Below are 144179 nucleotides of genomic sequence, written 5' to 3'. Positions count from 1 at the left end.
TTTTTTTAGGGCCTTTTTCATTTGGGCTGTGTTTTACTTTCAATGCCAAAAATGCTCCAGATAGGAGTTTTTGCTTTTTTTGTTTGGTTTACTGTAATTTGTAGCAGGTTAGCAGTGCTGGTCTGAAGCGGGTTGTTTTAGTTGTGACAGGGTTCGTAAGTTTCAGACCCTCAGGCTGAGGGAGCTCTTTTCTGAGCTTAGCTCTTGAGCTTGGAGTGCCTTAAATTGCGAAGTATCATGGGACTTGATTTATGATGTGTTCAGCATGGAAGTGCTCTCTGTTGTGCATTTTCTCCCAATGAAATTCGGCCTCATTCTTCCCTGCATGCATTTAATGACGCTTTTCTGTTTCTTTGGCATAATTCTGCATGCAGGATTTTGATTGGATTCTTGTTTTATCTAGTGTAGTCTGGTCCTTGTCCCATTACGTCCTCTCTCCCTCTCATCCCCTCCATCTCTCTTCCTCTCTCATGCCTCCCCAGTGGGACTGTTATCATCACACTCCCCAGACAAGCTTAGATGGAGTCTGCACCTCCAGGACTGGCCTTTCTGTATGTGTGTATGTTTGAGTGCTCTGATTGTATCTATGTGTATATATGTGTAGGCGTGTGTGTGTGTTTTGTATGTGTATCTGAGCGTGAGTGATGTGTGAGTGTATGTGCAGGTAAGTACATACACACGTGTGCATGTGAGCACACTGCAGACATGCATGCATTTCAAAATCATATTGATTTATGGTTTCAGATACAGATACTGTGTGGTACAATAGCTGGAATAATGGGGGTTAGCACTTCCACACTGGTACGCTGTCAGTGTCCTAGCAGCAGCGCACTAACAAAAGCGTGTGTTTTTATCTGAGCAGAGCCTCCTCTTATGTGAAGAGCTCTTTTCAAAATCTTAATCAGTGCTTCCTTGAAGATGACCCTGTCTGGGCTTTCAGGCCTCTCTCGCTCTCTCTCTCTGTCTCCCTCCACCCTTTTCTCTCTTTTTTTGTTGAAAACTTGATGGACGGACAAGGCCACGGATGCCATTCATTTTCCACAGAGAGCGAGAGGCATTGTTTTAAAGAGAAAGAGTTCAGCTGCAGCACAGCTCAGAAGGCTGTCCTGTGGCACATTGCTATGCAACAGAATGGCGTTCAGTGCTCAGACTGAGGGGAGCTTTTTGATGTATGAAGTATTGATCATTTATTTGTGATTAGGCAATGTAGATTTTCAAGGGGGCATGGGTGTAAATTAGTTAAAGGAAAATTCCATGCAGATATGAGGATGTGCTTTTTTACAAACACAGAGTTTGTGTGTGGATGGCTTGCCAGAGCGGAGACTCATTGGGGGATGTTCAAATCCATGACAAAGTGATGCATACTCGGTAGTCCACTCTGTAGATGGGATGAATTGCTTGTTCTCATCATACTGTATTTTTGCATTTTTATTTTCTTGTGGTATAATAATACACACACACAAGGATAAAAATAATGAATGCAGCACACATACACATATACTGTATACACTGGTGTGTGCGCAAACAGACACAGACACACACTCCCACCTCTTTTCAGTTGAAATTTTTCTGACTCTTGTTAACTGGACTATGGGACCAAGGTCAGTTTGTGAAAGCAATTTCTGTGAGAGAAAAGAAGTGCACACACACACACCCTCCAGACTCATGCACATACATCCTCCAGACATTGACACACGAACACAGGCATTAACATAGCTCCTGATTCACTTCAGTGAAACATCCAGGTATATAACTGGATTGTATGTTGAAAAACGTATGCTCTGGATTAGAACAGTTGTTAAATGCTTATGTGCTGGTAATAATAATAATAATAATAATAATAATAATAATAATAATATAATAGAGGCAGTACCTGTGGCCTTTGTATGTGACTGGAGATTTGTGCTGTGAGTCCTGCAGGGATTTCATCTTTGATTAACTTGACATCATGCTACTTGCTCCTGTTTTTTCCAGGTGGTAGAATATGCTCTCCATTGGAGACTGGGAGACTGATTTATATATAATTAAAGCACACACTTACTTCAGCTGTCAAAAGAGCACAATTTATTAAACATCTCAGCCTGTCTGAGAACTCTTATTTACAACATGTGGTACCAGATAAATAGTATTTTCCAGTTGTGCATGTTACAGTCAATAAACAAGTTATTTGATTGTTCTTTTTGTATGGCTGTGTTCAGCTCTACTTACCTCACACCACACAGCCTGTTACTGGGTTTAATGCCTACATTGCAGCTGCATCCCAGTCCTCAGACTTGAGTGTAATGCAGTGACTTGTACCTTTTTTGGTGGAAGGTTCTAGTTTCTTTGTGGACACTCCACTCAGCTGAAACTGTGGAATTATGGAGCATTGTAACATCATTGCAGCCACCTCCTCCTTTAAGTATTGTGACATCATTACTGGTACTTCCTCTGTTGAACTTGGAAGCCTGAAAGCTTTGCTATTAAACCCAGATTTATCATTATTGTATTGAGTTGTATAGTACTGCTCCTTCAGCATGTTTTTCATTTCTTCTGGTAGATAACAGACAGCACTGAAGGCTGTGCATGTGTGCAGGTTTTTGTGTATGTGTGTGTGTGTGTGTGTCTGTGCGTGTGTGTTTGTGTGTTTGAGTGTATGTGTGTGTTTAGTTGCAAGTGCGTGTGTTCGTGTGTGAGTGTAATTAATTAGGATATAGTTTGTGAAGGTTCCATTGACTTCAGAGGAAGTGGAGAATCTGGTGACAAAGAAAGATGTAGCGTTAGCCACCATCTCTTTGTCATACTGCAAAGCTTCACAGATTCATTGGTTCAGTGAAGGGACTGTGCCAAACTGTTTTTTTTCTTCAGATTTTTTCTTTTCTTTTTTTCGATTGCTCCCAGATCTGTTTCCATGGCAATGGGTAAACGGGTCCTGTTCCATCACTATGTCAGAGATAATGTGAGATTTACACTGAGCAAGGGGCTCATGTGGGGAGGTTGGGGATAATGGGTGGGAGGAGCAGGTCACTGCAGCGCAAAGGGCATAATGACCAATGACCTACCCCTGCGACTGATACCAGCACATGCTCCTGACCTGCTCCTTAGCTGCTCCTTACCTGCTTCTTACCCGCTTCTTACCTGCTCCTGACCTGCTCCTTACCTGCTTCTTACCTGCTCCTGATCTGCTCCTTGCTTGCTACTGACCTTCTCCTTTCTTTCTCCTCACCTGCACCTTACTTGTTCCTTAGGTGCTCCTGACCTCCTCCTTACTTGTTCCTTACTTGCTCCTTATCTGCTCCTTGCTTGCTCCTGACCTGCTTTTTACCTCCTCCTGACCTGCTCCTTACTTGCTCCTAACCTGCTTTTTACCTCCTCCTTACCTGCTCCTTACTTGTTCCTTATCTGCTCCTGACCTGCTCCTTGCCTGCTTCTGAGGCGGTCAGTGTGTCAGTGTGTCAAAGCCAATGGGATCGCTCCTCTGGCCCTCTGCTGCGCCTGGTTGTTGTGTCCTCCTGCACTCAGGCTTTTTGAGGAGGAAGGCACTTTATGCCTGAAGGAGACTTGAGGCCCATGTGGCTGTTGTGAGAGTTAGCTGTTCAGGGGAGGTCCCGCCACTGATACAGGATTTCAGGCAGGGCTGGGAGGAGTCTAGTGCGGAGCTGGGATCAATTGGGGCAGGGCTGGATGGGTTAGGGTGGGGCTTGGGGGAGTCTCTTGTGCTACAAATGCTTCTGCCATTTTTGAGATCAGTTGTGGTCTGGAAAGTCTAGTAGGAATCATTGCTAATCATTAGAATGTAAGGGATAGAGGGAATCACCTTAACCATAATCACAGAAAGACGTGTGAATGCCAATTTCCAAAATTGAACTAGGCTACTTCAGGGTATTCCCAAACCACATGTAAAATGTCCAGTGCCCTTGAGGACAGAGAGAACAGTTTGGACTAACTCTTTAACTTTTACTGCAGATGAAAAATGGATAATATGGAACTATGTCCTGAAATATGCAGTCATTATAATGGATAATGGGTTAAAAAAGAGCTCCATAGTACAAACAAAGGCATATTGCACATTTTTATATGCTCCCTGTATATCTGCCCTCTGTAACACTGATAGAAGTCATTGGCAACAGACTGCATGTTAGTGGAGGATTTCAAAAAAGAGCAAAAGGAGAGGTGCGGGGTTCTCTTCCGTGTCTGGGATGACCTTTGTTCTGCGGATCACCCGGAACTGCCTGCCGCCGCGTCTGAAGCTAATGCAGCTTCCTCTGCAGAAGCAGCGTACGCATTGTTCTGATGGGTGGAGCACTGGTGCGCTGCTTCAGTTAAAGCCCTTATATGACTCTCATATGCCTGCACCGGCTGAATATGTCCCCTGCATCCTGTAATTTAACCTCTGTTATATGTTATTCTACTGCTACGTTTGCATATATCAGTACATCTTTAGCACACCCTGTTGTGTTGTACTGTATTGTGTTTAATTTTGTGTGTACCTGTAATGTCGAGCTTCTCTGGTATTTTTCATTATTGCATTTTATTATCGTTATCAGTATTTTTTCTGTAATAAACACAAAAGGGAAAATAGACTCTGGAGAGTACAGAACACACAGACAAGGTCAAGAACAAGCTTTGTCCTTTCAGACCATCTGCAAAGTAACTGCTAGCACTCAAATTGCCTAAGAACTTAAAAGTTAAAGTAGGCCAAGTTAAAATGTCATACATTTTCATAAATTAATTAATTAATTAATACATACATTGAGTTAAATGATTAAAATCAAAGTAATGAAAAATGTAAGACTTTTGAAAAAAGGTGAAAAATCCATAGCCTTAGAAATGGGATGGGATGGATGTTAACATAGGTGTAGGTGGATTCATTGAATCCAACAGCCTCTTGGCTGATTGATTCAAGAAGAGACGTTGTCCTTTGTTGAGACAGATTCTGTAAAACTAACTTACTGATCTCTTTTTCTCTATCTCTCTCTCTTTCCTTTCTTCTCTTCTGAACTCCCTTTCTCTCTCCTCTTCCTCCCCCTCCATGTCCTATCCTGGGTGCCAGGATGACAGTTCAGTGAGCAGTGGGGATCTTGATATGAGCGACCCCCCCACATGGATATCGGTTGACCACATCCCGGTGTCTGAGCTGAGCCCCCCCAGCCAAGGAGAGAGGATGCACAGCCCCCACAGTGCCCCCCAGGGGGGAGATGGTAGGATGCAGATCTTTATCCTGTCTAAATAATGAAAAATACACTCACTCACACGCACACACATGCACACACACAAAAAAAATGCACCAGTAGGCAAGTCACTCTGTTTCTGAATGTTTCATTCAAACTTTTAAAATAGTTAATTAAAAAATGTTTGCGACGGAAAGTATAAGTAGTCAACAGTTAATTCTGTGTATTTTTAAGAAATAATTTCTTCTTCTTTCACCATTGACAGGCAGTAAATGAATGTTGGAATACAGGGAAATTTAGCATTTTTGGGTGGGTAGTAGTTACTGTAAATCCCACCTTATAGCTTTTCAGCTTTTTGCTGTTAAAAAGGGTCTCACTTTAGCTATATTTCTTAAATGAAAGAAAGCAGTCTTGGTCAGTGTGCCCATGTGAGGTTTAAAATTTAGAACTGAATCCAAAATGACTCCCAGATTTCTAACTGCTGATTTTGTGTGTAGAGCCAGATTGCCCCACCTAGTGAAAAGTTGATCTCTTTTTGATTTGGGGTCACCTAAAAGTATCTTAGTCTTATCCTCATTCAATTTTATGAAATCCTTGGCCATCCACTCACTGATGACAGCCAAGCAGGTAGTTAATGCACTAAGAAGATTTAAGTGAACAGGGATAAATGGAAGTACAGGCCTGCATAACCGTTCACAACAGAGTTTCAGACCACAATTGACCAAAATCTAAAAAAATTCAAAATTCAAAGCTAAAAACAAATATAACTAAGTTTGAGTTCTTAAACTGTCAAATGAGTCCAGGATTCCCCACCTCCAGCCAATTTCTGCTGATGAGTGGTTGGTTTTGCACAGATATTTAAAATATTTTGCACTTTTGTGCTTTTGGTTTTGCGCGGGCACAAATTTTGCTGTTCTGGCTCCAAAGCCTCAGCAGCGTGTGTTCTCTCACAGCCAGCCATGCTCTGGCTTTGGGCTTTTAGCAGCAAACATGGCTAATGTCTGCTTCTTGTGTGCTAACATCATTAATGACGGTCATGTCCTAAATTTGTGCCTGTAAAGCTTCCTTGAGAGAGGATGGGAAGATATTAGTAGAGATTCTGTGGTCTGACCAGATACTCAGCTCCTTTGTTCCTTCATTCTCCTTTGCTTTTTAAGTACATGGATTTCTGGCTGGTAACAGGAGCTTCTGGTGGGATATTACAGTACAGAACATCCATTGCCCCAGAGCTGTTCTTGGTCATGATGCAAAATGGAAGATGCTTTAAAATGGTTCAAGTTTTAGCTTCAGTGGTAGGGTGAGAGAACTTTCAGTTTTCAGAATGCAGAGCATTCTGGTAAGTCTAAAGAATCTTTAACATTTGTCAGCTTTGCCTTCTTTCTCCTCTGGCGACAGAAATAGCAGGGACAGTCTCACGGTTATCATCTGACGTGCAGCGGTTCAGCTAAGAAAAAAACAGTTATCACCTAGCAAGCACAGGTTCAGTTTAGAGAGGCAGAGAGAAAGCTGGCAAAGATCATTTTTCTATTTTTTCCCTTTATTCTGATGTCATCCAGTTCAGACTGTTGGTTTGTAATCTTCTTTGTGACAACAGGCAAACTGCAGATATGCGCAGTAGACCTGTGATATCCATTCAGCTGAAGGGGAGGCAGAGAACTTAAAAAGAATTTGTGTATTCAACATATTTTTGAAAAGAAAATGCAGTTTTAGGATTAATTCAATAATTTGTTTATTTATGTATTTATTTAGAAGTGTAAACCTCAGTGAATTATACAGTGAAACAGGATCAGTTAATATTCTGCTGTTTGACTAATAATTTCTTATATATGTGTTTTGGACTGGGATTTTGATCTAATATTTATTTGCAATAATCATTACATGACATTAAAACATGACAATGCTTGTAGATCCTTGAGAATTTTCAAGGAGATGCTGCTAACTAAAACGAGCAATCACATAAAGAAGACTTGTTCTCGGTGAAAAGATGTTTCTTTGCTGTTTTGAAGAGGCAAAGTATTTAAAATAATTGTTTTATCCAGGTCTTCTGCTATGTCAAGTATTTAACTGCAGATTTCTCAGGTATTTTATGCTTGCCTGTACCCATCCTGTGCCACACTCTCTGCATTTAAAACGAATGCTAAATATATAAAGTAGAATCTCAGTATTACAGACTGACCAATCAGAAACTTATATTGGGTTTAAACCCAGTGGTATATAGGATCTAAATAAACGTCTGTGTTATCACAGTTTGGCAAGCATGAAGTGGAAATGAGTTACACTTTCCATTGAGCTGAAAAACATTACTATTAAAGTTAGACTGGTTGGTAAAAAGATGATGTACGTCCATACGTTCTGCACATAAACACACACGTATACACATATACACATACACACGTGTAATTCATAATGCTTTCAAAGCCTGCACATAATTCATGATGCACTTCGTTCGATTCGGGCTGTCTGGTGTGTGGTGCAATGCAGCGGCTGTGAGCAGCTCTCGTGTGGATTTAACCCCCAGGGGTTTCTCATGTCCCTGCCGTTCAGGGCTGAAGCTGAGCTGAAACAGCCAGCGCTGATCTGAGAAGGATTACATCTGTATGTTTTCTCAGGGAGTGAGAAACAGGATCACTGGAAAGGTCTCTCCGTCTACCTCTCTTTCTTTCCTCCCTCGCCATCCTGCTCCCTCTCTCTGGCTCTCTGTTTTTTCCTTCTCTACCTCACTCTCTCTCTCCTTCTCCCCAGCTCAGGAGGAGGCTAGTGCCTAGCCCTCTCTTTCTCATCATATCTCTCCTGTTCTCTCTATTTCTTTTTTCATAATTTGCTGTCTCTCTCATATGATCTCCCTCTCTCTCTCTCGCTCTCTGTTCTTATAACATTATGTTTACATTGCCTTTATTTCGTAGACGCTTTTATCTAAATGAACGTACAGTAAGTGCACATCGAAAATCATTGGAGCAATTACAGAAGACAGGTCTAATAAAGTACAATTCTCATTAAATATAAATTATTTATAGCCATGAACATCAAGTCTAGTTTACACAGCAAGAATAGACTAAGCCAGTAAAGTTATAGCAAACTGAAAAGTCAAACTAGAAGTGAGGCGTGATTACATTACATTACAGAGAAATGATAAAGAGCTTCAACACAAGATAATAGTTAAATTGCAACACAAAAAGTGTAACATGGAAGTGCTAGAAAGCCAAGATAGGATACAGGTGATATAAGAGAGTGATCTGAGATTGGGAGTAACCCTGAAGATGAGCAGGTGTTAGAGTGGTTCGTAGAGGAATGGGGAGATGGTTCCACCATTGGGGAGCTAGAGTGGAGAAGCTCTGTGGTCAGGACAAGCAAGAACCATTCACCTGAATGGCAGGAAGACACTGCAGTAGTCCAGCTGGTGTGTAGAGTTGAATTATGTCCTGTAGGTAGGCAAGGGCCTGATCCTGGCAGCGGCCGATAGCCATTGGAGCGACATGTAAGGCAGTATGTCGAGTGAGCTGAAAAGTGTATTTGAGGAGTGTTTTTGAGTAGGAATGTTTACAGGCGCTAGCAACTTCTTTATGATTGGTGTAGAAAAGATCGGAAGTGTGATTAGTACAGGAGAGATGGGGAGGTTTGATTGGTTTAGGTGATGAAAAGCCATGCCTTTTTCAAAGCACTGTATTACTTTCATTGTTGTGTGTGTATGTGTTTGTGCATGTGTTTGTGTGTGAATGCTGGCAGCTGTAGGATGGGGCGGTCTTTCTTTCCTCCTCCTCACCCTCCCCACGGTCCACTGTTGAGTCATCAGTCCCTCTATATGTCAGAATTCCCCATCTGGTGGAGGGCTTAGCAGATCCGGGGAGATGCAGATTAAAAGCGGTATTGGATGAATACGTACCGAGGCTGATCTGATACATCATTAATGCTCAGGGGAATTGGGTGAAAGGCTGGCAGTAACCCCCCCCCCCAACCCTGGGGGCTCTCACTGGCCACACCCATGATTCCCCTCAGCATCTCTGTTTACTATCAAATGCAGTGTGGCAGCGCTTTGTGGCTAGCATCCCATTTGGAGCTGAATGGCTGCCCAGTTGCAGCATTAGCTGTATCTGGCAAGCTGAAACGTGGAACTCAGCATAATATTATGTCACTGTAGTTTCTCTCAGGTTATTTGTCCTGTCGTGATGTATAGTGAGACAGGAAGACAGGATTGCTCTTTGGCTGACTTCTTGCTCTTGCTTGATTGCTCATGCCTGATACACACTTCCTGTTTGGTGGTGGAGAGTGATGGTGGAATGAGTTTGGAAAGTTTGGAAGAGGATTGAATTTTGTTGTGCTTTCTAGCGTGTAATTAATATTAATTAGAGTTTTTAAAACCCATATTGTAAGCAAGGTAAGTTGGATTTGCTCCTAAGGTGAAAATTTTTTCGGGTTAGTTGTTAGGGGACAGAGAGGGAATTTTCCATTCTTTCCATTTAGCACTCGGCGAACAAACTAGCAGGTTTGCTAATTCAGCCACCTTCTTGCTGACCGGAGGTTTTTTGTGTTTTTTTATCCTCTCTGGAGAAATCCTAACTGTTGTTAGATAGATTGCCTTCACGGCTAAGTTGCTAAAATGTATTGTAATATACTAATATATAAGCAATGAGATCATACTGATCCAGGAAACTACAGGTCTGTCAGTTTAACTTGCATCACATGTAAAATACTAGATTTGATCATTAGAGACAATAATTATTTCTTGAAAAGAACAACATGGGATACGCGATAGCCAACATGGTTTTTTCTAGGGAAGGTCATGCCTGACAAACCTTTTGGTATTCTTTGAAGAAGCTACCAAGTATTTTGATTGTCGTAAGACTTTTGATATTATATATTTAGATTTCCAAAAAGCATCTTGTCTGAGCATGGTACTGTGGGAAGTGGAGTCCCACAAGGATCAGTGGCCTGGGACCACTGCTCTTCATTATTTACATAAACAGCCTTGACATGAGCATTGAAAGTACATTAATTCAATTTGCAGATGATACAAAACTGGAGGTTTAGCTAATAGTTTGTAGTCTACTGAAGTAACGCAAGAATCCAGAAGTGGGTGGAAACCTGGCAAATGAAATTCAATATAGCAAAAAAGTTCTACATGTGGGAAATAAAAATATAAGGCAGGATTCATTTATGGGAGGAACAAATTTGGAATGTGCTCAATTTGAAAAAGACTTGGGTCTAATATTTGATCAAAGACTTTCAGGTCCTAGGCAATGTGCTGTAGCAGTAAAAAATGGCAACAGGATGCTGGGATATATAACCAAAAGTATTGCATATAAAGGACATTATACTTATGTAGTACATTTGTCAGACCATACATTTTGTGTGCAGTTCTGGGGACCATACTTGAAGAAAGGTATGGATGCTCTGGAAAAAGTTCAAAGAAGGGCAAATAAATTGTTTCCTGGTATGAAAGATAAAAGTTATGGGGAAAGACTTACTGCAAGAGAGCTACAAGAGATTGAACTACAAGAGATTCTTCAGGTGGAGTTCTGTCAGTAGAATGAGGGCAAAAATGGAAATTAGCAAAAGCAAAATTCTTCTCACAGGGTAGTCGCTATGTGGAATAGCTTGCCAAATCTTGTAATAGAGGCAGAAACTCTGGGGGTTTTCAAGACCAGGCTTGATATGGTGCTATATACTATCTAGTTTTTAGGTAAACGGTGAGCACTAGGTATCCTTTAGTGGTAGGGAAATGGTGAGCATTGTTTGACTGAATGGCTTGTTCTCGTCGTTATGTTATGTTATGCTATGTTATTGTCACACACTATGACACACCCCTGGGGTGGACAGAAGAGCTGGACACGGAGATATGGGAATTCCTGTTTTTATTTGAATGGGAGAAAGAGAGAGCTAACAAAATAAATTAACAAAAAGGTCTTGGCCTTTCACCCTCATGGGAATCGGGCAAAAACAATAAACTACAACAACAAAGGTAAAATAAACACAAACGACAATACAGCATTTTTTTGCTTTTCTGCCGATCTCATTGGTGTTTGCTCTCTCTCTGGGTTTTCCCAGGTCACTGACCCCTAAAGTGAAAGGAAGTACACTTTTAAACCCTGAACTGATTTGCTACGCAATCCAGGTGTGTGTGCCTATTTAACCAGTAGGCGTGGTCCTCCAATTGTCCTGATTCTCCCTTGCAAAGCGAGCCCTGCCGCAGTTATGTTATGTAAGACAAACTCACACACATGCATTTACACACACACACACACACACACACACAAACAGCAGCAATACCGCCCTATATATTAGCAGGGCTGTGCTTGGATATCACTGAGGTTATGCAGGGCTGGGCTTGGTTGGCACTAAGGCTAAGCAGGGTTGGGCTTAACTAGTACTGAAGATAAGCAGGGCTGGGCGTGGTTAGTACTGAAGCTAAATAGGTATGATATTTGAATGGGGGACCTTCTTGGAGACTGTTTCGGGTTGGCCAGTAGGTGAAAAACATAGGTCCCTGTATCGTGAGAGGTACATTTTTTTTATTCTTTCCTGCATCCTATCCCTCTCTTCCCCTTAGAGTTCCTCTTTTTAAAATTCCCTCTGTCCCTCTCTCCATCTATTCTACTCTACTACTTCTTCATTCTGTCTCTCTCTCTCTCTCTCTCTCTCTCTCTGTATGCTGCTGGGCATTTCCATCATGGTGCCGGGGGGATGGCTGTCATGGGTTGATGAAGAAAGGGGGCTGGAGATTGGACTGTGGGGGAAGTAGGGGAGGAGCTTGTTGCTGTAGGGATGCCAGGCATTTGGACAGCCCGTGCCACTGCTTAGTGGGATAATCCATTGTAATCCTTTAGAGTAGGGGGGGTTTGAGTGGGAAGTGGGAGTGAAGGAATTAGCATCTGTTAGCGCCCTGATTTAGCCCCGCTGGTAGGGAAAAATTTGAGCTTGAAAGGTGCCCACAAATTTCAGCCTGACCTTACATGAGCCTACATTTCATTCTGCGCTAGCTCGACCAGAGCTTGCTTGATTCAAAAGTCCAGCATTTTGAAATCCCAACCTGATTTGAACCTGTTAATAGGTGCGTCAGTAGGCTACAATAGACGCACCCTGGTTAGGAGTATCACTGATGTTCTGTTTGGAAAAGATGCAACTGATGTCTGGGTTGGATCAGTGGATGGTGCAAGGCAGCAGGCTTATGCAGTGTACCGTATGTTGTAACATTGATGTTCCTGTTTTACCGCTACCGTAGGCCTGCTTAAGCAGGGTATCACAAGATTATGCTTATAATAAGTCATTTTGGGCTTTGGGCCAAAGTTCTGGTTGATTTTTGGAAATGTAACAAATGACCTGTTTTTTTTTCACATTTATGGTTACTATTGCACTAGCTAACGACCCCCCTGTCCTCAGTCACTCCACTCTCCATTAGTTTGGGCTTGTTTTTATGACATACTTATTTTATGACATACTTATTTGTCACTTGAAAGTTGGCAACACTGGGTATCACAGGAGCCTATTTGCATTTGCAAAACCATGTACAAATCTGTCTCGACCTCGGATATTACTTTTGAGTAATATCCCTGATAATAACCCTTTTCTTGCCGGCTCTGAGACGTCCTCTGTCGCTCGAATAGCTTAGTTTGGACTAGCTTGCCAAATTGATCCAAATTGTCAGGTTTTGTTTTACTATGTTTTTGCTGGTTTTACAAACTGTATAAAAATAGAATCACTGTTGTATGAGAATGCCAGAACCACGAACCACAGACCACCTCTTGATCATCGTCCATCTTCTGCCTCTCTCTATGTTGTCTATGTTTTCTTCTCTTTCTTACTTGTGCCTTTCTTTTTCCATGTTTCACTTTCCTCCCTCTTTTTATCCATCCCCCTTACAATGGTTGTGTTGAGTTTTGAAACTATAGAGTGTGAGGGAGGTAGACTGAATGAGAAAGCAGGAGCAGGCGAAACATTGTGAACCCAGAAAGGGGGTGGAATGTTATCAGTTATTCCCCAATCTGGACTAATCTCAGTGCTTTGCTGCGGAGTCATGTTGATTTGGTCAGTGACTGACTATGTAGGGTTTGTGAAGCCACAGTCCCAGAATAGGGGAGTCTTATTATCGTATTGATAATATTTATTCTTCTTTGATGTTTTCCACATCTTCTTACTATTTTAATTATATTTATATTCTACTATTTTTTATTTTCTACAAATGTCTTTATAAATCATTTTAAAGATAAGTTTTGTACTTTGTTTGGCCCTGAACAGTCATGGCAACAAATCATATTTGAACTTGATTTGAAAATGAAATTCCAGGAGAGCCTGTGTGGAGTGCAGGATGCAGTGTCCACTCTGTGAGAGTAAATGGGGCGTGGCTCCTTTAAGAGCAGGGTGACAGGCAGGGCTGATCCCAGCTGACACATGTAGTCCTCTTGAGGGGGATTTGTGGTGAACTGGCAGGAATTAGGCCTGGCCTTACTGCCTTACTCGGTGCGCATGAATACCTCTTATACTCTGATAAATACATCCCTGCCTGCACTGGGTTCATCCCCCACTCCTTTCCTCCTCTCTATTCCTCTCGATCCCTTCCCTCTCTCTGCAAAAATCCTCCCATTCTCCTGCTTCCCTTTCTCCCTCTCCACCCCTCCCTGTCTCCTCTCTCTATATCACTGTCTCTTTCTCCCCCTCTCTTTCCTTCTTTATCCTTGTCTCTCTTGCCTATTGGCCTTCTCTCCCTGCCTCCTGCAGTGGAGGCTGACTTCAATACTGCCCCCACTGACAACATAGTGTATCACACACACACACACCTACATGCACACACACACACACTATGTATGAGAGACTGATCATTTTATATCTTTTATTTTTTGGAAGAACAGGGCTCTTGCCTCCCTGTATGTTTTTGGTCTCCCATTTAGAAATGAATGGCTGCCCCTCAGGTCAGCCTCATGACCAGGGGCTCTTGGTGTTTCAGGGTCTTGTGAGTGGGGGTCACTGTTTTTTCATTTGGATGAAGGATTGTATTGCCCTGTATTCACTTTGGTGTTCAAGGTTCTAATAAGATGAAGTGCAGCATGAACCTCCCTACCATAGAGGGCAGAAAGTCTAATGATTGATTTGGAAGATTCTCAACTGTACTTTATGGGTTACTGAATCTTTTCCTGTGTATTATAGATACTGTTCATTCTGCTCTTCTGTTCATTCAGTGTCAAGTTCACCGGGTTCACAGGGCTTATTAAGAGGTCTGTTATGCCGGATTGACTGGCTTTCTTGAAATCTACTGTAAAGTGCAGTTTTCTTTTCTGTGGACCACAAAGTGGGACTCAGGTCTCTCGCCCAAATCTCCACAGTCTTGCACTATTGGAGGCGGAGCTACACATACCAGATATCATAAGACAGCTGGAAGGCACATCAGGCAAGCCTGTACATACTGTAGGACTGTCTCACATCCCCTTTTACTGGTGGTGGGATGACCTTTGCCACTGGCTATGTGTTTGGAAAAGCCAAAACGCTGGATATCCAATGGAGTGAGCAGAAGGCCAGGAGGTCTGGTTATAAAGCCAGAGGCACAACCACATTCTGGACTGAAAGAAGACACTATATGAGCATGAAAATAACTGTGTATGGTGTGATAAATGAGGTGAAGTGGATATAGTATGAACTGAAATGCAGGTGGTGTGCAGTACATGGACAGGCAGTTATGAGAATGTATTGGGACATTATGGACAGAATTATATATGGAGACAAAGCCAGAGGGGTTGCTGGTTCCAGGGTCTGCACTTTATACACATCAGTTATCTCTGGGCATAAACAGTTGAGCTTCCTATTGATCCATGGCACCCTTCCCCACTCTTACTTTCAAAGGTTCCTTACAAAATCTACCTTTAAACCAAATATGTGTTTTTTACTTTAATCCTGTTCATTTATTGAAGTATGAAGGGTGTAGATATGACCCGTTGTTAAATATTAGTTGTAACTTGTTTTCTTTTTTTCCTTTTTTTTTGTTTAATGCCTATTAGGGCAGTTTTGTTCTTGTTTGTGTAACTTATTTTAATTTTAAATAGCGTTGTTGACTAACTGTCTAAAAAATCTGCACTTGTATTTGCTGTCTCTCCTGGGACAATACTTTCTCCCTCTGAGGAATTACTGCACTTAGATCCCTGATCTTTACACTTTTGTCTGCACTGTAAATCACTCTGGGCAGGAGCTTCTGATAAATGCCGGTAAAGTAGAATAAATGGCTGGGGTTAATTCCATATTCCATTTATCAGTCCCGGGAATTAATTGAAATGAAATTCAGCAATAGGAAAATGCTCATAGTGTTCTGTGGAGATTTTACAAGTAATGAATAGCATTTGAATTCATTTCCTGAGTTGACTGAGCTGACACAGATTTGACCCCCCAGTTACCCTGGTAGGTCTCTCCCGCTCTCAGTTCAATTCAGTGATTCTTTCTTTATTAGCAGTACAACTAGAGCAGTATTTCCAAAGCATTTACAGAGCATGTACAATATGCTTTAATGTATAACTACGGCAGAGCATAATTATGCCATGTCCCTCTCTCTTGCTCCTTCTGTTTTTCTCCCTTTCTCTCTCCCTCTCTCTTTCTCTCTCACTCTTTTCTTTCCCTCTCTCCATTTCTCACTCTGGCCTCTTCACCACTCTCCCTCTCTCTCCTTCGCTCTCTCTCTCTCTCCCCCTCTCTCTCTCTCTCTCTCTCTCCCCCTCTCTCCTTCTCTCCCTCTCCCTCTCTCTCTCCTTCTCTCCTCTCTCTCTCTCTCTCTCTCTCTCTCTCTCTCCCTCTCTCTCTCTCTCTCTCAGATGATTCCTCCTCAGAGAACAGCAGTGCTAATGGGGCTCCCTCTTTCACCCCTTCGTCTCTGGGTGCGACAGCTCCTCTGGACGGCAGGAGCGTGGGTCCGTACGGCGAGGTGAACGGGACTGAACTGGCAGGCCCGCTGGACTTCAGCACCACGTCCTCATCCCCCTCCTCCGAGGACCAGCAGCCAATCAACCTGAGCGAGCGGCTGGCCCCCGACGCACCGCTGGGCCCCTTCCAGCCCGACGCCTCCAGGAAGTACCCCATCAAACACCCCCACCCCTCTGACCTGCGCATCGACCGTGATGCCAGGGACTACGGCAGCAAGGTACGGAGGAAACACACGCACATTCTCACTCACAAACGCATGCACTCATTCTCACACACGCTGGCACACACACATTCTCACATGCAAACACACACACACACACAGTGTGTGTCGTAGTGTAGTCAGCCTGATTTATTGAAGAATCTGTCTTGCAGTTGACATCTTGACAACACTCTGCAAACAGACATTGAATTCAGCACAGTTTCCATTTATAAAGCAGTTTCCTTATCCTTATACATCCCAGTTTCTGGATGTCATCCACTGAAACATGACCCATAATGCAACTAACTGCTCAGGCTTGTCAGGTGACCTGCTCCCTCTCACAAGGTGCAGCTCACACTGGTGCCCCCTGGTGGCCGATTGACAAATGGATTTAAACCACAGTGCAGGTTGTTCTCTAAACCAAATGTACATGTCATTTATGGCAGTTAAGCACATGACAAAATACCCCCCCCGCAAAGAGAGAAAACATACAGCAGTTAAAAATGACAGTCAAAAATGAAAATCTCCTCTCCCCTGCTTCGCACCCATCCATCAATTAAAAACTATAATTTTATTTTGCCAGTTAAAGCTTTATGCCATTAAAATAATTGTTGTGGTCCAGAGCTCACCAGACAATGCATACAAAATGTTCTGTGATAAATTTCATGAAAGTGACTTGACAAGCCTAATGACTACAGTCTGGAAGGCAGAATCAGGCTGTTTTCTTCAGCATTAGTTTCTTTAAGCTTTCAGATTTTGGAAACCCCCACAGAAAAGGGAAGCAATATTCCTGCTTCTGAAAATAGAGAAATGTGAGAGAGGAAGAGAGAGAGAGAGAGAGAGATGTGTGTGTGTTTTTATTATTGCGATTTTTAATAGTCGTTGTTTTGCAGAAAACAGTTGTTCAGGTTTGATCTGTTTGTGCTCTTTGTGTCACGTTTGCTTTGGAAACATTGGCTGATGCCATGCCCATAAAGCACCTTCAGAACGAGCTGAAATGAAACAGTGGGAGGGAGAGAGAATGAGAGAGAGGGAGAGAACTCTGTGAATGTGGTGTAAATGAATAAAGTGCTCTCAGCCCTCTGGCCTTGGCCATTTCTTTCAACCTGCACACATCACTGCAGCCTTGGAGCTGCCCATGATTACAGAAAGAAATGAAAGAAAAGAAGAACTCTAAACTTTTGTTCCTGTGCCTGTGCCTGTGTGTGTGTGTGCGTATGTGTGCATGCATGCGTGTGTGTGTGTGTGTGTGTGTGTGTGTGTGTGTGTGTGTGCGCGTGTCTGTGTACATGTGTGTGTCCAGTCTCCCCAGTACAGTTCGGGGAGCTATGACTCCTTGAAGACGGAAGTAAGCATGTCTGTAGATGACCTCACTGGAGGGCGGGGCCAGGTGGTGGATGATGATGATGATGAGCACGATGACCATGATGACAGTGACAAGATCAACGACACAGAAGGCGTGGATCCTGAGAGGCTGAAAGCCTTCAATGTAGGAGTCTTCCTAACCTACAACTTAAACATGAGTCCTCCCAATATTGTTTTTAATATGGCTCTTCCTTATCCTGCATAAATATGAGAGTCCTTTCTATCGTACCACTTCAGTACAGGAGTCCTTTCTATGCTTTAACTTAATTTAAGGATATATAAAAATAATTGTCAACCCTATCCTACAACTGTACCATATAAGGGTACTCAATCCTAAAATTTCAATATACGACTCATCCCTGTCCTGCAACTTAACTATAAATGCCCTCCTAGTCATCCCAGTCCTACTACTTCAGTAAGACTCATCCCTATCTTTCAACTTCACTATAAATGTTTTCCCAATCCGCAGTCCTGCTACTTCAATAAGACTCATCCCTATCTTACAACTTCACTATAAATGTTTTCCCAATCCTGCTATTTGGAGCTGACATGGTATCGATCTCTGTGTAAAGACGTTAAGCTGAGAATAAAGGCGGGTTAAAATGACCCGGCTCTGACCCACCACACAACATAGGAAAAAAGTCAGACCTGACCCGGTATTTCTTCTGTGTGAAGCAAAGCCAGAGAAATGGCAGTACATTGCCATTGTAACAAAGTAACAAGCCACATAAACATTCCATAGGCTGTCAACTGTCCGTGTGAATTGCTTTGTGTCAACAGTTTCAGCAGTAACACGGTGGCCACTGGAGGGGATAAAGGAAATAATTGGACAGAAATGGAAGTCAGGGAGTTATTAAATATACGGGGTTGGGAAATTATTAAACAAATTGATGGTAGTACAGTCCGTGTTTCCAATGTTTATCAAACGATTTTGGAAAAACTGAAAGCTAGGGGAATAAGGTGAAAAAAACAGGAAATTACCTCAAAAATAAATTTGATGCAGAGGACATATATCGCCAATATGTATGCCATAGGAAAATTATGTAATCAATGCTGGTTCATCTGAGCAGTGTAAAGACCAAATACCGGGTAAAAGGCAATAAAAGAATGTCAGTGCAATTGCTCGTTGTTTCATTTTTCCCGGCTCTGACCTGGCATTCTTAACCAGTATATCAATGTAAAGACATCTCAGTCACCACTATCTTACCACTTCAGTACAGGAGTCCTTCCTGTAAAATAACTTCAATATAAGAGGCCTGTCTTAATTTAAGAAAAATCAAGAATAATTGCCAACCCTATCCACAACGTACGTCTTCCGTGTCCTCCAGTATAAGCATGAACATCATCCCTATCCTACACGTTCAGTATAATGGCAGTTTTATGCGTGCTGTGAGCAAGTGTGATTTTCCTCCCCCAAAGCTAATTTAAGCTGGACCTGAGAAGCAGTGATTTCCAGCTCTCCAGTGCTGGAGCCTGGTTGAGAGATGATGAACGTGAGCTCGGCGTAACACCACTCTCACGGGTTAACACCTGAAGCGCTTAAAACCGGCCATATTGTTGCAATTAGAGATCTGTCACGCTGCTCATTAGCCTTAAAACAGAAGGTGGAGGTAAGGATAAAAACAGGAAAGTGTCGGACCTAATTATCCATTATGCAGTGTGTTATCTGTATCTGTCTGTCAGTCCCTTCTCTTAACTTTTCTTCTGTTTTTCTTCATTTCCTCCTCTCTAATTCCACTTTCAGTTGAATATTTAGATGCATCATCAAAGTTTCAAAAATACACATGATATTCCTTCACACAAATATTAGTTTGTATATTTTGGAAATAGCAGTCTGTTTCACTTGGTCCCCTTATCACTCCCTCTCCCCCTTCCTTCTCTTCTCTTTACCTTCTGCCTCCCCTCTCCCGTCACCTTCCCCCCTTTCTTCCTCTCTCACTCCATCCCTCTTCCCCTTCCCTCTCTCTTCTTTCTCCCTGTCCATACTCAGATGTTTGTCAGGCTGTTTGTGGATGAGAATCTGGAGCGCATGGTTCCCATCTCCAAGCAGCCCAAGGAGAAGATCCAGGCCATCATCGAGTCCTGCAGCCGCCAGTTCCCAGAGTTCCAGGAGCGCGCGCGTAAGCGCATCCGTACCTACCTCAAGTCCTGCCGCCGCATGAAGAAGAGCGGCATGGAGGTGCGCCTGCCCCTCATCATCATCATCCTAATGTTAATTATTCAGTTACACTAGTGTACTACTTCAAGTGTGACAGTTCACAGTCCAGTGTCCAGTACTATTTTGCCGCTTTTTTTCAGTAACTAATCAGAGATCCGAGCTGAAAAATAATAAGCCAATCATCAACCATGATTTTTAAAAAAAGCTTTACGGCATATGACAAAACAGCAGACACTTCTGAAAAGCAACATTCAACCAACGCCTTTCTGGAGTTTTATTATTAGATGGCAACGGGTTCAGATATTTTTTCTGTGTATTTGGTACACACAGTGCATACTGGTGTACGGGTGCAAGCCCAACTGACCTAGGTCTTTGGGAGTGAAGAGCTTGCACTGGTTGAGAACTAAGTAGGGAAGAAGTACTGGCATAATAAGGAAACTAATACTTATGTTTAAAATAATGAATAAGTGCTATAAAATTAATCTTCATAATTATAGCCGTTTAGGCATAATGTTGCTGTACATGCTGCCTTGGAATTACCTAAAGTGTGTTTTGTTCTTTTGAACGCTCCTGAATGGCCCAGCACCAGCCATTACGAAGCCAGCTGGGCCTTCATTGCACAGAAAAACTGTCAAAAAATGCACAAAAACTGTTATATTATCAAGAAAAATATCTCAGAAAGTCAACTATCCCTTCAACTCCAGACCAAAACAAGGAGATATATACTTTCTGGTTCTAATTTGTTGTTAATTATACATTTTTATTTGGACATACAGGGGTTAGGGGTTAATTCCTCAAATTCATTTGAATTTCAGAATGTCTAAATATCAGTTTACTTCCATTTCCAAAGATTGAAATTTTATTAATCTACTGGTCTAGTTAAAATTCAGCTCAAAATGTCTAAATGCCAATTCAGTTTTAAATCTGTTGCTTAAAGATTATTGTAATTAGGATACATAATCACTCCCCAATGGAACAGTTCCTTACATTGTATTTTAAATATGGTTTTACTTTTTTCAATATGGTGTAGATGTGCATGTGACTACAATATTGGAGGCGCTTAATCTGCAACCATATGGTTACTGGTTGGGATCCAAAATGGGCCACAAATCCTGTGCCTTGGGGAAAGGAAGTTTAAACACAGCTGTTAGTATCTGTATTCGTAATAACCTGAATTATATATACAGTATATACTCTATAAAGCTGCCCTCTAGTGGCCAAGCCTAACAAGAATCAGGGGTTCCCATTTCCAGCTCTTGTCCTGGAGCGCCCTTGTGTATGCTGTTTTTTTCTCAAGTTCATTGCAATTCCTAAAGTATAAAGTATATTCCATATTAACTTAGGGACGTTTAAGCAATCTGATCAGTTCTCGGACTACTAATACTTACATTTTCTGTAATGTGCGGTGGCAAATGGTTCTTTCTGAAAGATGTTACATTTTGTCTTTCTTAATTTATAGACCTACAACTGAAATCAGTGAAGTCGTAAATGCTGAGGGTGTGGTCAATGACAGGTGATCATTCAAGTTAAACCACCTGTGGAAAAGGAAGTTCAAACAAAGACCCATTTGTGACAAGCCAAACCTGTGTTGTTTCATTAACCTTCATTTAGTTGCATGAAAACCAGCAAACACAGGGGTTCTCCAGGGCCTGGTTTGGGAACCCCTGCAATAGATAAAGTTGAATGGAGTGTGTCCCTAAAGAACAATAAGAAATGTGGGAGTAAGTAATAAATAAGCTGTGTAGTTTCACCCAGCACTCTTTAGTTTATGTTTTTTTAACTGAATTCTCAAAAGGGCAAACCTCATATTACATATAACTACCATCAGTTATATGTAATGCTCCTTGATTTCCTTGTAAAGCATCTTTGAGACTGTGAAAAGCGCTATACAAAATAAATGTATTATTATTATTATTATTATGTTGAGAAAGACGTCTAGATGTGTTCTTTCCGGAACATCGAGCACGGTGTCTCTCACACACACACACACACACACACACACGCACAGACACACACACACACACACACACGCACACACACACACACACCACAGACACACACACATACCGCACACACACCACGCACACACACACGCCACACACACCCAGCACAGCACACACGCACACACACCACGCACAGACACCCACACACACACGCACAGGACCAACAAAACCACCCCAGACCACCACACACACCGCCGACACACAGACACCACACGCGCACACACACCCACACACACACACACACACACACACACACTCATCTCCCCCTGTCTCCTGTGTCAGACGCGGCCCACGCCCCCACACCTCACCTCAGCCATGGCGGAGACCATCCTGGCCGCTGCCTGTGAGAGTGAGACACGCAACGCTGCCAAACGCATGCGCCTGGACCTCCAGCCCAACCACGTGAGTCATGACTCTACCTACCGCTCTACCCGCAGCGTTCCTCAGCTTTACCCACAGGCCCCTGCTCTGCCAGTGTGAGCACAGTCACCTGCTCAACAGCTTCACCCACAAGCCCCTGCTTGTAAATACTGAAGGGGATGTACCTGTCTCTTGCTGTCCCCCCCAGGATGAACAGAGTGCACTTGACCGGCCCCACCCTCGGGAGTCTGCCTCTCTGGCGCACTCTGCCTCTTCCCTCCCAGCCTCAGCCTTCCCCCAGGACCAGCTCTACACCAACGGGGGGCTCAACTACAATCTCCGTGGTTACAGTGGCCTTGGCAGCACTCCGCAGCACCCTGCTTCCTTGACAACTGGTGCTGCTCAGAGCAATGGTAATTGGATCTTTCTTTGTCTTTCGGTGAACGTGGTTGAATGTGTATTTATGTACGGTCTTACCATTCTGTATTTTTGTATTTTGTCAAGAAGTGCAACTCTGCCTCCACTTCTCAAGTATTATGGAGTGCAAACCTGCCCTGTATGGACAGACTCTCTCAATCTGTCTCTGTCTTTCCCTCTCTCTTGTCCCTCAGGTCCAACAGACCTCAGTATGAAGTCTCTAGCCTCGAACCCATCTTCGGGCAGCTCCAGCAGCCAGGGGCAGGGTGGGGGTGAAGGGGGGGCGTCGGCTCAGCTCAGCCCCCCTGAGATCACGGCGGTGAGGCAGCTCATCGCAGGATACCGCGAGTCGGCCGCCTTCCTGCTACGCTCTGCTGACGAACTAGAGAGCCTGATCCTAATGCAGAACTGAGGACACACATGCGTACAGTATATATACCACCCAATTACACACCACATACATGCGTATACACACACTCATTTACACACACTTGCATATATATACAGAGTCATTTACACAGACACTAATACACCCACATACACTTGTGTGTATAAATATGTATTTTAGGGGTGTCTCTAAACCAGAACATTCATTTTCAGATTTGCAGAAAAAAAGTGAGCGTCAATTGGGAAATGAGAAAGTCATTTGTTGCACACAGTAAAACACCTGTTTTAAGGCATTTGTCGACATATTAACAGATTAATTTATGAAATATCAGAGCAAGATAAACACACCACCCCCCCCCCCACCCTGCCCTGTGCCATAGGTCATTATGTATACACAGAGTGCCTTCAGAAACAATTCATCCTTTTTCTACTTTTTCATATTTTGACCTCCTGTTACACCTTACATTTGAATGCTTTTAAATACCCCCCTTCACCAACACAACAAATCGAGTGCATTTTATGCAAATAAGTAGTTTTTAAATTAAGGATTAATCATTTAAAAAACCATTCTTCCCCCAGGGTCAATACTTTGTGGTTATGCAGTTGCGAACAATTAGTTATGTGAGTCTCCTCGATATGTCAGTATGAACTTCACACATTACCATTTTATCATTTTTGCCCATTCCTCCATGCAGATTTATTCTCTACCAAGTTACACGGAGAGCAGTGGTGGACATCCATTCAAGTCATCAAACCACAGGTTTTCAGTGAGATTTAAATCTGGTCATTGGCTGGGCCATTCCAAGGTACTGATCAAGAAATAATCAAATGGAGTTGAAAACTTTCTGAAGGCATTGTATGTGTATTTTAAATATATAGTTATAGTTATATAATGTTTGAGACAAATACTTTTTTTTCTTGATTTGGCTCTGTACTCCAACATTTTAGATTTGTATTTAAACACTTCAAATGCAGTTAAAGTGGAGATTCTCGGTTTTTATTAAAGGGTATTTTATACACTTTGGTTTCATTATGTATAAATCACAGCACTTTTTATACTTAGCCCCCCATTTCAGGGCACCATAATGTTTGGGACATATTAATATTATGCAAAAAAAACTATATATAAAAAGTTTTGTCATTTCTAACCAAATATTGAAACCAAAATATTTAAAATATACCCTTTAATAAAAGTAGAGCATTTGCACTTAAAATAAAAAATATGGCTTTCTCCCAAAGACTATGGAGCTCACTATATACACTATATGGATATATATAAACTAAATTTGACCAATATATGCACATTTATTAAATAACAAACCAAAGAACATTTCTTTTTTCAGTTTCTACCTACAATAACACAAAAAGATGGCTTTTACTTAAAACTAATCTTAGACACGACTTTTCCCAAAATAGCCTCCTTTGGCTTTACTTACAATCATTTTGCGAAGTGGGAGGTGGAGAGGTGGGAGGGAGGTGGAGGGGTAATTAAATTGGGTGAAATCTTAACTACTTTAAGTTTTTTTGCAAACCCCAGGTAGGCTAATACCTTTAGCCTGTAGTGCAAGTAAAATAGGCATTAAGTTGCAAGAAGGCTTAGATGTGTCGGGCCAAGTAAACAATGTGGCCAGAAGGTTATTCCCAGTGAGAAATTGTGAAGAAGCATAAGAGATTTTCCAGGTGCAGTATTCAGTACACACTCAGAAGGGTCCAGCTGATGGGCCGTAAAAATGTCAACAGGAGAAGACAGTCGTACAGTGAAACGGCAACCCGCAGATCTGAGCCTAATGCCTTCTGTGCTGTATTACTTGCAGCTTTAGTGCCTATTTTACTTGCACTACAAACCTATGGTATTAGGCTACCTGTGGTAAAAAAAATAAAAATAAATAAACTTAAGGTAGATTAGATTTCAGCCAATTGAACTACCCCCCCCCCCCCACACACACACACACACACATCCCTCCCACCCCCCATTTGCAAAATGATTGGATAGACTCCAATAATTTGTACAATTGTAATGGTCTAAGATTATTTTTAATTAAAACTCATCTTATTGTGTTATTGTAGGTAGAAATAAAAGTTTATACTTTGGTTTGTTATTCAAGAAATATGCATATTTATTAACTGCATTCTACTCTACTTAAGATTTTTTTTAAACCACAGATGGGCGAATACTTTTGGCCTGAACTGTATATACACACATACATGCCCAAACAAATATATGCACACAGACAGATGTCCCTCCCATACATATGTAAGCACACACACAGACCTCACTTTCTTACACAAGTACACAAACACAGACTTCTCTCTGAGAAAAACAGAATACAGACAGATGTCACCCCCTCCCCCACCCCTATAAAAACTGAAATAATAAGATCACAGAGGCTCAGTGCTATAGGCAGCCTCCATATCTTACACAGCAAGTCTGAGATTAAACCCTTCCTACCAGTAAAACTGCAGAAATGCAACCAACCCAGGTTTTTAAATCATCTTCAGTATGTTTGTCAGTTATAGAGCCCATCAGACAAACTCTTTCACCCTGAAAAACTGTTCTAAACATGTGAAGGCTGAAAGGTTTCTCTAAACGTCTGTCCATGGCACTCTACTTATAAGCGCTCTTGTCTTACCCCTTTCCTACTGTAGAGCTGGAACCAGGCTGGCTGTGTATAGATGCTTTTATTACTGTAATGTAATGGAAACATAACCTTACTGTGCCAGGTCTGCTATTTTTGGTGCCAGCTCTGTCTGTCTCCTAAGGCACTTTTTCTCTCAGCACCCTGCCCTTCCTGTAGGGAGTGGCCCTCCTGAGCATATGCATTATGGGAAATGTAGTTTCTTCCACATGGAAATACCTCAGTCACATAGCACTTACCATGACCCCAGGTGGTGTCTAAAATGTGCTGTTTGCCAGTACACATGGGACTTATGTTTGCATAGTGTAATGTTGGTTTTTAAAATCTCCCACACAACACATAATAATGATAATGACAATAATGTCCACATTTCCCTTTTGTCCCATCCCTATCACCCTACACTTCTGTTCACCCATCCCTCCCACTGGACCTTTCCCCACCCTGCCCCTTTCCACACTGCTTTTAACTGCACAACATTCCAAACTGCTGTTAACTACACAACATCCCACATTGCTCTTAACTGTACAATGTTCCACACTGTTCTTAACTGTGACTGCACAACTTTCCAAACTGCTTTTAATTACACAACATTCCAAACTGCTGTTAACTGCACAACATTCCAAACTGCTCTTAACTACACAACATTCCAAACTGTTTCGTAACTACACAACATTCCAAATTGCTTATAACTGCACAACATTCCAAACTGTTCTTAACTACACGACACCCCACACTGCTGTTAACTACAGAACATTCAAAACTGCTTTTAACTACACAACATTCCAAACTGCTCTTAATCACGCAACATTCCAAACTGCTCTTAACTGCACAACATTTCAAACTGCTCTTAACTGCACAACATTTCAAACTGCTCTTAACTGCACAACATTTCAAACTGCTCTTAACTGCACAACATTCCAAACTGCTCTTAACTACACAACATTCCAAACTGCTCTTAACTGCACAACATTTCAAACTGCTCTTAACTACACAACATGCCACACTGGTCTTAACTGCACAATATTTCACACTGTCCATATCTTAATTACACAATATTCCACACTGCTCTTAACTATACAATATTTTACGCTCGTCATAGCTTAATTATACAATATCCCACACTGCTCTGAACTATACAGCATTCCCCACTGCTCTTAACTTAGTTTGTTTCCTCTCTTTCTGAACGGCCTTCCGATTTTTATTTTTACCATGAAGAAATGGCTGTACTCTGCAACAGGACTGCACAGTTGCAGCACAGGACTGACCCTTTCTCATCTGCGCAGTCATATCACAGGACAGGCCCCTATTCCTCTGCACAGTCGCCACACAGGAAAGCCCCCTGCTTATCTGCACGGCCACAGCACAGGACAGCCCCATGCTCATCTGCGCAGCCCAGCACAGGACAGCTCCCTACTCATCTGCGCAACACAGCACAGGACAGCTCCCTACTCATCTGCGCAACACAGCACAGGACAGCTCCCTGCTCCTCTGCGCAGTCACAGCACAGGACAGCCCCCTGCTCATCTGTGCAGCACAGCACAGGACAGCCCCCTGCTCATCTGTGCATTTTAATCTGCACCTGGATTACCATATTTTCTGCTCCGCACCACTGAAAGACTTTTGCTCTGGGACATTTCCACGTGTGTGTGTGTGTGTGTTGCACTGTACTAATGTTCTTTTTTGTGAGTGTGAGTGGTAAATTGTGTTTATGAGTGGTACATTTTTTTGTGTTTGTGAGAGTGAGATGGAAGTAGAGCAAACTACCTGCAAGGTTATGAATCACAAAGGAGACCCCCCCACCTGCAGGTGCAGAGCTTTCAATATCATCTGCACAAATCACCTATGCTGATCACCTGTGCAAATTACATGTGCTGATCACCTATGCTGATCATCAGCACAAATCGCCCATGCTGATCACCTGTGCAAATCTCCTGTGCTGATCACTGATGCAAATTGCTAGAGCAAATTTGTATCTTTGCCAGGAACTGGAAATACAAATAGGAAATCCTCAAAGACAGTCAGCGCAGCTGTGGCGCAGAGAGGGACCTGTACTGCACAGACAGCAGAGACAAATACTGAGACTTATGCAAGAGGACCCGGAGATTTAGGTCTCTCTTTCTCTCTGGCTTCTCTCCATTTCTGTCTCACTCTGTATCTCTACCTCTCCCTCTTTCCCTTTCTATTTCTCCACTCACTTGCCCTGGGGACAGTAGACACAGCAGTGCATTGTGGGAGGGTCACATCTGATTGGTGTGAAAGCCAAGGACTGACTGTGTGGCCGAAGTTAGCATAGGGGTTGACAAAATGCAACCCGCTGGCTGATCGTAGTCTAAGTGCGGAGCCAATGTTCACCAAGCAGATTGCTTTATTGTGTTTCTGAAGGCATATTCCTCTCCAGACCATGAACACATGTTAGTTCTGATTCTCCTCATCTATATGTTGTTTCAGGCTGCCTAAAATGAGAGATGGTTGTGGAAGGCGACCATCTCCCTCTCAAGTGCACAGATTCAGCGCTGCCACACAGACAAAAATGGACTATAATGCACTGCTGTACCACAGGCGTACTGAGCGATACTTTTGATGCACTGGAGCGATGGGTAGGATCTGCTTCATGATTGATGTCCTGCCTATTCACGGGGAAATCCATCCACCAATACAATGTGGATGGATTGTTGCCTCAATCTAATCATCAGTGTCTGCTGTTGGCCCGTCTGCATGATATGATCTACACATCGTATGCTCTGAACCAATCGAAATGAGGCAGTGTGCAGCGCAGTCTGTGGTTTTCAGATTGTGAAGCTCCTCCTCGTCAGCCCCTCCCACCTCTGAGGTTCCCGTTTCCATTAGTAATCAGCTAATTATTTTTAGAACACAGTGAACACTCCGTGTAGAGAAAAAGGCAAAAGACAATCGTGGGAAACGTGTATGCTTGTGAATCTTTTTTTATTTATTAAGCCCCTCTCTTGTGTGTGCAGCTGGGCGAGCAGGCCAGAGAACCTGCTGAGGGTTCCCGCCATATCCCAGCATTCCTGCTGGACTCTCCCTCCAAGAGATTGGTGGAATTTGCCACCCTGCCACCCCCTTACACGTTTTTAATCTGAGTTTTATTTTTAAATTGTTGTTATTATTAATATTGTACCGTTGTTTTATATGCGTATATATATATATTATATATTTGTAATGTGGGTAAAAGTAGTCTTTTTTCAGAGATGTTCTTTTTTTGTACAAACACTGAAGCTGAGGAGGTCACTCTGTGAGCCTGTACATTCTGAACGCAGGTGTTCCCGCGTACAGCACGTGGGCTGGCCAGCCTTGGCTTGTGGGGTGCAGCCTGTGGCCCCTGTTAGGGTGAGGGGAGGGGGGCAGGGACTTCACTTCATTATGGCTGGAGCTGCCAATCACTGTGCTGTCAATCACTGGCACCCAATGAGCCATCAATAGCACGCGATTGACAGCTCCGCCCTTCTTTCGGTCCACCAAGCCTCCTGTCACTGCTACAATCGTACCTTTCAACTGCCAATGGTCTTGAACCTGTTCTTGATTGGTAAAGTTGATAAAGTTTGAGGATCACACTTGGAACATGTGGTTCATTTTCTGGTTGGCTGCCTCAGCTGTGACAGCATCAACTTTAATGCACTAAAAAATGCACTAAAATATTTCAGTTGAAGCAGAGGCCGGGGATTCATTTCTGTTCCTGCTGCAGGAAGATCCATCTTTTTCTTTCATTGTGATCACCTTCCCTGTGAACAGCACAGATGTCAACAATAGAGGGTGATGTAACTCACGACTAAGTGAATCAAACAAATGATCCATAAACAGATTTGGGACCTTTAGTGTTTCTGAGGTGAGATTTTTGGCCTGAAGGTCACAAGCGTCCACCGTCTCCGTGGCCCTGGGGGGTGGGGCTTGTGGAGACAGAGGACTCATGAACAAGCACTCGCCCGTTCGTAGTTCATGCTAATGAACGCACACTTTAGACACGCCGTGACGTGTAGCCTGAAACCTGTTTCACACAGTGAGAGCGTGCAGTTGGACCGCAGTCCTGTCCATCACAGGCCAGTCAGCCCAAAAGAGGTCTGCTTGCTTTGTGTCCACTTGAAACTGTACTCTGCTGCTTAATTTACTCATTCTCACCGAACTAAATTGGATGTGTGTGAGACAGCTAAGTTAAAATGTGCAAAGTTTTTATTGGTTTTTCCTTCGGAAAATAAGACCACGTGTCCCTGTAGCATGTTTCGTTCAGATCAGTGTCCAAGCAAAAGAAAAAAAGTTTATGGGCTTTTAATTTTTTTATTGGGGTAGTTATCAGTCAGTTCATTATCATTTAAACCATAGCCTGTTTTATTATTTGTACTTTTTTCTGGCGCTGGATTTATTAAGTCTGTTTTATTTATTGTTTTATTTGAAGTTTTTTCTTCTGTACCAGGAGCTGCTGGCGTGACCTCTGGATTCTGTCATTTCTTTACACGGATGTGATGCTGTTTCTATTCTCCTCTTGATTTTGGACTCAGTGAAAGTGTAATGTTTACATGTACAGATTTTTTGCTATTTATTTTTTTGGTTCTGTTGTTTCTGTCGCTTTAGTTATCTCTCCCGACCCCAAACCCTAACCTTATTCTTGTTTTAGTTTAATTGCGTATCTTGTGCGACACGTTGAGGGAAAATGTGACCATGCCCGTGTATAAAATCAATCTCACTTGGAGAAGGGACTGAGAGAACATAGGGGCGGAGCCATGGTAACAGGGGAGGAGCTAACTGATGTCATTTAATTGGTAGTGTCTCTGACACGCTTCTCTAACCCCAGGCCAGGAGAACTGAACTACAGTGAATTATAAGCCATGTATCCCACATGGGAAGGAAAGGGAAAGGTTTTTAAAGGCAATTTTTTTAGAGGAAAACGCAAAAACCTCAGGAAAAACAAGGAACCTCTGAGTTCTTCATATTTTTTGGGTTTTTTTTTTGCTTGTATTTTTAAAAAAGCATGCATCTTATCAAAAAATGGTCCATCTTCCCTCTCCGATTGATACCGTGTATTTCATGAGATGATGATTCTGTTTTTATATATATATTTATTAATGTGTTATGACAGTGGGTTTTTTTTTGTTCCAGTATATGTGGCTGAATATTTAAATTCTTTAGAAAAGTGTTTATAAATATAATATATATGTGAAGCAAATAAAAAATGGAGAAAGAAAAACCATTTGTTTGATGCAAAAGCAGCAAAAAGGGCGCGCCCTAATTATGACACTTAAATGATTGGCCAATGATCTGAAAGTAGTTTCTTCTTTTCTGTTGTTTTGTTTGTTTGTTTGTTTGATTTTTTACGTCTGCTGGGGTAATATCTTTGACGTTTGTGAGGCTTTGGGTCTCCACAGCTGTACTTGAGTCCTGAGTATGCTATTAAAGGGTGAGTCGTGGCCTCTCACTGAACCACACCTCTCTGCTCTCCTTCGGTTTTTGGGGATAGACGTTTATATGAACATAGCATAAGAATACATTATGATAACATTGTATGTGTGATTCTTTGTGTGTGTGGGTGTGTGTGTGTGTGTGCACTTCCATCACAGCAACAAAACTGTATGGGTAAGCACAAGACTTCTTGAAACTTTGAAATAACCTTGTGAACAAAGAATCTGGTGGAGAGTAATTACTAAGTAAGTAATAAGTAATTCACTAAGATATTCTGTAGCAAGTCCATTTAAAGGCTTATAAGCTACAAGAATCTTGTAATGTCTAAATTGTCTAAATGTAACTGGCAACTCAATAGTGTAGGTCCTTTGGGCTTATTTCGCCTTTAGCTGTGACTACATTGGAGTCAAGCTTCCTCCTACAGTGCCATCAGGTGTGGGGGCATTTGAGTTCTACTATTAGGGCCACAATTCTTTCCGTAGCCATTTTCATTCCTCACCACAAGGTCAGTACCGCCTTCTTTGATTGCACGTGGTCGTTAATTGTCACATTTAATGACTGACTGCTATATTCCTGGTTTGGTGCTACATCAAGGATGGTTATTAGAACACACAGTACAGTAGCATATCTTTAGTGCTCTTTCTTTGTGGTTGTCAACCAATCCTGGGGGACCATGTGATGGTTTTCATTCTAACCACATGGCAATACCAGAATTTTAACAAGCTGTTAATTTTTCTTAATTAGGTGCTTTTCATGTTTAGAAGGATTATTTACCCTGATAAACCACATTATGTCAGAAATAGCTGTGCATACCCTGAAGAATAAAAAAAACCCTTGTTCACAATGTCACAATGTGCTTATTGTGCTACAAATGATTTAGCTGATCAAATTAAAGGCTGAGGTGCAACTACCACTGAAGATAATTAGCAAAAACCTGGATGTTTCAGCTTCCCTTGCCAAAATGTTGTGGTTTTCTGCTGAATGACTACACCCTAACTGCAGACTATGGTCCTGTTGCTGTTGACACTGGTGCATTGCACAGCAGCTACAGATGCCCGCATTACAGTCAGCAGTTCATTCAAAAAACTGGAGGTGGATAGTTTCCATACAGCAGGTCAGAAAGCACATAAACTATGTTAACATGCATGTTTGCCTGTGTCTTACATACAAACTGTTGTCAAGTTCAAAATAGCTGTAAAAAAGATGATTGATAAAAATTTTAACCATTTACGTATTATTTATTTTGCACAATGTATTTTTCACTTTGCATGGTCTCGGTTTAATGAGTCGATACGTTACTAATATGGATGTATTTTGAGTTTAGAAACCCCACAAGGCCTTGATTAGATAACAAGCGATGAAAAAAAAATTTGATTAGAGGCATACTAGAGCAGTTACTCTAAAATAAATATCAATTTTTCTCTTGCTTATACAACAGATCACTTGGGTGAGAAACCAACCCGTTGGAGCACAAGGTGAAAATAAATGTTCAGAAAAAGTTTTTCATATTGGCAGCAAAGGCACCTGCTTGGGTAATCAGGGCAGTTCACGTTTGCCTTGCATGCAGGACCAGAAATAACCAGGTTGACGTGAGACTGGGAGAACAAATGTCTGATTGACATTTGTACTGGCCTGCCAAGGGGACCGAGGCCAAACCTGGATGGAACTGGGCCAAAGATTCCAAATTCCCAAAGAAGGTTATCGTTTTAAGTTTCCATCCAAGCGAGGTAAACCTACCCTTGTGTGCTGACACTTTTGGCTGCTGCGTATATATATATAGCCATATACATATTGGTGACAAAGGAAAAACCTGAATAAATGAGTGGAGAAACATAATGAATTCAGATGCTTCCATACAGGTGTATTGCATGATACGAGTAAGCTCTCTGTTCTTTTGCATCATGTTAATGGTTGGATGTGCATCCTCTCATTCACGTCGCCTCAACACTGAAGAAAAAAAACAGAAAATGGCCAAACTCCCCTGCTGGGCATTTGCCCGTTTCCATTTTTAGCTTCATGGAGTGCAGGAGAGGGCAGCTGCTGCAGTCCTGCCCTGTTACACACTGACTGTTTTGACGAGCTCTCCCAGAAGCCTACTGGAGGCCGATGACTCACCCTCCACAGCCAATGTGATCAGTCAGGCACCCCCTGACAGTGAAGATTCACCACGGCCTTTCACCTTTCTCCGAAGCTGGGAAAAGTGAGGCTTTGCAGGGAAATTAATCAATCAGGGAGCTTTGATCTGCACACTGGTGAAACAGTTATGAAGCAATGACTCTGTGCTTTACAATGCCCCCCCTCCCCACACAGGATGGAAAGTTCCAGCTGGTGACTTTCCAGTAAAAGACATGCCTCAGCCATGCATTTACCTGTCATTCTGCTGGATGCTTTGCTTAGACTGGTTTATGGCTTTGGCCCAGTTTCTGCTATGCAAAGTGGAGTCACCTTGTGCGTGTTATTTTCAGACAGACCGACTGAAGGACGGGCATCCAGCAGAGCAGGCCTTTGGGCTGGTCAGAGGCCAGGCCCAGAGTTTTCTTATGTTAGGGTACAGAGGATCCATTATTTTACACCAAGGGTCCCCAAAAGTCTCAGTATCTAATAGTTTTGCCTTCACCTTAAATAATCAACCAGTTCAGACCCAGAAAACCAGATGAGTTATCTGTGTAATTAAATTAATTGATTAATAAATTAAGATCTGAGTAACAATGAAAACTTGTGGACGCTGTGATCTTCCAGGTCCACTGTCTTACACAAGCTCCCTATTTTAAGTAAGGATCACCTGACTTTGCAGCTGAAGTGTTTTCCCGGACTGTATCTGATACACAAGCTCTGCACATCAGTGGATTTTAGGTTCTTTGGATTTTACACATTTGAGTGTCAGCTTCGCTGTCTTAGTGTTGGTCAAGCAGAGTGGTGCCCCTGTGGTCCCTTACATATCTAAGAGTCATAAAGGCCATTGGTATCGATAACTGGGCAGGTGTTAATTCCAGCCTGGGTGTGCTGCAGCCCTTGGTGCCTTAGACTCTCACCTCTGTGCAGGGTAACCTTTTGCCCATGCATAATGTGCATGATGTAGTCAAGAAAAACAGGTGGCGTGGGGTTTTGTGACAGGAACGACAGAGGGTTTACCATTTTATTTAGACTCCCTGCTGACTTGGGACACCGTGACCAGGGTCCAAGTGTCAGAGTGAAGATAAGGTATCAGCGGATCCCAGCAAGTCTTGTGCCCAAATCACAGGCAGCGCTCCTGACTGCCGGCTGCAACTGTGTACCAGGGACCACCAGCAATGCCTCTCTGTGTACCAGGGACCCTCACCTATGCTGTTCTGTGTACCAGGGACCCTCACCAATGCCTTTCTGTGTACCAGGGACATTCAGCAATGCCTCTCTGTGTACCAGGGACCCTCAGCGATGCCTCTCTGTGTACCAGGGACCCTCAGCAATGCCTCTCTGTGTACCAGGGACCCTCAGCAATGCCTCTCTGTGTACCAGGGACCCTCACCAATGCCTCTCTGTGTACCAGGGACCCTCAGCAATGCTGTTCTGTGTACCAGAGACTCTCAGCAATGCCTCTCTGACCAGGACCTCAAGATGCCTCTGTGACAGGGACCACCAGCAATGCCTCTCTGTGTACCAGGGACCCTCACCAATGCTGTTCTGTGTACCAGGGACCCTCACCAATGCCTCTCTGTGTACCAGGGACCCTCAGCAATGCTGTTCTGTGTACCAGGGACCCTCAGCAATGCTGTTCTGTGTACCAGGGACCCTCAGCAATGCCTCTCTGTGTACCAGGGACCATCAGCAATGCCTCTCTGTGTACCAGGGACCATCAGCAATGCCTCTCTGTGTACCAGGGACCCTCACCAATGCTGTTCTGTGTACCAGAGACTCTCAGCAATGCCTCTCCGTGTACCAGGGACCATCAGCAATGCTGTTCTGTGTACCAGGGACCCTCAGCAATGCTGTTCTGTGTACCAGGGACCTTCAGCAATGCCTTTCTGGGGACCGGACTGTCCTTCAAAACAACGCACATGGGGCGAGTCTTATGGTACAGCCAGCAAGTGTAGCTGACTCCCCCCAGCCATGGCACCTTCTGAGCTGTGATGCCTTCTGTCTCTTATCCTCTCCGCTTTCTTCCTGTCTGATTAAAAAATACCCCAAAATGGTTCATAAAAACAATGTATGGATAAGATATACTCCACATTTAAGCTCCATAGATAAAGCTGCTAACTTAAAATATGCATAGCTATATATAGCAACAAAAACATATATTTAATATAAACCAATGCAGTACAACACAGTGCAATGTAAAAACTTGACATACCAAGACTATAGAGGTGCAGTTATAACCTTATAATTCTAAGCTCTCAAACTCTAAAACAAAATGATACAGAGACAGAATTTAATATGCTCAAACTGTTGAATTACTGTGATGTGACCCAGAGGTAAAGCCTGAATTTAGAAACAGCTGCCATGTTACCTAACCAGTACCACAGGCCTCATGTGGGTTTTCTGAGCGCATTAAAGGACAACACACTAAGCCTATTGTGTGTAATTCCGTCATTACTCAGTGGATTAGCGGGTAGGGGACACTGACTCTGACAAACACTTGAAGCAGGACAACAGCTTTGAACAGAGCAGTGTTGAAGCACAGCCGCTGGGCTCATAGAAGGACCATCTACATGAGCGCTCTCACATTTATCCTTCTAATACTTTCTTTTACTGTATCAATTTGCATAATTTAGTACCTTACATTTAACAGTTATATTAAAGTTGACAAAGTTACAATGCAGTCCATAAGTATTTGGACAGTGACACAATATTTGTTGTTTTGGCTCTGTACACCAGCACATTTGATTTGAAATGAAACAATGAACATGAGGTTAATTTGCAAGTATTTACATCCATATTGGGAGAATCATGTAGGAATTGCAGCTCTTTTTATACCCCAAGACCAGTTTTTGAGAACGTCTGGTCCAGACAACTCAGACAAGCGTTGACTAAAAAGTAAACATCTACGGAAGACAAAAGACAAATGACCTTAAAACCTTATGAAGACTGATATGATGACCAATACTACATTTTACTACTGAAAGGGAAACATTTTATTTTAATTGAGTGCTAGTGTCACAATCCTTCCAGTTTGTTGTATGAATTCAATTAAAAATATGGCTTGTAGTCAACAAAGCAGTTGACTACAAATAGAGGTTGGATACAGACCATTAGACCAATTCCCTGAATGCTGCCTGAAAGCCAGTGGCAAAGGAATTCTCCACGGTGCCAAATCAGATTACTGCTTTGTTTATGTTACTGTAAACGAGGTCATTAGGGATAGGCCAAGTGAAACACACCAATAAAAAGAGTACAACAAACACAACCAAAAGACTATGCTTGTAACATGGTGTCATTTAATTGGCTCGTGACTGTAGTGTGAATACCATACACTACAACTACTTGCGCCGGTTAAATACCATATTGGACAATTTCGTACAGAAAATATAAAATAACTAATTGCATTGTATTGTCGAGGCTCTGCTCAGTTGGAGGATCCCACCCACTTTGGTTTCCCGAGTTGAATTGAAGACCATTTTATTTATATCCATCTTTTATGCTCATTGCATCAAGCAACATCTACAGCACTGACATTGCGTGCAACTGAACACCATATCAGATATCTCTCCGCTGCAGTTCACTTCTCCAATTCAGCCTCGACAAGTTAGCATTGATCACTAAGATGTTCAGAAAACCTGACCTTTCCCTTACTCCCCGAGTTTTCATTTGCTTCCACGGTGTGTCTCGGTCTTGTCTTTTTATCATCACAAACAGGTCACTTAAGTTTGGAAATGTTGCTCAGTTATTCATTTGCATCAGTACTTTAGTGAATCAGCCACTAAATGAAAATGAAATGGTCAAGAAAATAAATACAAAAACTGGGTCTAAGAGTTTCTGCACCAATGCAAGAAAGGAGGGAATCAGAATGTGTGTGTGAGAGAGAGAGACAGACAGCAGAGTGAGACTTGAGGACCCCCAGGTTGAATTCCAGGCAAGGCATCAGTCTTCCCATTGAGCAAAATATTTCCCATGGCTGAAAGGGGGGTGGGAAAGGCATTTAAATGAGTTTCCGATCTGGAAAACTGAGCCACAGAATGAGCTGCCCCCAGCCAACAGTTTATCTTCCCCAAAAATAGACACCCTGATCCCAATTCAGCCGAGAGGATTGTGTCGGCCATGAACTGCGCCTCAGCCAAGACAGTTGACGGTAAACCTCAGCACAACAGCCTGACGACCAAAAGCTGGAGTCTAAAATGAGTGACCTCCCGTCAGGACACTGGGTTTACACCTCCAATGAGCAGCAGGGGCTCGCAGGTTTGCCTCGAAGGTTTCGGCACTGCAGCAGCCCTCTTGAGCAGAGCACTTAAACCGAGACACTTCAACAAATATCCATGAACAGGAACAGGCACTGTAGCAACGATGTGCCACCAAATACCTGCTGTCAAAGTAACTTATTCAGTTAGTACAGGACAGAGCACCAGACAAATGAGTAGGCTGCACGATGCTACTTTATTCATCGTCAAAAAGCAAGGGTGACGAAGTGGAAATGTGCACAAAAGGCTCACATCTACTACTGTGTTACAAACACATGGAAAAAGTGTTATCACATTAACTTTTTTTTCGGTTTTCTGTTTTGGTCATCAATGGTAATAGGAGTAGTTACACACAAACAGCAGCCTGTTTCTACTATAAATGTACAAAAATAAGAAATGGGGTGCACCCCCGTCTCCTAGCGTCGTCCTGCGGGGCTGGCAGGGTGGGGCGGGGCAGGGGCCGAAGTCACGGGGGGGTGGCGCTTCCCGTGTCGTTGGTCTCGCTCACCTGCCGCTTCACCATCTCTCGGGCAACACATGTCACCTGGCCATTGGACATGTTGACCACCCTAAAAACAGGGAGGAAGACGACGCATCAGTCATAGCAGCTCTCCAGGCATCAATCCACCCTCATTCAGACACCCAGTAGGAAAATGGGGCAAGATTGGGCCAATAAAGCAGGTGTTTCAAACCTTGCAGTGTCCGCTGGTTTTGGGGGCATTTCAGGAGTTAAATGCTAGAGTCTGCGACTGGCTAAACAGTCCACCAGCCAAGGCCAAAATTAGCTGCTGATAGCAAGAAACCCAGAAAAACCTGCACAAGTCTGCAGTTTGACCCCCTGGGGCCAACAGCTAAAGCAGAGGTGGGGAATTCCAACTGGAGGTACCTGGAGTGCCCGTTTCTGCTTTAATGACTCAGCAAGCCCGCTAACTTACATGACCTGACACGTTACATTTATAAATAAGCTCAAGGGCGACAGCTGAAGACCTTTCTCATGTCTCCTACATGAACGGCTTCACTGTGGCCTAATCTACATGTGATCTGGTGAATGGTGTATACAGTTAATGAGCCAAATGAGTAATGGTAACTGGAGGAAGCAAGTACCAGGAAATCATAAAGCCATTTGAGAACAGGTGAGTGTGACCTGCCAATGAGGTCATACTCATTGGCAGGTCAATCAGGATGGTATTTCACAGCACTCACTTCTGCTGGAGGTCAGTCCCAGGAGCCACACCTGGCTGGTTCTGTTTCGCAAAGAAGAAACTGGACCACCAGTGTCCCGAATCCTGCCTAGGCAGACCTGGGAACAGAACCGGAACCCACCTGGTCAGAACCAGCAGTGTACCTGGCTGCAAAAAACCCAGGCAACATCCCACATCCTAACAATTGCTCGGGGCCACAGACACACACAGGAAATACTGGCTTAATCATAGACTGACTCAACATGAAACAGGCATGAGCCAAAGACAGGCCCTATTCCCGTTAGCACATGGCCCTGTGCCAATCAGCCACACCCCCTCTAATACCAGGTAAAGATACTGGCAGGATAAGGTGTGGCTTAACCTCAGGCCATTGAAACAAAAACACCCTTATTATGGCACTTGAAAGACCCCATCAATTGTCCCAACATTCCAAACACATTAAAGAATTGGACCTACCGGGATGGTGTGGAATGACCTCCCCAGTGTACTCCGAACTGCTGCAGGAGCTGTTACTAGAGGTGGACCCTATGCGCCCTGAAAGACAGAGAGAAACCAGGCTGGACTGGGCCCCAAAATGTCGACAGCTTAAAACTTTAGTACTCAATGTCAGTGGCAAAAATTGCCCCAAATTGTGAGGACAAGAGGGACATGTGCGCGCGCGCGCACACACACACACACACACACACACACACACACACACACACACACACAGTCAGACTCAAAACCAATAACCAATGTTACACAACAGGGCAGATCACTCACTTCGGTAGTAATCATGGGTTGCCACAAGAGAGCCGCTGGATGGAATTGCTGCCATTACTCTGAGCTTCAGTCAACAGTATGCAGATGGAAAACCCTGGAGAGAAACAGAGAATATCTGCTCAGTTGTTCACACAGACACCAATAGAATGAAGAGAGTGGAAAACCAGACACAAGCAGACAGCTGCCTGCATCGGTGCCACTAGTTTCATTTAGCAAGGGCCTGCTCAGCTGCTGAGGGGGTCACAGTCTAGAGCAGGCCTGCTGGACCCAGCAGCCGGCCTCAGGCCACGTGCACATGTGCAGGGCTGACCTGTGAGCACAGACAGTCGCATTCCAATGCAGGCATGGAGAAGGGGCGTGGCCAAACAGAACAGCTGGACTCAGGGTCGAGTTTCACCTAACTAACCCTGCAATGTGCGCAGCCTCCACACACTGGAGACCAGAGGACACACACATGCAACATTGTATCCACTGACCTACAGGTCATCCACAACATCTCAAGGAAAAAAAAAACATTAAAATGCAATTTAATGTCCATTATATCTTCACGTACCACGTACAAATTACATTATACAGTATTCCTCACTGAATATATATAGGCTATATATATATATATAATTAATAATGGCACAAGGATACTTTGTGGGAGTCACTGGCATTTTTTTGGGAAAGGACTACACCACGACCATCAGAGCAACATGACCTCAGGTTAACCAAGATCCTTTAAAACATTTACAGTTTTGGAGAGGATTCTAGAGGCTTGAAGAAGCAGGACGCCATTCCAGATGGCCACTGGGGTTATAAAACCTGGACAGCACGAGCCGCTACATTAATACCCTTCTGCGCCACATAGGCAGATAAAACGAATTACATAGGACTCCCCTGCGACTACGGTGGAGCAGGACGGAATAAAATGTTAAAGACATTTCGAAAGGAAAAACATGTAGAAAACTGGACAGCAGATCTGGATGTGAACGCTCACGTGCTGGTGTTGCATGCAAGCGTGCGGGCAGTAGTTAGCTAGCATGGCTAGATTTAGTGAAATAACGTAAACACATACTCGTTACTAACGTTATTTTAATCGCCAAGGTCTTGCCTCAAATTTACGACCTTGTAACGTTAATGGCGGACGAAGAGACATGGTTCGATACATTTCTCTTGATGAATGACGACAATCATAACATTGTACAAAAGTAAGGAGACAAACAAAAAATAACAAATAACTTCGACAGGTGAGCTTCGCGTTAGCCTAAAACTGATTTGTCTGAAATTAGTCATAAACAGCCATCATTGAGGACGGTGTATCCATCTTATAACATTTTACCATTTTGGACAAACAGTTTTGATTGGGTGTAGAACTGAAATTGATGGTGCTAGTGAAATCCTCACGTAAGCTAACGTTAGTGCCTGCAATTCACTTTATTGACATGTCATCTGCTGCTTAAAACAAACGTCTGCGTTACGCCGGTGGCTTGGGTCAATGAGGATAAAACGGGAGGGTACATAAACGAACGTGATATTAGAAAAAAACTGTTAAGATGTTGTTGGTCATAAATTATGTTTAACTATATCAGCTGGTTCATAGTCCTCCCTTGTAGGTAGTACCGCCACAATTTCCACAAATCCACATTTCAGCTGGACATGACATCTTAGCCAAGAGAAATGTGTTGCCTGTAGAAATTGCCTTCCATTGGGTCATTTCATCCCCCTCCTCCATTTTAACAAACAAGACATCCATCTTTGTTTCAGCCACACTAACGGTAACGTTAGCTTCTGGTCATTCACTCTTAATTTTCGCCACAAAAACTCACCTTTTAGTGTGCTGGATGTTCAGAAGCACGAAGTGCGAGATCTCATAGGGCAAGGCTCAAGTGAGAGTATTAAACGCTAGGCGACGGGGCCCATTTGTAAAAGTATTTTTGGGTAAAACCCTCCACGTCCTTCTCTGGTCTCAGCCGAACGCTCTTTCTGCACTGTCTACAGAACTGAACAGGATTTATATGATGCGGTGACGTCAGATCATACGCAGGGCGAGACCAGGCCCTTTCCTCGATTCCTGTCTCCGAGCGACTGACTCACCGAGCAAAACAAGACATACTGGAACAATAATTCAAAACGAAGGTCAACTGTTTTAATTACGACCAAAAAAAAAAAAACATTTTCAAGCTTGGTCAGTAATCTCTATTAACCTGTTTTCCTTTTTACTGTTAAACAAAATGCAGCATATTACAATGAATTCATTTCCATATGCAAAAATAAAACTGTTGTTCGCATAAAAGTATAATGTAGGGTACTATTTATAGATAAATATGATGTATGTTCTATTTACGAATTTATCTTCCGCGAGAAGACTGCGTGAAACACGAGAAGACTGCGTGAAAAACATTAATATTACACAATTGTGTGTGTATAGTCTGTTGTGTGAGCTTGATGTACTGATGTTTGTAGACAAACCTATATTTCTCAGAGTAAAGATATGTAATGAAAGGATGAACAGGTGCGTTTGGCAATTTCACCAAATGCCTACACGTTTTTGTGTTTGTGGTACTTGAAGGAGAACTACCAGAAGTGGTGCAGCGCGTCTACATTTTCAAAGACAGCATTAAATAGCAATTTGAAACAAAATTGGAAACAGTATAATCAGTTCAGTACGTATTCTGTATATAGCGTAAAGCCTTTCGAAGTGCTCATAGTTTATTTTCAAATGAAACTATTCGATGAAACTCGACTATTTCCATTCCCAGGTGGACAATACAGTAATTATCTTCTATTTGTCATCCACTGAGTATGTAAAAATAAAAAAAATGTTAAAAAAAAATAAAAAAAACTCTCATTCCCTGACCGGGAATCGAACCCGGGCCGCGGCGGTGAGAGCGCCGAATCCTAACCACTAGACCACCAGGGAGGTACATGCTATGTGATCATGGATCTCACTGTATACCTGAGGTACAGCGTTAGAAATAAATTATTGAAAGATTTCAATTTATAATGCGTTTTATAACCAGTGAACCCTGACGAGGACGGGGAATTGGTTTGCAATTTTGTTAGTGAAGCTGGCTACACATAGCATGCAATTCAGTTCCCAATTGAAATATACGCTGGTGAATTACCAAGCTAGATCTAGCCAAGTTGAAACCAGAACAGTAACAACAGTTCCCATAGAGAGAAAGACATCTCGATGGCAGAACAGAATTCAATACAAAAGCTCCTCAACCTCAGGCATATAGCTGCCTTACACAGCTAGGTAGCTAAAAGTACTTACAGGTCCAACAGAAAACAGGCCAACTCTGCGTCGATTTTCATCCCTTGGCGAACTTCAACTGATGCCACCATGGAAAAGCAATTCCAAGGTTGACTAGTTATTTTTGCTTTACTGTATCTAGGCTTTTTTGCATCTACGCTCTGTAGCCACACCCACCCTTCCCTACACAGAAAAGAGTGCCATGCCCAGAAACGTCCCAAATACAGGTAAAAGGTTCAGGAATTTGGTGAAACTAGGTAAATACATAGATTGCTAGTGCATCATAGATATGCCTTAGCATGGTTATTTTATAATATTTTCAAGTATAAAATCCTGCAGTCTGCCTTTAAGAACCACCGGTCTTCATCTTTCACACCAAAAAGGACAAACTTCACAAACGTCCTTTATTTCTTAAGTCCAAAATAAAAAGTAAAATAACACAATTCCATGAATAAATGGCCTTATAGGTTTTGCAAGGTATTTTAATGTCTGTTCAGTATGAATTCCTAGGCTCTACAGGCTGGTAATGTGCGTAATGTAACATTTTAACATGCGGGTGCCATCGGTTGTTTATTGATGCCCCCTACTCCTAAACGACATAAGCAGCTATAAATGACAGTTTGTGTGGCACCGGGAAAGCAAATGACTGACAGCATATGCATACAAAACTAAGCACAAGGACCTCTCCTGTTCCTCATCATTTCAAATGGGGGGTTCTCTCTTCAAAAGAGGGGTAACGCATAAGTTACAGAACTATCCTCTAAAAAATGACAGCCCACATTTTACTTACATTCATATGGACACAAGAGCACATCGTCTAATTTTTAACCTACTGCTGCCCAGCCTGGGGCCAGTATCATGAAGCAGGATTACCGAGTTGGCTGGATAACTGCACTGAGTAAAACCCAGAACCTTCCCAAATCTAGAACTTGGATTGACATAAACAGTGCTGTTTACTATTTTTTGCAGGTTTAACTCAGTGCAGTTATCCAGCTAACTCAGTAATCCTACAGGCCCCAGGAATGAAAACCAAACTGCATATACAGAATGTGTCGTTTGAATGTCATCACGTTTTCAAAGGACCACCTCAACTGTAAGGCGATGACCATAACGGAATGCCACATTCAAATGAAGTGATGTTTCTCACTAGTTGACAATGTACTCTGTGTATAAATGTAACTAGAACATTTGTTTAACACAATAGTTTGCATTACACATACAAAATCTAGAAATATTTTTAACTTTCTTTTTTCTTTTTTGGCTTTGGGTATGGCCACCCTAGACTCTCCTGAACTCTTGCTGGCAGATGTAAATAAATAGATATTTATACAGTCAACATTACATAGATACAATGTGTGTAAAAGACTTTGCAAAGCTATGTACAATAGTTCATCATACAAAATTGATTTTTAACTTATTTTTAACAGTTTACAGTTCTGACATTCTGCAGTCAAGCTTAGGTTGAGATGAAATATGCACTGAGTTCAGGTAGGGTGGGGGAGGGGGGTATGGCCCTCAAGAATGTTGGGTTCAAGGGATTTGAGATCTAGGTCATGGTGCACTCATAATAGAGTATGCAGTCCAGAGGGGGCATGGCTTTTCAGAAAGGGGCATGGTCCTGTGAGGAGCTTGTTCCAATGGGAGAGGTGGCTTCAGCTCCATTCCCTTGGCCTCTGGTAGCCATCTTATGCTTCAGTACATAACACAAGGGAAAGCAGAGAGGAGAGGAAGAGAGGAGATAAATAGTTAATTATTGAACAATTATTTTCTCTTATTCTCAAGTCTTCCTTGAAATATTGGTGTCCAGCCTGGATGCTGTGTGTTTGTGTGTGTGTGTGTGTGTGTGTGTGTGTGTATGGTTAGGGTGAGCTAGGAGATGCTGGAACTTACCTTGAGGTTATCCACCTTGTCTTCAAAGGACCTGAACGATGGGGAGTTCCTACAAAAGAACAGTTATTTATAATACTGTTTCTGGTTTGCTAAGTTTGTTCTTATACAACAAAACCCATGCCTGCCAATGCAAAAAAAGGACTTAAATACAGAAATGTGGAAAGACATACTGTATATCCAATCATACAATAACTTCAACATCACAGCAGTTGAAAACAAGCCAGCATTAAAATTACAAAAATAACTACTGGTTAATGAGGAAGGTGAGACCTCCCAACCCCAGAATGGGTGGAGCCATGATAAAATGAACCAATCAAAAGACTTCACTCTCAAAAGCAAAACACCATGACGAGTTCAAATCTGAGAGTTACTGACACAAATGTATTGCTCCATCCATTTCTGGGGTGGATGAAGCCTTATTCTCTCCATCACTACTAAAAGCTGACATTATACTTTACCTCATAGTGGGCATACTTATTGAGTGCCGAATGGAGTAGTTGCTACATGGACAGCATTAGGGGAAACAGAGAGGTGAGCGTTAAGGAGAGCAGCACCACAAATGACAGTGCCTCAAGCCACACAATCACCGGAGAGATTAAAGATTAATTATTGCAAGTGTGTCACTACATGAAACCAGGGGGGGTAGTGATAACAACAAAGTAAAACTATGACATCAAGGGTCAAGGGATTATCAGTTTAGGTATAAAACACCTTCCCCCCAATTTACAATAGCCACATTTATTTGTTAATTTATTCCATGGCTGCAGCATCCTCCATTGTTCTGGGAGGCTGCATGCTAATGTGTGCTTTAAAACTTGCATGGCCAACAGCTACTTATTTCTTCTCTGCAGTCCCCCAGTAGGGCTGTGCACACTGCACTACTGGTGACTGACCAGAGGAGGTGCTATTGATCAACAGTGTGCCTCTGCCACACTATGGCTAATGATGTGCTGCCCACAGGGCCAGGGCCAGGGCCAGGCCCAGTCCTGAATGTTGGAAGCATCACTGAACTGAGCCCCTTCTGTGTCTGCCATCCAGGAGCTCAAACCAACACTTTGGCCTTGCACTCATATCAAAAAACAGAGGCGTGAGTGTCATACAGAAACAGAAGCATGTCTTACCCAAAGGAATTTGACAAAGGCAGAGCTCTGAACCAGCGTGCAGCAAAAGAAGAAAGAGAGATGAGGGTGAGTAGAAGCAGGCTTTAGTGCTGAAGGGGGGGATTTTAGGTACCACTGACACCACAACACAGGCACTACTGTACTCAGGCCTGTACAACACATAACCCACACCAGCAATACAAACCTGTCCAACTCTATTACCCAAACACACTCGAGCCCGACTGACATATCGGACTGATATTAGTATTTTGAACCAACGGTTCACTGTCATTTTTGCTCATCGCTTTCCCAGCGGCCCATGGGTGGATGCAGAGGGTCTTCACACAGATGACTGATAACTTGCTGCTTATTTATCACAAATTATAGTCGGCTGGCTACTGTTGGACCTCCGCTCGTTTTCTCTCATTTGTAGCCTACAGTAAATGTATTTTTAAACATAAACAAATACTAAGATGTACGTTTGTGAATTTGTTTTTAGCACAATAGGGAACATCTATGAGGATTGAGGACACCCTGGCAGGAGTTGCAGAGAAGCTGTGCTTCTTGTTTTATGTGTCAATAATTGACTGGCATTTTTGGACAGTAATTTATTGACATTCAACACACTGATGTTTACAAAGGTCACATTGTTCAATGTAAAATTAGTTGATACAATGTTAATAATGTCAATAAAATTATTTATTGTTAGTTATAAATAAACAAATAATTAGTTATTTGTTTAAGAAAGCAGCCTTCCAAGTACCTTTGCATCATCATAGCAGCGCAAAAAAATCACTATATCAGCTGCCATATTGGTAATCGGTGAAATTTTCCCCTTGAAAATCGGTATCATCTCAGTCAGGCTCCGATACACACTACCCCAACAGTAGTAACATGGGCTCAGTCTATGTAAATTTGGATGATAGACTGAGTCTATTTGTAAGCAGCCAATCAGAGTGAGGAGGTGGGGCCAGTACCTAATGTCTCCCAGCTTCCTGCTGATGGCTGTACCCACACTGGACAGGGCTGCAGAGGTCATCTGACCTGCCTGGGAGAAAGTCTCCTGAGTTCTCTTATACCTGCAGGGAGAGAGAGAGGGATAGAGGGGTACAGGGTAAGGGAGGTGGATGGAATGAAAAAGGGGGGCAAGAGGGAGGGAATGAAAATGTGAGAGGAGAAGAAAAGGGGATGGTGAAAGAGAGGGGAGTGGGAGAGAGGAAAGGGAGCATATGAAAAAGGAGTGATAAAAAATGAGGGGAGAAAGGGAATGGAAGAGAGAGGAGGGGGTAGAGAAAAAGAGAGGGGTAAAGAGAGAGGGAGCAGAAGAGAAATAGGAGACAAGAGGAGTGAACGCACCATTTACACCAGATACAAGTTTTAAATTCAATACAGCAATCCTAAATTGATAGCTATTTAAAATATACATACAAATTAATGACAATATAAGTACTACTGCTGACTTAAAATCTTTTTTGCATATGTTTTTCACTGATTGCCATTTATTCTTTGGCAATACACTACATTGTATGCCTAGAAAATAATGCAGTTGAACTAATGCAGAGAGGGGGGTACACAGCTGTCTGGGTGAAAACAGAGCTGCGTTTTGGACACCTCTAGCCATGCCAGTGCTGTGGGTGGGACTGAGCAGTGGTATGCTAACAGAAGTCTGTGTCCAAAAGGCAAAAACCTTTCTGCTGCTTTTGTGTAGATTCAAGTCATCTTTGGGACACATATATAAAAATCACATTATGTAACGCACAAAGAATTCCCATCACTGCACCCGAAGGAGTAGGTTCTCACCACACACATGCATGCACGCACACATACACACTGCATGTATATAATCATATCACTTTCAATATAATCAAAACTTTAGCAGGGCACAGCTGTCCTCTGATTTAGAGCCTCCTTTAACCTAATTGCTGAGTCAGTCTGCATACTGAGCTAAAGTTGTGCTAACTGGATTATCCAAGTACAGCTTTGCATTTTACAATGCAGCCTTAGCCTTTTGCAAGCACAGACTCCACAGAGCTGGGAAAATGTATTTGAGCGGGCTAACATTCGTCCACAGCAATGTAAAACACTGATATCAAGATATTGGAAGCATTAGGTTGCAGTTATTGTTGCTAAAGGTGGTGCAACCAATTATTTAGGAAAACTTTTTCACATGGGTGTTTGATAAATTTATTCACGAAATAAATGAAATAATTAAAAAAATATTTTGCATCCAAACTCAGGCTCCCTGTGTGTTATATTATGTTAATATAGTGACAGTGCACACACCCGCACAGCCACTACCCTCTCCCCAACACACACACCAGCTTAGTCACAAGCCCAAACACACCAGCCCAGTCACTACCACATATGCGTGCACACACACATACCTTTGTAGTACTATTTATCCATAATATGTTTCAAATGTGCACACAGACCATAGGAATAAAGTGAATACTTTGAAGTGGTTTTTAAAAAGTTGCTTTAACCCAGCACATAGCAGATATATGGAAGCATTTTTGCAGCTGATTAAGGAATACCTCAGAGGAACCATACAACAGCATACAACACGCTGAAACAAAGCAAACTGTACAGCACTGCAGACAAGGTCCTAGACACAGCAACAGCAGCAGATTGGTTGAAATACCAACCAATCATGTAACACAATCCTTGTAGGTTCTCAGCTGATCCTCCCTCCCCCTTTGGGAATTACTTGCATAATCCCCAGATTAGACTCACCCTGGGAGAGCCTAAACCAGTTCCACCCAACTTCCAACCTTCCACCCCCCCCAACGTTTGGCTGACCTCTACTGCATCACCTAGTATGCCATGCATTGCAACATTCGCCAAACCCAATTCCGCATTCCTATTGGCTCAAAACCATAACCAAGGGCCATCCAATTTAAGTGCTGGTGTGCCACAGCATCTGCAGGATTAACTCTAGGCCTGGAAAGCCACAGCGTATGCATGGTTTCAGAGGGATTCTTTCAATCAGCAGCCAATTAAGGCCTTGGAAACAAGATATGTGTTGACTCTTTAGCCAATCAGTGACTTAAATCACTGTGGATTTAAGTGCTGGCAAAACCCCAAACACCAGTAGACACGGCAGCCCTGCAGGATTGGAGTCTGGCAGCTCTACCCTAGCCTGGCCAATCGTGTGCATCCAAAAACAAACCCCGAAAGACCCCTACTAATTACCTGAGTGTAATGCCTGAGGGACGCACTGCATTGTCAAAAGACTATGTCATGAACGTTAGAGGCTGTAAGGTTGCTGTTTAGTACAATAATATGGCACCTTGAGACCTATGGCAATTTTTTTTCTTGTTTCCTTAGCAACTCAAATGTAATCCCTGGACTGCACAAATATGCAGCAAGTGGTTTCTTCGCAAAAGTATGATGCTCCAGCACCACAAAACATCCTGCACAACGCTCCATAAGACATCCTGCACAACGCTGCATACGACACCCAACCAAAAGCTCCATAAGGCATCCTTCACACGCTCCATAAGACATACTGCACAACGCTCCATAAGACATCCTGCACAACGCTGCATAGGACATCCTGTACATACTCCATAAGACATCCTGTACAACGCTCCATAAGACATCCTGCACACGCTCCATAAGACATCCTGTACAACGCTCCATAAGACATCCTGCACACGCTCCATAAGACATCCTGTACAACGCTCCATAAGACATACTGCACACGCTCCATAAGACATCCTGTACAACGCTCCATAAGACATCCTGTACAACGCTCCATAAGACATCCTGCACAACGCTGCATACGACACCCAACCAAAAGCTCCATAAGGCATCCTTCACACGCTCCATAAGACATACTGCACAACGCTCCATAAGACATCCTGCACAACGCTGCATAGGACATCCTGTACATACTCCATAAGACATCCTGTACAACGCTCCATAAGACATCCTGTACAACGCTCCATAAGACATCCTGCACAACGCTGCATACGACACCCAACCAAAAGCTCCATAAGACATCCTTCACACGCTGCATAAGACATACTGCACAACGCTCCATAAGACATCCTGTACATGCTCCATAAGACATCCTGTATACGCTCCATAAGACATCCTGTACAACGCTCCATAAGACATACTGCACAACGCTCCATAAGACATCCTGCACACGCTCCATAAGACATCCTGTACACGCTCCATAAGACATCCTGTACAACGCTCCATAAGACATACTGCACAACGCTCCATAAGACATCCTGCAGGATTTTGGCTCTCCAGGACCAATCCACACTGCTCTCTCGCTGTAGCAAACCCCAGATACCCCTCCAGCAGCCCCATAATACTGATAATTACCAGCAACCCCCCTACATTCACCATTCACTCTGTCTCTCTGTCACTCTCTCTCTCCGTCGCTCTCTCTCACACATACACACACACACACACACACATACAAATCTTAATCAACCATTAACAAAAAAATGTACGAGTATAAACAAGTTTAATAACTCACGCTTCAGACCGGCTTATGTCCTCCAAAGTTGCAGAGGCTGTAAGATAACTACAAACACACAACAAGACGTTAATTTCAGAACTGTGGAATGGGGGGGGGCATGGCTGTCATTCACAATGTGCAGTCATGAAGGGATTGGTCTTATAAGAGCAGAATTATATATATATTATAAGAGCACCTGGACAACAATTGTTTATCCATTTTTACAACAGCACAAAACCATCAAACCTGCTTGTCCTCCAGACTCAAATCTGTTATTTTTATGTTATTTAAATGTCTCATCTTGGGGTGAAGATGTGGGGCCTCTTTTGGCCAGCAGTGGGAACATTCTCTGGCTGCCAAGCTTCCTGCACACCCCTCACAACATGACATTCCACACCTTACCTTGCAGACAGTCACCTGGCATGGGGTCAGGGGGGCAGCCAAATACTCTCTGGCCCAGATATAACCCAAAGCATTTGCTTGATCTTTACAATTCTAACCCTGCACTTGCAGAATTGATTATTCCACCACAACTGTTTCAGAAAGTAGCTGAAACAGGAAGTCACACAGAATGCATCTCCCCAGTGAATAACTGCAGAGATTATGCATGTTAACCAGACTGGTGACTCCACAATTCTTACCATCTTAGTTTCCTTATTTAAGGAGGACCTAGTTGGTAACAGGAGTTTGTAATGCTATGTAACAGTTTATGAATATTCACAGAAGCATGGCCAAGGACAAGTAATACTGTACACTGCCATTGGCATTATCCATGGCTACACGTCTTCCTGAATATCCATAAGAAGAAGAAATTTATAACATGTAAGCTTCAAGAGTACAGAGATCTTTGAGAAGTATAAATGTTAAAATATAGACCTAGCCCTCTGATTATTCAATAGACCATTTGTTAACAGTCTCTGGAAAGGCAATACTGCTCAGTGCTACATCCCCTTCACATTCCAGATCTGTCACTGCCATCAAGAAGAAAGGGCTTGTTCACAGAATTGATACATATTTACAAACCTCACACACACATTATATTACACATATTATAGCAAACCAGGCAAACTGTGAGTCCAGGTCTGACTCACTAATAGCACACTGGCGTCCTGCCACTCTGTACCCACCAACAGAAAATAAATTATTTAGTAAGGTGTCTTGTATTATTACAGTGCATTTATTTGATCAAAAAGACAACTAAACTTAAATTATTGCGTGATACATGACAACAAAGAGCACTTGTATGGTATTTGCCTGATGCCAGGAGTAATTTGTTTTTTCTTCCCCAGAGATGTCTCCCTGCTCCATGGCAGATATGTGCTGAATGTATGCATGGACTGTGTGTTTACAATCACAGCTACAGGAATGAAAAAAACAACTGACATACAATTTCAAACCACCTCTAGTAACCTCTGAGCATGCACCTACTTCATCTGTTTCCAGCTTTCTAGTTGTCCCTGTTATTTGGCAGCTTACAGCACCTGATGAAAGGTGTATGTGTGTGCATCTATGAATGAGTTTGAAGATGCCCCTGTTGTTGGTACTGTGGGACAAGGGTAGCAATGAGAATTCACTGAGGAACCAAGCACCAATCACAAGCCCACAAAGCATTAGCGTATCTTCCAGGCGTCTGCAGCTGTTCCTCTAAATATCATTCATTTATGTTTCACATGAAGTATTCACCTGCTAGAGTGTGGAGGGTGAGCATGTGTGTGTGTTTCACAGGAGGTACTCACACATTGGAGGTCTGAACATCCTGCCAGCCCTTGCTGATGTTCTGTCGGAACTCACTCAGGGGGGTGAGGCCCAGCCTCCTCTTCAGCTCACCCGCATGACGCTCTTTCGCCGACAGCACCTGCCGCAAGGTGAGTATTTCCTCCTCCACCTGAGAACACAGAAGAGCGCCACTGTTAGAGATACCGCACAGCTTCATACCTGTACCTCAAAACCCCATACCCCACTCTTTAATGGAAACTCCATCCATCTTTGGCACCTTGCTGAGTTCCAGTTTCAGCTCCTCAGTCTCCTCCTCGGTCAGGCCAGCTCCGCCTACAGCCCCTTCCATTGGCACGTCTGCATCCAAAGGGTCTGCCCCAAGGCCTTTTTTGGGAGAGCTCAGGTTAATATCTAACCCAAAATCCCCACCAGGACACAGAAAGGGAGGGAGCAAGGGAGAAAGAGAGAAAAAAGAGAAAGGGGTAATACACTGTGTGTGTCAAACAAAGGAGGAAGTGAGGGAGTTTATAGTACAGGATAAGGATGTGGAAAGATAGCTGCTGTTACACACGGCTTCAACTCTTAATTATTTGGATAAGATCACTTCCTGTGTGTATCCTTTAACATTCAGACAGAAATTTCTTTGATGGAAATATTTTATGGAGAAGTATTTAGAAATCTAGATTAGTACTGTGCTACCGACTCAATAAAAGCCAATGACTTCTAACAAAATTGTTGTTTTTAGTAAGCAGAATGTCATATCTCCAGTTAAACTGGTATAATGATTTTGTCAACGTTAGTTAACTTGCTAAATTGTCTCATGAGGACAACTGAAAACAGTACGGCCTGCCCAGTCAAAGAGACAATATCTTCACTTCCAGAGCCAATACTGTATGATAAGGGAGATCAATTATAAAATGTGCATGGGTTAAATGTCACAAATACAGTGCCTGTCCTGGCAGGCAAGGAGAAGCTGCTGACATTGCTAGGTAGGTAGGGATGCTGCTAGGACAATTTGGTCAATTATCAAGCTAAACCAGGTAGCTAGCCAATGTCCTACTCACGCATTAAACGCGGGGATGTCAGCCAGGACCAGCCACCTACTAAGAGTTAAAAAAGGGTCAAATTGAAGAAAAAAAGCTAGCAAGCGGGAGTCAATTATAAATATTGGTACCATAAACTAAAATTTGATCGGTAGCAACCAGTTTATAAACATAAAACAATGTGGATTATTTTAATCCCACCACATGGCTACCACTACTGATGACAGCCATCAGCTAATTTAACTGGCTGACTGCACTACATTACAGCTATACCTCCAAATCATCTTCCTCATAACATTTAGAGACGCAAACATTCATTCGCTCCAGAATACAAAAATAAAAATACGCACCATAAACGTAGCGTCACTAGGATAGCGAACTACTGATGTAATTTAAGATTAGTTACCTATGTCGGGTTATTTAGCGAGTTAACCTTAACTGACTTGCCATAGTTAACCTCCTACTAGTAAAATAGATGCTGATAGCTAGTTTGTAGAAATAAAGTTAACTAGTCTAACGCAAAAAGTTAATTTACGCAAATAGTTAGGTAAGAGGTAATAAATAACGTTAGAGTAAACAATTTAACTAACGTAATGAGCCTGCTAGGTAAATTACGTAAATCTATTACCAGTGACACTGAACTCGTTTTTTAAAAAATAGCTAGCAAATTTAAAATTAGCCAAGTTGCCTACAAAGAAGCTACGAGCCGCGTGACCTCTAGCAAATCCATTAACATGACTTAATTATATAGCAAAGCAAACTACCTATCATACGGCATAGGTCAGCTATATTCCCTTTCCAGCCATCAATGAGCTATGAAATTTATCCCGACTAGATAACGGTATCTGGATAACTAGCTAGCTAACGTTATTCCTATGCGTTTTCTGAAAGTATATGCTCCCGGTCGTAGGAGTGCGACAGGCACTGGACGATAGCTGGCGAGCAACAAACTACCAAGTGGCATATTACAAGTTGACTAAACATGTTAGCAGCCTTAAAAAAAAAAAAACATCCCGTTAACAGCATATTGAATTAGAAGCTCGACGGGGGCAACGTTACACCTAGCCAACACTACAATCACGTCAGCTAAATCAAACGGTTACCTTGATTTGCAGACTCCATATCGTCAGATATAGTATCTTAACGTTAGATTCCTCCAACTCCAATTTAGCGAGCTAGTGCAAGGGCAATTAGTTCAGGATCAGCTTTCCCGCTAGCTGTATCAGAACCACCTCTCCCCGCCAGCGACTACCCAAACAAGAGCCACGGCTCGGTTTGATGAGTTCCAAATTAGCCTCTTGGTTCCGGCGCACAGCTACGACGTTATCGGGGTTCCTCAGAAATCTCCTAAACTGGAAAAAACAAAACAAAAAAAACCGTCAGTTTATCAGGTCATCGTGAAAATAAACAAATGAGTCAATCAGTCATACAATTAATGGATCTCCAGAACATACATTTTGTGACAAGTACACCCATACTTAAACTCAATTGAAGGGCATCTAAAATAAGGGTATTTCTCCCCCCAGTTTATTGTGAACAATAATGTGAACCAAAACAACCGCAATGCAACATCAAATCTTTGCTTTGATCTTTGATTTAGCTTTTACAAGACAGAGTAATTGGCACATATTGTTTTGCTTTCAACTAGGACTGAAATAAAAATGAAAAAATGTGAACGGACTGGCACAGATATGACGCGTCAAACGAAATACTGGTGTCCTGTGAGAATTGTGTCACATGACATTGTGCGTCCATTAACTCTTGACACTCCCAACCCTACTCGCCCCCCCCCCCCCATCATCATCATCATCAACACTTGTCCATTTAGCCCAATATTAGCCCAGAACTGCTCTTTTGACATGATTTTCACCTGGCACAATCATATGGGCACATTACCCTCTGGACATATCATGAACACTCATGAATCTGGTTTCAGATTGAGACTATTATTATTTAGAGAGTTGTGTTTGCAGCATTACATCATTGTTGTATATCCATTAATTTTTTTGATTATTGTGCATCATCTATGCCCACTTATTCAGGATGCGATGGGCGAGAGGCAGAAATGCACCCTGGAGAGGTCACCAATCCATCGCAGGGCACAGACACCATTCACTTACACACTAATACCTACAGGCAATTTCTGACTCTCCAATTAGCCTAACCTGCATGTATTTGGACTGTGGAAAGGAACCATAATATCCAGAGGAACACAGATGTGGAAACAGGCAAATGGCCAAATCAAAAAATATCTAAATTTAGGGACCATTGCAGAAAAAAACATCCCAAGTGCTCCCCACTCCTCCCCTCCCAATGCAGTGCTTCCTTATAATATGTATTCGATAATTATCTTTAGTTCTGAGCAATTTGCTCTTCACTGGATAAAGTGGATCTGTGACCATGTGAAAGCTGGTGACTGAGGGAGGTGGCATACAACTAAAGGATGGGATAAGAAACTACAGCCTCTTAGTTTGGAAATATTATTATACACACAGACAACCCATGACAATTGGAAAGAGACAAGCTTATTCTGCACAAAAAAGCTCACATACAAAACATGTTAATGTTCAGAAACATTTATTTTACAACAGCAAATCAGATAAGTTACCCACGTTCATTTTCCTTCGGACATACAGTCAACATGCTAAAACATAAAACTAGTTTTTATTTTTTATTTTACTGTGTCATAATTAAGTATATGTACAGTACAAGAGACCTCAACCATTAAATTCAGTTTTGTACATTGTTTAATGGCCACATCTAAATTACATACATTTAAAACTATAGTCCTTCATTAAAAACAAAAAATAAATAAAATTATATGCATCATATTAATGCAGCACTGTTATGATACTGTATATCTGTCATATGTTTTTAAGTTTCTAAAAGACAACTTCTTGACCTCAGTAATCCTGTACAATTCCAAACAAACAATGCATTCACTCAAAACAATTAGCATTTTCCAACATCTCAAAGAAGCCATAGTGAGAATATTTTGGGACAGGATTTTCCAATAAAAGACCGAACTAGCAACAGTTTGACTGGGGGTTTGGGGGAGGAGAGGGGCTGCAGGTGTGGAGCACTTGGACATCAGAATAAACGGTTAAAACTGGCACATCACTGGCATCAACGTCCACTGGAGCACAATGCGGGAGGGCGCTGTGAAATACGGCCATGTTCATGTCTACTGTACTTGCTTTTTCATTTCATTGCATATTATTTAGGAGATATTTCATTCAAAATCTGCACAAAAATGGTTGGGAAGAAAAGATTTTTAAAAGGTAGGCAGCAGATGGTTTGCTAAAAACAGCTCACGGTACTCGCTTAGGACTGTAGTGGGTGAACAGTTTTTTTCCTCATGTACTACCTGTTGTTATGCATCAAAAATAAAGTGGCACTGCCTGGCTGATCCCAGATCAGCTCTGTGAGAGTCAGAGAAGGGACATAGGAGGAGGAGACCCTATATTGACTCCTGCTGGAAGAGGCCTTTGAACTGATTTCAGTTTGAACAAGACTGTCTTCTCTCCTAGCACAGTGCTGGCAAGGGGGATAAATCTCAAAATATAGTACTTGGTACTATAGAGTACCAAGTACTATATAGTAGATCCATATTGTATTTACATAGAAACACAAATCTCTGAAATGAAATACAGCTATCTCAGAGAGAGGGTATGGATAGGCTCTCAAGTCCTCTTACTGGAATATGTAACAGTGCACACGCTAACAGATAAAATGCTTTGTCACTGGCTGCCCTGCACTCAGCTAAAAAGCAGAGTTACGACAGGCTGCAATGAACCCCTCAAAGAAGGAGCTGCAGAGGTTCTCTTTACCAGTAAGAAGTGGAAATGGAATTTGTGTTTTGGTAAAATAAAAACCCAGTCAATGCTGATGTTAAACTTGGACTGCAAAAGACGTATTTCACGCTGCAGAAAGGTACTAGACAGCCAAAGCCATGGGGACCAAAAGGCTTCCGCCCCCGTGTCCTACAGTCACACACACACACACAAACACACGCATGCACATACAAACACACACACACACACACACAAATGCATACATGCACATACAAACACATGCACGCGCACACACGCACACACACATTAAAAAAGATAAAAAATGTTCACCAGCCATGGTATTCCAGCAGGACAGAACCAAAGCTGTCGTGTGGCATGCATTTAAATGGACTCCCAGAACCTGCCACCTGGTACCGTGATGAAACAGCACCGCAACACCAAACACAATCAGAACACTCCAATTCGCAAAAACCATCACACAAGACGCAATGCAAAACCACAATACTAAAATCACCCTGATTTTTATGATTTTCACAAAAACTGGCCTATTTCGGGGTATATTCAGGGCTGTGAATATACCTGGAAACATTTCAAAATAATACTTAATAAAGGAAGATTGGGCAGCAGAGTGGCATAGCAAATTAAGATCTGGAACCTTGAGGCTATAGGTTTCAATCCCGTGTGTGACAGTGGTTACAGTTGATTTCATTTCACATCATACATCCGCTAATTTCCTGTATAAAATATGGCCCCAGGGACATTGACAAAGCTGTAGTTAATTGGCAAACCCGAGACAAAATTGGCCTGTCCAAATGGGACATTTTTCAGGGTGCACAGATCTCTCTCAGCCACTAGGGGACAGTGACAGGACAGTGCCACACAAGTAGGCTCTACAACAGCACACAGCAATTAATCCCATCATTGAACACAATAATTGCAACATTTACATATAGGTTTCTGCACTGAATTTAACTGCGAGTGCTTCAAATGAGAGGAAGAGTGTGGCATGCTTGGAGTTCTAGTGTTATTGAGAAGACCAGAAGAGAGGGGAAGTGTGATGCCAAGCCATAGATCTAGATCAAAACTTGAGATCTAAACACAATAGTCAAATAAGTAAATAAATACATTTTTAATAAAATCACTACTAGCAATGAATGCTTTAAAAAAACAACATTTATTTACTTGTGAAGCATTTAAAGTTCTGCTCTTCTGGTTGTTACTCACAGTTATGGGAGATTCTATGCCAGAAAACACATATATAATATCCACACAAGGCTATTGCACTGTAATGAGAATGTGTGGTAGCAGGTGGATGACACCTGTCCTTAATGTTGAGTCTGTCTACTAAAAAGCCACACAAACACGCATGTAAACATCAAGCCAGCTCACATTTCCTCTCGCTGTTTTTACTTCCTATGCCTGCTTCACTTGATCTTTCCCAGGTAAATGTCAGCCTGCAGTGAGATTACTTTGCAGCAGCCTCCGAAGGGTCTGCTAAAACATGAGACTCAGGATGAGTGACAGCCCTCCAAACCGTTAAACAACAGCACTCCCTACTGGCCGTACTGTGGTAGTGCATGTTTAGCACTCGCTAAAGAACTCAGTGTGGACACTGCTTGATGGCGTGACAAGGCAGTTTGTCCTCACTGCTGCTGTCCTGTCACACACAAAAAAAACCCATCAGAAAAAAATTCACGTAATGCACAAACCGGAGAGACCCACGTGACCCGGATCTGGCTCAAACCGACCATGCAGCACACACCGTCAGCCTCATTTGAAGTTGGGAGGTGCAGAGCACCAGCACAAACGGCTAAGAGCAACGTGGGATTGGCAGCCCATCCCAGAAGACAAAGTGGTGAACACGTGAACACCAAGTCTGAGAAGACCATGCGAAACGGCACAGGGCACAAGGACAGGAAAGGACCGGTTGGCACAGTGATATTTTATGAGGGGCAGTAGTCGAGGCACACATGCACAAACACGCACAGGCATGTACACAAAAACACACGTGCACCCTTCAGTGTCCCCGAGGGGCAGGGTTCTGGGGGAGGGACACACAAGCAAAAGAAAAGGCTAATAAAGTGGCGGGGGCAGGGAATGGCAGGATTTTGGGGGAGGAGCATACAGGTAAAATAAAAGGCTAACCATGGTGGGCAGGAGTGCCAGAGAACGATGCCAGCACAAAGTCCTCTTACTGAACACGATTAAAAGCAGAAGTCTACCGAGACCCAAAGAAAGCACACTCACATGGGATACTCATATGTACAGACATCTCAATACTACAACGGCACATTAAAGTGACATATAGAAACAAAATGAGCTACCCAAGATGTGTTTGAATCGCACATTCTGCAGGACGATATGCGGTGTGGTTGGGGTGTGTGAGTGGGGGAAGGAGGGGGGAGGGCTCTGGTAGGTCACGTTTTACAGATTCTCTCTTTCTCTTTTCCTGAACAAACGCTCACATCAGCTGCATTAATTGCAGAAGGGTGCTTTTCGAAAATTGGGATTGGTTTCTTTGTTGTCACATGGCATTCTACTCCTCCAATCGCTGGCCCCGGGGTTTCCCTCCTCGTACAGGAGGGGCCTAGTTGAAGCTTGGGTCAGTCCAGTAGCTGGCGTGGTGGCCGTCCTTCAGCTGGGTCGTCTCTGTGGCCGAGGAAGGCTGCACAAGGACGGGTTCTCCACTTTCTGTAACACACGCGCACACACACACACACACACACACACAGGTGTCAGAGCTCAATCCCCTAATTAAGCTCATGCGCACAATAGTACGTACTTGCTGACAGCCCTAATTTTACAAATCAATTTTCCTCAAACATATTTTACAAATCGGGGGTTTCAGGGGTCAAACAGGCGCAACGGAGCGGGTGGAGCTTTGGGAGGGAGGGAGGCGGGGCCGGAGCGGCGCGGGCGGGGCCTGACCTCTCTCGTCAGACTGAAGCTGTGCCTCCAGGTCCTCGGGGGACACGTAGAACTGCGGCTCCTCGCTCTCCGGCGGCCGCGGCTTGCACTTCCCACAGCAGCAGTTACAGCAGCAGCACAGGCAGCAGCAGAAATAACAGCCTGTGGCCAGGCCACAGAACACAAACAGGGCCTGAGGAGAAGGAGGAGGGAGGAGAGGGAGAGAGAGGAGAGGGAGAGGGGGAGAGAGAGAGAGAGCTTAAACACTGTACCAGTACACAGATCACTTCATATTTCCTTCCATGAGCTTGGCTCACCTTGGCCCACCAGCTGGACAGGACGAAGTAGGTGTTGACGTTCTCCTCTCCGAACTGCTCGGCCACATACAGGCCCAGAGAGCCGTACTTGTCATAGATGTTGCGCTTGGTGGGGTCGTTGAGGATAGCGTGGGCGTTGTTGATCTCCTTGAACTTCTCCACTGCGTCGGGGTTATTCGGGTTCTTGTCCGGGTGAAACTTCAGTGCAAGCTTCCTGTTGGGGGGGGGGGGGGTGGTAAGGGGGGGTCCACAGGCATTACACCAGTTTATCCATCGCTGATGGCCCATGCCTTAATCACTGGTATTTATTATATTTTAATGGCTTTTTATGCATCAGGGGTGAGCCAATGGAATATCTCCACTGGCTTATGAGTTTTGTTCTCATAAAGGAACTTCCGCCCACTGCCAACAAGAGGGTCACAACCTTGCTTCATCATGAGCCAGGAAACACCCTAGAGCAGCAGTACGGAATAGGGAGGCGGGGTGCTGCAGTGTGGGATGTGAGGGTTAGAAATTGGCGCTAGGGGGCAGTAGAGAGGCATACAACAAAAGTAGAAAGCAGTGAAGAATTTGAGTGGTAATAACATCTAGGGGGAGCATTAGGGGTTGATGCAGTTACAGGTGGGGCTGATCTTACGGACCTGTAGGATCTCTTGATGTCCTCAGGCGTGGCCACCTTCTCAACGCCAAGCACATGGTAGAGCGTCTCTCCCGACGTGGACAGGGAGCGCTGTCTCTGCTGTTCAGCCATGACGACTTACGTCCTCAATGATCTGAAAACACCAGCACACAATAATGATGTCACAAACAGCACGTCCAACCAGGTGAGAGGTGCAGAGAGAGAGAGAGAGAGAGAGGAAAGCAATAAAGGACTACAGCATAAACAAGTCTGCTTTCCCATGGTATATTCACTTGAAAAAACAATATAAAAAATAATAATTAAACTAAAATATAAATTGAAGCCACCGCCACCCTCAGAGGAGGGGGGGGGAGTGTAGTGTAATCTGAGAGCAGGTGTTGCGGTTCATTAGCAAGTTAGCGCCATGTTCCACACTGTGGAGTAAGTGATGACCGAGCTGGCTATTTCTGTGCCAAAGCCGTGTGCCGCCCCTGCCAGACAAACCCAGGAGCATAAAATCTGTGGCAGGCAGGCTAAGGAGATCGGTCCCTGCTGCCTGTCGGCATGCACCTACCCCACAGAACACCCGCAAACACAAGCACGTCACAGAAGACGGAGCTCATCCGTAATCTGCTCAATTCTGAGCATTTTGTTGTGCAGTGAAAAATAGGAGCAGAGGGTCAAAACACGCCGAAGATGACCCTTTACTAACCAATCAAATCTATCTCCACCTGTACCCTTTACAAAGCAATCACACCCAGCTCCACCTGCACCCTCTTCTAAGCAATCAAATCTAACTCCACCTACTAACCAATCAAATCCAACTCCTCCTGCACCTCTTGACTGGCTAGAAAACTCTTGCACTCTTTCTAGCTAATCAAATAAAAAATCAAAAAATCTGATCAACTTCTTCAGCCTTTGGAAAGGCTCTGGCTCTAGGCCGCAGCACAGGGTAAAACAGTGTTAATCTGACACAGCGCATACACATGCTTAGAATATTCACTCTTCAGCCCCCTCCTGGGGCACAGACGCAGCTCTGATGCGATGCTGGCCTTGGAGGAGTGGAAACTGTAAATGGGAAATTAAATTAGCAGGTTGTCTCGCTGAGGAGGTGTGAAGCCAGCTGGAGCTGCTCGGCTGTGGTCACACGGTCACAGCCTGCAGAATGACACCAACACCAACACTGATACTCTACAGCACACCTCTCACAGTCTTCACCCAGACAGCTCTCACAGCCTCCATCCAGACACCACTCTCAGTCTCCACACTCTGCATCTCTAATGCAGCTGGAAAGGAGAAGCGAGCAGTAGACAGCGTTACGTTACAGGCTAATGGATGAGCCGGACCGAACCGCCATCTCTAATCGGAACCCCACCGAAACAAGATCATGAGCTGCCTGAAGAAGTAACTAACCACTGTTGAAATTAGCAAAGCATGTCCCCAGAGATCCCACAGTACTGAAAGGTTATAAGCACAGTAAGATTATGAGCTTCTCCATCAGGCTCATAAGGTCTTAAGCAGCCTGGTCCAGCCTGTAGTACCACAAGTACTATCATGAGCCTGACACCGCGCTTCTGACCGACAGTAACAAACTGTTAAAGCTCATTTAACGGGAGAAAGAAGGCTCTGGAATCACTCGGTTTGACCGTACCGCAGGGAGAATAACCTTTACAGGACCATGTGGGGTAACCCCCCCCTCCTCGAAGTGTAACATACAAACACAACAGCACGACTCCAGAGCAGACTGGCCTGCCTATATTCAGCTCATCTAAAGCGAGGTATTGGCATGACATACAGGCTATGGGCTTCGCCCGTTTGGAACAGCTGTGCCAGGCTCAAGCTCTGCCCTGCTGCAGTGAGTGATGCTGTTCTGCAGGTTATGGGCGGTGAAAGCTTGAGGCTCAGTGGAAGACCCCAGTTCCCTTGGTGGGAAACTGAGAAGTAGGCTAAATGCAGTAAAACTAGTGTTAAGGCCAGTACATGGGTTTGGGTCCAGGACTGTTATTATACCGATTCGTGAACGTCTGGGTTTCCCTGCTAATGGCTGGCCCAAGGCTGGCCTTACACTCCACCCCTCAACATCCTGCCAACCAATTCAGTGCAATCAACTCAAGTAAATTCAATTCAGTTCGCTTCCTGTCTCTCTGTTTCTCCCAACTCTAAGTCTCTCACGCTCTTTTCTTATCATGAAAGGGACAGATGGCGAAAATGTCTCTAGTAATCCTCAGATGGAGAAGAGTGAGGCTGTTGTGCTGGCGGATGGAGAGAATAATACCCCTGGAAAGCAGGCCGATTCCTGGAGAGAGGAGGAGAGGGTTCAGTATTCAGCCACTGCGATGCAGTGTGTGTGTGTGTGTGTGTGTGTGCCTGTGTCAGTCTGGACCAGGACATCTGAATCCTGCGCAGATGGTCAGTAAGGGCGGAGCGGGTTGAGATCCAAGGCACGTGTCTGACCACACCAGCGTTTCCATGGTCACACCCAACCCTGCGGCCTCCTTTACCCAGCCTGCCTCACTCACTCCACCACTTAAAATACCCACAAGCAACACAGGAAGGTCTGCACACATACACAGCAAACACAGGCACCTCCAACACTGACACTGAGATAGATATAATAAGCCAGCCTGGTTCCAGCTATACAGAGGGAAAGAAGTATAATAAGCCAGCCTGGTTCCAGCTATACAGAGGGAAAAAAGTATAATAAGCCAGCCTGGTTCCAGCTATATAGAGGGAAAGAGGTATAATAAACCAGCCTGGTTCCAGCTATACAGAGGGAAAGAGGTATAATGAGCCAGCCTGGTTCCAGCTCTACAGGAAATTGCATACAACAGTGTCCTCCAGTAGCCTAAACATTATGAAACGTTGCAATGCAACACTGTGCACAGCACAACAGCACTCAATCTCACAGCTTTACGCGTATTTTACTCAGGCAAGACACTGGCAGCACACAGATATGATCAAAGGCAGGCAGCAACATACACTAGAGCACACCAACCACCTAATTAATACAACTAAACAGCCAAACTAAGGAGAGGGGCAGAGCAAGCAGGAAAGCCTGGATGGCCCTCATCTGGCCTCCACAGCAATGGCACATTTGCACTCATAACACTTCTTAGGGAAGCACCGCTGATGCAGGAGCAGCTTTGACTTTGAAGGTTAGGATAAGGAGGGCGGGGGGACCTGATCCTAGATCAGCACTCCTACCGTGAGACCTGGTCCCAGATTTTCAGCGGGCTTAATGAAATTCACTGGTGCCTTCTAGTCTTCATCTTTTACACACCACCCCTCCTGTCACGCTTGCTAGTATTGATCCTGTTAAGCCTGCACTTTCCAAACTGGGTTAGGTGAGAGGGGCAGAGGTGGAATGTGAAATGTTCACCAACAAAATCGCACGCCAAATCTTTTACACGCCCTGCACTTGGCACTTTTCGCGTACGTAAACAACATGCAATTGTTTCCACAGAACGTACGGAAAGACCGTGTTCATTCTGTCTTGAGCTGGTAGTGGTGAAAGACCTTTCCTGGCTGTGTCTTTTTTTTTAACCCTTCAAAAGGTGTGTATTTCAGCTTGACCAAATGAAGGGTGAGGCTAACTCTGCAGCTAGCTAGGCTAGACTAGCACACTGCCATCCTGGGTCAGTACGCTGGCTGGGGAAACTAGCCTCAGGTGTGCTGTAGCCGAATACCAGCTGGAGTGCGTGGGCGGACACGCCGCTCATGTGAGCACCGTTACCCAAACCTCACGCCCCGCAAACGGAAGCAGATGTCCCGGGACAAGCCGAACAGACCTAACCCCCTGCAACAGACCAGACCCCCCTGCACTACCTAAAACAAAAGGCCATGGGGGCTCCCCTCCCTAGTCCATATGCTCCACTGAGAACAAAAACTCCCCCAGGGCTACAGGCGGGCCCACACTGCAGTGCAATCGCCACTGGCCAGTGGTCACTTATGCCCTGCCCCCATTCTGCTCAAGGATCTATTCCCCTCTGTCCATCAACATCACAATGGAGACACCACAGCCAATCAGAGGCCATGAATGACAATCAGGGGAAGCAGGGTGTGAGGGGGAGAGCCAACAGCTGCACTGTCTCCTTTGGACCGATTTTACCTCTTTTACTACAAATCCGTGGAGCTGAGGTGTGGGTTTGGGAGGAAGGGCGACAAGCTGTTCCCTGGTGGGGGGCAGAAGGCTGACCCAGCCTTAAATATTTTTTTTAAAAGCCTTAAATCACTCTTCAATACACCAGCAATCCTGCTTAGTGGTGACTGTGAAAGTGCTTTAGCTATACTCAGGGGTCTACAGTGCTCCCATTTTAGGACCATTTGCTCCTGAAAATTGATGTGTGATGGAAATATAATTTAGGAGCACATCTACTAACTGGGATGCATTAGTGTGCTCCTAAAATTATCAAATTAGCAGTTCATGTGCTCCTCATGCAAACAGTGAAAACCAACAGCAGCAGGTTGCACTTGGAGGTTATGTGACAAAAAAAATAACACTGCACAGAGGAAGGTGACATCAGAACGGACTCATTCTCTATTGGCTGTTCCATTCCCATCACGATAAGTGACAAAGGCCGTGAAAAACTCCACTGCGACCCAAGCCACAGACACTCATTAAGTTAAGATCATGTGAGAGAACGTTTCTTTTGAAACAAAACTCCATTTACAGTAATGAAACTATTTCAATTCAAAAAGCCTTCAACCAAACTAAACCACTTCGTTTTCCAGTTTCCAAGAGTAATGAAATCTTGTTTTAAGATTATTATAATTAGGCTATGAGAATAAAGTACGCTCACAGTTGTTAAGGTCCGCAGGCATTCTTACCTACAGTAGTTTATGTAGCTCACACTTTGAGCGTTTCCCTTCCACCTGAATTAGTCCAGGTACAGCACATCACTTAAGAGCAGAAGTGCCTTTTAAATGATCCGCTAACATGAATATTGGTTACCCAATACCGCTATCTCCTCTCCATCCAGTGTCAGCCACGCCATATAAGGCTCTGGCTGATACCAGACTGCTGTGAAGCGCGAGAGAAGCTCTGATGGCCAGCAGTGGAACAGTTACCCAATGAGCCCGCCTCGATACAGTCAGCACATCCCCACAATGGTGTCATTAAACCCACCCGGGAAAATTCAATCCGTCTCAGGGATCCCCCGAGAGCGGCGAGCGTACGCACGCATGCTGCATTCACCGGCAACCTCCGTGCGCAAACCTTTCTGCGGTGCGCGGAACCTCAGCATGAAACCATGGGGAAAAAGTGCTACAGTGACAAGAGGCTCAGCGAGAACTTGGACAGCTGGACAGATACGCCTGGGCCTTCTGATACACCGGAGTTTCCCAAATATGGGGACTGAAGAAGCACATTAAAAAAGGAAAAGCTCTCTGTGACATCACAGAATGAGGAACTCGCCCATCGCTACACTCAGACTTCACACATTCACGCTGCAAGAAGCTGTTCTCGCACGTAGCTGCTGGTGTCATCCCACTTCCTGTGCAACCTTCTGACCAGTGTACGACCTAAGAACAGGCGGACAGCCAGCCAGGCAGCCAGCCAGACAGACAGATACAGACAAGCACACAGACCCAGAGGCACAGACACAGACCAGACAGGCAGACGCAGGGAAGTCGCTGAAGACGGGTACTCCGAATCCAGTGAGACTGATCCCGGATCAGTGGCTGATCTCTAGGAAAGCACTGCCCTTGAATGAAGGTGGCCTATTACCATAGTGACACTGTTCGATCATGGCTGCACTGCACTTAATTTTTTTTTTTTTATTCCTAATTGTGCACCATAACGGAGTGTATGAAGGATGAGGCAGGTAGGTACAGAGTGGGAGAAGGGAGAGGCAGGTAGGTACAGAGTGGATGAAGGATGAGGCAGGTAGGTACAGAGTGGGAGAAGGGAGAGGCAGGTAGGTACGGAGTGGATGAAGGATGAGGCAGGTAGGTACGGAGTGGATGAAGGGAGAGGCAGGTAGGTACAGAGTGGGAGAAGGGAGAGGCAGGTAGGTAAGGAGTGGATGAAGGATGAGGCAGGGAGGTACAGAGTGGGAGAAGGGAGAGGCAGGTAGGTACAGAGTGGGTGAAGGGAGAGGCAGGTAGGTACAGAATGGATGAAGGGAGAGGCAGGTAGGTACGGAGTGGGAGAAGGGAGAGGCAGGTAGGTATGGAGTGGATGAAGGGAGAGGCAGGTAGGTACAGAATGGATGAAGGGAAAGGCAGGTAGGTATGGAGTGGATGAAGGGAGAGGCAGGTAGGTACGGAGGGGGAGAAGGGAGAGGCAGGTAGGTAAGGAGTGGGAGAAGGGAGAGGCAGGTAGGTACAGAGTGGGAGAAGGGAGAGGCAGGTAGGTATGGAGTGGATGAAGGGAGAGGCAGGTAGGTACAGAGTGGATGAAGGGAGAGGCAGGTAGGTCGAGGGAGAAGGAGAGGCAGGTAGGATGGATGAAGGGAGAGGCAGTAGGTACGGAGTGGATGAAGGGAGAGGCAGGTAGGTACGAAGTGGATGAAGGGAGAGGCAGGTAGGTACGGAGTGGGAGAAGAGAGAGGCAGGTAGGTACGGAGTGGATGAAGGGAGAGGCAGGTAGGTACGGAGTGGATGAAGGGAAGGAAAAAGGAATGTCAGGACTTGCCCTCTGAGCTTAGGATTCAGTCCTCCCAAATTCCACATCCAGATACCCTCCCTTTCACAGGCCAAAACTTAAATGACCTCAGAGGGACATTGTCAATGTGAGGAGCAAACGAGGAGCAAAATTTCAGAGGAGGGCTTTAAACAAGGCACTGGATAGCCATACTTCAGCGCTTGTTATACACCTGGCATGGCAGCAGCAGGCCACAAATACAAACAGTGATGTTAGCGATCAGGCCAGGGCTTTAGGCTAAATGCTACCATGGAACTCAAATTAATTAGCTAATGGAGGCACCAATCAATTCTGCCTTTCAATGAAAATACAGCATCTGCCAGAATTTGAGAGGAAGCCATCACAATGTCTCTGCAAACTGAGATTCCACCAGAAAAAAAGGAATATGAGGGCCAGTAATCTCTTACAGCAAAATCCAAACAGCTTCTCAGACACACGCACGCAGGCAGGCACGCACGCTCACACACTTTCAGTTTCCAAAAGTGTTTAATAGCTCTGGCAGAGAAGCCTGAAACATGAAGGTCAATCTACTCCAATCTATAACCACAAGCAGCCTTCTGCACCACAGGAAAATGAGAGAACTGCTGGTGATATTACCACAAAAAAAAGAGCAGCTCCATCACACAAGGGCCGTCTAAACAGAGCCGAGCAGCTGGCAGCAGAACCGATATAGAAACAAGCAGAGGCAACAGACCCAAAGCTCCACCTCTCACATTCATTTCTGCCCAATAGCAGGCCGGGAATTGATATGCATATTAAAGGAATACTATGCAGGATTTAGAAAATATTTTTGCCAAGGTATATCTATGATGCACTGGTATTCTCAGCCTTTACACACTATAGCCGAATTTGTGCATCCTTTATCTGTATTTGTTATTCTAAAATGTGTCAGGACGTTTTGGGGCATTGTGCCCTTTTCTGTGTAGGGAGGAGTGGGTGTGGCCACAGAGCCTGGGGTTTTGGATAATAATATATAATAATATAAGTTCTGAACATTTCAGAGTTGTTCCCTACAGAAGGAGTCTCCAAGGGGTGGGCCTTCTGCCAGCTCAGCCACACACAACCAGAGGGAGAGAGATAATGTACAAATCTGCCCGCATGGCTGCACTGATTAAGCCAGAGTTATAGCTTAGACCATTTGATTGCTGACAAGAATAAAACTGGCATGGGTTAGTAGTGTTTTCTTGTCCACTTGAGTTATCTATATGCTTGTCTTGAACCATCCAGATCCAGCACAAACAATCTGTGAAAGTGAACACGTGAAGAAGACAAACTTGGTAGCAGTGGCAATTTTGCTTGCTCACTTGCCTAGCTAGTCAAGAGCCACCTGTAGATAACTGGTAACAGCACACAATACCGTTTTTTCTGATAGCAATGGGCTCTCTTACAAGACGTAATCCAGCAATCCAATTATTTGGGAACAAATGAAGGCACATTTTTTAATTGGGGTGCTTGCTACTTAGAAAGACTTCAGGGTAGCTGTCAACGGTAACAAGGACACAACAGATTATCTGTTGCTGTGATTTCTGTAAAGTGTTTTTAAAAATCATCACAGGGCATACACTTATATAACCCAGGGATGGGAATTACGATCGTAGAATTTCATTGTACTGGTTTTAGTTTCCACCAATTACCCTGGCTAAATTAACTGATTGGCTATATACAACAATACTGGTTCACTCGTTGATTAGACAATAGTAAAACGTTTCAGAGGGACACATGAATAGACTTTGGCTATCATTCATGCGCTTATCAAGAAATGTGGCTAAAATGTAGGCCGCGTAAATGTTAGGGCTAATTAGACTAATTAATGAAATCCAGAAAAATATACTGACCTCCTTGTCAATTACAGAATGATCTTGTCTATTACAGACACGATAATTGTCTATTACAGATAACAATTTTGTGTATTTATTTATCTTGGTAATAATTATTATGATTTATTTATTATAAATGATGAAAGTTGCACGTGACTGGAGGATCAAGTCCAGTGCTTCAAATGTTTTAATTGTATATATCTACCAGTACGATCACTTTCGCCATAGTCATCTATGCGGGTATTCCCAATGAAGAAATGCATCATGTCGAAATCACCTTTGACACCGATATGCGACATAAACTTTTCATTGTGAACTTCCGTGTCTTGATTTTCGGTTTTTGGAAGCTGTGACTGTAGTCTAAATTAAACCTAATGTATGGTTCGGAAGCCCGATCCCCTTTCTGTCGCGGTAGATGCCTGTGACGTGTTCTCAGCTAGCTAGGAAACAAATGTCTACGTATTTAACAGCTACATGCAGAGCAAAGTCAGAGGAAATATCATAGATATAGCTATCTTCGAGTATTGTCTAAAATGAATGGCCTTGTCGCCCCCAAAGGAAGATCCAATACGTGGCTACTACTTATCTAAACTAACCTGTCAACCTTTCATTTTGTTATTGATAGCTATCGACAACATAAGGCAAGCGCAGAAGACTGACAGCAAACCAGACGGCTAGACTAGCTAGATAGCCAAAAGCCCCCCATAATACAACGCCTTGAAGACAAGTTTCATTGAAAATCATGGGGGACATATCAAAGCGGAATTGTAATCCCACCCAAAACCCAAGATATGCAGTTTTACCTCAGATTATAGTGCACTGTTTTACAGTCTAGATTTATACCGGGTAGCTAGCTAATCTCTGTAACCAGCTATTGCATGAAGCAAGACACAGTAGACTACATTAACAGCATCCATATTGGTAAAGTCGCTTTAGCTAGCTACTACTAGGCACGGCTAGCTCAGCTAGCTAGCTGAACGCAACGAAGAGCATTTAGGGGGTTTCTGTGTTGTAGCACGCATACATTAGTCCATCTTACCGTTTTGTCGGGCTTGGTGGACGAGGTCTCGGTAGGTTTACAATTCTGGTTTGTCAACGGCATCAAATTATGATCGCATCCCAATAACTGACGTACAAACGTTTCCAAACGGGATTACACAGAAATCTGCAGCAGGTTTTTTCTCCGCTCCCGGTCACTGACTCGCGCATTAACATGCGCGCACACAGAGGTGGGAAAGTGGGAGGGCCGAGGAACCTAACAGCGACGAGAACACGCACCAGATCTGGTCATGAACTGTTCGTTTAATAGTTATACTGTAATCTCAATTCGTTACGCTTTTATTATTTAGAAGGGCTATTGAGTGCATGCTCCCATTTGAGCAGGGCATCTTATTGAGTGGATTTCCCCCTATGGAAATGTACAGAATACTGATCGATACCTAGTTTTAGTCATGGTTTACATACCAGTTGCAATACTGCACAAACAGAGGCATTTAAACTATGTCTTTACATATGAATACCTCTCTGACTTTAAATAGATTTCTTGTTTTAGCAAAAAGTATTTATATTTGTATTAATAGTAATATTCAATATTAAATGACTAGTAGCCATATAGGTTATTGCTACTTTTAGAATAACTCCTGTACGAGTATAATTCAGATGTGTTTTGGCCAAATAAAATAAGGTGTCTAACAAATAAGACTGCGTAAACTGGCGGAGAGTGAAGTGTGTGCTAACTGTAACCAGTTACCAATGTTAGAGAACCAACGATAAATAACCGTGACCTCATAGCTCGAGACCATCTTCTGACCAATTGCGGTTAAGTTCTACTGAAATCTCGTTCAGCTCAGGAAGATGCTCTCTTATCGCGTGTTTCTCGTCGTGGCCCTGCACTATCAGCAGCTGCCGAGAGAAAGCAGCAATATTTCAGGTATATTTATAAATTACTCTATGATTACAGACTACCTCTTGTGCTGACATACAAGTAAAATTACGGATCCACAATATAGAGCGGCTTAAGCGCATTCTTTGTGCAAGATCGAGGATACAAATATATTAAATACCGGTGTCGTTTGCGGTGTGCGCTGAGGCTCCAATGTTTTGCTTGCCGTTCGAGGCCTCTATGAATTGAGTAAACGGTTCGAGGTTGATGCGTTTTAACTGGCTAGCATGCTAATAATAAACAGCGAATTTTACCAAGAGACACATACTTCCGCTTTCTGTTGCTGCTTTTAATAACGACTAACTGGTGTTATCTTTTTTTCTTGAGATTTGTTAACCTTGTTTGGTAGCCAGGTAGCTACCTAAATTTGTTGTTGCTGCTGTTAAAACCAGTGCTACGTTAGTGGGCGTAACGACGTAGTCCAACAACGTCGCCATCACAATGTCGTCGAATGCGTCGAACAACACTATTTGGGTAGCCAATTTTGGTTGACAATGCGTATCATGAGTTATAGTTAAATTATAATGGGCTATCATAAGGGAGTTGTTATACCCTATAAATGCATAGCTTATATGAATTTAGATTGTAGAATTATTTGTTCCTGACAAATTTCAACATTTCAGCGTAAACTAACAAGTGAACTGCATCAGTATCACTATGTGGCTATAAACTATTTTATTAAAAATACGATGTACACATACATTACATAAAAAATATACAGGTAAAATTAACGGGTATTAAAAATGAGGACGCTGAGGACAAGCAATTCATCGTGTGCATTCTCAATAAAAACGCGTTTAACAGTGGGTTGGTTTCCTCGCTTCATTTTAGCAGACCGTTCATGATGAGTTATGCAGAAAAGCCCGAAGATATTACCAAAGACGAGTGGATGGACAAGCTGAACAACGTACACATACAGAGAGCGGACATGAACCGACTCATCATGAATTACCTTGTCACAGGTAACTGAAACGTGCCATGTTTTTCGTTCGCAGTGAACTTTCATATGCTTTGGTTGCTTGAATGAGTGTTTATTTTAGCTTAAGTTAATTTATAATGTTTTTTTTCAGTCGAAGATGCTTGATTTCAGGGTTTTCATATTTTCTAGCCATACAGCAGAAGATGTTGAAAAGCAATTCAGTGTTAAGTACCAAAGCCATGGGAAAAATAGCAGTGCAACACTTTTGGGAAATTAACCAGAAATCTTGTGATTGCTATCTAGTTTTTACGCCACAATGGTACACCATCACCCTACACCAGGAGTTCATGAGGGCTGTTGAGGTGGGTTCTGAGATAACACATTGGGAAAGGGGGAAAAAGTTTAGGTTTATACTGCTGGAGTTTAGTACTAAATGGTTACAGTGCAAAGGACCATTGAAGTAAATTGCACATTTGAATATTTGTTAGGCTACGCTTTAATATGGGGTGCATCGCAGAAAATATTTAATGATTCATGGAAGGGGTCATGAGCCCAGAATGCTTTGGAACCCCCACTACAATGCTAGTGCAGTACTGTCCTAAGGCTTGTTCTTGTGTCATTGGGTCTGTTTCTACAGAGGGATTTAAGGAAGCAGCGGAGAAGTTCCGCATGGAGTCCGGCATTGAGCCCAGCGTGGACCTGGACTCGCTGGATGAGCGGATAAAGATTCGGGAGATGATCCTGAAAGGCCAGATCCAGGAGGCCATTGCCCTCATAAACAGCCTCCACCCAGAGCTGCTGGACACCAATCGCTACCTGTACTTTCACCTGCAGGTATGAGGGCCTCACCTGGGCAGCAGCCAGCAACAGTAAACCCATATCACTGCAGAGCAATACTGATATCGGCATCGTGCAGCACCTATGTGTAAGCTATGAAATGGTGGTGTGTTGGTAATATATCATCCATTAGCATTAGAAAGCCAGTTGAAAAAAGCTTTACATTATTGGTTGTGTTACTGTTGTGTGAATAAGCACATGCAGCGTATAGTTACACATCTTATCTTCCCCCTTTGTCTCTTGTTATCTTCCTGCTCTTTCTGCTCTGCTCTCTGTCCTCAATCCACACTCTCCCTCTCCTTGCCATCCTCACCGTCTCTCCCCGCACTTCCTCATCCTCTTTTCCTTCTCCTCATTCCCCCGTGCTCTCCCTAAACCTGCTCCTACGCAACGAGCAGCAGCAGCACCTGATTGAGCTGATCCGGCTGCGGGAGACAGAGGCTGCGCTGGAGTTTGCGCAGACGCAGCTGGCGGAGCAGGGGGAGGAGAGCCGCGAGTGCCTGACTGAGATGGAGCGCACGCTGGCTCTGCTGGCCTTCGACAACCCCGAGGACTCCCCCTTCGGAGACCTGCTCAACATGATGCAGAGGCAGAAGGTGGCTGCTTGTTTTATGGCATGAAAACCAACTGACACACACACACACACATACACTAACTACATGATCAAAAGTATGTGGACATCTGACATCCAACATCTCATCCAAAATTATGGGAATTAATATGGAGTTGGTCCACCCTTTGCTGCTGTGACACGCTTCACCCTTTTGGGAAGGCGTTGTACACTAGATGTTGGAGCATTTCTGCAGGTATTTGGTTCCATTCAGCTAGAAGAGCATTGGTGAAGTCGGGCTCTGATTGGGCGATCAGGCCTGGCTCGCATTTTGCTTTTCAGTTCATTTTAAAGGTGTTGGATAGGGTTGAGGTCAGGGCTCTGCCACACTGATCGACTAAACAATTTTTTTATGGACCTCACTGTGTGCCAGGGGCACTGTCGTGCCGAAGGAAAGAGCCTTCCCCAAACGGTTGCCACAAAGTTGGAAGCACAGAATGATCTGGAATGTCACTGGAACTAAGGGGCCTATCCCAAAACATGAAAAACAGCCCCAGACCAAGGGGTGTCCAGATACTTTTGGTCACATCGTGAACACACACACACACATATATATATATATATACATATACACACACATATATATATATATACATATATTTGCAGAGTAAATTTTATTTTTGGTGTTGATGTTTTAAAAACTTTTATTGGTTGCTGTGCTCCTCCCCTCTCCCCACAGGTGTGGAGCGAGGTGAACCAGGCTGTTCTGGACTATGAGAACAGAGAGTCCACCCCTAAACTGGCCAAGCTGCTGAAACTTTTACTCTGGGCACAGAATGAATTGGACCAGAAGAAAGTCAAATACCCAAAAATGACCGACCTCAGTAAGGGTACGATTGAGGACTCCAAGTAAACCCCTGGCTCTCTTGTGCACTGTGGAGACACCAAGGACATCTCAACGCTGACTTTCTATTTATAATCAGTCATTGACTGGACTATATATAAATATATAAATTCTTTTCTTTTTTGTCCTTTTTTCAGATGAGAGAACTTGCCTAATCTGTTGTGCAAAATTGTATACTGTATAATTTTAAAGTGATGACCTAGATGTAAAATGAAAAAATAACAAAAATAACTTATACTTTGAGAGGAGTGGTTCCAAAAAACATAATTTCTTTACCAGGTTGGTCAATAGTATTCATCTTTTTTCTCTCTTGGATGTAGTGTTGCCTTTTTAAAAACATAGTTACACTGGTTGATTTAAAAGCCACTACATTTTTACATGGAGTGTACGGGTAGGTGAGTCTGCATGTACATATAATATGGTATGTTTGAAGCCTAAATTAGGCTCTTTGGTAAGGGATATCGGGGTAGATTCATGTAACCAATTTAAGGCTGGCTGGCTTTTTGAACCCTTTTTTTGGGGGGGTGGGGGCGGACGGAATGTTCAAAATTGCAGGTCTGACTTCTCATTTGAATTCAGTGACTTGTACTCTCACCACCTAAAAATGTTCATTATCATATTGCAGTTCTTGAGAGGGCTGTGAATAATTCAGAAGAAAAAAAAATGTTTTGAAACGAAAACTGGGCCATTCTGACATAGCTTCAGGAATCTACCTCGTTATGTCTTTTATGGTTCTAATATTCAGCCTTGTGTAGCTGGTCAGGTTGCCATTTTGTGATTGGCTGTTGGCTTTTGACCTGGCTGCTAGGTTAAGACAGGCAAAGGGACATGAGTGCTTTAAAGGTTGGGACAGAGGAGAGATAACATGATCCGTTTGTTCAAACTGGAATGCTTTCCATTACTAATTTTGGACTCTTGTATTTTTTGTTACAAAGTTAGGTGACTGTTTATACTGTGTACATGTGCAAAAATCGTTGATGCATCACAATATTATTAGGATTTATTTTATATTTTTTTAATCTAGTCCAAGTTTTTCATTTCATGCTAGAATTTGTTTATCAGACAATAATGTGATCAGAGAGCCTATAATCTGCATCCCTGTTCGTAATAAACATTTTTTTTCCAGTCAGATTTACAGATATGAAATAAATGATTCTTTTGAAAAAATAAATGTTCCATGTGTGAATGTTGGTTTAATTTAAACCCTGGTTCACCAAAAAAACAACAATCAAATTCATTTTGTTTTCTTTTTTTCAAATAGAAACCTATGTTGGAGTAATCCAGCTGACTGGACAGAACGGAACAAAAAGAGATGTGATAGCTAATGAGCGCTTCCTGCTCAGTATCACAGATTTCACAGCCAAACACAATAGTCCATCACAGTTCATTCTGGTTTAAATTCCAGGGCCTAAGGTCATCCAGATTTTGTAATCCCTTATTTGCAATCCGGGAGCAGACTGATCTTGCTGATTGTGAGTCAGTTTTTGAGGAATGTATCTGATATGACCATTTTGATCCAGATATCACAAGATCAGGATTACAGAATCCAGATAGGCCTCTCTCTTTAAATATACTGACAAATATTGTTATATTTTGTTAAGCCAAAAAGACATGAGTCACTGATGCAATTATCATGGGCACAATATGTAGACTGACTTATTTTGGCACCCATACAGACTGATCCCACCCTAGGCAAAAGCCCTTGTCACCTATGACAAGAACCGGCTCTGAGCTGGTTCCCTGTCACAGTGTTTTTCAACTCACAGTGGTCTTTGGTGGTCATCTGCTTTAAATTCTTCCACTGTAGTTTTTTGACTTGCTACATCCTACTCAGCTAACCAGTTTCTGTGGCATTAGCATTGTTGGCAATGGGATTCAAACCAAGGACCTTCTTGCTGTGCAGCGACAGTGCTATCCACTGCCCCACTGTGCTGCACAAACCTGAGAAAAATGTGGAAGAGGGGAATCAGAATCAGTGGAGGTGAGGTGAAGAGGTATTTCCAGAGTAGAAGGGTCGTCAGGTTATGCCAGACGGTAGGGAGGGACTCTGCTATCCTTGCTGAGGTGGGTAGGTAGTTCCACCATTAGGGGGCCATTAGGGAGAGGAGTCGAGGCCAGGAGGAGCCATAACCAGGTTGCTGCAGGGAGGGGGTGCAGCTCCTTTCGTAGCCTTCTACGCAACACCAGAATTTGATGTGAGCCAATGGAGGGAACACAGGAGGGGGGGTGATGATAAATTTTGGAGAGGTTTAAATTCAAGTGGGCTGCAGCATTCTGGATAAGCTCAAGAGGCTGGTGAGAGTGCTGTGGAAGGAGCAAGTTGCAGTAGTCTAGTTAGGAGATGACGAGCTTGAACCAGGAGCTGGGTAGCATCCCTGGTGAGGAAGGGTCTGATTCAGCAGATGATGTGCAAGGATCTGCTGGATTGCATTATGGCCGTGATGTAGACCATATAAGACACTGAGTGGACTGTTTCAAGTCACACTGTGATTCCTGGTGGTCTGGGGAGGATTCACTGTGGTGTTGTTGATGGAGATGGCTAAGGATACAGTTTCCTTCTCCAGCCTTTTCATTGTGTTCTTTTTCCATTCAATCAAGAACACACAACGCCGATCAAGCGCAGGTTTTTTATTTGGGGAAACTGGCAAATAATATTTTGGTAATAGACGGCACCCATGTCCACATCCAGGCCCCCACTGAGAGCGAACAGGAGTTTGTGACCAGGAAGGGGTAGCACAGCATGAATGTGCAAATTGTGGGAGATGCAAACCTCATCACCAGCAGCTGCATGCTGCAATGCCCAGAGCCTGACAATGATATAAAAATCCTGAAGTAGGATAATATCTTCGAAATAATTCAAAGAAACCCCCACAGATAAACACTTGTCGTTGACATATTGAGGCATTTGTGAATTGCTAGGGCTCTGCAGTTTTATTTTATACCTTTACTACTTTATAGTGTGATTATAATATTTAAAAGTTGTATTGTCCATTAGAAACAGAAATTTGTATTTGGCTCAACAGAGATGCTGCAGCACCGAGACATGAAAACACTACACATGCCTATCATACATACATATACATATACCGACCAGATCTCCAGGAACAGTTTGTTACCACTGGGTTGCATAGAGCCATTCACCTTTCTAAAGCCACCCTTTCAGTAGGATCAAGATTATCTTGATTTTTGGCACCAGAACTATCATAATCCCTACCTTGAAGTTTTAAAAAACATAACAAACATTCAAACATTAAAGGAAGAATTTTATTTTTCAGTGATTTAATTTTTTTTTTAATCTTTGAAAAAAACCTGATTTCAAGTTTTAATCTAATAATCCCATTACTGATATCATAAGAGAATTAAAAATAAATAAACAAACAAATTATAAATAAATAATAAATAAATAAATAAATACTGGCCCCAGTATATAATGCAAAACTGATTAACAATGACATCATCGCAAAATAAAGATGTGATCAGTAGTCTAAATTTCTTCGTACTGGAAAATTCTGGTAATTCTCATATTATGGTGTAACAGAACTCCGATTTCGATGTCCTCTTTTACGTCACTGAATACACCATTCCACAAAGAATGGCGTGTATTCAGTGACGTAACTACCTCAAAATACAGTATTGTGCATTTATGATTCAAACGAAGGAGAACGAAAAATCACAAGCTGGAGACAAAAATCGTCGAACACGAAGCAAGCCATAAACATGGTTCAATTCAAGAACCTAAAGGAGGAGATAACCCGCACTCAGGTAATTCCATACAGTTTTTAACAGGTATTAGGCTATATTATACAACTGTGTTTCTCTCAAATAAGTGAGACATGGGAATGTCATGTTTGTCAACTTGTCAAGTTGCGACCTTTTCACAGCTAGGGAAGTCATGTCTCATAACAGTTGTTAGAAATAACATCCGCTGTGTGTGTGTGTGTGCGTGTATGTGCGTGCGTTGCTCGTTGGTCGTTCCGGCAGACGACTGAGTCAGAGTTGCGCATGAAATCCCTCGCTGAGCGCGAGATGGGCCGCCTGAAGCAAGACATCGCGCAGCTGGAGTTGGAAACGGAAAGACTGGGGAAGCAGAGGGATCAACAGAAGGTTAATTCTCACCCGCATTCACCGCACAAATAGTGCATATGTTTTTGTTAAAATTGGTAACAAAATGCCACTCTGTTCTGGGAGAATGGAAGTTTCTTTGCATGGATAAGGTCGGCTGTCGTTTGGCTTCACTGTCGTTAGGCTAACGGTACTCATTTGATGAACGGTAGGACCAGGGCTGGAATCTTATCTCGAACTGAAAATAAAAATTTTATTTCTATTTTATATTCGTATTAATTCTTACAACACAAAACCAACAGGCACAAGTGGGTTGATGCTTCTCTCAAAGCATTTATATAAAATAACATTATTCACCTGTAAGATTTTTAATCATGGGTTTGTTTGGGAATTTGTGCAGTGGTTATAAATTACAGATGCAAATATGGCAGTTTCAGTCACAATGATGTACTGTACAGTGCACGGGTGGAGAAATTGGTTTGTGGAGGGTCATATCTGTCTGGATTTTATACCTATTTGTGCTCTGACAATATAGTTTCCTTCATAATATAAGCTCATGAATGGCAGCTGTAGGCTGTTCTTTTGTCCTATATTATTTATGTTATTATTTAATGTTTTTACTATGGCCTAATCCGGCCTTAGTCTATGGGGTTAATTACTTGGTTGAGATAGGATAACTGGTGGAAACAAAAACCAGAAACTAGAATGGCAGTGTGTGCTGCCGTTGTACCCTTGAGCAAGGTACTTAACTTGAATTGCTTCAGTAATGAGCTGTATAAATGGATACTGCGTAAAAAAATGCAAAACATTGTGTAAGTCGCTCTAGATAAGAGCATCTTCTAAATGTCTGTAATGTAATGTAGAATGTAATGGAGCAAAAATGGCCCTCCAGGAAGGGGGTGCTGGTACAGGGCCTGAATCCCACACGTTTCCTCACAGAGGGCCATCCTGAGAGGGGCCCAAAAGGTAAAGGAGCTGGAGCGGGAGCAGGCGCAGGGCCAGGAGGTGCTAGACTCCCTGCGGCAGGACGCCGTCCGAGGAGAGGAAGACCACGCCGTCCTGATGAAGTGCATGCAGGAGGATGAATGCAGGACCGTCAATGTTAGACTCTTGACCTGATGGAGTCTGGGACACAACCATTGTTTTTGGGGTTCTGGTTTTGGTCACAGTGGCCGCTCCAGATCCCGGCCAATAAATTAGGAGAAATATTATCTCCTTTGACACCAGTGAAATTCTAGCAGGTGGCTGACAGATTTAAAATGAACATCGGACTTCACCAATGTTCTTTTGTATGTTCCTGTGTTTTAGTCAGTAAAATGTTTATTTAAAAAACTTCAGTGACATGCTCATGGGGTCGGTTCTGAGATGGAGCAGGGATAGTCCTGAACACCTGTCTCCCCCCTGACTGCTGCTGCAGGACCTCCTCCTGAGAATGGAAAAGCAGAACATTGAGGCCAGGCAGAGACATGAGGCCATGGATGAGGACTGGGAGAGAACAGCTACTGCAGAGGTAACGAGCGGACGATTCCCTTGTGATCTCTAGACAGCCATTCATATCTGCATTTACATTTATGCTTTTAACAGATGCTCATATCCAGAACTTTGCCATTTGACAATTTTACATACAATCAATTTTTGTAGCTTGATATTTACTGAAGCAAATGCCTTACTCAGTGGTACAGTGGTAGCACTCCACCTGAGCATTGCATGGACAACTTTCGAGTTACCCAGCCCAGTTCCCTAACCACTGTACCACGCTTCTGCACATTCCCTTGAGTGTACCTGCCTTGTGATTGGTCATTAGACATTTGCTGTGTTTTTCTGGAGAACAGCTGGAGTGGGAGAGGACGGAGGAGGCTATTTGCCAGTTGTGCAAAGAGAGGGAGGAACTGACCAGGCACTGGCAGACCAGTGTCAGTCACATGACCAAGAGGCATCAGGACATGGACCTGTGTATCATGGTAACCAGCAAGGGGTTTTAGGCCTGTTAGTGTGAATGGTATGCAAGGCACTTGCGCAGATCAGGCACACATAATAAAGACCTTGGCTTAGACTGCAGGATGAACCACCCCTCCCAACTTATTTTTGGTGAAGCTTTAGAGTTTATGTATCTGAAGTCTTTACCCATAACTTTTAAACATTGTGCCTGGAACTGGTATATTTATGTGGCTATCCACAGGGGGGCTAACTCCCTTTGTTTTTCAGTCCCTGTCTTTGGTGAAGGAGGAGGTAAAGGAGAGGGGAGAGGCGGTAAAGATGGTGAGGGAGACTCTGGAGAGCTTGTGGCGGAGGAACGCGGAGGCTGGCCGGTGGGTGGAGACTGTGAGCCGGCAGGCGGCTGAGATGAAGTGGGGGTCTGGAGAGCAGGAGAGCCGAAGCACTGTGCTGTATGGCGAGGTCAGCTGGCAGCCGGTCCATCCCCTGCATTTCCACATTACCACCTGGGACAGTACAGCCACTGTCTCTCTGCTCCCACGTGTATAAAACCCACCGGCTCATACTGCATCTATGCTAAACTAACACACTAATAACAGGGTGTGGGGTTATGTTTTGGAGGAGGGTTCAAATGTCACCATAATCCTTTGGTTGGGTAGTTGCATGCATACGTTTTGATGGCAGTAGAAGAATATCTTGATGGTAATCTGGGTTCTGATGTGTGGAAATAGCAGTGGATTTTCCACGTGTAAACGTAACCATAGAAACATCTAAGTCCAAGGACCCAGTGAGTTTTTAGGTTACACATGTGAATTTTTTTTCTGCATGGTGTTTTTTGGAAAATGTGTATACAACGTTAGATGTTGGAAATATTTATCTGTCTATGGAATAATTATGGTTAAGCAGAAACATCAGATCTCCTATGAATGAGCCTGTAATTGCTGCTGGTTTGTTCAGTGTAAGGTCCTCAAGTGTGCCGTTGACCGGACCAACACAGAGGTGAAGATGGCGCAATCCCTCCTGGCTGAGCTGACAACAAATGTGCACGCCAACAAGAACAGGTAGACACTCCTACTTAGTTTCTGACAAAACTTCTGAAGTACGACTAGACCATAAGTACCTTGTTGTGGCAAAAAATAATTAACGTTTTGAATGTTCCTGTCTATCTCTTGGTGACATTCCACGTACAGACGTGGAATAGTTGCGTTTGGAAAATATTCACAGCTGGGCATATCGTAACATGGATCAACTAAGTTCTGAAAACCTTTGACTGTATAGGTGCCGTATATTCAAAACAAAACAGAACATTTTGTTCGAAAGGACCCCATGGCTGAGCTGGATGCATGAGACCCGTATGGGCCCAGGGCTGTTAGGCCCACCCACAGCACTGCGCCTGGGTATCAATGCCATTCAGATGAGCTTTATTGACTCGCTTAAGGGTCATTTAAACAAGACAACAATGGGTATAGCTTAACAAACAATAATCCCTCTGTCAATCAGACTGTTCCAATCATTAGCCCAATCATTGTTCCGCACCATTGTTCCACCACTGTTAATGCTCCTCTTATGAGAAACAGATGACATTATACACCACAAAATGTTCAGTGTAAAATCATCTCCGATTGAGTACTAACTTGAGAAGTACTGTTGTGGTCACTGTTGGTCTCACAAACACTCTGTTAGATTAACTTAACACTGAGAATATGGTAGTGTGAGGGTCTGGAGACACACAGTGGTGATTGCGTGCAGGCTGGAAAAGGCCAGGCTCCACAGTGCTTCCCTAGAGGAGGAGCTAAAAACTGAGATGGAGGTGGTGGTCAGAGCAAAGGAGGAGGCAGAGCAGGCAGAGCAGGAGGTGAAGAAGGAAGAGAAAGCCAGCAAGGTAAGTCTGCTGAAATCATGGCACCAGTAAATATCCTGCACATTTTTTACCCATGTTCAGAACAAAATGCTTCATATGATTGTAGTTAGTGACATGTTTTGGTAATAATTTTAAGCAATCTGATGTTTTTCAAATTTTACAAGAATCTAAGGTCTGTTGTTTTTAGAATTTGTAGGTCTGGAACACACATGGTATTGCTTTAAGAATGTTAATGATCAGTTACTGTGCCTGGATTCTCCGTGTGCCCTCCACAGAAAACAAACCATGAGGCATGAAGAGTGTCAATTATTGATGTCATAGATGGTTTGATGTCATTCATTTGGCAGGATGCTGATGCCAGGTTTTATGGGCACCAGGAGGTGCTCGCTCGGAAGGCAGAGCAGCTGCAGGCCCTGAAACGGGAGGAGAAAGGGCAGCAGGCGGAGGTTTCGGCTGGGCGTAGCGCTCTCTCCACAATGAGCCGCCAGCAGCAAGAGATAGAAAGGATCCTCATCAGGAAAAAGGAGGCTGTGTACAAGCAGGCAAGACACTCGACATGCTCACAACTGTTTTCACTGGTACGTTCAAATCTGTGCTTCTAGTAAGACAGCTTTCTGGGGGGTGAGGGGTTCTGTGAGCAGTAGGGCAGTGTCCTGGGGGGTCAAGGGTTGTGTGTTCAGTAGGACAGTGTGTGTGTGTGTGTGTGAGAGAGAGATGTGAGTGGACGTGTGTGTGTGCGCGTGTATGTGTGTGTGTGTATGTGTGTGTGTGTGTGCATGTGTGCTTGTGTGTGCATGCGTGTGTATGATTGTGTGTGTGTGTGTGTGTAGGGCTTACTGCTTACTCTGTGAGCTTTACTCTGCCACAGGACTCCCATATGGAGCTGCTGGAGAGGAGGATGCAGGAGCTGAGTGCAGGAGAGGGCAGGAAGCTGGTGGAGCTCTTGAAGGAGGAGGCAGCACAGGTCTCCATGTACATGGAGGAGAGGAAGAGGACCCTCTGCTTTCAGCATGGGGAGCTGCAGAAACTGGAGGTACCAGAGACAAGGGGTTTCTGCAAACACTCCCAAACTTCTTATCTAAAGGGCCCCTAATATGACCTTCCATTGGTTGAGGATCCCACCTCATTAATGAGTCGGTCTTCATGAAATGCACATCACAGGCTGCAACGCAGCAATACATTAGTGCACAGAATGTTGAGGACACATTCTGGCTGAATCCAGGTTGACTTCAGATTGAGGGCTCTGTTTTTGTTTCACCATGGATGCATTTTAGGCATGTTTCCTGCACTGCAGGGGGAACTTCGCCTCGCGAAGCGAGACGCAGAGAAGCTGGCATCGGAGAGAAAGAGCCTGAGCTGTAAAGTGGAGGATCTGGAGCTGATCACTGCAGCCACTGAGAGGGAGCTCAGTGAGATCACAGGGGAGAAACTGGTGAGTGACGCCCACAAAGTGGAAAAGAGTTTAAAATGGCTGCCCTGAACCTGAACGGCTAGCTGTGTGTCTTGTGTCTGCTGCTCCAGGGACTTCATGCTGCCCCTATCAGATAAATCCACTGCTGTTTAAGCTCATTTAAATAAGGCTAAAGGCCAAAGTAAAGGCCATCATCTGTGATGTGCATTTCATTTCTTGCATATGATGAGTATTATTTTGTTCTGTTCAGTTGAAATTTCTCAGAGATCTGACGGAGTTAAAATTTTACCGGCTCCTGAAGAGATAAAGTGGTCTTTTGTCATCTCATGGCAGGAGTTTATGGTGAAGGAGAACCTGCTGAAGCTGGAAGTGAAGCAGGCCAATGACAGGCTTCAGAGCGAGAAGGACAGGATTGTCTCCCTGGAAAAGCAGCGGTTGCGTCTAGAGGCGGAGTTTAAGGGGAAGGAGGCAGAGCTCCACCTTCAGAAGGAGGCGGTCCAGAGGCAAATTAAACAAGTAACCCAGGGGTGTCAGAAGACCAGGTAAACTGGCATAGCCACCAGCAGCCCTCCTGTCACTCACCTCAACCAATCAGACCATTTCATTCACCCACCTTAGCCAATTAGGGCTCTGAGAAAGATACAGTCAAGGTGCTCTTGTGATATGACATTACATACTTTGCCAGTTGTAAAATGCAGGTCTCTCTAAACCAGTGTGTTACTTCGTGTTTACAGTGGGGTACTGCAAGAAGTGATGTATGACTGCGATTCAAACAGTTCTCTTGGGTGTGAAGTGCACTCTGTTGGTCCTATTTGCAGGGCCGAGTGGAACAGGCAGCGATGTAAAGCTCAGAAGCTGCAGAAAAAGCATGAGGCCATCGCTGTGTTCACCGTATGCCTGGAGGGAGAGGAAGTCTCTCTACAGCAGTATCAAGATGAGGTGAGTACATTCTCCTGCTGCAGAAAATTCTGGAATGTTACCGTGTGCCTCTGTGAAACTGTGAGACATTTTTAGGTCCTGAAAGATTACTCTGTGTCTGTCTCTCAATCACTGTTAGATGTCTGTCATTCTCCTGGCTCTGTAGGTAAAGAGGCAGAGAGAGGAACTGAAGCAGAAGAAAGAGGAACTGAACAGGAAGCAGGCCACGAAGCAGAGGGAGGTCATGGACCTGAAGAACAAGCTGTCCGCAGTCAGAGGTTACAACGAATTGCCCTGCACCCCCCCCAAAACCAGAGCGTTTCACAAACCTGTCGACCAGCGTTACTCATGCCAAGAGTGCAATTGCCCTGCCCCCATTAGTCAGTGTTACTACTAGAAAGCGGTACTGGCTGTGTAGAATGGAATAAGGGGTGTGAATGGGATACAGGGCATGTAGAACAGGGTATGGGGTGTGTAGAACAGGGTACAATTGTTTAGGGGTGGGGTTGACCTTTGGGGCCTGTTCTGCAGGGAAGTGTGAAGAGAGGAAGACTCTGGAGCAGACACTTTGTGTGATGCAGGACAAACATACCCAAAAGGCCAGCCATGTGAAGGAGCTCAAAAAGCATATTAAGGTACAATGAGACATGTTCCCTGGGTTCAGTTTCAGTAATTTACTTCATTATTTGCTAATTTATATATTGCTCTTGATAGTGAAATACATTCATGTTGCTTCTAACTGGGTATACATATGGAATGGTCATTGTGAGTTTAAGTGATAGTATTTCCTTTAAAGACCACAGTAATAACACACATTTATCCAATGCTGCATTTTAAGCACCTGCTGGCACCATGTAGTAGCCAATCTGGTGCTTGCCTATATGTGGCTTGCTGTGACCTATCAAGTGTTTGTCCTTATGTGGCTGCCAGTAACCAGTCAGATGTTTCCCTGGTCTAACTGGCAGGGCATGAACATGTCTCTGCTCCATGAGGAGAGGGAGGTTCTGCAGAAACGTTCTCTGCTCCAGGATCTGCGCTCTGAGATGCACGCCCAGGAAGAGGAGCTGAGCCAGACCCTCAAATTGGTGAGCCCCACCCCCTCAAACTGAAACCTGAAGACAAAAGTCAAGAGGACAAGACTGTCCAAAAATGACTTATTGGCCAATTAGAGTCAGAGCCGTTATTGTACTTCGGGCAATATAAGTAGCAGCTTCAGACTACTGTGGCTTGTTCTCAGCAGTGGCTTTAATGTAGATGTGGATGTAAATCTCTCAGTGGATTATCTTAAGTCCTGACTCGAGTTTGGTGCCTCACCACACTTCTCTCCTTGTGTTTGCAGTGCTCTGAACTGGCCTCCAACATCCGTTCAGAGATGGTAAACAGTGACAAAACCGAGGAGGAGGACATGGACTGGCATGAGCTACAGGAGTTCTCAGAGACAGCAGTGATGTTGCTCCTAGAGGTCATGGACAATTACCCTGACCTCAGATCAGTCCTGAAGGCACTGTTTATGGAGGTAACTCTATCATACTGACCCCAGGTCAGTTCAGGAGGTAGCTCTATCATACTGAGCCCAAATCAATTCAGGAGGTAGCTCTATCATACTGACCCCAGATCAGTTCAGGAGGTATCTCTTTCACATTGACCCCAGATCTGATCTGGAGGTAACTCTCTCACCCTGACCTCAGATCTGACACTTCTGCTAATCAGGCAAACAGGAAGCTGGTGCAGTCACCTCAGGTTCCTTCTAAAAAGCAGGCTTTTTGCTCCCAAACAAAAGTGTTAAATACGAAAGAGTTTCTTTAATCATTAATGACAGTATGTGGTAACTGTAATCCAGGAAGAAGACTATGAGAATCAGCGCACAGAGACATGGAGCGAGTTTAAGTGTGTTTGCCTTTTCCCCACAGAGGGGTCTAACCCTGGACAGGCCCAGTCCGGGGTGGGATAGCCGGCAGAGCGGAGAGTCGGCGTCTACACGCAGCTGGGACTCTTCAGACAGGTAAGCAGGACAGGTGTATCACTGGACCTCACAGACTACTGAACTGGGGCCCAAGAGTCCCCAAGGGCTCTGTGAGGGACCCAGACAAAATTCAACTAAAAATAACATTTTCCCTTTTCAGCAAATAATATCAGGTGAAATACTAGCAATGTACTAGTGTGCAAAATAGCCGCTGCACAGCAGCCTGTTTTATATATTGGGTAAAGACCCTATGTCCACGTGTGCAATTAAAGTTTCCATCTTGCATTCGGGTACCTAATATGTTATAAAATATTTAAACTAAGACATATAGTTTGGGGGCATTTTGTATGGGGTCTCTGGTCATATCAGCCCTCAAACTTGTCATTGAGAACCTTGGATATGCTTGGTTTTTGATGTGGGCAATTCAAGGTTGTGAAGGTCCTTGGTTTTTCATTGGTTTTTCAAAGCCCTACTTTTAATCTGTAACTGTGCATGTCCCACACGGACCTGTGTTGTATAATGTGGTATAATACAATGACATACTTTAACTTGTTTGAAGATATTTGAAAAACACTTGTTGAGATCCTTGAGAATTTTCTACTTTGCATGTTACATCTAAAAAGTACAATGATATGTAAAATTTTTGTTCTGAATATTGGTATGGGTTATTCTTTTGAAATGGTTAGTAGATTTACAGGAATTTTACCTGCGTTCAAAAGGGCTAAAATATTTTAAATAAAGCATTTGGCCTCAGTTTTCTCCCATACAATAGAAATTCCATTCTTTTTATGAACTTAAATTACGTCAGAATTCTGGTTTGCAAGAAGGCTCCCCAATTAAGTGATTGAAGTTTTACTGAAGTCGATTCGTTACAAAGTCTTTCATTTAGAACTAAAATTATTTAAGCTTATGAATGTTGAATTTTGTATTCCAGTCCTGGAGGGCAGCCACGTCTACAAGTTGTTGGGTTTCCTTTCAATCATTAACAAATGTAGACCTTGGACAAAGTTATGTGGACTCTTCAGCCAATCAGCTGTTTAAATTAAGTACTGAAGTGCTAACAAAGTCAAAAGCCAGCAGATACTGCGCCCCTCTGGAACTGGAGTTAATCTAGTCGACACTGTAGCCCTCAAACTGGAGTTTGAGATGATGGCCTTTACTTTGGCCTTTAGCCTTATTTAAATGAGCTTAAACGGCAGTGGATTTATCTGATAGGGGCAGCATGAAGTCCCTGGAGCAGCAGACACAAGACACACAGCTAGCCGTTCAGGCTCAGGGGAGCCCCTGCCAGCTGACCAATCACCAGCATGACTCTGGGTGGGGCAGCTCCAGCCAGAGTGATGAGAGCAGCAGGAGCAGCAGCAAAAGCAGGAAATTCTAGCCCCTCTCTAGACGTTGTGGATTGCCCAGGATGACACCTGCTTTCAGATTTTTCTTTGTGCCACAGGACCACAGCACAGTGGCACACTCACCCAGCTATTATAACGATTTTAAAGATAAAATAAGCTTGTGTAGTCACAAATGAATGATACATTACTGTGAGTAATAGCAACACTGATTGCACAGGTAACATACGTCAATGTCTGTACAGGAAAGCAGTACTTTTATTGTGACAAATAATATTGCGTTAATATCAGTGCCCGGTGTGAGAAACACTCTTGAGAACTGAAGTTCCCTCAATTCACAGAAGGTGGCAGTGCTGTTAAAAAACCACCCTGCTTCCTTCCTTCCAATCTGATGACAAACTGCAATACATGCTTGCTGACTGCTGGGGGTGCCAGATTGCTTTTTACAAAGAGCAACTCTTATATTCATGTTTTTTATTCACTGCAGCGAGTCATTTGTGAGTGTGCTATCATTAAATAAAATCCAGTGTTTAAAATCCATTTATGAAATATTGAAATGTGTGATGTGCTCTGTCTCAGCTTTCACTGCTGATGGATGTATACCTAATAATATTTGATATCATTTTACCATCAGAATATAAGAATGTGCCTGCTTATTCGTCCAAGTCCATGTTTTGGTACAATAAACCTAATGTCTGAGTGCCTGGGTATAGTGTTGAGAGCCTGTTCTGTCGCTGCCACAGTGGTGGGAAAGATCATTAGATTTTCTAATACCAGGTAATAAGGTAATTTTTTTATGAAGGCTAAAGTTGATTTGGGGAGATACTGGTCAAAAACATTTTGGATAAATTGTAGCTCTTTTTCATCCGAGTGCACATCTGATTATATAAAATACTGCCTTGGTGGTACATTATATGTAATTCTGTAAAATATAGATTTTTTAAAACGCTGTCATAAAGCCCACAGAAGGACAGAGACGCAGAATAAAGGAGAAAGAGAGCTTTAAAAGCCCAGGCATGAAGAATGAAGCGTACTTGGCATTTACATGTGAAAGCTAATGAATATTTAATGCAGCAGCCATAAACGTGCCACCTCTGCTCAGATCAGCTGGAAGCAGAAAGCAGAGAGGAGCTGGGAAAGTTTCACAACTGCCCCATTTGCATTGGGGTTTGTACACACCTATGAAATTCACAGAACAAATTAGACATTTACATAAAAAATTATCCATTAACTATTTTCCATGGTTTTATTTTCCCCTGAGACTATAAAGTTCTGGGTCATACTGAAGTATTAGTGCATGTGGGGATGTGCAACACATGCTAAATTCATTTGTATATTCATTCATTGTAGTGTGGAGCAGTGATATGAGCACTGGACTCAGGACCCAAGGGCAGCAGTGTAGAGTAGTGGTCTGTGCAGTGTACTCAGGACCTGAGGGCAGTAGTGTGGAGTAGTGGTCTGTGCAGTGTACTCAGGACCTGAGGGCAGTAGTGTGGAGTAGTGGTCTCTGCAGTGTACTCAGGACCTGAGGGCAGTAGTGTGGAGTAGTGGTCTCTGCAGTGTACTCAGGACCTGAGGGCAGTAGTGTGGATTAGTGGTCTGAGCAGTGTACTCTGGACCTGAGGGCAGTAGTGTGGAGTAGTGGTCTGTGCAGTGTACTCAGGACCTGAGGGCAGTAGTGTGGAGTAGTGGTCTCTGCAGTGTACTCAGGACCTGAGGGCAGTAGTGTGGAGTAGTGGTCTCTGCAGTGTACTCAGGACCTGAGGGCAGTAGTGTGGATTAGTGGTCTGAGCAGTGTACTCTGGACCCGAGGGCAGTAGTGTGGATTAGTGGTCTGAGCAGTGTACTCTGGACCCGAGGGCAGTAGTGTGGATTAGTGGTCTCTGCAGTGTACTCAGGACCCGAGGGCAGTAGTGTGGATTAGTGGTCTGAGCAGTGTACTCTGGACCCGAGGGCAGTAGTGTGGATTAGTGGTCTGAGCAGTGTACTCTGGACCTGAGGGCAGTAGTGTGGATTAGTGGTCTGAGCAGTGTACTCTGGACCCGAGGGCAGCAGTGTGGAGTAGTGGTCTGAGCAGTGTACTCTGGACCTGAGGGCAGTAGTGTACAGTAGCGTGTAGATTTTCAGAACATTAGATTTCACAGCCTGGCTAGTTACATCAATGTATGGCAATTTATTGTAGGCATGCTATGTTGATATCTGTACTTAAAACTGCCAGTGATGGGCCAAATCAGCGATTGAGTTCTGAGAAGTTGTGCAAAGCTTTGAAACAAAGTGCAGGGTCATTAACAGCAAGAGCATGTGTCGTCTCAAAGGGAAGTGTGTCACTGTGTCAAATTCTTGCCTCCAAGGCCTGTGTCACCAAGGCAATCCAAACCAAACAAATAAGCAGCTCTGGGGGGCCTCAAACCAGGGTCCCTGATCCAGCATGCTGGGTGGTTTCACCCAGTGAAATACTAATAGAGGGACAGCGGGATTAACCGGATCATGTATGAGCTAGTGAGAATTCTGCAAAAAGAATCAAATGCTGATACATATTTTACCATTTTTTCCATCAATCTGTTCTCTGTCTTTCTCTTCATCATCCTCTTCTTCTTCTACACCACCACTGACAATATATGGTGAAAACAAAGCCTGCGAAGGCAGGAAGGTACTGAATTTGGTTACAGTAAAAAGTTTTTTCTTTTTTTTCTTTTCTTCTATGTTAACCAATTCTATCTCCACAATACTGGTAGAATTGATATGAAACTTGTGGAGTGACATCCTTGAATACTTTTAAAAGAGAAAGCTCTTCCACAACACATGACATAAAAAAGTCTTTCTGCAAGTAGATCTCAAAGCTGGCTTGGAACAATCGCTTTCACAAGCAGCAGGCTGCAGGTGTGGTGCTGAGATTGCTTTAAAGGGGAGCCTTATGGGAGCTTGTGGATTTTGGTCGATGCATAAAATAGGGGCTCCTGGAGATAATGAAAACTAAGTGAGTGTGTGCAATATTTTCTGAATAATGTTCAATAACTTGACGCTTGCTTTCTACTTACTTCGAGAACCTGTGTAGAAATGTGGGTCATTCTTTAAACCACTTCATATTTACTGGGGGTGGTGATGAGCTCAGCCAATCAGAGACGTTCCCTGAGCAGCGAGACAGAGACAGATATACCAAGGTATAGAACAGGGCTTCCCAATTTATTTTTATTTTATTATTTCAACATCCCCTGAAACTCCCCTTTGTGGCTGAGGACCCCCACACATCAATAAAGCAGTTCACTGCAGGCAGCTGTATTCCACCCCCACTGCAGGTTGCAGTGCAGTGTTTGTTTAACTTTACTAGTATTTTAACTACAGGTACTACAGTCTAAACTGTGGAAGTCTGTAAACAGGATATTCTTTCAAAGGGGTACCCCCCATTTTATTGGGGTCACCCATGACCCCTGGGGCTCCCCTGGGGCCTGGTTTACGAGCCCTTGAGCTCCATTGGTACACCTGTATAGCTCACTTGCAGGAGGAGTCCTAGCTGCATGCAGAGGCTGACTCTCCCCTCTGCTAGGTGTCTCACTGCAAGTGAACCAGGGCTTCTGGCTTTCTGAAAGGCTACACAAACTCTAAACTCTGAGGATGTATTATGGGCTTACTATTCATTATATTGCATTACATTTCATTTGGCAGATGCTTTTATCCAGTGGTGTACAATACCAATGACTTGTATGTACACATGCGCAAGACAGTGTACTGATGTTTAAATCATGTGATAGCGTTTTATCCAATAAGGGGGAGACTGGAACTGACCGGAAGAGGAAGGCAACCGTTATTGCAGCCTGCAACAGGTTTTGCAGTGACAACAGCACTCTGCCTAATGGATGTCCAACCAAACACTATACCTAAGTTAAACATTTTTAAAAAATTTTATTAAAAAAAAATATTTTCTCAGATAATGAACCCAGTCTGATAAATTAAAGTTTGTGATTTAATTGTGGTATTTATTTATTTTATGCTTCCTTCTTGGTCACATTTCTCCTGCTAATGAGATTTTAATCTCAATGAATGTATGCATATTTTAAAAGGTTCCTAAAAAAGTAAGGGGTGGGGCCGGTTCATAGTCATGGAGCTACACAACACACCTGCCTACTGTTAAGCATACAAGTTGGATACAGGTTGTACACAACTCGTATACTTAGTAGTAGGCAAGTGTGCTGATTCAGACATGGTCCTGGCTGGTAAATCCATACAGTGTAGTTTGCCCGCTCTTCCTCAAGAGATCCTAATGGTGCTGGCTGCCCTGTTTCCGTGGAAACTGAGGTCCTGAGCACATGTCACACTGTGTCCACTGGGGGGCAGCACCAGTTCACTATGCTGAACTCAGGTCACTGGGAGAACAACACCTTGCCAAAAAGGGGTTTACAACAGTAAATTAAATTTATTAAAAGCACTGGTTAGACTTGTGTGCTTGTCGTTGCAATGGTGTATGTTTCCTGTATCTATGTGCTGACAGATAAAAATCTCTAATTCCATAATTCACACCCTCTCTCATTCTCTCTTGCTCTCTCTTTCTCTTTCTTTCATTCTCCACAATAGTGTGACTGCAGTCCTATTATCTGAATATCCAATGATGTTTCCTGTATGCGAGGGACCAGTGAAACCAGGAAACATTTACAAAAAATGAAGTGAAAAGACAGCACAATTCCCGTATTATAAATTTATTTCTGGGGAATTTATTGATGCATTTTATTTATTTTGGACTTTTTTATAATAACACCCAAAATTGTGATAGGTTGTTTTTCTGCATTGGTAATACTTTTGAAATTCAATAAAGAATAAAGTATATTTATAGTATCATTTATTTTATATATTTATAAATGTATAATGCCAGTAGTGTTTCATCAAGAGAGAACAGGTCCTTTTGGAATGTAATAGGCTCCACAGAATGTAGCACGCTTTATAGGATGTAACAATCTCTACTAAATGTAACACTCTAGACTGTAATGTACAGACTGCACATTCTAGACTCAGCTCTGTAGATCTGACACTGAGGGTAGGGGTGGTTAGCACAGCATCAGAACACAGCACAAACTACACTAATGGATAACGTATTCAGGACAGGAACTGGCTATGCTAATGAATAATGTAGAGCAGATTCAGGACACAGGACAATAGATAACATACTGGCATCTATGATATAGCTGTGGACAACAGCTAATATATGCCCACTGTAAGAAGGCATCAGACATGCAATGCCTCTCATCTGTACACTGTTCTGTAGAGTTTGTGGTAATGGTTTGCGCTGCATGCAGCAATTTTAAAGGGAATCTGGTCTCCGGGATGGTGCAGTTTGACAGCCTTGCTCTACTAGCTGTGAAGTTGAGAACAGAGGAGGAGCTGATTTCATACACAAAACACTGAGTCATCGCTTTGCTGCAGCTGTGTGATGAATCTGCAAGACAGTTCTTTCATAATTTGTTCCTTAAACATGTTAACACAGTGTGGGTCTGACTTGTTGTTATTTGCTTCGTCTTTGAATTCTTTGTTATCTACCAAATGGTTAGTTTCAGTGGCCTGGTTTGATGTAATATTTTTCGATATTGGACAGAAAGCCCAATGTAAATATGGGATCCAGTTTGAGAACCACTAATCTAACAGAATGACTTCTAAATAAAACATCTGAGATAGGGAGTATTACATTAGCCCTGCCACAGAACAGCTCCCTGCCTGCTCTGCACTCATCAGCTTTTAACTCATTTTAATTGCGAACACCAGCAGGTGCGCAACCGGCCTTAGTCACAGGTTCTTGAGACTATCAGTGGTTTAAAGTAGATTGGAATTATAATGTGTTAAACAGAAGTGATATTCCACACACACACACACACACACACACACACACAACAAATGCATGCATACACACATACATATTGTAGGCGAATGTGACATCAAAGAGGAGCTCCTGGTCCAGGTTGAGAAGGGAAGCTTTGATCTTTCTCTCTGATTAATATTACCATTTACAGCTTAGAGCCATGGGAAGCTCAGACATTTTACACATTAGCGTTCTGCATGGTCTGCTCATTTCCTCTATCCCCCCTACTTTCACTCTCCATCCTGCCCCTCCATCTCACCCTCCTACCCCCCTCTGCCCTCCCTCAGCCTCTGTCTCACCCTCCTGCTCCTCCCTGTTTTCCCTCATCCTCTCCTCACTCTCTGTCTCACCCTCCTGCTCCTCTGCCCTCCTCGCTCTCGTTTGCCGCTCTCTCCTCTCCTCTCTTCTCTTTCAATGCTGTAAATGGTTCACTATATTCACCACCAAAGTAGAATATAGCATGACTGTGTAGAAGAGCTTTCCGCATGGATGCACAAGCACACTTACTTACACACACGTACACACTCATGCACACGCCACACGCTCACACTCTCTCTCTCTCTCTCACTCATTCTCACACGCACACACACACACTCTCTCTCTCTCTCTCGCGCGCGCGCTCTCTCTCTCTCTCACTCATTCTCGCTCTCTCTCTCTTTCTCACATGCACACACACTCACACACATCTATGTTTAGATTTAGGTACCCCCCCAGCTGTGTGTGAATCTGAAATAGAGTAGAAATAATTGCTGAGGGTATTTGACTCTAACCCACTTTGCATGCTGTGCGTGTCTTAAAGGAGACAGCTGTTTTCTGGGGGCCCTGATGGTGAATAACAATGAAAGCCAGCCAACCCTGCAGTTCTCCAGGAGCAGGGTTGTGGACTGTCTCTAGAACGTCCTCTCTGCACTACAATACCCAGGAATCATGTGTTCCATGTCCTGTAAATGTTCCAGTGATGGGGCCCCTCGCTGACAGGTGTGAATGATTTGCTTTTGCAGGTGCTTGATTTATGAGACAAGGTACATACCTTTTTGGAGGATTCTGAAAAATCCAGGAATTCATACCATCAAACCACAAAAGTCACAGCTTCTCAGAGCACGAGGCACAGGGCTTTGAATGTCAAGAGCAGCATTTGTGAAAGCATTGTTACTGACCCATTTACAGAAATCTTACCCAAGGTAACAGAGAGTTCTTCAGAGATGAACATGGGGGATTCAAACCTCCATGTGAAGCGTCTTTAAACGTGCAAAGGATTTTTATTTTAAACCCAATGTTTGCACAGAATTAGTAAGAGTGTACCCTTTTATTAGCAGAACTTCAAGAGAATATTTAAATGTAAAAACATAACAACATACTATATTGCGATAGATTGGCGGCCTACCCAGGGTGTATTCCTTCCTCTCGCTCAATGCATGCTGGGATTCCCAGGGTTCCTTGTTCTATCTAGTGACCCCTGCTGGTCGCTTAGGCACTCATAAATTGCAGTCAAAACCGCATATGAAAGGTCTTACCCCGCTCTGCTCTATGCAAGCTTAGCTGTTGTCTGAAATGCGTAAAGAAGCAGCTGGTGACACCACATGTTTTGGAGGAGAACCATGGATGACATTGATGCACTCTCCCGAATTGACAATGGGGTTGCAGATGATGTAAGGGTAGGGTAGGTGTGGCAAACACGCCTGCCACAGGCCACCGAAGTGGCTTTCCTTGGGGCCCTCCAGCACAGAGACACAGGGAGAAGATGTTAAAACAGTCCACATTTATTCCACGAGGGTTTGGCAAGATGGTAACAGCCAAATGAGCAGATGTAAAAACCCTGTCATGACAGAGAGCTCCCCTGTGTGGGCGGGGATGGCAGATTTAACCTGTGCGCAGTGATTACCTCACTACGCACAGGTGCAGCCACTCCTGTTCCTGGGTCCAATTAGCCTGGCCAATGATCTAATTCTTAACCAATTATCCAATTGGCCAGGTCTAATTAGCTTGACCCAGGGCAGGTGTGGCTGCTTAAACCAGCCATCCCCACACCACATACCCCCAACGCCAAACTGAGGCCAGGGAGAATCCCTGGCCGAAGCCTATTCCCCCCCCAGCACTCCAACCAAGCAACAAAAAAAACCAAAAACACAAAAAAAAATCCAAGCGCCCTTAACACTAAGGGCCCCGGAACAGTCCAGTACAGTCGTGACCCTCCCCCGGATGATGAGGCAGCCCTCCCCCCTCCTCCCTCTCGGAGCGCGGGGAGTCCTGGGCTGCTCGGCTGGCTGGTGGGGGTGTCACCGGCTTGGGCTGTTCCAGGGGCTGTGGTGGGGTGGCTGGGCTGGTGGGCTGGCCTTCTTGTGGCGCTGGGGACCAGGAACCCTCGTGGCTGTGGTGGCCGCCAGTCGGCACTGCTGGAAGGCTGGTGCAGGCTTTCCCCCTCACGGGCTCCGGGCAACCCAACCAGGCCGAAACAACGAACTAAAACCACCAACAGACAAGAAAGGAAGCAATACGACGCGGCCACTGCTTGTGCGCCGCCCGTAGCTGACCCGCCTTCCCGGCCAAGTCCAGCTCACGGCGCGACCACCTCTCGTGCACCGCCCGTAGCTGACCTGCCTTCACGGCCAGGTCCAGCTCCCCAGCGTCCCAGCTGAGGATCGCTTCCTTCCCCTACGTGGTCATCTCCCGCTCCCCGTTTTTGGCCTGGAGGATCCACCCGAAGCCCTGTCGGGAACACCTCAGCTGTCCCTCCTCCAGTGTGCTTCCTGGCTGGCCCTCCTGTGCCTCTTTCTTGTGCCGGAGCGGCCCCACGTTGGGCGCCACTGTGGCAAACACGCCTGCCACAGGCCACCGAAGTGGCTTTCCTTGGGGCCCTCCAGCACAGAGACACAGGGAGAAGATGTTAAAACAGTCCACATTTATTCCACGAGGGTTTGGCAAGATGGTAACAGCCAAATGAGCAGATGTAAAAACCCTGTCATGACAGAGAGCTCCCCTGTGTGGGCGGGGATGGCAGATTTAACCTGTGCGCAGTGATTACCTCACTACGCACAGGTGCAGCCACTCCTGTCCCTGGGTCCAATTAGCCTGGCCAATGATCTAATTCTTAACCAATTATCCAATTGGCCAGGTCTAATTAGCTTGACCCAGGGCAGGTGTGGCTGCTTAAACCAGCCATCCCCACACCACAGTAGGATCTCCGTTTTATATATATATATATATATAAATCAGTACAATACTGACAATGTATGTGATATTCCAATTAGGATTTGAATATATTCTAATCTATATATAGAACCTATATCACACTAACCACACCATTTATATGCCACACTCTCACACTAAAATAAAGCTCTGATTCCTTTCTATTTTAAGGAAAATGCATAATGACATGAAGGCCCATCCTCCATTTTGAAACGAACATTAGAGAAGCTGAGTGTCTTAAGAAAATGGTTCCTGCTGTACCTTGTCCACTGTTTTACCCCATACTGAAACCGCCTTGAAAAACCCAACTATAACCTGTGTAGTAGGAAAAAATTTGAATTAATAAGAAGTACACTAAATAAGAAGTGTGTCGAAATACAGGAAATAAAAAGTGTGTCCACGGTGAAGATCATGCATGCACTTTTCTCATACGAATTGTACTCATATACCATACTAATAAGATCTCAACAATCAGCACGTAATGCTTAATATTGAATATCTATTCATTAATGTTTAATATGTAGCACTTAATATTTAATGCTGTGCGTGATGTATGTATGCATAGAAATTTAGTTTAGGCTATTTTTTGTGTTGAGTATTGGATTTGTAATACTAAGTCAAGTATTTCTATTTGCCATAAATAAACACCCTTTATTTTTGCATGACTCCCTGTATTAGCATTCTGTGTGTATTTTGTGAATGCTAGGGTTCTCTGAATCTGGTAGTGTTTGCATTCAATGTCTATTCTTTGAAGAGAGTTCTAGCATTCTGCTTGTATTTGGTGGTAAATGTAGTATTCTGTGCATTTTGGTTGTGTGAGTTAATAGTCTATGTGTACTGTGATTGTGAGTATTAGCATTCTTTATGCTTTTTTGCTGTGTTAAAAGCTCAGGCCTGGGTTCAGCCCCAAAAGGAAGCCCAGCTGTTGAGGCTTGTCAGCATCCTGGGTGTGATGGTTCCTCAGCATGGGAGAGCCCGCTCTGCCTATTGCCTTTAAGTAGTACAATATATGCGTGTACTTTTATACTTCCCTGCCTCTAACTGCACATCTCTACAATTAATAATAATAATAATAATAATAATAATAATAATAATAATAATAATACCCATCATCATACTATCATCCTTCTTGACATTTTCATAATACAGAATTTGCATAGCTGTGTGTATGTGAGTGAGTGAGTGAGTGTGTGTGTATGTGCGCATGTGTATGTGTGTGTTTATGTGTGAGGTAAAATATTGGTCAAAAGGAACATTTCAGAAATGTATCATAAATAACATCAATATCTTAAATACCACTCAGTATTTCCACACACGATTAATTATCCTGAGAAAAAAAATTTGTTGTATTAAATTTGTATTTTTTTATTTTATTAAGCTGTAGCACAGGTAATAAATACCTCTATATTTAACAAACAATGTACATTTTATGCAGAGTAGTTTCTTTGTGTGTAATGCAATATATTCAGTATTTTTAAAACAATATGGTCGTGCCGTCACTATATGTTCACATATGCACATATGTCAATACAAGCACATACGTAAATGCAGGGCTGGTCCTAGACACAGGCGACCAAGTTGGTGGGGGGGGGGCATCCATGATAATTGACACCCCTCCAGGTCCGCAATCGCTAACTCCCCCCCACCGGTCCGCAATCCCACCTAGGACAGTGGAAAGGCAAGAGCCGTGCCTGCAACAATGTAGACACACAAAAACAAAAGAAATCTCTCTCTCTCTCTCTCTCTCACACACACACACACACTTACATATGCTTGCAGAATGCCCCAGATCAAGTGTAAAATGAAGAGAATCAAATTCATTAGCATAGAGACAGGTTAAATGAAATCAAGCGAGCACAGATTAGTCAGTGGCACTGAAATGAGGGGGGAATTAATTGGTAACATAATTAGAATCTGCACATCTGCTTATTACTCCATGGTCACTGGGTCTCCATATGACTTTACCAAAGAGCTTCCTCCTGCTCTGCTCTGCTCCAACCAATTATGTCTCTCTGTCTCTCTGCTTCTCACTCATGCACTCTCCTCTTTCTCTCCCTCCCCTTCAGACACCTTCTTTTTCTCCCCCTCTCTCTCTGTCCAGGCCTCGACATTCAGTTCGTAAAATCACATGCCTGAATTATTTCACTTCCACAAAATACACAAACACACACACACACACACTCATAAACACATACACTGTCATAAGCACACTCTCCTCCTCTCTTTCTTGCTCTCTCTCTCATACACAGTTACATAAACTCTCTCACTAAACTCTGTTAGGATGACAATGGTCATGCTGTTACTGCAGGTGGGGGCTTGGTGTGAGATGGCAGACACAGCATCTACTTGAGACCAGTGTGTTCTAGATAAACATCACTCCCAAAATGTCTGAACCCTTTCCAGCAAACAAACATTGTCAGGACTTTGTCACAATGTTCCGGTGACATTTACATGCGGACATGCCTGTGGGCTAATATTAAAGTAATGACTTTTCACAACACTGCAAAAGCAATCTGAATTAACACATCTCCTCTTCTTAAGTGCTTTTTCAGAATAAAACATTTTACTCTTTTTCTCATAAAGGAAAAGCTGTAAACAAGTTCAATTAATTAGACTTCATTTGTGAATGCAAATGAGCCTAATCAGAAAATTGTCTATCCTTACTAATGGATTTCAAGGGGTGAAATATTGGAATGAATTCAAACTGTTCGTTCAGCTATGACCAGAACATGAACTATTGTGTTTAATGAGAAAAAGCAATGTCTTTATTTACGTATTATTTATTAACCTGTGTTTATACAGGGTAGGTTGACTGTTCATGCATGCTTTTTTGTGGCAGTGCCCAGTGAATGCCCCTCCCAAGTATCCAAACCTGCATGTCTTTGGCAAGTGGGAGAAAACCCATGCAGGTACGGGGAGAACATGCAAAGGCCAGACCTTGGCTGTGAGGTGCCAGTGCTATCCATTAACATAACTGTATTTGTATTTTTTGGGAAACAGATATATAATTATTTGTAATAACAATTCAAACATTTTTGTTGCCAAAATTGACCCACCAACAACAAAACTTTAACGTTTGCAATTATATGTGTGGACAAATGCTGAATGTATCAAATGTTGCCTGGCCCAGAAATAACTTCCTGGGTAATGGGGTTGAATGTTGTATGGTTCCATTCCCCTAAACCTGTTTACTAAACTCCAAAAATTGCCTGCGAAGAAGATTACTTTTAGCTTTATAGGATAAACTGTCCTCAAAGCACACCAGGCCCTGACACTGCACCCAGGAATGCACCCAGGATCACGATACAGCATCCATCCACACAGAATCAGACATGGGCTTCTTTGTTTATTTACTTTTAGAAATGAAAGTGTACAGATGAGTATTTCAGCTTCACACACCACAGAAAGAGAGGTAACCAAGTTATTGCAATGCTCTTTTACAAAATTATTTCATTCCTGAATTGTGTTGCTGAAGCTGTTTCTGTTTGATGTCATTTGCTAGCCTCTGTCAGCTGGGGGATTTCTTTTGTTTCCTTTTGTTTGGAAATGTGCATGAACTCCCATAATGGCAGTGGCTCAGATAGCCACCACCAGTGAAAGTGTTTACAGTGCATCAGCCAGCTACAGCTCAGAAAGGGCTGAAAACGATTTGTTGAGTTGGAAAGGATCACTACTTAACATTGCCTGTTTGTTTAGTTTAGTTAGACAGGGAGCCTGCCTCCGATACAGTGTGAGTATGGTATGGTCTGTTTTGTGAGATCCTGACAGACACCGAAGCTTCATTTAGGTGAGTTGTTTGCAAATTTAATATATTCCAGACAAAAATCCTTACACACCTTACTAACAATCTGTAAATCAACCAAGAAATATTGTGTCACATAGTTGTCAAAATATGTTGTCTCGACAAAGTACTACAGTACTTGTCTGTCTTGTTTGCATGACCACAAACACACAGGAACAACGTTACAGAAACATTGTGAGAATGTAGCATCTTCATTTCCAGACACTCTGATATGCCCATGTGCTCTTTGGTTGTCGGCATGACGATGTCACGCTTTTGTTTCAGGTCCTCCATTGTTCTGCTCTTCACCCTGGGGAGTAATTTTGGCTGTCAGGAGACCCGCAATCACTTGCGCCTGAGACCGCGTCCCCCTGCTGGAAGACGTGAAGCTGCAGGGAGGAGGCTCTGCGGGAGTAGAGCTGCCCTCCACCAGCAGCGAGCCTCGTCTGACCTTCCTCCCTCTCCCCCCTGGTGTGTGATGTCAGCCCGCAGTCACAGACCGTCGCATGGCTCTCCTCAGAAACACCAGCGCATGTTTCTCGCCTCTCCCTGCGGAACATGCGGCTGAGCTGCGGGGTCGCCGCGCTGCAGGAGAACACCGCATACGCAGCTGGAGCGGGGAAACTGCGGACCCCATGCGATGCGGGGAGAATCCAACCAACTGAAACCCTCCTCCCCCGTATCACTACAGTTACGCAGTGCCCTGCAGGGCCATTGACCTGGTCTGGACACCATACCTGGCTGCACGCTGGGGTAGTGTCAGACGAATGGTAAACATTAAGGCTCTGTCGAAATTCTAAAGATTTAGACTCTGTCTAAATTACTCAGTAAAGCACATCATTTTTAGCACGTCAAGTTCCTAAATGCAATGTTATGTGTATGCAATACTGACCTGCCTAGCAACCCCAACAGAAGCTGATTTCATAACATGAAACAGACAAGCAGAGATATATTAAATTAATCTCCATTTCAGTGACATATTGGTTTCTTTGAGTGACCTCTACACTTTCCTGCTCTATAAGAATTAGTGCACTAATTATCTCCGAAGATTGTCTGAGTATGGGGTCAGCACTGACTGGCTTTTAAGGCCCACCTGTGGGTCAAATTCAGATTTACTGAAGATGTTTCTCATATGAAGGTGTTGCACTTCTCAGTAGTTCCCCGTTTGAGTTAATGACATCATCGACATTGTGCAGAATATGATTGGATAATGTCTGTGAAATCTCCTTGGTGAAGTCCACTGGATGTCCTGTTAAGAAGATAACCCAGCCAGATATAAACCTCACAGAATTCCCTCCCCGTACCCATTGCACTCACAGTTATTTCTGTCAGTGATCGTGCTGTTTTAAAAAAAATACTTTTCAGTACAATGCCTTGTACTTTTAACATGCCAATAAAAGTGAATTTGAACTTTATAGGGAGCCCCTGTCAGCTGTTTAGGAGGGGTGTTGTTGCTGTGTAGATGAGAGTAGCAGCAGAAAGCTTGTTATTATTGGGGAGGTTCAGCAAAGCCAAGTTGAGTCTTATGAAGGCAGAACAGAATCAGCCCTATTCTCTCACTCTTCAGCAATCAGATGAGGGCGGGACTCAGTGAAAAGGCCTCAATCGCCAAGAAGGGACAGAGGAGCTGATGGTGCTATTTAATTGGCTCAGTAGCCCATCAGTTAGAAATGCCCACAGGCACTTAGTACATATGAAAACACTAAAACTTAATGTGATCATTTTAAAACAGTAATGGGACTGAACTTAACATCCAGATGCAGAACATTACAGGTTAGTGACTGAGAGGGCCATTATGTACAGCCTGTATACTGTAGCCAATTACATACTTAAGCTTCTCATAATGCTACCCGCTCCCCACTGCCAACCCAGCAAAGGCTAGCAACAACAAAACATCTCTTGATGAGTGTGAAATGTAGCAAAGCATCCAGTGTGAACTTCAAGGTCAACAGATGGAGTGTTCAAAATGTCACAAAAATTCTGTTTCACCAAATCAACTTTAACAGACCCCTAACTCTCCCTTTCCAGTGGATCTGCAGGACATTCGCAGTCATGGTGGAAGCCTATTTGGGTTCTGCTCAGTGGATCAGATGTGAGATCAAATGTGAGATGTGAAACGTGAGATGTGAGGCTGGCTGTTTTTGGAGAGCCCCGCCCCCTCCAATGTCAGAGCATGGCGTCGCCATTCAAAACGGAGGTGGCCATGCTTAGGCGAAACACTGGGAAACCCAGGGTTGCTGAGCAACACCATCATTTCTTCCATCCTTTTATTCCCGTTGCCGTGGCAGGTCCTGACCCCTCCCTCTTCAAAAGAGCCCTGACTTCAAATGGTAAATTACAGCTTTGGGGTCACAGCCCAGCTGAGGCATTGAGGTATCTATCAGCACGTGTACTATTTCTCTCTTTTTAAATAATGATTACATAATGATAAATACTGTAGGAGAGGACTGGTATGAAGGCTCTACCACCTGGGTTCAAAATATAGTCTACAGAAATGACTGTATGTCTGTAGATAATAGAAACATGGAACAAAAGAGAGAGAGAGAGAGAGAGAGAGAGAGAGAGAGAGAGAGAAACTCATTGAAACTCCTTTATTTTAGCCACTGAGGGCATCAATAGGTCTTCTGAACATATAGATGTTTTACAGACAAATACAGACAAAGGACAGCCTCTGTACTCTGCAGCAACACACAATTTTAAAGAGAGAGTAAGAAAACTCCAAAAAATCCCCATCCTCTTAGGAGAGTAAAGGAAGTGCAGGGCACTGGCTTTCCATATTTATTTTTTTAAATAATTACTTTATTATGTATTATTATATGATTATATTTTTCATCATCATCAACATCATCATCATTACTGTAATTATTAATATTGATTTTTTAAAAATGCACTCTATTAATTATTATTTTAAATTAGTATTTCTAAATCATCAATCAAAAAAAAATTCATGTTTTCCTGTGTGGTTACTGTTTATTTGCTTCTAGACTTTAATATTGTTCAGTATAAAATACATATTTTCTTTGACCCCTTAAGTCTCTCTGGACTGTATTCGGGGCGGGGTGAGTTTTTTTACGTGAAATTTTCTATCAGTCTGGTCACACAATACACCATGTGAAAGTAATAAACTATTTTACCATGCCAATGTTTTAGAGAGTTCCTTATTTTGTAACCTGTGGAATGGCAAAACAAGCTTTGGGGGTCCTCGCCTTCTTTGCGTTTTGGAAATTCACAGACAACACACATCATGATAAAATCAATATGCTTTTCATGGCAAGAATCCAGTGAACAAAATTCATTGTCCCTTTTAGTCCCAAAACATACTGACTTAGAGAAACCTTGACAGAATGTCCATTGTTTACTTAGGAATTCTCAGAAGGAAATATCTCTATTGTTCATTTCGCCATTGCATACATACCGAAAATATTGTGTACAAAAGAATGTTGTTATCTCCGGTTTGTAAAGATTCTCTGGAACAAAATGAGCTCAGCTATAAGCTTCCCTGACCAGTACTGGCCAAGCAGTCCCTCAATATAGCCTATGGGACCTGCAAGGACTCAACATGGACAGTATAACTTCTACCCACTACACTGTCCGCCAGTGGCAAGCTGTTATAATGATGAATGAAAAGCATTTTAGATAATGAAATTATGCAATGCCTAAATCTAAACAGAAGACTCGGCATTTGGAGGTCTTTGAAGAAATCACTTATCTGAGTGAATATTTCTGAGATGGGCAGTAATAGAATGCATGTTCAATGAAAGATCCCATTTTATATTGGTGATCATACATACAAAATATATATTTTAAAAAAATCTTCAGCTTCTTTTATAAGTAAAGAGTAGGCATACTGAATAATAATAAAAATATTTTGCGAATATTGAGAATTGAGAATATTTTGACATGTTAATGAGGGTGGGGTATTTGATGTAAACTTCAATCAATGGACTGGTAAACTAGATAATGTATTTATTTTCTACAATCTTCCATACCTGCGGCTGGCAGAGGTTGCAGGGCGAGAGCAAGGAGAGGGAGGTGAAGTGGGAGGAGGGAGAAGGAGGGGGAGATTTGGTGGCATTGTCACCAAATTTGAACCAGGATTATTCCAGTGTATTTGTTTCTAAGGCCACCAGACTTTCGTATCTGTATACACTCAAAAAAATAAATAAATAAATAAAAATAAAAATAAGTTGAAAGACTTCCACTTGCACTGTGTTTGTGCTTCTGCTACTTTGTTTCAGTAATATATAAAGTAATTCTGACTATTTAGGGTATGTGATTTTAACTTAAAATGTTAAAAAGGAGGCAATACAAAAGGGGTTAATAATAATAATAATAATAAATTTATTTTATATAGCGCTTTTCATGAACTCAAAGACGCTTTACAATAAGTAAGTACTGTTAGTACTGTATGCTTTGCTTTACAAATGTAATGTTTTGTCATGCCAATATAGCAAATTGAATTGAACTGAACAGAGAGAGAGAGAGAGAGATAGAGAGTGAAAGACTGTGCTAACATAGTTCTTGTTCTTGTTCAGTTCTTGTTTTATATTTATTCTACAATATGCTACAGTAGTAGTAAAAAACAACCTAGCTTGATGGATTTCTTAGCAAAACAAATTTGCTTATGATTCTTTTTTTTGTTGTGGATTTGTTCACACAAATGTTGACGCAAATGTTTGTTGGTTTTGTGCCACAAATTATAGAAGCAACTTTTCCAGAATGTTGGCTCCAGCTATCATTCACACATGACCCCTAAATGGTAAGGATCTGGGACAATTTGGTTTAGAGGTACATGAGTGATAAAGATTAATGTTCCACTCAGGCCTGTGGATCAGGTAACACTCAACTTGACATTGACATGAAAAATCGGGGCAACCCCCCACCACCACCCTAATAACAAAGTTCATAATAAAGTATCTCTATAAATAAAAAATAAGCAAATAAGCAAATAAATAAATAAGTAAATAAAAATCATGAATCTGTAAAGATTCCTCCCCGCTGGACAGGGGCCCCGACCAACCAGTAGGGGTCGCTAATGCAGCAATCAGGACTCATACCTTCACCGGCTTCCCACCCGCAAACACTGGCAATTGTGTTCGTAGGAACGTCTGACCAAGCCGGAAGTACCACTGCCGGGGATTGAACCCAGGTGTCTGCGGTGGTAGGTGGGTGCTTATACCTATACACAACCCAGACGGCCCTAAGATTATTTTATTTTTTAACGAAATGCATTCTCATTAACAATAAAATTGTAATTTGAATCACTTTTAAACCTTCAGGGCAAATTCACTACTCAGCCAGTGGTGTCGTGTGAAGTAATCATGCTAATTAATAGAGCACCTCATCTGCATTTCAGAACGGCTGCAAGAATTGGATTTTCCTGCTTGAGTGAAAGAAATCTAACAGCCTGCAATGTTCCCCTGTAGAAGTCGCATGAGACTGCATGGTTCTGCCTGCAGCTTCTGCTCGTGTTTTTATGCATGCGTATGTATGTGTGTACATTTTTGTGAATGTGTGTGTGTGTGGGTGTGTGGGTGCGTGTATGTATGTGTGTGTGTGCTTGTGTATGTATGTGTGTATATGTGTGGACGTGTGTGTGTGTGTGTGCTCTTTACACAGAGATGGTGGAAGGCAGGGCTATGTGGAGGATTTGCATAAGTGATGCCCGTGTCCTCACTGGCAGCGCTGAATGGGGTTTGGAGCTTTGCCGTGTTTGTTTGTTTTGTTTTGTTTCACCCTCCCCTCCCACTTGGCTTGTGGGGAACATGTGCCTGTAAAGAAAACAAGACTCCTTTCACTGACACAAGCACACACACACACACATGCTCTCTCTATATATAGCAACAGTTGTGAAACGGGCATGACTTTTAAAGTCTAATAGGGCCTATATTCATCCACTCTTAATGTAGAATTTAAACAGCAGTCCCTTTTCTGAGCTGAACTTGCGAAACCCATGAGATTTTAACCCACAATATTATGCATGTGAAGAAGTGAACTGACCATATGCCATCATATACTTGGTTATACAGATCTTAATCACTCAATGAAGACCAGGACTGAGATGATATAATAAATGAGGTCACATGACCAAAAAAAAAAAAAAACCAGCATCACACCCAGAAACTAAAGAAAGAAGCTCTGCTCATGATCTCTGCACTCCATCCACAGCACAAATCACTGGAGTTAGTGCAACTGTTTGAAATATCTCATGAAACACCCTCCTGAGAATCCAACCAGACCCCCTCATGAGGGCTTATCACTGCAGCCAATCACAAGGACCTGTCATCGCAGCCAATTACAAGAGACCATTACTGCAACCAATTATGAGAGCCCATTCCTATAGCCATCCACGACAGCCCATTGATTCCGCCAATCATTAGAGCCAAAGTGATCATTACTGCTGGCAGCCACTAGAGATGATGAAGCTAGGACACCGCCCCCTTGTCTCCTGCCTGCACCAGCGATGTCCAGGACAGTGACTGTAAATGGTTTGTGGTCCACAGGCAGTCCACTGCATACCTCTACCTGATGCCCAGACTGGAAATAGAAGAGGACAGCACTGAAAAGTAAGAAAAAGAGCCACAGTTTCAGAGAGGGAAATCGGCCTCAGACTGACCGGGTAAGTGCATTACTATGGTGCCCCAAGAGGAATGGCACCCTCCGACCTGTTATTTATTATCAAACCTTAAAATCCTGCTAGATTATTCTAGCATGCCTTTACTGCCTTACTGTCCCATTTCCCCCCCTGAAAAGTCCCTCCTCCTGTGACACCGTTTGTCTACTCTGCCCCCCCCCCCCCCCAGTGATGGAATGAGCTCCCCTCTATAATCAGGATGGGAGAGTCACTGTCCATCTTCTATCAGACTGAAAACACACCTGTTTAAATAACATCTCGGACACCTAATACTGAACTCAGATTTTTTTGTGTGGCTTCACTAGTACTTCCCATGCTCCCTTTAAAACTGCACACTCAAACCCATTTGCTACTTGAAGTGCGACATTTTCAGTCTGCCTCTTCAACCTGCTAAGGCACTTAACTGTATGTTGTAGGGTTATGTATTTACTCATTCTCAGGAAGCTATATTAATGGATACTCTCAGTTATGACCCCAATGATCTGGCAGTGGCTCATTGTTGCCTAAACATTTATGAATGCTCTAATGTAAGTTGCTCTGGATAAGACCATCTGCTAAAAACCTAAATGTAAATGTATGCTGAGATAGCTGCATAAGCCAGTGGATTTGTTAAAAATGCTTTATCACTCAATAACCAAAACCTTCAGAAATATCCATTTGAAATAAACAGCAGTGTCTGAAGTACCTGTTACCATTGGCCAGTTTATGCGCAAAGAATTACATATATTTCTTATAGTTGCTGTTTGTTTGATTTGTTGTGAGCAGTAGTTTCTGCTACAGCCGTGAATACTGACCTAAAGTGAAATCAAAACAATAATATCAAAACCAGAACCAAGCACACACACACACACCCATGCACACACACACACACACACATTACATTACATTACATTTATTTGACAGACGTATTATCCAAAGCGAAGACACACACACACACACACGCACACACACTCACATACACACATACACACACATGCTTACTCTTGGACAGAAAGACATTTGAAAAAGAATCAGGCCTACAATATGGCTCAATATAATTTTTTAATTACATTTTATTTTTTTATGTAAAAATATAATTTCTAAATTTTGAATTATTGTTTGTTTTGTATCATACAGAATTATAGTTAAAACTATTCCTGCCTTTGAGTATAAAAAAAACCACACATATATAAAAAGATACATACAGACTTACATTCAAACAATATAACTAAAGTAATAATAATAATAATAATAATAATAATAATAGCAAAGATTCCACTGAACACAAGTCATACATGAGCACATTCAAGAGTGCATCTAAAATAATAATAAAAAACATATTCCAGTTTCCATAGTAACCTGGCAACCACATGAGGCCTTCTAGCTTTTAAGTATTGACAGAATCTGTCTCTTTCTGTAGGACTGTCATCTCTCTCCCTCTCCTATTCTTCCCCTCCTTGTCTTTCCCTCCCAACCTCTCGCTTTCTCGCTTTCTCGCTTTCCCTCCCTCTCTTACTCCCTACATATGAATCCAACATTAAGTAAACACAATGTAAATACTGCCAAAGCATGACACAAAATGAGCTTTGAAATGCAAGTATACATTTAACGTTTTACATACATACACATTTTAACTAATGAACATGAAATAATGCTGTAATTTTGAAAACAGTAACATCATTTTGTTAAATAAATAGACCAAAGATTTTTGAATACAACTTCATAATTAATTTGGATATGATGATAATATTTATTTACATATTATGTCTCTAGTATTGTTTTAGGTGTGTGAGTGTCCCTCAGGTTGTAGCAGGCTGAACTAGACTTTGCTGAGAGCAGAACATTTGCTTGTTCCCCTTAAAGGACTCACAGTTTTTCCTATTTGTCAGGGAAGAAAATTTGTTCATAAATTTGCTGAAAAAGACATTACTTATTTAAGAATATTTCTGACAATGTGGTAGAAATTGTGTCTCTGTCTCCACCCCTCCTGCCTTAAAGTGACCACATAAGTGTTTTTTTTTGGGCAACCATGATTTTTCTGTTGTCCTTTTTCAGCTGCTAGTGTGTGAAATTCAAAGTGACTGAATTTCTGACAGGAAAGACGCTAGGGTGTATTCTGTTTTTCAGACCAAGTAGTATTTGTTTTGGGATTTGGTACTATTGGTCCAATGTTCCAAACAGGGGATGCTGATTTGTTTCCTCATGTAGTTAACTCCACTAGCTGAATGAGGGGGTACTTTTCTTGGCTGAGCTCTTGAGTTTGTAGAGCTTCGTATTGTAAAGAAGTGTTTTGGACTTAGTTTTAGATTTTCGCAAACCTAGAACCATTTGGCCTCAACAATGAAGGTGGGGGGAAGGGGGTCGACACAAGACCTTAAATGGGAGGCAGAGAGGAGATACATGGCGGGGCCTAAGGATGTGTGTGCCATTCATCCAAATTCACATTCAAAATGTCCACAACTTGCACCCATTGTTCAGGAGCCTGGAACTCTGACCCCTGACCTCAGACCAGATTGGAAGGGGGGCGCAGGTCACCTTTCAATGAAAAGGTTTGGCTGGTCCAAGACCTGCTGGGCTTTTAAAAATCTAAACTGAGCATATGCCTAAGAATAACAATTTTACTCAGTTAATTTAAATGTTTGTAACTTTTATAGCAGAGTGTGGCTGATGGCAAGGATGGAGTTTAGTGATTGTGCAATTGAGCAAGCACCCTATCAACACAAGCTCTTCCTTCTATAAGATTAAGAATAAAAATAAGAATAAGAATAATAGCCTGCAATGACAGCAGCATGCTGGTTGGTTTTATCGAGCGTAGTGTAGCATGAAGTCTTGGCTGAACTCAGACGGCAGTAGACTGAGAGCGAGGCAGGCATGGAGGAGCGCATGTTCATCAGAGGATGAAAAGCCTGATGGGAAGCACTGCACCTCCAGCCAATCACATCTCACCTCCGGTCCGGCCAGGGGAACATGATCTATAAGAGACCTCCATTTACAGCCAGGGTAAAACAGCTTGTTCATAATAGATGTCTTTCACCTCTATAATCTATAACACTACATCAGCGGTCGCTAATGTACCATTATAGATTACTGGTAGCCAAAACATGTGTATTAGTGTGATATAGTCCTGTGATATAGGCCTAACGGCTTTTGTGACTTCTAATGGTGGATCGTATGGATGTTTGTTTGTTTGCCAATTTCCTTGCGGTGGATCAAAAAAATTTTATTTCATTTTTTCACTTGAAGCAATATGTGTACACATACAGAGAAGTACTCGTTATCCGGACAACTTCATGGAGTCTATCCCAAAATAAGGAACGCTGGAACACACTGGGATCAGGGCCAAAGTCACTGTTTAATGAACAGGGGTGACTAGACAGACATTTTGATGTCTACAATGTCTTCTTCACAGTCAAAAACACATTGTAGATGCTGAAACGTCAGTTTAGTCTCCCCTGTTCATTAAACAGTGTCTTTTGCTCTGAGCTTAATGTGCTCCAGTATTGCTTATTTCAGGCTAGTCCTTGTGATGTTGTCTGGGTAAGGAGTTGAAGCATGTTGGGTACCTTTTAATGTGTACACATATGTTTGACTGCATGTATATATATATCCCAATGTGAATTTCTACCTACAAGAGACCAGCATTCCAACAGTGAAAGATTCTGTTGGCTTTCTAATAGTGTGTGGCACATTTACTTGGCATGGTTGGGTTGGGCAAAGTGCGATGCTAATCTTTCCTTAAAGGGTGCTAAGCACAGGAATAGATTTAGGCAGGGATGAGGGGAACACATCCCCATGAATGTCTAAGAACCGTTAAATTGTCCCCACCCAATATTTCCTTATATTTGAAACATCATTTTTATCCATACAACAAAAGGTTTTGCTGTAATAGTGGACACCCCAAGTGCATTAGAGTGAAACAGCCATGGTACATTAGTGCTGCAGATTCTGTACATTAAAGTGAGACAGCTCTTGCACATTAGAGTGAAACAGCTACTTAAAGTAGATAAGAAACACTGTGAGCAACTCTAACCTGCAATGTTCCCAATCTCCACCTGCTGGTTGTTTCTTGTGTGGTTTTCTCCCCTTGTCTTGTCTTGTCTGTTTCTTATGTTGGCAGGTGGAGGCTGGGGAATCGGTAGCTCTATTTGGACACACCTGGACCCAGTGCATCTTGGGGCATAAAAACTTAGACTGGGCTTGCTCTCTTCCTCCCCGCCAGCATTTGCATTCTTTTTGTTTTGGATTTGTTCCACTGTGGACCTTACAACACTTCTGCACAACACATTTCATTGCACCCACTCAACTACATTGCTGAGTTACTGATGTACACACACCCCATAATTGAATGCCGTATGTACTTTTCTGTTGATTATTTCTATGTATAAAAAGTGCTGTCATTTCTATATGGTGAAACCAAAGTGAATAAAAGCTGAGAATGTGCACTTATACCACATGTGAATTGTTTAATTACAAATCTAAAAGTGTGGCGCACAGAGCTAAATCAATACAAATATGTCTTCGTCCCAAACCTTGTGGAGCTCACTGTATATTAGTCTATAGACCTATTTGACCTATTACATATAAAAATCTACACATTACACTTCAACTAAGCTGGGATAGAAACATTAATGCTATGTACCAGAGACTGTTCTTCCACTCAGCTGGGACAGTATATTTAAATGTTGTTTGTGGAAAAATAAATAAAAATATTGTGGAAATAATCATGCTGGCAGAAATTCCCCACTTCACATTTTCTTTAAAAATTATACAAGAGAACAAATGGATCTTACAAATGGCTTTGCTTTCTGAGTAGCTTGCATTGGATAAGGTATCCATCTGTGAAATAAAATCAGATCAAGTGCAATAAAAATTATTTTAAATTTTTTTTAAAGTTACTTAAGGGACATAAAAAGAAAACAAAAAGAAAAACATGACTACAATTATTTGTTTAATATTATTTGTATATTTCTTCTTCCTTCCCCCCCTCTTCTTCTTCTTCTTCTTCTTCTTCTTCACCTTTGACTAAAAAAGCTCTGTATTTTTCCATCAGAGACAGTGGGGAAAGTGTGTTTCCCTTTGCCATGCATTGTGGGGGTTTAGACATCTGCCCTCTCTCCACGGTCGGTCAGAACCGGGCACGTCACAGCGCTAGGTAACAAACTCACCCGGATAGCGCAGCCATCTGTTACAGGCTGTGCGCACACGCGCAGTAGAAGCAGGCTTCCTCCCGAGTGTAGGCCTCAAACGTCTGCGGCCAATCAGGCTGCTGTCCTTGCCTGCCTTCTGCATCCAGCCTCACTGCACTGGCTAGAGGTGAGAAAAATCCCAGCATCATTAATCTTACACTTTGAGGGATATGAACCACACCAAAAGCTAAATAAAACGTCCGAACAAGACAGCACAGGTCAATATGCTCTTCAAATTATTTAACCCTTGTTAGATGTCATTCATTTTATTTGTTAAGCTGCATTAGTGTTTTTAGAGGGTTTTAGGAAGATATATAATTTTATGGTTATGTGTAATGTGAAAAACAAATAGAATAATGACAAATAGTATAATATATAATTGTATTGCAGTTAATTATTTAGTTTTAAGCATAACTAAACACAATCTTAGACATCTCTGATCCAAATCGGTTACATAAAACTAAAACTATTGCCAGAAGGCCCGCTCATGGCCAGCTAATAATAATAGTAATAGAAAAGAAAGAAATCCGCAGCTATCCATCTGGCACGGTATTGCAGAAATATGGATATGCCTATCTCCGCAGCCTCGGGTTTGCGGTGCACAATCCTGAGCAAACTCGCCTTCTAATCTCCTGCCGCGCGCACAAAGGTGACACGCTACGCTTGTCCTTGCCGTACGACGCCGAAACAGTTTATGTAAATGAGCGCTTGCGCCGCAGTCGACGATAGTTAAACAGCCGGAGGAATAAAAACGATCTTCGATCTTTAAGGTGAAGGGAAATTAACGCCCGTACCCTGCAATGATTTTTCCTCTTCTCGCAAAGAAAGGGAAGCTATCTAAACTTTTCCATTCATTTTGTTTTTTCAAACTCGTTTTACTTGTGTTTCAATGTGTTTAAACGTGTATTTTCAACACGCGTTTGGAAGCATAATTCCAAAACGACAATTAATATTCCAGTGAAAAAATGCTGAGCATATCAAAATACAACTCGAGGGACTATGTCTCTGCTAATTCTTTTTTTTCTTCCTCCCCTCTGTCAAAAATAATTCCCAAATTATGAGATATTTTACCCCTGCACTCATCTCTACTTCCCCCTCCTGTCTGACAATCAAAACAAATACATTGTGGATGGCCAGAGAGAAATAGATTAAAAGAAATCAGTCTTTCCTTCTTATCGTACTTCTTAGAAGTGTTGACATCATCTATTGTCTGTTTTATTTGTTGTGGATGTTAATTTTGGAATGGTTGAGTTCTGAAAGTCAAGTTATCCTCCTACAGTGGAAACAATTTCCTGAAAAATCCCCTCTCTACATTCCCATTTATAACTGGAATATTGCCCAGTGCAAACCAGGACTGCAGATTACCTGCCTTAATCCCTGTGTAATCTCTTATCCATTAGGTTGTGTTTAGTTGGTGAAGGCTTGTCTACATTAACATAAATAAATACAATAAATAAAATCCACTAACCACACACACACGCACAAACAAAAATGACAAAACCACAAGTAGCTCGAATAGGACTATTGATAGAAAACTGTGGTCAATAGTCCTGTCGTTATACTATGCTATTTTCACTCACACCCTCTGTTTCCAAAAAGACCTATTGTGGGTGTAATATGTACACTAGACACATCCCCAGTATTTTATCTATTTTTAATACTTTCCATAATATTCCTATCAAAAGCACTTCATGGTAATATATTTTGGAGAGGGTGCAGTTTGGAACCATGTTGGAGGAGGGGATGCATGGTTCTGAAGATTACCCCAGTGCAGAATGCTTATCGCAACAAAATGTCTGCCGCCACGTCACACAGGCAGGTTCTGTCTCTGTATGCCAGTGAAGACATTAGCACACATATGCACATGAACACACACCCGCACACGCACCCACACACACGTACGCACACATACACGCACACACACACACATACACACACATGCACACACACTCAAGTAAGCCAACATGCATGCAGACAAGTGCAGATCAACACTCAAACATGCATGCTTACACAGTACATACACATTCACAAGCATGCATGCACATACACACAAACTCAAAAACACACAACGCGTGCATGTACAGGCACGACTACACATACATGCACTCACGCGCACACACACACACGCGCGCACACACACACACACTCATCATTTCTGGATTCTCAATACACGCTTTCAGAGGCCATACAACATCCATCATTTCGATGTAAAACAGAAATGGAGGCTTTCTGAAGAAGTGAACAGCGTATAAAACTGATAAAACCAGAGGGTGTCTCTTTTCTCTGTATGCTGCTGAAGGAAGGCTTATGTAATTGCTCTCTTGGTACAGGAAAACAGCCCAAGCACAAAGGGAAGGGCAGCACTCAGCTTTCACTGCTGAAATACAGGGTACGCACACATACATACACACAAACACACACGCACACACGCACACATGCACACACACACATACATACACAAGCACACACACATACATACATACGCACACACACATACATACACAAGCACACACACACATACACACATAAATACACACGCGCACACACATACTTACACATGCACACACAAGCATACAGACATACATACACACACGAACACTTGCATGGGCACACACATGCACACATACATACACATGCACAAACACACACGCATGCACGAGCCAATGCACATGGATACACCTGAACAAGCACGCATGCACGTGCACACACACATGCATACACACACAAGCACACACATGCATACATGCATGCATGCATATACACATGCACACATGCACACACAGACACATACACGCACACACAGGCATATGCACACACAAACAAACACACACACACACACACACACACACTCTAGCCCTCCAGCCTAGAAAGCACTTGGGAACCTATAAAGGAAAGAGAGTGTTTTACTTCTACCAGTTCAGTGGTTTTGCTGTGAAACTGTTAACTATGGTTTAAATCTTGTGCCACCAGACTTAAATTTAAATTTAGTAAATTTAGTAAACCTGAATTTGTTTTTCATAACTTGAAATTGCATGTAAAGTTTTGAAACTGGATTTATTTATCTTGAATATGCATTTCATGATTTGAAAGTAAGGTTTTAAACCAAATACTGCGATTTGAACCCGAATGTTAAAAACTTGAACTTGTACAGTATGGACCCCCTTGAAATTCAGTTTTCTCAGTATTTAGTTTCAGTTTAGTTTCAAGCTGAATTTGAAATTTTCAGGCTCTTTTAAATGTTTCAATTCACATAATTTCACATTTGATTCTCAAAAAGCAGTCAGCTCTCCACAACCTTTCAGCTTGTGAACATCTGAGAACTTGAAAGCATTTGCTCGCAGATATCCTCACTCTGCTGCAGCAAATCACACTGAGAGCCAGAGGTTTTCTGCTAAGATCAGCAACAATCCGTCAAACTCTGCAAAGTCCGTCCGCTGAGTAATGCTGCAATTGCTAGTTAAACGTTATCAAAACAAATTATTGTCATACTCACATTTTTATTCATTTGTTTATTCTTTTGGCTGTTCCCATTCGGGGTGGCCACAGCGGATCATCCTGATCCGCATATTTCATTTGGCATATGTTTTTTTTTGTCTCTCTCTCTCTCTCTCTCTCACACACACACACACACACACACAGCTATGGGCACCGTGTGCAAGGTATGGCTCTCAGTTGAACAACAAAGAGACTTTCTCACAAATCTTCACAATAACTGACACATATAGTAGAGCAGGGGTGTCCAATCTTATTCGAAATGGGCCAGTGTGTGCGCAGGTTTTTTGTTTTAGCCCAGCACTAAGACACCTGGTCCTACTTATCAAGGCCTTGATTGAAAACCATGATTAGTTAAATTGTGAAATCGGGGGTTGTAGTGCTGGGCTAAAACAAAAACTTGCACCCACTCCAGCAATGGAGGCATCTGCGCAAGACAGTCATGCTCGCAGCACATCTGCAGAGCTGTGCGCAGTTCCACAGCTCAGCTCGTGCATCGTGGAGTAAAAAGGCTGCAGCTGGCAGCGTATTGCTTTGGAAGAGAGCTGCTGTGATTACCTGAACTTTCCCGAACCTGCAGAGGTTGATGGAACATAGAGTCTAACCAACAGACACAACCGGGGCATTCCAACATGTGAGAATACAAAACGCACATGGACACATGCACATGTATGCACTAACACACCCACCCACACACACGCACATACACACACACGCACACACATACACACACGCACATGCATGCACACACACACACATACACACACACATACACTTGACCAAGGCACTGGCCTCGGAACTGGAGTTGGTCCCTGGGCGCTGCACTGTGTCTGCCCACTGCTCCTAAATAATTAGGTTGGGTTAAATGCAGAGGACGCGTTTCACTGTATGTACATGTATATGCACGTAACAAATGCACACACATGCACACACACACACACACACACGCACATGCATGCACACACACACACATACACACACACATACACTTGACCAAGGCACTGGCCTCGGAACTGGAGTTGGTCCCTGGGCGCTGCACTGTGTCTGCCCACTGCTCCTAAATAATTAGGTTGGGTTAAATGCAGAGGACGCGTTTCACTGTATGTACATGTATATGCACGTAACAAATGCACACACATGCACACACACACACACACACACGCACATGCATGCACACACACACATACACGCACATACACACATGCACACACACACACACACACACACATAATGGCATAGCAGTATACTCAAAGTAATATGGTCTTATTTTCATTGACCGGTCTTCATTGGTTTTCTGCTCTACTGTGTGTTTCCCATTGCCTCAACAGCTGTGGTCAGAGAATACCCATTCCGTTCCTACCCTGGGTTCTGTCTTGCGCATTGTCACAAGTTTTAAAACTGTGCAAAATACATTTTTACTGAGACAATGATTAGTGTGTCTTGAAACATGGGAGTTGGAAGCAAATGTTGCTCTGGTGTTGGTTCCACATTGACGCGACACAGCAGTAGCACTGTCCATCGATTGGCCTGGGCTGGGCAGGACTGAGCTGGGATTGAGCAGGCCTGAATTCAAACCCAGGCCTTCGCAGGGTGAGAGCATCCACACCTGAAGGTGCAGAGGAATTTAAATGGCCCCGGCTCTTTTATAGCCAGGCCTGTGGTGTGCAGCCAGGGGAGAAAGGGGGAGCTGGGGGAGACCAAAAAAAAGAGAAAAAAAGAACACTGTTGCTAGGCAACCAGGTTGTGGTTGCCATGGTGAACTAAAGTGGAGCAGCTGGTCCAATCAGGGGGAGGCTGAAGCCAGCGAATTTGATGCCAGTGCAGGCAGGGGGTAGTTAGGGATAGGAGCGGTTAGCTGTGGAAGCATGTATGATGATGAGGAAGAGGAGAGAAGAGCAGGACAGTGTCCCAGCACCATAGATATTTATTTGTAAATCACTTATTCTGTTATTACTGGTCTATACCTCAACACACTTGCCTCTTTGGATCTTCCTCATGTTATGTCTCTGCCATGCAATTCTGATCTGCCTAATGATTGCGAGAGATGTTCAATTTGTGGTGACAATTTGTGCTGTTATTACTAATTGTATCTAATAATCAAAACGTGGCTACCGGCAGTTGTCCGGATATTCTGCATTGTGCTCACCTGGTTGATAATTGCTCTCTTGATGAAGCTAAAAGACTTAAATTAACTTATACTTGCGACTTATATGTTCCAGCACTGAGGAAGGTCTGATTGGCTGAAACATTTGTATTTATTTTGTCAGTATGTGAGCTTAAGTAAATTTGTAATGTAAATTCAGTGAAGACTGACATTTTTATATCGTGGTTAGCTTTTCTTTAAAAAATTCATCCAAATTTATTTATTTTTATTTATAATTTGTAGGTCTGTATTGCATTGCTTGTGTTTCAATCCACAGTATTCCCTGGACCCATTTATCTATTTCTCTCTCCTCTTCTGCTTCCTGGAGTGAGAGTGAGAATGTTACAGGTTTTCTCCAGAATGCTTCTGGTCTTTGTGCTGTTCTGGTATTCTGCCCTGCAGCTTGTGCCTGTACAGTTGGATCTTTTATCTACTCACTTGGAACAACAAGGTTTGACCCTCATTTTTTAAGTCAGTGGGCTATTTGCAGTCTTGGGATCCATGGGCATCTCTTTCATAGGGAGGGGATTCAATTCAGTTCAGGAAATAATTAACAATTAAGATGCAGGTCTTAATTGTTTAATTAGAGTCTCACACCTTAATTACCTAATTTGAGTCAACTAACTGAGTGGGTAGTTGACTCATAGCTGCTGTTTTAAAGAGCCTTTCATTGGGCTGTTCAATCCAGGCTTGACACTGTGCGGATACTCTTTTGACCAGGTGTGTCCAATTTTCTCTGAAAGGGCCGATGTGTGCTGCAAAGCAGGTATTTTAAGCAGAGAATATAATGCATAATGACAGTCCATTCAGCCCATCCATACACATCATTTACCAACAGTCTAAAGCAGGGAGGTCAAATCTTATCCGGAAAGTGCCGATGTGGGTACAGGTTTTTGTTTTAGCCTAGTACTAAGACACTTGATTCTACTTATTAAGGTCTTGATTTAAGATCACGATTGGTTAATTAGCTGAATTAGGTGTCGTAGTGCTGGCTAAAAAGAAAAACCAGCACCCACAGCAGCCCGTTCTGGATAAGATTGGACACCCCTGCTTTATTCTGTTGGAAAAAGACAAGCATAGATGGGCTGAATGGACTGTTTCAGTCATTATGGATTATAATCATAGCTTAAAATACCTGATTTGCAGCAATTAAATGGCGTGTGTTCCTATATCCTTCCTGGATTTAAAGCCTACAGACAAAGCAGAGAGAAATGCAGTACATGAGAATAGCCTCAAAGTTTATTTTCTTGCCACTGTTTGAATATGTTTTTTAAAAACTTCCCATTGAGAAGTTTTTTTTAAACTGTATTTTCATTTCTATTTGGGGGGGGGGGGGGATTTTGGGGTCTTTGCCAGTCTTCCTATTTTGCTCTAAGGCATATTTCTGACAGTGTCTTTGCAAAAAGCACTATACACACAAAATGAAATTGAATATACAAACCGTATAGAACACTGTCCCCCTGTTGGTACAACCCCGGTGAGCAGCTACTGAAAACAACCTCTGCCTCACACAGATCCAGGTGTGGGAAGCATTGCCTCACACAGATCCAGATGTGGGAAGCAGTGCCTCACACAGATCCAGATGTGGGAAGCAGTGGTACTCAAAGTGTATGCCAAAGCACTGTAGGAGCATTTACATTAATTCCACTTGCAGTATGCAAAGTGCCTACTGTTACTGCTGCTACTTTTTTCAGCATGCTGCCAGTGTAATGTCAGCTTTCAGTCCTACATTTGTTTGTAATGAGAACCACTTTTAAAAAATGGGTTTGTCACTTTCCTTATAACAAATGATGTTAGACCGATTACTGTATTTCTACAGTGAGATTAATGTGGGATTATAAATCTGCAGTATTAGAAATGAAACCAACAAGATGTTAATAAAATAGCACAGTTAAATTACTCAGTGTTACTGTGGGATGTCACAGTGTGATTTCATTAGAGGATTTCAAAGTAATTTCACTGTGTGCCTTCACTGTATGATTTCATTGCATCATTCGGAGTACTATCAGTAGGTAAATTCACAGTGTGATTTCATAGCATGATTTCAGTGTAATTTCACAGTGTAGTTTTAGTGTCCTTTAAATCGCCCATTTTGTGCTTTAAAATCATTTTGAAGTTTTTACTGTAAAAATAAATGTGCTACATAAGTAAATGCATTATTATTATTATTATTATTATTATTACCTTGAATCACAGAGACTGATGCCAATAAGAACACAAAACGAGATTCCACAGCTTGCCACAGCCAACGATTCAGTAACGATTCAGTGATGATATAAAACACTAAAGAGCAATGACTCTAATTTAAAGCACCGGCTCAGACTGAAAGCCATGACTCAGATGTAAAGCCCAGCTGATGAGTCAGGGTTTTGTCCATCCAGCACCAAAAAGCACTCGCAGCAGAACTAGAGCAAACATTATACACCAGGGCAGACCATCTTACCCCACAGAACACCAGTAAAAGTTCTCCTAGATTAAACACTTAAATTAAAACTAAACCAGAACATTAGCTGGACAGAATGCTGTCCTGTTACCAAGTATTAACAAAGCACTTATGCTTGATATCACCATGGAATTATTTGCATTTTTTAGGATTCCCCCCAAAAGTGTTATTGAATTTGTAAGTTAATTGTTTTGTGGTACCCATTCTCAAGGGTAGGGTGACCTCACTCAGAAAATTAGATGCTCACACACTTGACACAAACTGGAATGACACAAAACAGAAAATACAAAATTGTCTTTCAGTGTGCAATATAGCCACACACACACACACACACACCGTTAAAAATATCTTCCTTTTTATATATTTTTAAATTAGGCTGTGTTGCATTGCTTGTGTTTTCTTCTGTTTATAGTAGAAAATATTGAGTATAAATCATAGGGCCATATATAAAAGTCATATAATGCATTCATAAAACCACATTTATAGTATTGTGTCCAGTTCTGGGTACCTATAAGAAACTCCTGAAAATAAGAGCAACTAAATTGGCTTCAGTTGTGAAATTCTAAGATTGTAGACTAAGAGGGAATTTGATTAGGGAATGATTTGATGGATGAATTATTACTTCACCAGTTTTCTGGCAATCACCTGTGTATCTCCAATATTTCTTGGGAGTGGGGGTTCAAACCTGAAACCCAGCCCCACCCCTTGGCTATATTTACTCTAGAGTCTGGACTGTAGATACATAATGTACCTGGATGTGCTGAATGGCCTGTTCTTGTGATCAAATATTTTTACATTCTTGTGCTTTAGTCCAAAATTGCTTTTAAGGGATAACTACTCCACTGAATAGAACAAAATAGTTTAAATGAACTGAACTGAGAGGTGGAGACAGGCAGCTTGATGACATATCCCTCAATAGAAACATTACCAAACACACAATGGACTATTTGAAGATTCAATCGAGCTCTACTCCACCGTGATCCAGAGAGAGTCTGCCACTGTGCACCCAGTCATCTACAGATATGACCAGGGCATCTATATATTTCAATTGTTTCCTTGATCTACCACCAGGCTAAGCAACTGCAAGCAACTTTCACTATAAAGCACTGCAAGGAAGCAATAATCAGATACAATAACCAGATACAACAGTGCTATAGAACACCACAAGAAAATGTTGACTAGACATAAGAGCCAGAAATAATTTTGCATCTTAAAGGACCATAGAAGTATTTTGGATGTATTTTTAGCCCATTTACTACAAATTTTCTGCTAACAATCACGTTGGGACACTACAGACACTAAATTTACATTGTGATCAGAACAACTACAACTGCTATTGCTAACATCATTATTACTGCTACTACCATTATTTCCGTGGTTGCTACTTCTACTACTATGATTGTTATGGCTATTGTCCGTACAAAAATAATCAGACTCACATTATATTGTATGTATGGAGCAGAGTGCCTTCTACTTCTCTAGGCTTAGCCAGCTAAATCATTATGGCCTGAAGCCTTGGTCAGGGAGTACTCTAGTAAGACAGAGGCATCAGTCAATAAAGCTAATCAACGCTAATCTTGCAGCAAATTTCAACTTCATTGCTGTCCTATTGAGTGCGATATCAGGAAACAGAGAAAACACAGCAAACATGTTTAATAATGATGAAGCAATGAAGAACCAGCTCTTCTCAGCCCTGCATGGGCTTTATGGGGTTGATTCAATCAAGCACAATGTGCATTCAGCGTGGTCACCCCGCATATTCAATAATCAATTATATCACTTCACAATCAACACTTTTTCTGCACAATTAAATGTAAGTATTTCTTTCCTATGCAAACAGTTTATGTTCATTTTGGTGCTCACTACACTTAAAATAGTTATGATGGAATCTAACTTGCTTTTGAATGTATTTTAAATTGAAGTTCAAAAACAATTTTGATTGAATCCAGACCAGTTTCTTTTTTCCATAGGATGATTTATCACAATGTCAACATATCAACAAATTATAATAAAGATGATTATGATGAGCCAATATGGATCATAAACCTTGTATGATATTTTTCCTGCATTTCTGCATTTGGTTTCTAAGGTAGACATTCTGTAGAACAACATCAGAAGTAACTAGAAAGGTTACAGTTCCTGAAGGAATTGTGTGGGTTTGCTTCAGATTCCAACTGGCACTGTCCTCAAGCCTCAATGCATTTCAATGAGGGCGCTCAGAAGAGACACGAAACTGTCCAGACCCATGGCGCACCGTAGCGTTACATATACAGCCAGGGATCAGCAAGTAGCAATTATTTTCCAGGGATTGGTCATATCCTAAAAGTGTCATGAGTAAAACTTGCCTATACTATGTAGCTAGCTAGCTATGGCATGTCCTCACCTCTGTAACATCATTTGTTGTCCTCCGTGTGTCCATACATCTGTATCGGTGGTTGTAACGTCCATGTGTCTATACATATGTATCGGTGGTTGTAGCTGTGTGTCATTGCTCTATCATGGTGCGGATAGCTCCGTATGCGGTTGTAGCTGTGTGTCATTAGCTCCTACTCATGCATGCAGGATAGCATCCGTAGCAAAGCAGGCGAAACGCTAACATGTTAGGGTTAGCTAAAGTAACGTTAGCCGATAAAGCTGTGATTAAAAATCTCGTGCCGTTGGACGTGCGTCCTACAAAACGGCCATAAGTGAGTGACCACCTGCACATGCGTCCTACTAAAGCGTTTCACTAAATGTCCATGAGTGACCCTCCATGAAGTGACCACAGAAAAAGTTGAATATTTCAAAAAATCTGAATACAAGCAACAATGTCTGGAACGAGCCAGTCATTTTGGTATAAAAAGTTTGAATGTAGTGTAAAAACTGAAAAATTGGGCAGAAAGTGCAGATAATAAAAAAATATGAAAGATAGCAAGAGTGGGCTAATTAGTGTGCTTGGAAAGTCAAATGGGTCAACAAAGCATGTGTGTGTGTGTATATATCTGTGTGCTGTCTATATCTATGTGTGTGTATATATATATATATACATATACATATACACACACACACACAGACACACGCACACACACACATATATATATATAGACATAGAGGAATGCAACTTCAGAATTCAGAATCATAAACAGACTAAGTTTAAGATAATTATAACTTTTAGAAAATTCCTGTTCAAATGCAACCAATGACTTTTTCTGAGAAAATGTTTTGTTAACTATATGCCTCCTCTCCTGTTTTCTTGTTGTTGTTTCCTTTTTTATTTTATTTTGGAATTGCTGGAATTGTTTCAATTTTTCAAATTGGAATTAATAATTGTGCTTCCAGACTCGCAACATGCACATGCTCAGTAGTTGAGCCTGTACCTATCTCACAAATTATAAGCATGAAATAAATATAAATTATATCATGCTGCTCTCCAGGTCTAGGCCTAATTTGTATAAACAGCATTTTTAATGTATCTCAATTTCATGTTCCCCAGCTAGACTATGCTGTGTGTGTGTGAGTGTGTGTGTGTGTGTGCGTGTGTGCGTGTGTGTGTGTGTGTGTTCATGTGTGTGTTAAAATAACTGAATGTGTTGAAAGTAGGTGCTTGTCTGTGTGACGTTAAAAGGGAAGAGGAGCAGCTGAAGCAGATAAAAGTGACATGTCTGCACAGTGCCTGTCACTCTGAAGCCCAGCTCCACTGCTTCGGCTTGCACTCGGCTGTAAAATGGTCGCCATGCAAGTGCATGCTTGTATGTGTTTCTCTATATTTATATGTACGTAAATATGTATTTGTATTTATGTATATGTGTGTGTGTGTGTGTGTGTGTGTGTGCATGTGTGTGTGTTTGTATGCATTCATGCTATGAACTCTATGTTACATTTTCTAAAAGCAAATCTGAATGCATTATTTTTTACTTTTCAGAGGTTATATTTATAAAGTAATAAAATCATAATGTAGAGCCTGTATTAATATTAATGGATGGTAATGTACAGCCCCATTTGCACAGCGGATGAGATGTAATGAGGAGTGTCATTCATTTCATGAACACCTCCACTGCCAGTGCAAGCCCAATCTTAATGTCACAGCTACACTACAGGGCACACAGGGGGTAGGGTAATTATGAGGCCGTTTCCATGAATCTTTTCATTTCTTGGTTAATGTGGTAAAACCTTGTTTCTCTGTTCACTTCATCATTGGGTTAATTCTCTGGTTATTCCTACTCTCCTAATGAAGCGTGTTTGGCCTGGGGATTGACGAGGCGTGAACTCACAAACACCCATAACAGTGTACGCGGCAGTAATGGGTACAAACAGAAACATGTTCATGGTGAAACATGCAGGACTTTTCAGGGTGCACCTTTTACCATTGAAGGAAAAAATGGTTCCAACCTTGGATGAGAGTTTAAACAGAACAAGAGCTACTGTGTCTTTTTTGTACTCAATGACCATTATTGCCAAATAACCTGTCTCCCAGCCATTGTTAATGTTACATTAGATCTTAAAATTAAAGCTTACTTTGTGCACATACACATCACACCCCTTCCCTCAGTACAAACGTTGACACTAACAAGGTGTGTTTAATAGAGTAAAGGACTACCTTATAAATTATTCATTGCAATTTCATTGTTCTTTTTAATGAACTGACAACGCTTTGAAACACAGAGAAACCAGCCTCAATACTGCGCACTTGTAAGTACAATAGAGCAGTCTAAAAGTTAATTAGTCAGCGAAAGGAGAATTGGGCTTTAATAAGAAAAATGCACTTTAGCCATTTCAGGTTTCTCTACACACCATCACAGCAGTGTTTGTGTGTAGGTGTGGCACTATCATGCTGTCTGAATCCATTTTTTAATTGGAAGTGTTTTCTTCCGCTCTTTGATTGGATAATGTTTTTGTTACACGGTGCTGTCCTTACATCCTTGACACTTTTTGAAATAGCACGGATATTACTCGGATATTGTGTAATATTTATCATAATTTCCAAATAATAAAATGAAATAAATTACCTTCTAATTGGCTCACCTTATGTGGCTTTCCCTCCACCATCCCCTCCTCTGCATTTGATTGCCTACACAGTCCCTTGAATTATGCACTTTAATTCCACAGGTTCTCACTACAAATGAAAACTGAATTCTCAGTCGGCATGCCTGCTGAAATAAACATCAGATAAATACAAAATTAAATAAAAAAAGATTACTATGCTACAGCCTTTTCAAATGGAGACTGGGACTCAAGCTCATATAACTTTTGTGGCAATCAGGAAAAACAGAAAAGGCCAAACAGGACTGGCCTGTTTCACTATCTCTGACATGTTCGTATAATCTGATAGGGTTTGTTCATCTCTTGCACAGCAGTTTCTAAACCCCAGAGGTCTTTTTGAAGATGCACAGAGAGAACAGAGGAAGGACTAAACCTGTTTCCATCTCTGACATGGGAAAAAGGGGATTTCTTTAAAACAGTGAGAGAAAGAGAGTGATGGGGAGAATCAGGCTCGACGACGGTTGACATACTGTATGCTCTCAATCTCTGAGCTATAGAAACCAATCAACAGACAAATGAGCTAATGAAGCCTCAATCTCTCATCAGGCCAGAAAGAAAGCTGCTGTATGCATTTCAGTCTGAAAAAGGAATGCCATCCTCGACCACTAGTCATTATTTGATGACTACCTGAAGTCTACGACCCGCAGACAGCATCACCTGCTCTGTCAGGCCTGTACTGCAGCCATCTTCAGTTCCTGTTTGTTTTGGGGGATTTTTGCCTCCGGTCTTGCCTACAAGTGAAACACGTGTTCAATTGGATTCACTGACTGTTAGTTCAGATTTGAGGGTATTTGCATCGATATTGGGTGATCCCTGTAGGAATTGCATCCTTTTTTTTAAAGTTTAATCACAAAAGTTTTTTCAAACACACAAAAATCAAGTAAAAGTTGCACACCACATATGTAATTATACATTTATTGTGACAATGCACCCGATATTAATGCGTTCACATTTTAGTCAGAATATTATATTATATATTTAATCAAATTTTTAGAAAAAACTACATCAAAAAGCATGATATATATATATATATATATATATATATATATATATATATATATATATACCGAGATTAAAAGTCATTCAGACAAATCAACTGCGAAATAAAAGCCCACTGATTATAAATATCGATGGCAGCGAACTCGTCGTTAAAAGTGTTTTCTGTGGCTATTAACGCTTACCCAGTGCATCCCCGTTTACACCACGATGGAGCATTGGCCCGTGTCTGACTGTCTGTCACTATAAAACGTGCGCTTGCCATTTTCACACTTCTAGCATTGGCATGTCGCAAAAACTAAGGTTAATAATACATTATGTACTTTTTCTCAGATGTAGCATCCTGTTAACGGTTTTCCGGACGGAACGATTTACCTATCAAAATAAATGGATTTAAGTAGCCTATGCTACTTAAGCCTATGCGCTTACCTGTTGAATTGGTAAAGGCATCACAGATCCCAAAAAGGGAAGGAATCCTAATATCAAAAAGTGTAAGTTACACTAATGATACTACACCACTGTTCATCTGTTCAGCCAACTTTAACTTTCTCATTTGAACTGTTTTTTTTTCTTTCCTTCTGGGGAGTGTCGATTGTCATAAAGGGGGCCGGGTTGAGGTTCTTTTTTTAAACATGGAGCAGGGGGAGGGGAGCTGTTTGACTGATAGGGTGTGTATGTGTGTGTATGAAGAGAGAGAGAGAGAGAGAGGGAGAGAGAGAGAGAGAGAGCCAAATGTCTCATCTTTTTCATTTCCATTTTCTACATTTCTCCTGTTTCTCTTTCCTCCCAGATGTATGAGTGTGGGCCCCCTAGCATTCAAATCATCACGGGCCATTGTGATGGTGTAAGGCAGCTTTCCAGGCCCCTTTGATGGCTCACTACAGACAATGCTGCCCATTGTATAGGTTCTTCTCCATACTTACACACACAATGCCAGAGAGTTCTTCAGGTCCTGCTCCTAGAAGATGTTTGCAGAATTATGCCTCATCCATATGTCTTTCTTAGTAAAAACATGAAAGCCCTTCCAAGAAGAAAAAGGAATATTTAGAAGAGCATACAAAAAGCATATCACTCCTAAAATGATCTAATACCAGAATCACTTTGATAAGAACTTCTAAATATATGTTTTCGAGCCTTCATACTTGAACCTCGAGTCTGTTTTTACCAAAGAATATGTAGGCCTATTTATTTGTATTATAAGGCCACCAATGTAATATGCTACTAGTGACAATTCATCCAACCCTGTTCCCCTCACTTGGTCACGTGAGAGGTGCTCTGTGCGTCGGGAGAGCTGATCTTTGCGCCCTCTGGCTGTATTGTTAAAAGAAAACCGTCCAGCTATCTTGGATTTCGACATTAATCCCGAAATCAGTATAATCCGTCGGCACACAGCTATCCCTTACTCGTGGAACGACCTAGCCTTACCTACGCATTATTGCAAATTTTCGTTTTTGTTTCTTCCTTTTAAATAATAATAATAATAATAATAATAACAACAACAACAACAACAACAACAACAACAACAACAACAACAACAACAACAACAACAACAATAATAATAATAATAATAATAATAATAATAATAATGTTATCATTTTATTTTATCTTATTGGGGTGTTGCACTGAAAGAGAGGGTTGATCTTGTTTGGGCTCTTCAGGTTTGTATAGAACAACATATTTATTTTTATCTTTAAGTCAGATCTATCTTTATGTGTACATTTCACTCCATAAACAAGAACATCTGTGGACAAAAAGGTTAGCTATAGTTCGTTACGTGCCTAAAAATAGTAGGCTACAGTTCAATAAGGCTACAACACACAAGAACAAAAAAAAAAAAACAAAAAAAAAAAATATCGCGACCCTTTTCGTGTTTTAGTGTCTAGATTTGGCCATACGGGGTGGGTTTACATCGCTCGTGTAGGAAATCCACCGAGTCAAGGTTCGGCTCATGCAATAGCCTATATCACACGCGCCCTTATATCCGTACATACAGGTCCCTGTTTGTTAAACCTTTTTGAAAGAGTAGGCACATATGTTTAAGAATCTATTAAATCGAATCAAAATCTATTTTATTTGTATAGCACTTTTTACAAATCACAGTTACAAAGGCAATTTACAGAGTAGCCTAAATTAAGCATAGGCTATGGGCTACACTGTAAAAAAAAAAAAAAAAGGCTATCAATTTACAGTAAATTATTTTCTACTAGTTGCAGTACATTTACAGTATTCTTCACAGTAATGTACTGTAAACTTATTTAGTAATTTACTATAACATAAATTACAATTAAATGATAACTACATAGCCTACTGTGCTTTCACAGTAAACAAGACCATGAATTACTGTGGTATAACTGTATGCTTTCTAAATTACAGTAATCACCGGTATTTTCACATATAAACTGTAAAAGTAATGCAACTCAGTAGCCATTAACTCACTGTAAAATAATAACAATTCATTATATTAAATAGTGTTTTTAGCACACTCGAAGCACTTTCCAGTGATGAAGGTGAAACTGCCCTCAACCACCACCACCTGGGTGATGCACGGCAGCCATTTTGCACCAGAACGCTCACCACATATCGGCTGAGGTGAAGAATGAGAGAACAATTTTTTAGCCAATTAAATTATGGGGTGATTAGTTGGCAGGTTGAGAGAGCCAGAAACCCAGGGAACCCCCTACTCTTTACAATGAGTGTCATGGGGTCTTTAATAACCCCAGCGAGTCTGGACCTTTGTTTAATGCCTCATCTGAAAGACGACATCTCCTACAGCACAGCATCCACATCACTGCGCTCAGGCATTGGGGATTATTTGACCAGAGGGAAGATTGCCCCCTACTGGCCCACCAACACTACTTCCAGCAACAACTTAGTTTTCCCAGTAGGTCTCCAATCCAAGTAGTTAGTTTCAGCCATTCAGCAGAAGCAAAGAGCACGGTGATATGGCTGCTGGCATTTCACACTTTTTTTTAATCAGGAAAATAAAAATAAAGACAAAGACAATGTCATATCCAAGTAGGTAATACTTTCTGTAAAATAACGCTAAATCACGCAATGCCCTCTTCTCAAATAATTATATGTTATAGGTTAATTATTTGATATAGGTTAACTCGTAAACAACCATATTTCAAAAGAAAAGGATAAATGACTTAAACCCAAAATATAATTAATTTGTTCATTAATTAATTGACTTTATGATTTTACATAGCTTGGTTAACGTGAAGTTAACGGTATCGGTTGCCTTCATAATCTGACACAACACACTCCGACTACAAAGCCTTACAAATGAAAGCACAGCCATATCGCAGTAGCAAAATATTACAGTCGTAAAAGCTACTGCTAGTAAACCTACCTGAACAGTAAAATAAAACGTAATACTGCTTAATACTGATCGTATCTGTCTGGTAGTCGACTTTGAATTTGCCGTAGGTGCCGCTTCACTAGGTTTCAATCACAGCCGCCATATCCCATAATGCTGCTAAGGTCCAGTTCGATTTAAATGTCACCATATTTGCTGTAAACTTGCCTAGCTTATGGATTTAACAGTAATATTCTGGTTTCATCATGAAATATTCCTGTTGAACATGACACAAGCCAGGTAACCATTGGTTTCAAAGTAAAATTCTGGTTACAATATTTTATAGTTATATTACTGATAAATATAGTAAAATCCAGGTACCATTGATTTCACAGTTGATTACAATATTTTACCGCGAAATATTATTGCTAAATCTCGTGAAAGTTAATTTTTTAGCAGTGTATGTGAAGCAATTAGCTGCTATCCAAACACATCGCTGGTGAAGTCAAAACCATCAGTAATACTTTGGGCCTACTATACACTTTTAACGAAACCCTTGCCCCCTGCTCTGTGCATCTGTGTCGCGTGAACGTGTCTTAAGACTTTGGGGGGTATCGTTGAAAGCATCTAAGCCCCTGCCATTTTCACCTCACTTTGACCTGTGGTTCCGGTGACCAACAACGACTTGCATGCACATCCGCTGATCATAATTTAAACCTATGAAAGCGTTTTTTCTGCTGACTACAGAGCTCAGCCTCAAGCCTTGCATAACTGTAGTCAGCTCAACCCCCTCATTGTTACAGTCATTGTGGTGACAGTGTGTTGGGACTGGGGGCGTATGCGGGGGCTACGACCCCCCGACGAGATGGATTTGCTACCCCAAAGACCGTTGGACAGATAGTGAATGAGCCGAGCTGAATGTCATTGTAATGCACCGGGACAGCTCCTCCTTCATTCAGTTCAAGATGCAGAGCCCACTCAAGCCAATCTGCTTGAAAAAGACGGACCGCAGGCCACGTTTTTTACGTTCTGTCTATCCGCATTCGCTATCTTCGTGTGCCTTTCAGTATACATTGAATTACAGTACCGCTACCTCTATTGCGACGCCGCATTTTCATATCAATGGGAAAACAATCCGGGAGCCACGATGGGTTGGGGCGCGAAACCTTCAAAGTACCATGTGTAAGGAAACAAATAGCTTCTCTTTACAGGTTATCTTGCACGAACTACGCGCAATTGCAGCAGGTCATCGGTAGCTATACAGCACCCTTTTTTTCTCACTGTGTTACGATACTTTGGTCCTGCAGTGTACGTTCCGTAACTCTGTTCTAAATAGCCGTAATCATAAAAATACTTCAGTTGGCAGTGGTGTTTTAAAGTCCATAGGGCAGGGAATATGATAGGTGAAATGTCTTGATAATGTGTAGATTTATATGTTGTTCTATTAGGTTGACGGTTGTGTTAGTGTGAATAAAAATGGTTTAAAAGTTGAATTTCGGTAGCATTCTGTAAAACGAAATTCAGCGGGGCTCTGATGCTAAACACTTATGGCAAACGCTATTGTATGTTGAACCATACTTCACTAGCTGCTGCACTCAGCGTCTTTGTTCTATCAAAAAGGGAGGGGGGAGGGTTGATGTCAGTGAAAGAAGGATCCTGTAACATTTTCTGGGACACAGATTGATAGGATTCTGGGGACACTTCATTCAGAGAGATATAAGTTCAACATTTGAAGACCATTCTGTTTCAATGCATGTACAGATGTAGTTTACTATTAATATAATAAATAACTGATGATACGTAGCGTCAGAAAAAAGACAAATGATACAATTAAATCACATTTTGACAGTGTTTGTGGGCACGTTCATTACGTTTATTGCCTGTATAGCGCACTGACTTAAGCCTCCATTTAATGTCCGTACTAATTAAACTGTAGGCTATTTCTCTGACGTTCAAAAATTACAATAACTAGACTTAGTATATGTTGTTCATCTTAAATGAATCGTCTGCTTTTCCCCATTCGAACAGAAGTGAAGTTAGTGGCTAAAGATAAGCTACGTCGTGCGAAATGCGTTAAAAAGTTACAAGTTTTAAAAAATGCAAATTGCTTGCTCTGTTCAAAACCATGGACAGCGAATTGCACAGCACATAATCATTGCACGGCACCAAAAACTAATCATTAAATAAATTAGTTTTGGAGTAAGCATCCTTTCGATTCGTCATTTTTGTGTATTATGAAAAAAACAATACCCTTATACTTAAATTATTGCAAACACTATCACGATAGTCCAGAACATTGTGCAGACTCCTCTTGAACACCAACATCTCATATATAATCTAACATTTTAAAACTTATTTTATGTTGTGGTGATTCCGTACAAAGCAGATCTGTCACATATTCATTTATGTTTTGTTTATTAGCCTACATGTGGTAAACCAACAGTATGCTACTGGTAAGCAATAGGCTATTAATAAATTACAATTAAATAGCCTACATACCTTTTCAGTTTAATTTTACACTTGAAACGTGAAATATCAGAATGATAGAAAAAAAAAATCTGAAAAATCTGAAAAATCTGTAACAGGATCGAAATCCTGTGTTTGGTACCAGAAATGTCAAAGTCGCATCGAGTCTTTAGGAGATGCTTTAATCTGGTTTGTAAAATTTAGTATACACATTAATTTCACGCTACATAGGCTATTTGCTCATAGATATCCCCATAAACCCATGAAAAAATATATAATAGAAACAAAAACCTAAAAGGAGGAAGTTTTTAGGAGACCTAAAAAGGGCCATGTATTTAAAAACAGACCTGTGAAACCTATATTCACATCAATATATATTTGTGTTCTTCGCGTGAAATTATATCACACCTCTGTCCTACAGTGGTATGTGTGCTTGTGCGCATGTAGTCTTCTGTTATCAATCTCTGAATTTCATTAAAAAACGTTAGGCCTACTCCACTTGATTTTGATACAATATTGGCAGTATTCGGTTGTTAAGTAAACTCAGTTATAACTATCCGGACGTATTTGACAATAACCGAGGAAAACCATAAATGTAGCGGGCTATATATTTACAAATCTATACAAAAAAGAGAGAAAAACATCTATTAAGATGTACGTGCATGTTGGCCCGAGAACATAAATGTGTACGATGCATATGAACTGCACTAATGTACTAATGTCTTGCGGTACCCAGAATGTCAGCCCCTATGGTTTCAAGGACATCTTGCTGATGAGGATTTGGTTAATGGGGAAGAACTTGGGCTCGGGGCATGACGTCATTATGTCCCGATGTAATCCTCTCGCGCTGAGCCCAATCAGCAGAAGGTTGCGCGTGTCTAGGATGGAAAGACAGAGCTCTAATCCGCTAGAATGGATCAGAGGCGCTGAAAAAACGCACCGCAGGACCCAAAACTGCTACATAGGACGATCAAGAAGAAAACATGGAAAAGTGATAGGCACACGTCCCTGTCCGATTAAAGACTGTGGCTGAGGGCAGAGAGAAGATGAAAAGAGGAGGGCACGCGCAGGATGCTTACGGACTTATGACGAGGAAAGGCTGTTTTTTTCATCCAGAGCACAGGAACAAATACGGACGTTATTCGTTGTAATATACATGTTTGGATATTTTGGAGAAGAAATATTGTGAAAATAACGCAATGTGAGGAGAGGAATCAGCTGTCTTGTTTTCCTCGTGCAATAGGTACGGTATACAGCCGGCAAACAAATCGACACACAAAAATAGCATAGCCTAGGCTACTCAGTGACGGACATCGTGAGGGCGTTTGCAGTGGACCACAACACCGCATTCTCTGTCTGTCAGCCAGCTGGACACAGTTACAATCATTTCTGTTTTAAAAAACAAAATATTGATTGCGGATTTTCATATTTTCTTTCATGTTTTAATCCACTGTCCTATTCGGGAGTCGGTCTCGTGGGAGAAATTACGAAAAAAACATTAACGTTTACGCAAGACTTCGAATAAGGGAACCAACAAACAACGTCAGACATTAAAAATAAAGTCAAGTACAGCTGCTTTTAAAAGGGACATGGTGGTTCATGCCAGTGTTATTCGGGCTGTTCTTTAAATCTATAATCGGCGTGTGATTCTTATATGAAACTGTTGGGTAGCTTGTCATTATTGCGGTTGTATTCAGTAGCCTGTGTAAAACAAGGTCTCCAGCATAGCACAGGTGCAAGATCATTTCTATTAGCTACATCGCATCATGTTGCGTGCATATCGGCGCAGTGTGTTGGTGCACGAATTGAAGTGTTGTTTTGGCGTACTAATATAAGATAGTAATACATGGTATGATACATACCGTTCGGCCAATCGTTTAATCGAATGCATTGAGGCTATGCGATGCTAAAATAATCACGTGAGTCTAGGTAAGTAAATGTCCCGTGTGGCGAGGTGCAAAACCAGTGACAAGCGAGAATAGGCCAGTGTTTTGTGACGTTAGTCTGCGTTTAGACAGAGCCAGCTTCGTTCGCAGTCACTATTGTGTGTGTGTGTGTGTGTGTGTGAAAGAGAGAGAGAGAGAGAGAGTTTAATGGAAATGGGCCAGAGATTGCGTTTCCGCTCTGCGTGTTCACCGCGGACCTTGATTTAATATACATACAATTAAGGCACGCGGTGAATGCCAAGAGAGGGACTTCAAGAACGTCATTGGAACTCACGTTTGGTCACGAGGAGATCTGTCACATTAATTCTAATCCAGAGTGTTGGATACTGGGCCTAAAAAGTACGGCGATGTTAACCCCGTTAGATCTTATCTCTTGATAAAAACAATAGGCCTTACCTAACTCAACCTCCAATAAAATATACCCACTACCACTACCAATAATGAAAAACAACAATTCTACGCACTTTTACGCACACTACCATTCTACGACGTTGTCTATGTCATACATTTGATGGAAATGTGATGGCGAGCGAGAGTCGCACGGACAGATGCTGAGACAAATTACAGTTGAGTTGTCCTTGATGCCTTCAGGCCTAGTTAGCCATCCTTCCTAGCTTCACAACGAATACGTTTCAATTAAGAGATTCATCTTTAAAGAGAAAGGCCCAGAATGCCGTCCTGTGGCCTCTTTGAATATCTCCTCCTGATTTGTTATGCGCGGCATTTGTACGTTTGCCATCAGTGAACATGTATTGTTTCATTTTATTTACAAGAATTTACAAACTATTGTTTCCTCCTCTGCCAAATGTAGCCGACAGGAACACTGATGTGAAAAATATGACGGACAGAGAAGTGGATGCGAGGAAAATGAAACACTGAAGACAGTAGGCCTATTACACACGAACTACTGTCTGTGCCTATCTCCTATCAGTGTCTCACACACTCAATATTCAGGTATTATAAACACATAGATCGTTTCAGGACTTGTAGACTATTGCGATAAATATGTCCACTGCTGTCATAATTGAAAACGAATATTAAATAGCCTATTATTAAAATAATTAAAAACATAAAAAATAACTGACATCATCTGAGTTGTTTGGAGAAAAAGCAAGCCAAATGGAATATAAGCATTCACGGTTTTGAATAATCTGCCATACCGTAACCTTTTAAATGTTAATGCACGCCACCTAGCGGGACTGTGGGATCACACGGTGTTAAACAGATGATTTCTTTTGAACGCCATTTGTTCCACGGGGTTGTTTAAACGACATGGAGATATTGGTTGAACATCGTTGTGTATATGGCATACGGGGTATTAAATTAGGCCACTATAAAGTGGCAGGTGATCTCATAATTAAAACTCTACTGAAATAGATCAGACCTTGGCAGGCCTACCCACGGAGACCGCCGCAGTTATTTTCATTTTAAATACAGCAAATTACAGCATAGCAAGCAATAACAATAGGCATACTAACCATGTTGTTTACAGGTTCTTAATTGGACTATGTTCTTGGAAAAATAAGTGTCTGGACCGTCCTCCTATTGGTGTTTTCTTTCGTTTATTTAGGTAACAGCCTCATACCCCGTTGCTGGACAGATACACGTGAAGCGAGACGAACAATCCTATAGGCATAGAACTCTTTAAGGCACAATGAACTTCCTTTTGTTCGTAAAATATGCCTACATGAACACATAAAATAGCCGACTTGGTGATCAAGAAGTGCTTTGGTTGCAATAGTCCAAGTAGCCTATGTTTACTTTTTTAAATAATTATTTTTATATAATACCTCGTCTTTATCGCAATTTTTATGTGTGAATAAATACAAATATACACAAGCTTATGGTGCACGACTATAAAACTCGTACTGGGTATGCACGTATGAATAAATACAAATTAAATGTCAGGAACGTTTTTACGCACAAGTAATCTAAATCACATTTTACGCGTGATTTCTCGTGGTCATCTGTGAAATCGATTGCTTTCGTAAAACACACAATTTCCCTCTGGCAAACGTCCAGGTATTTTCCCTGTGTTACTTCACAGGATGACATGAGTGAGGTTACGACTAAATAACTATACCCTACTGAAGTTTATAAAACTGCTCCATTTAGATGTATTTGACAACAGAACTTCCTAATTACAACATCTGGAATGCTAAATTGACACGTATTTATAGTGTTGATAGAAAGACAAATCATTATTCTAAATGAAAGAATCTACAGAACACCAGTCGGGTGATAGGTTAACACGTGACACATATGTACAAAATGCGTTCCATGGTTGCAGTCACAATTAGAATTTCCTGTTCGTTTAATAGGTTTGATCTCGGGCACTAGGTAACGGAGAAAACTGCCTGATTGTGTTTGTCTCATGATGTCTGTATGACGATTTTTCTTCGCTTTACTTGGCTGACAGACAGTGAAAATTGCATCCGTGTAAAATATCGTGGTTGATTATATGTCAGCATCATGTTTGTATGAGAAGTAGATCTACCTCTACAGTGTTGTGACAGAGAAGTTACGCTCCGTGAAAAAATGGAAAATTGACTTGGAGCTGGCCCTCAAATATTTTGCCTTTAATTCTGAGAGGCCGCGCACATCCTTTTTCGCGGGTTAACGCATCACAGAAACTAAATCATTCGAGATAAGAATACCATTAAAAAACACGTTACACTTGATTTCACATAAATAGAGCTGCTTATACCAACTCCTACATGGCAACTCATTATAGGCCGACACTCTACTTGAAAGACTTGACGAACATACACTATATTCAAAGCCGACGGCCAAGCCTCAAGGTGGTAATAGCCTATCTAGGCCTAATGGCCCACGGTCGGACCCATGGTCACTACTTTTAAATATGCTTTTATATGACGCTAGATTTTCACTTTTAATATACAGTTTATACAAGCAAACATTCACTCTTCTGTCAGAACACATACTAACAGTAAATTATTATTCCAGAATACAGTGACCCCATAGATTCCTAATGTATAAGAAGCTCTTAATATTCCATGATTGAGTTTCCGAGCCTGAATACCTCACATGGAAGGTATTCACGCTCGCATTGCTTTTGAAAACCGAATAATTCCTAATGAAAATGTCACTACCTTGGGCTGACAGATTATTATTTGCGCGAGAAGCTTCGCATGATTTGGTCCTGTTTTAAACAATAAAAATGTGCAATAATATTACTCGTGTGGTTCTATTTGACAAGAGTGGTTTTGAGTCGCATTTATTTTCAAGTCCAATTTTCCATTCTCAGTCTCTTGTTTCTTATTTACGTGCTTGTTCGAGACGATGAAAATATTGAAAGTATCCAAATTGCAACCATCAAAAAAAACCTGATATGTTTGATATGTACCGTAAGCATTCTGTTTTTGTTATATCTATTTGCTGTATTAAAAAAAATCTAAATCGTTGATACTGTGCAAGGCAAAACAATTTGGAGTGAAGTATTTGGCAAGACACGAAAAGCAATAGCTACTGCAATGTGTCCAAAATGGAAATGTATATAAACTGAAATGAAACACATGCAATGGTTGTAAATCACAATCACAATTTACATACTGTGTTTTGGCCAGTGTTCATTTACCTCAAAGATTACACTTTTGCACTCCAGTAGGCTCTAATATTTTCATGTGAATTAATTGTTTGACTTCTCAGTGCGCTTGTGAGACTGTACGTCTGACTATGAGAAACTAGGTGGTCCGGCAGTGTGCCTTCCACAAAGTTGAAATGAAGTACATGTACGTAGGTTACATGCTCCCCCCATTGCCAACATGAAGGTGACCTACTTGCCAGTTGGGCAGCCTGGATTCTCCACATCCTGGTTGAAAATAGTGAAACGCGACAGGGACTCCTATCCACTTCTGCTCTGACTTCGGCTGAGGGGGCTAGTCTGCCCAAATGATGTGCACCAGACCTGGTTGACATAGAAACCTGATGTAGAAAAACTATTTATTTGAGAGGTACCAAGCATAACTTGACAAGTAGTGACTTTTCAAAATGTATCCGATAATGATTATGCAACAGAATGAACAAGTCAAAAAGTTATGCCATATGCTGTTTCTAATACTTGATTAAATATACACTGCTGTTGCTCCACACCCTGATCTACATTTCAGCTCATATTCCTGAAATTTCCCATACTGAACCCAAAATAGGTACGACTGTGTCAGATTAGTTCAATACATCATTTAAAATTAATAATTGCATTTCTTGTCATCAAGAAAGATCTGGTGAGGATGAGACACTCTTGTAGAAATGTTGTCAATGTTGAATTGATTCAATGATATGCGTGTATATCAAAAGTAATTAGAACATTGTTCCAACATGAGCTGGCTGTATTCAGAGAACAGGAAAAGTAATTTCGAATTTTTCATTTTGTATGTAAATATTGCACTTGTGGCCTTCATGTAGGAAATCTGCATGTCAGTTTCATAGTTTTCATTAAGAGTTTTGCACATTGGAACTGTTGTGAAAATGAGTGAAAGCAATTGTTATGTAGCATAATAATAATACTGTTATTATTATAACTAGTACTGTATACTACTACTACTAGTAGCAGTAGTAGTAGTAGTAGGGGTGGTAGTAGTAGTAGTATTATTAGTAATGGTATTTATTATGAAATAGAGTTGCTATGATAAAAACAGAATAAAAAAATGGATACAGTGATTATTTTTATCGGACGCTACCATTATTAAAATAGAGGTGCAAACCACAAAATACACTGGAACTGTTCATGATCATGTGTGTAAGTAAATCTACAACAAAGTTAAAAGGGAAACGTTTAGGGAAACGTCTGGAAGATAAGTATTCTTAAATAATGATCTTTTTCAGTTTGCAATTACTGAGTAAAACATAAAAAGACTATACAATTTACCAGGAACCAACGTGGAGCACTTTCGATAATATGTTTACGGATTTTTTCACCTCAGATGTACGAAGTGCTTGAGTGCTAGAACATTGTGCTGTCGTGGGACAGACTATATATTGAAGTCAACCACGTATTTGGGCCGTGGTTCGGTAGCAGTGGAAATTTGACAACACGACTGTTCATTTGTAGTGTCGACTGTTGTTTGCAATTGTTTTTTCCCCGTTTTGCTTATAATTAGTTGTTCTGCGTGAGGATCAAAAGGGTAGACATTTGGGAAGGGGGTTTATTTGCGAACGCGTGGCTGGGAATGACTGGTCACCACTAATAAATTACCCCATTTAGCAAAAAAAAAAAAAAAAAAAGAAGCGAAATCGTACCCGTAATTCTGTTCAAAGCAGATTCCGGGTGAGATCAGTATTGCCTTGCAGCTTCAGGCAAAATCCCAGAGGCCCGCGGACACGTGAAAAGTAAGGACCCCGTGTTGAGGGTTTCAGGCGAGTGGTGTGACAACGGAGGTAGCTTCGGGTTTTCTCACCGTGCTTACAAAACCAATAATTATTTAATGCTCACCAGTTTAGCGCCATCAAAGTGCAGCGCAGAGGCTAGCAGCATTTTAACCAAAACAAGTTTATCGACAATTTTCAGTGACGAAATTCACCATCCACATTTTCTAATTGCTCATATTGTAAATGCTTAATCAGAGTCACGATCTGATTTATAATCACAAGTGGTGACAGTACCGGTCACTACTACAACGGAGCGAAATAAGATTTTCTAGATTACGTTATGATTACACATACTGTAGGCTATCATTTTAAAAGCAGGATGACCACGTGATTTCTGGAAGCCCCATAATATGTTTGCGTTTTTAATGCAAACAATGTGCGCCATCATTACGAATAGTAGCTGGTTTCGTTTGCTTTAAAGCAGTTCAAAGTACAAAGCTAAGGCAGCCTAAAGTAGTCAAGCCTACATTTTATGCAGACAATGTTCAGGAACCAGGAACTGACTTTCTAAAATGCAAATACGAACGTCGGCGTGTGTTGTTCGAGTACAAAATCTATCCGTTTGAACTAAAGATTGTTTGTGATATTTGCCTCGTCCTATCTCCATCTCTTAATCATGGAATTTATTTTTTCCAGCTAGGTTACCGCCGGCTTGCCATATCTTTTCGTCTTGGAGACCAGGCTTTGTATCAATACGGATCCAGAACCTCGGACAGCGCTCATCAATAAGCCGTCCCCGTTACGTCAACACCATGTGATCAATAGACCACACGTGAGAAGTCCAATTCTACAAACGTATAGCTACTTTTGATAGTCCACCGATCTTCTATATTCAATAGGAACCGCAAAATAAATATTTTAACAACCGTCTATTAGGGAAAACACTGCCTGTACAGAAGAAGGGGTGTGTCTTTAATATACACCTCAAAGTCCTCGACAACTGAATTCTGACAAGTAAAGGCTGCCTTTTAAACATATGGCCAGGGATAGCAGATGAAAACTAGCCTTTCAGGCTAACTCTGGCTCATTTACAGTTTGACTGTTGATTGGTGTGCATTGTCCCTGAAAAATAAACCAATAAAAAAAATAAAAGGAAAAATTGAAGATTCTCAAGTACTCAACTGAAAGATCGGTAAGCAGTGGAAGGATGTTTGGCCAGTGTGGAAAAAATTCTCATAAAAGAAATTCTGGTTCATTCTGGTTATAAAGTTTGAATCCAAGTTGGGCAACCTGTGAACATCACAATATAGATTTAATAAAAAATATTTTGAAAATATCCCAGGCATGCTACTTTAATTTGAGGCTGAAACTTAGATTTTTTCACATGCTTATAGATTCAAAGCACATTAGTCACGGTTTCATTTCCTGGCTGAACAGATAAAAGGACACACATTGCTTCTCAATGGCTACCAGTAGCTTGTAGGGTAAATTTTACTTTACAAGCCAACGTTTTACATATGAATCAATATGTGCTTTGGCCCTGACTACATGTTTGAGTGTTAATACCCTTACAGTACCTACGGTGTGCTTTGTAGTTCGTGGTAAGTGAGCTGCAAGAGGCCCATGTTTTCATTAAGACTTACAGCTGAGTCAAAGATTTTAGATAAAATGAAACTATGACATTTGACCTCAACAGCTGAAACTCTGACAAGGTCAGCGGTAACGGTGAGAACAATATTTGCTTAAAACACAATTACAATCCAGGAAACAGACAGGTGTAAGACACTGGATACAGCAAACTGTTCATGCTCGTCTCTGTGTGAATGTCCCATTTAACACTGTGACATGAAAATCAGCAGGGTCCTGGGCTACAATCAGGTGAGCACGGCACATTTAAATCGCTACCCATGCGGAATTAGTGCAGTTCGCACAGACCAGAAACTAAGATGGTGATGGACAGTTAGATGCAAAAAACGGTAACCCTGGAAACAGTACCCAGCTTAAATAATCAAAATTAAAAAGTGAGCATCCCCCGTTGGCTGCCAACTATACATACAGCATTACCACAAAAGGACAGTCAGTTTTTCAGCCAGCTTTCAGGAAGACTTCCTCCCGCATGTGGAGCTCTCCAGCCCTGTGAAGAGTGCGGCCCTGTGAGCCCTGGACTGTGTGGCGTTACCACCAGAGCCTCACAGATATGAACCAATCCTAGTGCTATAAACAGTGTAGGCCCGCCCACTTTGCACACAAGCCCGACGCATTGAGCTCAGAAACTCCACCCATTAAGGGCATCACAAACACTCATTCTCCCTGTGGCCACAGCCAGTGGTAAATATTTAAGACGTTTACACACACACACACACACATATATATATATATATATATATATACACACACACACACACACACACACACACACACACCTGGTCAAAAGTTTTAGTACACCCACAATTTTCAATCAATCAGACATAAAAAATGAAAGGAAAAGCCTTTTATTTAAAAAAAAAAAAAAAAAAAAAAATGATCCAAATCTTAGATTCATCAAAATAGCCACCTTTTCCAACAATAACTACTGAGAATATTTATACCATTTTGTTTCTACAATGACAATCACATGGTTCTTAAAGTTCACACCAACACTGCTATAGAAGCTTGTTCGATAATGGAAAGAATTTGTTCAGCTGTTTATTTAGACAAATGTGGCTTTTTAATGGACTCCAAAGTTTAGGTCACTATTCTATGAAGTAAAACCATCTTTTTCATTTCTATTGCTTCTTACCTTGTGACTATTAATTTCTTACCATGTGCCATTCAATGTTATTTACATAAGTTAAACTGCTTAAATAGTTAAAAAAAAAAACAAAACAAGTAATGTGTACTCAAGAGTACTAAAAAACAAGTGTACTAAAACTTTTGACCGGTAGAGTGTGTATGTGCGTATATATATATGAATACACACACACAAGCACATGCGCGTGCACACACACACAGTAGTAATGCTGCAGTAATAAAAATTGTTTTGTTCTAACAAGGAATATACCTTTTGATGTTAAAAATATAGATAAAACAATTTCAGCTACATTTGGTGTTTCCAATAAGGACTGTTTTAGCTACACTTCAAATGCACACAGATGCAAACACTCAGACGCAGACGCAGACATACACAGACACAAACACACACACACACACACAGTTCAAATAATGACACACAAAAAAATCGTTATTTCGTTCTTGTTTTTCTTACTCTGGACAGTAAATCAGTAACATTAATTTCAGGTTACACATTTTTGAGGCTTTCTCTCTTACTATATGTTCCTACATTAAAGCTTAGCATTACTGAGGACAAAAAAAAAAACAAAAACAAACAAAAATGATCAAGCAGACAGAGAAAGAAGGTTAAGTGACTTGCAACTCAAAAAAGTGATTTCCAAATGTTATAAACAATTCACTCCAATGTTGCAATTACATCATCACATCGTTCTAATTTAACAAAAAAAAACCAAACAAAAAAAAAAATCACGTTTTCTCATTGATTTTTTAAAAAAGCAGTGAGTGCTACACTTTTTTCTCAGACTGGCTTAAACACAGGAACAGACATCCTGCTGGAAAATATGGAACAGTTACGGTTACGTCATCATCATTTAAAAAAACAAAACAAAACAAGAAAAAAAACACAATTGAGTTGTATTGTTAAGATCCAAAGCAGACCTCAAACATGACCGCATTCTCACCCAAAGGGCAGAGAAAAACTGAAACTGAAAATACAGTTATCAATGACAGCCTCTTTCCCTGATTCTCTAGTACTGTTATAGTTTAAGTAAAGATTATTCTATTTCCCCGTGTCATTTCAAAATAATTATTATTAAGGCTCCAAAAAAGAAAGAAGGAAAAAAAAGAACAATAATAGCACATGTTTTCTGAATTGACTCTTTTCTTAAAGTTGTCACAACAGTAATATGCCAAGAAATACATAATTCAAAAAATATAGTTTTACATCAAAATTTTGTCATAGGTCATTCCATCTGTCATTGTCCTGTTCTAGCCCAACTGCCTAAGCATCTTCAGCAGGGTCGTACCGCCGACCCCCATAACACTACCACACTGCCATCTACTGGTCAAAAAAGGCTAGAACACATCCGGGTTTTTTTTGTTGATTGTACAAAATAGTAACTGGCCAGGAGTAATTACAGGTGCAGCAGAACCCTGATTACATTTCAAATTATATTAAAAATAAAGAGGGGTGAAGGGAGGGCATATTGACACAAGTCTGACTAAAAGGCAGGAGAAACAGAAATAAAAAGGGGGAGGGAGGGAGAACACAAATGGCTGAAGCTACTTGATATATGAACCTGCTTTGTCCCTGCACAGCTCAAGTACCTGCGGCACAAAGCAGAGTTCTCGACGCTGGCCCGAGTCACCAGAATTAAATAGAAGAAAAAAAAAAAGATTCATTTTTCCATTTCATTTTTCTTTTTCCTTGTTTTAAATTTCAAAATGTCAGTCCTATTATAACTGTTGACTGAGCCAAGTGTACAGTCTTCTATTGTTTACTTCGATTTTGGCGTTCCTGTGACGGGAGAAGAGAAGGGGGGGGGGGGGTGGTTAGCAACCGCTCACAGACAGACACCAGTGCATTCTATTGCAGGTCTTTGCGCTGCAACGGACCCACGGCAACGGCGGCAGTAATAACGTGATGGTCCTGATGTTGCCATGACCACAGCAACCTTCTCCCCATGCAGCCTCCCCTCCCCGCGTGATCACTGACACTCGCGCACGCTCATTCGCAGGCGTGCACACACACGCTCACACACACGCTCACACACTTCCACGGGCACTTCGGGGGCTCTGGTACAGTACCTGGTCAAGTCGAGACCGGTTCTGGATGGGCGCAGGTTCAAAGTTCTGTGAAATCAAATGGACAC

General features: G+C 42.3%; 7 protein-coding genes and 1 non-coding gene across 19 annotated transcripts in view; 3 read left to right on the top strand and 5 right to left on the bottom strand.

Annotated features, from left to right (window-relative positions):
- Window positions 1–23133, top strand: part of LOC135237309 (nucleolar protein 4-like) — a 60057-nt gene extending 36924 nt beyond the window's left edge. The window contains exons 5-11 of one of the 2 annotated variants that reach the window (XM_064304340.1): window positions 5033–5180; window positions 16004–16257; window positions 17543–17728; window positions 19595–19783; window positions 22048–22167; window positions 22334–22538; window positions 22737–23133. In XM_064304340.1, coding sequence (XP_064160410.1) covers window positions 5033–5180; window positions 16004–16257; window positions 17543–17728; window positions 19595–19783; window positions 22048–22167; window positions 22334–22538; window positions 22737–22954 — 1320 coding nt within the window. In that variant the 3' untranslated portion in view covers window positions 22955–23133. Of the gene's footprint in view, window positions 1–5032; window positions 5181–15931; window positions 16258–17542; window positions 17729–19594; window positions 19784–22047; window positions 22168–22333; window positions 22539–22736 lie in introns of both variants that reach the window. The other variant, XM_064304339.1, reaches the window with a different exon arrangement.
- Window positions 23134–37519: 14386 nt separating this feature from the next.
- Window positions 37520–41298, bottom strand: LOC135237812 (pancreatic progenitor cell differentiation and proliferation factor B-like). Its single transcript, XM_064305299.1, has 5 exons — window positions 41118–41298; window positions 39307–39400; window positions 39001–39078; window positions 38546–38642; window positions 37520–37911 (listed from the first exon to the last, which is right to left on the bottom strand). Exons 2-5 carry the CDS (start codon window positions 39359–39361, stop codon window positions 37809–37811), a joined length of 333 nt encoding a protein of 110 aa, XP_064161369.1. The 5' UTR covers window positions 39362–39400; window positions 41118–41298; the 3' UTR covers window positions 37520–37808.
- Window positions 41299–42139: 841 nt separating this feature from the next.
- trnae-cuc (transfer RNA glutamic acid (anticodon CUC)) lies at window positions 42140–42211 on the bottom strand. Its single transcript has one exon. It is a non-coding gene; the product is annotated as a tRNA-Glu (tRNA).
- A 726-nt stretch (window positions 42212–42937) lies between these two features.
- LOC135237596 (tumor protein D54-like) lies at window positions 42938–54542 on the bottom strand. Of its 8 annotated transcripts, none has more exons than XM_064304885.1 (11): window positions 54455–54542; window positions 53877–54125; window positions 52795–52833; window positions 52008–52114; window positions 51751–51899; window positions 50033–50080; window positions 46515–46616; window positions 45559–45585; window positions 44896–44937; window positions 44438–44486; window positions 42938–44237 (listed from the first exon to the last, which is right to left on the bottom strand). In XM_064304885.1, the coding sequence occupies exons 2-11, from the start codon at window positions 53893–53895 to the stop codon at window positions 44148–44150; spliced, it is 672 nt and encodes a 223-aa protein (XP_064160955.1). In that variant the 5' UTR covers window positions 53896–54125; window positions 54455–54542; the 3' UTR covers window positions 42938–44147. The 8 variants fall into 8 exon arrangements, with proteins under 8 accessions (XP_064160955.1, XP_064160954.1, XP_064160958.1 ...); XM_064304884.1 differs by having other exon boundaries at window positions 54228–54469; XM_064304888.1 differs by lacking the exon at window positions 45559–45585 and having other exon boundaries at window positions 54228–54469.
- A 791-nt stretch (window positions 54543–55333) lies between these two features.
- Window positions 55334–70192, bottom strand: LOC135237161 (dnaJ homolog subfamily C member 5-like). The gene is made up of 5 exons (XM_064303974.1): window positions 69910–70192; window positions 60433–60564; window positions 59792–60005; window positions 59496–59667; window positions 55334–59258 (listed from the first exon to the last, which is right to left on the bottom strand). The coding sequence occupies exons 2-5, from the start codon at window positions 60540–60542 to the stop codon at window positions 59155–59157; spliced, it is 600 nt and encodes a 199-aa protein (XP_064160044.1). The 5' UTR covers window positions 60543–60564; window positions 69910–70192; the 3' UTR covers window positions 55334–59154.
- Window positions 70193–70658: 466 nt separating this feature from the next.
- On the top strand, window positions 70659–75193 carry LOC135237160 (glucose-induced degradation protein 8-B homolog). 2 transcript variants are annotated; one of them, XM_064303972.1, is made up of 5 exons: window positions 70659–70800; window positions 71644–71774; window positions 72369–72565; window positions 72967–73164; window positions 73858–75193. In XM_064303972.1, the coding sequence occupies exons 2-5, from the start codon at window positions 71654–71656 to the stop codon at window positions 74029–74031; spliced, it is 690 nt and encodes a 229-aa protein (XP_064160042.1). In that variant the 5' UTR covers window positions 70659–70800; window positions 71644–71653; the 3' UTR covers window positions 74032–75193. The 2 variants fall into 2 exon arrangements, with proteins under 2 accessions (XP_064160042.1, XP_064160043.1); XM_064303973.1 differs by having other exon boundaries at window positions 70668–70800; window positions 71647–71774.
- Window positions 75194–78008: 2815 nt separating this feature from the next.
- Window positions 78009–88058, top strand: LOC135238240 (coiled-coil domain-containing protein 39-like). Of its 3 annotated transcripts, none has more exons than XM_064306007.1 (17): window positions 78009–78126; window positions 79024–79594; window positions 79917–80045; window positions 80290–80481; window positions 80977–81080; window positions 81769–81901; window positions 82228–82422; window positions 82749–82913; window positions 83175–83312; window positions 83625–83833; window positions 84110–84230; window positions 84376–84487; window positions 84741–84844; window positions 85175–85294; window positions 85549–85725; window positions 86120–86211; window positions 87388–88058. In XM_064306007.1, exons 2-17 carry the CDS (start codon window positions 79517–79519, stop codon window positions 87551–87553), a joined length of 2235 nt encoding a protein of 744 aa, XP_064162077.1. In that variant the 5' UTR covers window positions 78009–78126; window positions 79024–79516; the 3' UTR covers window positions 87554–88058. The 3 variants fall into 3 exon arrangements, with proteins under 3 accessions (XP_064162077.1, XP_064162076.1, XP_064162075.1); XM_064306006.1 differs by having other exon boundaries at window positions 78021–78126; window positions 79502–79594; window positions 87107–87531; XM_064306005.1 differs by having other exon boundaries at window positions 78024–78126; window positions 79502–79594.
- A 54414-nt stretch (window positions 88059–142472) lies between these two features.
- LOC135237268 (YTH domain-containing family protein 1-like) overlaps window positions 142473–144179 on the bottom strand; it is a 9570-nt gene continuing 7863 nt past the window's right edge. Inside the window, exons 5-6 of the mRNA XM_064304203.1 lie at window positions 144115–144159; window positions 142473–143824 (exon numbers count right to left, since the gene is read on the bottom strand). Of these exons, the coding sequence (XP_064160273.1) occupies window positions 143798–143824; window positions 144115–144159 (72 nt within the window). The 3' untranslated portion in view covers window positions 142473–143797. The remainder of the gene's footprint in view (window positions 143825–144114; window positions 144160–144179) is intronic.

The sequence above is a fragment of the Anguilla rostrata genome, chromosome 13 (genome assembly GCF_018555375.3).
Source record: "Anguilla rostrata isolate EN2019 chromosome 13, ASM1855537v3, whole genome shotgun sequence".
Taxonomy (NCBI): Eukaryota; Metazoa; Chordata; class Actinopteri; order Anguilliformes; family Anguillidae; genus Anguilla; species Anguilla rostrata.
The sequence above is the reverse complement of the archived record's forward strand: the minus strand, read 5'-3'. Positions and strand labels throughout refer to the sequence as shown.

Bases quoted from the DNA above. Each gene is read 5' to 3' on its own strand.
- LOC135237596 (XM_064304885.1), bottom strand. The intron at 52,115-52,794 runs GTGAGTAGGACA...CTCCCAAAAAAG, and splicing joins GACATCCCCGCGTTTAATGC to GCCTTGGGGCAGACCCTTTG. The intron at 45,586-46,514 runs GTACTGGCCCCA...ACGCTGGTTCAG, and splicing joins AGGAAGCTGGGAGACATTAG to AGCTCTGCCTTTGTCAAATT.
- LOC135237160 (XM_064303972.1), top strand. From the start codon at position 71,654: ATGATGAGTTATGCAGAAAAGCCCGAAGATATTACCAAAGACGAGTGG. The intron at 71,775-72,368 runs GTAACTGAAACG...CTGTTTCTACAG, and splicing joins CATGAATTACCTTGTCACAG to AGGGATTTAAGGAAGCAGCG. The intron at 73,165-73,857 runs GTGGCTGCTTGT...CTCTCCCCACAG, and splicing joins ACATGATGCAGAGGCAGAAG to GTGTGGAGCGAGGTGAACCA.
- LOC135237161 (XM_064303974.1), bottom strand. From the start codon at position 60,542: ATGGCTGAACAGCAGAGACAGCGCTCCCTGTCCACGTCGGGAGAGACG. The intron at 60,006-60,432 runs GTCCGTAAGATC...CCCCCCCAACAG, and splicing joins GACATCAAGAGATCCTACAG to GAAGCTTGCACTGAAGTTTC. The intron at 59,668-59,791 runs GTGAGCCAAGCT...CCTTCTCCTCAG, and splicing joins TGTCCAGCTGGTGGGCCAAG to GCCCTGTTTGTGTTCTGTGG.
- LOC135238240 (XM_064306005.1), top strand. From the start codon at position 78,025: ATGAAATCCCTCGCTGAGCGCGAGATGGGCCGCCTGAAGCAAGACATC. The intron at 85,295-85,548 runs GTGAGCCCCACC...TTGTGTTTGCAG, and splicing joins TGAGCCAGACCCTCAAATTG to TGCTCTGAACTGGCCTCCAA. The intron at 85,726-86,119 runs GTAACTCTATCA...TTTTCCCCACAG, and splicing joins TGAAGGCACTGTTTATGGAG to AGGGGTCTAACCCTGGACAG.
- LOC135237812 (XM_064305299.1), bottom strand. From the start codon at position 39,361: ATGGCAGCAATTCCATCCAGCGGCTCTCTTGTGGCAACCCATGATTAC. The intron at 38,643-39,000 runs GTAGGTCCAATT...TTCTGTTCCCAG, and splicing joins GGTCATTCCACACCATCCCG to GTCTGCCTAGGCAGGATTCG. The intron at 37,912-38,545 runs GTGAGTGCTGTG...CCCTGTTTTTAG, and splicing joins GGGACTGACCTCCAGCAGAA to GGTGGTCAACATGTCCAATG.